Source organism: Arvicanthis niloticus, chromosome 25 (genome assembly GCF_011762505.2).
Source record: "Arvicanthis niloticus isolate mArvNil1 chromosome 25, mArvNil1.pat.X, whole genome shotgun sequence".
NCBI classification, from domain to species: Eukaryota; Metazoa; Chordata; class Mammalia; order Rodentia; family Muridae; genus Arvicanthis; species Arvicanthis niloticus.
In genome coordinates this window covers 19,688,975-19,828,170 of record NC_133433.1, presented here as the reverse complement: position 1 = coordinate 19,828,170, position 139,196 = coordinate 19,688,975, and the positions used below count along the sequence as shown (strand labels likewise).

At 43.1% G+C, this 139,196-nt stretch overlaps 1 protein-coding gene and 2 long non-coding RNA genes across 5 annotated transcripts; 2 read left to right on the top strand and 1 right to left on the bottom strand.

Moving 5' to 3' along the window:
* Positions 1–21,488: 21,488 nt before the first annotated feature.
* Positions 21,489–74,761, top strand: Cdh17 (cadherin 17). 2 transcript variants are annotated; one of them, XM_076924171.1, is made up of 18 exons: positions 21,489–21,643; positions 31,741–31,810; positions 35,342–35,440; positions 41,664–41,798; positions 42,650–42,788; positions 44,728–44,886; positions 44,979–45,178; positions 46,227–46,358; positions 46,725–46,875; positions 51,034–51,249; positions 53,564–53,640; positions 55,412–55,603; positions 60,407–60,651; positions 63,954–64,084; positions 66,711–66,950; positions 71,076–71,192; positions 71,324–71,437; positions 73,833–74,761. In XM_076924171.1, the coding sequence occupies exons 2-18, from the start codon at positions 31,763–31,765 to the stop codon at positions 73,919–73,921; spliced, it is 2,484 nt and encodes an 827-aa protein (XP_076780286.1). In that variant the 5' UTR covers positions 21,489–21,643; positions 31,741–31,762; the 3' UTR covers positions 73,922–74,761. The 2 variants fall into 2 exon arrangements, with proteins under 2 accessions (XP_076780286.1, XP_076780287.1); XM_076924172.1 differs by lacking the exons at positions 21,489–21,643; positions 31,741–31,810; positions 35,342–35,440; ... (1 more) ...; positions 42,650–42,788; positions 44,979–45,178 and having other exon boundaries at positions 44,830–44,886.
* On the bottom strand, positions 31,212–41,638 carry LOC143438534 (uncharacterized). The gene is made up of 3 exons (XR_013107302.1): positions 35,967–41,638; positions 32,521–32,705; positions 31,212–31,415 (listed from the first exon to the last, which is right to left on the bottom strand). It is a non-coding gene; the product is annotated as an uncharacterized LOC143438534 (long non-coding RNA).
* A 36,815-nt stretch (positions 74,762–111,576) lies between the features above and the next one.
* Positions 111,577–121,137, top strand: LOC143438532 (uncharacterized). 2 transcript variants are annotated; one of them, XR_013107301.1, is made up of 3 exons: positions 111,577–111,734; positions 118,980–119,212; positions 119,694–121,137. It is a non-coding gene; the product is annotated as an uncharacterized LOC143438532 (long non-coding RNA). The 2 variants fall into 2 exon arrangements; XR_013107300.1 differs by having other exon boundaries at positions 111,577–111,738.
* The last annotated feature ends 18,059 nt before the right edge of the window (positions 121,138–139,196 follow it).

Here is a 139,196-nt window from a genome sequence, read left to right as displayed (position 1 = left end):
GTAACAGCTGATCCTCCAGCTTCCAACAGATGCCAGCAGCATGAAACCAACCCCATCCCTTTTTTTTTTCACTTGATGAAACATTCTATCCAGCCTCATAGATCTGTGTTCAGGGGACAGAATCCAGAAGGTATGGCCTGCCAGGAATCTGTCTGACTGTGGCTGAACACCTGGTGTGCTAAGTCTGGAGTTGTACCCAAACTAGACAGGACTGAAGTTGGAAGGGGTAGAGCCAGGCAGGAACCTGCACTCCCAGGAGAGTGCCTTCCTATCTGGAGAGATTTGTGGTTTTTTGGAATTAGTGCCTTTAGATTTTCTGTTGCAGCATCGACTCTTCCTGCTCCTCCCAGGCAGACAGCAGAACTTCTGCCATCTTGTACATGCTGTTGTGCACTCCAGGGAATGGTCACCCATCAGGAGCAGCTGATAAGCAGGGAATGGATGTCATTAATTTCAGCCACTAGTATGCACCGGTGACCTGTGAAGCAAGCTGTCTGGAGTCTCCCAGGGTCCCTGACAGCTTCCGAATTTTGTGATCTCCAGACTCACATTGCTGCTCAGAGATGCAGTCTGGGAAGTGGTATTCTATACATTTAGTGAAAGCATCTGGGCCCAGTACAAGTGAGAACCAAAGTCCTGAATGATGCTGGTATTCTCCAGAAAGTGGACCAGGAGGCAGCACCAGTTCTTCCGTATGTGGCTAGTCACTTCTGAGCTACAGGGCACTTGTCCCTATAAAGAAAGTTAGGTTAAATAAATCTATTCACAACCAAAGATTTATTAATCTTTGATTCTGGGCAATGTTCTTCATTAATGCGACATGACGTTAAATAAGGCTTGCCGTGTGCCCTTAGTGACATACTTTCAGGGTCTCTCTATCTAAATCTATAAAACAATGCCAAACCTGCAGAATCCTATGGTTCCATGCATTGTCAGACCACAGGGAGAGGTAGGGTCTCCTTCCCACTGGCTGGAGGCCCAGGGACTTGTCCAAGGACACATAGCTATTAAGTAGAAGGACTGGGCTGATTCCAGCCTTTTGATTCTTGGGCTTGCCCATACGACTCTGTAGCTTCCAGTCATGGGTTTTATCTCTCCTCCTAGATTTTTTCACCCATGAAATAATGGGTATCATTTGTTATCTACTTTGTGTCCCATCCCAGGCATTATCCCAAGAAGGCCTTACTTACAGCAACACAAGTTGGTGCCACACTATTGGTACTTTATGGACAAAGAAACAGGCTCAGGGGGGTTGACCACTTTGCTTGGGGTCACAGCACTGATCTAAGGTCTGCATAAGGCTGCTGTCAGGCTGACCGCTGGACAGGAGTATGGGTAGGCTCTGTTCTGACACAGAGGGAAGGTTCTCTTTAGGAGGGTCCTTCCTGGTCTTACACTGGAGCAGGAGGTCAGTCCAGGGGAGAGCAAGGTTCTGGCTGTGAATAAAGCTTGATCATGGCATACTCCTAGAAAGTAGGACTTTAATGGGAATGATCATGGGTGTCCAAGGTCCAAAAGCCATTCCAGACCCCTAGTCATTCCATGAGCTCAGAGACCCCTCATGACAGCCAGCTGAAGGCAGGCACACCTCTGCTTTTGAGAATGCTAAGTGAAGTAGCTGAGAAAGGGCTACAGCTGCCTTGCCTCTGAACTGCAGCCTGGGCTCCTCCACCTACAGGACCCCAAAGGCCTCTTTTCCTCCCAAAGCTTGGTGTTCTTGCTTCATCTCCTCTCAGACCTCTGAGAATGTAGCCAACATCTGACTAGTGCCCTCAACTTCAGGGCTTCTGCTCACCTCCACTCTGTCATACATACGCAGCAGAAAGACAGTGGGTATGTCCCAACTTACAAGTAGCACAGGCAACGACAGTAGAAATAACTCAATTCACTGTGTACTGTTCCTTATCCTTGAGAGACAGGTGGTCTACATGACCCCACGCACCTCACATCTGTCCTTCAGACACCATTTTATCAGAAGCACTCAGTGAGACAGGCGGAGAGTCTCTGTTGCACAAACGGGGAACTTCAGGCTTGGAGTAGTGAATTAGATTAGCCAGGGACGGAGACACAGGTAGGAGCATTAGATGATTCTGGGTCAGAACCCTTCTGTGATGCTACTGTGTCCTCCCACTTCCCCAACTTTGAATCTTTCTAGATTCATAGAGGTCAAAGTCAGGCTTCCTATGTGTTGGAAGCACAGGAAGCCCCTCTGGAGGGAGGGTCCAGCAGTAGATGGGTGGCTGCTACATGGGTCCTAACTTTACTGGAAGTTGAACCTGGGTTTTCATGAGCTCCTAAGCAGCTGAGATAAGCTTGCACCATTAGGCACAGGAAATGTGTGGGGTCCGGGGGGGGGGGGTCTCAGAAGGAACCTTTCAAGTAGCCAGCAGCTGGGAAGCAGCTACGTGGAGCCAACAGCCCTGTCTGGAGTTGAATCTGCTCCGCCCTGGGGGAGGTGGCTTTGATGGCTGTGAAGTCAGTCTCAGTGTGACAGATGCCAAGAGAGGTCACAGCCACCACAGAGATGGGCATGAGGCTTATATCTGTGAGTCATCAGGGAAGAAACTCAGTCATAGTCTGAAACCTGGGGACAGGAACCAAGCTGTCTCCACAGTCAGCTTCCCACAAAAGCAAAATTAATTCTCACACATGAGGGCTGCAGAGAGGGATCTCCATCAGCCCAGAGCTACAGCAGTGGCAGCGCATTCAATTAATCTTTACCTGCTTAGCCTGCTGTGCAGAGAGCAAGGCCCCTGCCCCGCAGCGAGAGCTAAACTCTACCAGGGCCTCAGGGACTGCAGCTTCATCCCGAGGCCTCCAAGCTACAGGAGAATGGATCTGAGAGCTTTGTAAAATAAAATAGATGGCAGAGCACAAGCAGGTGAGGAGCAGTGAGTGCCATCCTGTCCCTGGAGACCCAGCGAGCCCAAGTCAAGTCTCTTCTCTTGGAACATGAAAGAAAACCCAAGTGGCTTTTTTTCCACCTCAAGAAACATTTTGAGGGAGAATTTCCAGTGGGGGAGAGGGGTGAAGATAGGTTTCCTGAGGTTGGCTGTGGCCACCAGCTGCCTGGGCTTCTCTCTTCTTCTCACAGAGAACAGTAATCTCTTACCTCATTGAGGACTGCTTGGAACATAGAGAAGAACTCTGCAGAGCGGGGAATGGGGTGTCCTTACTGTCCCATTGCTGCTGAGCTGAAGAGTAGTCATGCCTAGCAAGGACAGAACAGACTAGCCATGCGACACAGTAACAGAAGCCCTGGCTCTTTTCACAGGCAGTATAGAAAGGACCTAGGAAGCCATTGACGTCTTTCATGGAGGGCTTGCTGGGATGGGAAGATCCATTTCAGGGGTTTGGGTCATGCTATTCAGGGTACAGGCTGGCCTGGAACATGGAGTTTGGAACTTGGAGCACTGGCTGGTTACTGACGGGTTTGAGTTGGATATAACTTCAATGCATCAGTGGTCTGTGGCAGCTGCTCATTACCCCAGTTTTTGTACTGTCAGAGTGATGGGTGTCCTCACTGGAGTTGTTCAAGGGTCGGTTGAAATAAGACTGGATTCTCAGAGCCTCTCAGCTGGTCAGAATCAGACTTGCCTTTAATATATCTTTACAGATATACAAATAATATATCTTTATATACAAATAATACATCTATATACAAATAATACATTTATATACAAATAATATATCTTTACAGACCTACCAAAGGTCACCCCTTCCAGGCCACCCCACCTTTTCAGTCTCTTGTGGGAGAGCAGTGCCTTTTTCTTGGTTCTTTCTGCAGATTTCTCTGGACTCTCTGTTCTGCCCCTGCCCCTTCCCCTGCTCCTGCCCCATTTCTGAAGTCCTGGTTTCTGCTTTTTCTCAGCAAGGAGAGTAGCAGTTGTCTTAGTTTCATTGCTGTGACGAGATGCCATGACCGTGACAATTCTTATAAAACATTTCATTGAGTCTGGTTTAGAGTTTCAGAGGTCTAGTCCATTCTCATAATGATGGGAATCATGGCGGCATGGCGGCTGACACGGTGCTAGAGTAGGAGGGGCAAGTTCTACATCTTGATCTGAAGGCAGCAGGTGTGCCACACTGGGCATACCTTGAGCTTACACGACCTGACCTCAAATCCCACCTTCAGAGTGATGCGTTTCCTCCAGCAAGGCCATACCTCTTAACAGTGCCACTCCTTATGGGCTGAGCATTCAAGTGAGTCTGTGGGGGGCCATACCTATTCAAATCACCATAGCAACCGAGGTGTTTACTAAAGAGCTGAGCCTCTTTTGGGGGATGGCTCAATCAGTACACAGCAAAGACCACATGACAATCTAAAAGTCAGAATTAGCCACTACCCTTGGCCATCTGTGTCAGCCTGTTTGCATCACAAATCACCCCCAGATATCGTGGTCCCAGCTCTGGGTATTAGCCATTTGCAGTCTGCTAGGTGGGACTCTGGTTTTAGCTCAGATCTCCTATAGGCCTTTACTTAACAGTGGGCCAGAACGCACTGCTCCCGCTGGGGGTGGGGGTAGGGAGATCATATAGTCCATTTAAGGACTAACCTGTCCTTTGACCTCTGGGCAGACAGCTCACTGCCTACAGTGTTGAGCAAGACTGTCTCTATGGTGTGGTTAAAATCTAAAATCTAAAGCCTAAAGGGAGATGTGGAGTTCAAAAGGAAATCTCCCCTGTATAAAAACTAGTACGCCCAAATCTCAGTTTAGCTTTGCAGTAGACCTATATGGTGTCTCCTAATCTCAACGTAGTTAGGAAATTAGAATGCACGACAGCAGAGTGGTTAAGAGTTCTGACGTGAGAGTCAGCTTTCCTGGCCACAGCATGTCACTGGCTAAGTTACTTGGTGTGAGATTATTCCAGTTTCCTGGGTCCGAGGGCTCCTTATCTAGAAGATTGAGAGAATGATAGCATGCCCCTTAGACTTATACACATGTGCCACAGTGCTTGGCTCTTATGTGTGTTCTGGAGATTGAACTCAGGTCCTCATGCCTATAAGGCAAACCTTTTACCAGGCGAGCTACCTCCTTAGCCCTACATGAATGATGTTATAACCATGAAAAGCTCTAGATGACACACCCTCACTGACCCAGTGAGCATCACTGTGGCTCCAACATGTACTAATGCCCTTCTTCCTGGAGACAGTGCAGCGATGAGGAAAGTCTGGTTCCCACTCATTTACTAGCACATTCTTTCTAAGCCTGATTCTCCCCAATCCATGAGATGTTAAATGGCTATGACCTTGTTCAGATCCCGTGTCAGAAAGGTCAGCATGGTCAAGAGTCTGGCACTCAGGGTGCCAGGTATTCTGTTTTTGTGGCTGTCACGTAACCCTGCTGCTAAACAGTTTGTTGGATTAATTCAGTGAGATATATCTACCATTCTGTCTCTTTAGGAAAAATTGCATTTTGATGGCGAGTCATAAGCCTCTTATGACACCATGCTGCCTTCGGGTCATTTCTGCAGTCATCAGTTCCTATTGTGTTCTGTCACTACCTTCTCATTGATAGGGTGCTAAGTGCATTATCTGTTATTGCATTACTTGCCACAGGGGGAAGGGAGGCTACATTCGTCTAGAATATTGTTCACAGTCTGTTTAAAAATGATACAGGGAAGGGATCTGGGAAGCACACGTCCTCCTCCCTTGTCTCTACTACATCTGCCCAGCTCCTGAATGCTCTCATCTGCTCTTGAACTCTGACAAATGGATGATGGCTCTGGGCTGAGGACTGTCTTCTGACTCACTGCTCTTTCTGGATGGTGAAGTTACCTTTGCTTTCAAGGTTTAGAACGTTTACCAGGAAGTCCCCTGTGTATGACTTTCGTGCAGAAACACCAACTAGGGGTGCTCACAAAGCACTGTCCCATGACTTACCAAATCAGGACTGCAGAGATAGGGGTTTCCAGGCCATCTATCTGGGGTGCATGAGCCTGAACAAGTTACTCATTTTTCTTCTCTAACTTCTTGAATTAACCTCCTCATTCGGAAAACTGCCTTCTATGTCTATCATGGCACAGGAGAGGGTCACATGGTCTGCAGTGCCAACTCACAAGCTATCGTTAGTGTAATGACTTGTAACTCTGCTCTCCAGTCATGTCTCTATGTAGATATTCAGACAACGCTTGCTATAGCCTTAAGACATACCCATAGTTCTGGCAAATTCCTATGCCTAGCCTGAAGGGGACAGTCAACTTGAGCTTGCATTCTCCTTTGCTCAGTGTCCTTCACTTCCCCAGCCCCAGCTTCTGTCCCTGCTTCACACTGATGGACGGGCAGGATGCTGCTCAGCTCAGGGAGCCGCACAGATACAGGATGGCTTGGAGAATCAGCCTCACACCTCAGTGTTGCAGCTTCCTCGGTGGTACCCTTAACTCCATATTTCCCTTCTAGTTCAGGAGTCTGTATTCAAGCTTTCCGCAGGATGCAGAAATGTACACATTGCTGGCAAGGTGGCTGACGAATCCTTCCACAGCTGCTTCCTAAAGAAGTTAGTGGTGTTATAAAAGAAAATTTCACCCCTAGTCTACTGTGAACCCTGGAAAGAGGGAGGTGAGAGGGACAGGCTTGATTTTTTTTTTTTTTTTTTTTTTTTTTTTTTTTTTTATGTTTCAATGTTCTTATTTTTAAGTTATCTAAAACCCAAGGTAGAATAGTCTATTTTATCTTCATCCACTCTGGCTTTGGACATGATCTGTTTGTGCCTGACCTTTCACCTCTGCAAACTCGACACCATTGTGAATATTCTAGTCACCCACCTGAACAGAATAGGTCCTCTTGAAGCAGATCCAAGACTAAAATCCATTTCATCCATAACTGCTCCTATGTCTAACTGGAAATCAAAGTATTTAAACCGCCCCATGTACCATTACAGTTTTCTGAGACACAGACAACTGATTGGCTGTTGCTTGGGTATGCTTGCTCTGCAAGGATTGGTGAGTGTGAGCCTCAGCCTTGTGGGGTCAAAGTGGGGGGGCATTAAGAGGTGGAGCCTAGTGGAAAGGGTTGTATAGTTGGGTCATGATTGCCTTTGCAAGGGATGAATTTTGGCTTTGAGAATAAATCCTCCAGGAGCAGGATGTTCCAAGGTGGGACCAACTTAAGAGTTTGTTCTTATAAAATTCATTCAAAATGTGGTGGACTAGGCCAGATGCAGTGGTGCATGCCTATAATCCATGCCTAGGGAAGTAACTAACTGGAGGCGGGAGTTGAAGGTCTTCTTTGGCTGTACATTGAGTTCATGATCAGGTTGTAATACATAAAGCCCTGCCTGGAATACAAACACTTTAGAGGGGTATATGCAATATTGAAGTGTTTCTTGCAAAAAATTATGATGTGTATTTAATAAAATGACCTGATCTCACAAAAAAGAGATTGTTTAAGAACAATTGTTTAAGAACTTAAGACTGCCACTTGTTCTTGGACATTTTTTAACAGTTCTCTGTCTCTCTGTCTCTTTGTCTCTGTCTCTCTCTCTCTCTCCCCCCCCCCCCCCCGTGTGTGTGTGTGTGTGTGTGTGTGTGTGTGTGTGTGTGTGTGTACATGTGCCATTGCACATGTGTGGAGGCCACACTCTATGAGAATCAGTTCTCTCCCTCCACTATGTGGCTTGTGGGGATTGAACCAGGGCCTTGAGTTTTGGCAGCAGGCTCCCTTACCTCCTAAAGTCCTAGTGTCTTTTCTTTTCTTTTCCTCTCCTATGAGGTGATTCATCCAGGGGCTCTTGCATGGATGAGGTCATCCTTTAGTCACCAGAATTCTATACTAAATAGATCTCCTTACTTTATACAGCAACTAGAGGAAAAGATTTAGCTATACAACACAAAATGGACCAGTGTGATCCATTATTTCAGTAATGCCTACGAAACAATATCCTTTCTTCATTTGGTAGTTAGAAGAACAACGTTTGGTTGAACACTTTTGGCGACTGGGTAAGTGTGTCAGTGTTTTGAACTGGTTTAGCACATGTAAGACATTCTAGCTAATGTCACAAGCTAAATGCATCACAAGCTAAAATTGTCTGATTGCTCTGAGACATTTATATTAGCTAGGGTACTTAAGTTCTTGACTTCTGCCCTGTATTTACACTTTAGAGTAAGTGGGTTGCCTGATATCTTCCAGTGGAGTTTAAGGGGCATATATTATTGAATATAGCTATGACTTCATGAATGTTTAACATATTCAATGTATTAAATTCATTGGCATCGTTACTTCTACTCTAATTTCTTGGAGGCAAAGCCTTTCTAATCAGCCCAACCAGGTTGGCTTAGAACCCTAGATCTTCCTGATTTGTTGCCTGAGTGCTGGACATATGTGGGCCATCAGGCCTGGCTTGGAATCATTATTTTTCCTGCTTCTCAAACGTCCCCTTATGCTTTGCCATCAAGCGCCTCTTCTGGCTTCTGGATGTTTGATGTTCTCAGGTTTGAAGGTTTCTCTTGGTGTGGTGCTGACAAACACCACCACACATCATGTTTTCCACTCTGGGCCATTTTCTAAAAATTATCTAAGGAGATTAAATTTTTTTTAATTGGATATTTTATTTATTTACAATACAGATGTCATCCCCTTTACCCATTTCCCCTTCCTAGAACCCCCTATCTTTAATTCTTAAAATTGAGATTTAAAAATCACCAGCTGGTAGAAGGACAATTCAATGATGGAGAGTTGCTCATTATTTCTTTCTTTGAATGTGTGTGTGTGTGTGTGTGTGTGTGTGTGTGTGTGTGTGTGTAAGCCAGAGGTCAATGTTGGGAGTCTTTCTTTTTCTCTTTTGGGACATGGTCTCTGTCTTAGTCAGGGTTTCTATTCCTGCACAAACATCATGACCAAGAAGCAAGTTGGGGAGGAAAGGGATTATTCAGCTTACACTTCCACACTGCTATTCATCACCAAAGGAAGTCAGGACTGGAACTCAAGCAGGTCAGGAAGCAGGAGCTGATGCACAGGCCATGGAGGGATGTTACTTACTGGCTTGCTTCCCCTGGCTTGCTCAGCTTGCTTTCTTATAGAACCTAGGACTACCAGCCCAGGGATGGCACCATCCACAGTGCCATCCCTCAATTAGATCACTAATTGAGAAAATGCCTTACAGCTGGATCTCATGGAGGCATTTCCTCAACTGAAGATCCTTTCTCTGTGATAACAGAAGATCAAGTTGACACGCAGAACCAGCCAGTACAGTCTCTCAATAAACTCTTTGCTCACAAGTTGCTAGATTGTCTACCAGCAGGTTTTGGACATGCTTTCTGTCTCTAACAACCAGTACTAGGGCTGTAGAGATTCACAACCATGCCCGAGCTCCAGGGACCCACACTTAGATCCTTACGCTAGTATGGTGGACACTTTACCTGCTAAGCCATCTCCCCAGCCCGCGATGGTGATTTCTAATCCTTCTCAGTGGGGAAAATTAATAGCAATACTCCAGAGAAAAAGATCATGTGTTCATGCTAATATTTTAAATTTGATATTTCAGACCTTTTATTTCTTCTCTTTAATTTTATAATCATCTCTCTCTCTCTCTCTCTCTCTCTCTCTCTCTCTCTCTCTCTCTCTTAAACCTAAAATCTTGGTTCTAAACAAGAGTAGCAGTTACTTACCTGTTTTACTATTATGTCTTTCTGAATGGTAATATCAGTTTCAAGGGTGACAGTATCGTTTCTGGAAAATGTTTAAGAGTTTGTTAGAGTTTGTTATTATGGTTCGCCCTTAAGATCTGCCTCACTGGGATACAGTCAAATAACCATTCCACATTTCATTTGATTAATTCTTGAGCAGTTACACTACCAGCTCACATGGTGTGGCTCATTTGTCTCCCTTTACCTTCAATTCTTAAGAACTGCTTCTGTCCACGTTGAGTTAACATTTTATAATAACATAACCCTGTGCACTGGCGCAGGTCTCGAGTCAGATGTATACACTACATTATTATACTCAGAGGAAGCTCAGCTTCTAGCTCTTTCTACTTGGTCCCGCTCTTGCTGTGATGATCCAACAATGCAGCTTATCTTTCTGTTTCATAAGGTAGAAGTCAGTGCATGGGTACACATGACTGTATGCACACATGTGTGTACTGCTTATACTTCCTATCTTACTCCTTGTGGGTGACAAAATATTATGTTTCCATTTTAGCAGGCATTGGGAATCAAAGTTGCTAAGCACAGGTTTATACTAGGTTACATAATTCTTCTGCTGTGCTTTTTACTTAAGAGTATACCCTAGAAGTTGGTCTCTAATTTTTTATAGAGATCTTCCTCACTATGTCACTCAGGTTGGCTTCATACACATGGCAGTCCTCCTGCCTCAGTTTCCATTGTGTTGGACTTATAGGCTTGGCCTTAGTGTGGCATTTTAATCCATGTATATACTGTATAACGATCATGTAATAGACCGTATCCACCACCATCCTACGTTTACAGTGTATAGTGGGGCAGCCCTTACCCCACATTCGCGTTTCCTCGTATTGAGAGTTTTACAAATCCTTTTTAGTAGTTATTTGAAGCACTCTCTCCTCTTATACCCTACTGTGTTGTAGAGTGCTAGTCTATTCCTTCTATCCATCCATCCCTGCTAACCCCTTATTTCCTATTTCCTACCATTCCCAGAATCTGGTGATCATGATTTCACCTATGACATCTGTATGGTAAGGATTTTTCTCTTTCCCATATAAGTGAGAACATGTAGTATTAATCTTTCTGTGCCTGAGTTACTTCATTTAGCATAGTTCCATGTAAGTTGCCATATACAACAGGACTTCTATCTTTTAAATACTCAAACAATATTCAACTTCATACATAGGCCATATTTTCTTTATCTGTCTGTCTGAATGGACAACTAGGTTGGTTCCATATCTCAGCTCTTGTGAAGAATGTTGCAATAAATGTGGGGATATAGGCATAATTTTAGCATACCAAATTCCTTTTCTTTGGATCCACGCTCAGTAGTGGATTGTTGGTCATCACACATGGTCATCTGCTCTTCTCTCATGCCTACTCTATCCCACGACCCCACCACCAGAGCTTTCTTTCCTCACGTCTTCACCAGCTCTGCATTATTTCACCCCATGAAGCTTCTGCTCCTCTGCTCTGCTTTATTTTCTTCTAAGAGGCCAATCTGAATGCTTTGGGGGTGTGGCTAAAACAGGGAACAAGCTGCACCTTGCTGATGCCGGGTGATTGATTGGCCATAGGGCTTATAACATTTTCTGTTTTTGTTTGAAATATCCCACATTTGGAGGTCCCAGACTGCTTCATCTGGAGCCATACCCTGCTCCAGGCCTGGAGGGGCTCTGCGATGTTGGGAGGAGAGTATGTTTTAGAAAACCCACATACCCAGCTGTAATTCAGTTACTCCTGGGGACAAAGTGCTTCTGACATTACCTACAGCTCTTAGTAATGTTGCCTGCCCACGAGTGGGATAGCTCAGCTGCAGTGAAGGCAGCCACTTCTTCCTTATGGTGGGATATAACCTTCCTCTGGTAGTGCTCCTACTAACCAGCTGATCAGATGATGTTGTTGCTCCACATCAAGGAATGTCTAAAGGAAGGACAAAGCATGTCAGCTACAAAGAAGATGGAGGAGAACCGCCTCTCCCCCCGCCCCCCATCTCAGGCTGCAGTAGCTGGGCCACCTCTTAGTGAAAGAGTGCAACCGATGTAACTGTGAAACTCTTAGAACAGAACAAAGTAGGTACACTAGGGTAGACACAGGGGAACACACACATAAACACACACTCACACACACTCACATACACACACTCTCTCACACACACTCACACACACACTCACACACTTACACTCACACACATTCATACACTCACACAATCACACACACTCACACACTCACACACACTCACACACACACTCACACACTTACACTCACACACACACTCACACACACTCACACACACTCACACACACACTAACTTTCTATTGATTCTTTGTGAACTTCACATCATGCATCTCAATCTTATCCAGCTCCCTGTCTCTTTGTATCTACCCCCACCCTTGCAACATCCCCCCAAAAGAAAAGAAAAACAAACAAAAAACAAACATCTTATTGTAGAAGCTGTAGTGTATCACAGTATATCCCATGGTGTACCCTTTGTCCACACTTCTTTACTTGCAAATGTTCATTGCAATGACTCATTGGTCTGGTTCGAGGCCTCTGGCTTTTGCTACACCATCAATTCTGGATATTCACATACCCAGGACCCCTCTCGCACATCCTATTGCTGCCTTGTATCATGGAGATTCTGCAGCTTTGGATCTTCAGGACCAGCTCTTTCACACACTCCAGCAGGTCATAGATGGGGCGGATGTTGGAGTGGACCAACTCAAAGCCCCAGATCTGGCTCTGGGTGGTAGCCAAGATGGGCAGTCTGCCAGCTCTCCTGCAGCACCCGTATCACCAGGTTGAGCTCTCCAGCACTGCCTTTGGTTAGCTTACCCAATGTTGCAGCTGAGGTTTGAGGGATGGGGCCAGCTACACTGTGCTAACCTGCCAAGGTGCAGGGTAGAGGGTTGCAGCCAGCTAGAGGCAAGGTCAGCTCTCCAGCTCTCATGACCTTGATGTGAGCTCTTCCACATATTGGGAGGTGAGAGAATAAAAGAGCTGAGGTGGTGGTGGTGGGGAGGGTATTTCTCCATAGCTCATGCCACCACACAGCAGACAAGGGGTAGGGGCTGATGTGTTTATAAAAAGATAAAGAAAGAGGGGAATATGTTCTATGGAGATGTGGTGAAGTAGGGGGGAAGGGAGTGCCTCAGTGGGCCCATGTTAAGGCATCCCCTCTTTCTAATTTTTTCTTTTTTAATTAAACCAAAAAGGGGGAATATTAGCATTCTGTCTAAGCTCTGCCCCACAGTTACCTGGCAACAGCCAGGTAGGCCTGACCCACTATAAAAGGGGCTGCTTGCCCTCTCCTTGCTCTCTAGCCCTCTCTTGTTTTCTTGCCCTTTCTCTGCTTCCCTTCCCTCCTCTCTTTCCATGTGCTCCTGGCTGGCCTCTTCTCTCTCTCTCTCTCTCTCTCTCTCTCTCTCTCTCTCTCTCTCTCTCTGACTCTACTAACTCTCTTAACTCCCCTCCCCATGCCCTGAATAAACTATTCTATAAACTCTATGTAAGAAGATAGAGAAGGATGAGGGTCATTTCAGTGCCTGTTATTGAGACTCTGCAGAAAGTAGCAGCTTCTATTTAAAGTATAGACCTTGATACTATAAAAGATTTTTTTTTAAATTATTTTTAAGTGTATGTTTAACCATTTGTCATATGTCTATGGTGCCTACAAAGGCCAGAAGAAAGTGATAGGTACCCCAGTAAGCTGACTGGACATGGGTACTAGAAACCAAAATTAGGTCCTTTGGAAGCAACAAGTACTCTTAACCTGAGTCACCACTCCCTGAGTTTTTCTTTTTAAATTGGACCTGGGGGCTGTAAAGATGGCTAAGCAGTTAGCAACACTGGCTGCTCTTCCAGAGGACCTGATTCCCAGCACCCACAAGGCAGCCCCAAACTGTCTGTGACTCTACTCCCAGAGGCTCAGATGCCTTCTTCTAATAACTTTGGAGACCAGGCATGCATGTGGTGCACAGACATCCATGTAGGCAAAAGACCCATACACACAAAATAAAAATAAATCTCCAAGAAAATGTCTTTGTGTTTTCTTCATTCGCCAAGTCTTTACTTGTGAAGATTGAATAAGATAATATATATGGAACAATTGTGAAAGTGTCTGGTAGAGGGTACGTATTTAATCTGCTAGTTCTTAATGCCACCATATTTCAGAATCAAGGAGACTTTAAAAATAAAATTCTGGCAGTTTTAAACCCCCAGAATAGCCAGAATCCCCATGATCACATGCAGCCAAGGTTGAAACCCTGAATAAAAGTCATAGTTCTATGAAGCATTAAGTCTGGGTCGTGTTCACTGCTGTTGTGTTTCTTTGGTCTACCATGATCATTTAGAAGACTAAAGATAGGTACAGCTGCCTCGGTCTTGTGAAGATCTGGTTGGATACAATCCTGGCTTTATGAAATTGTGTTTCCCATGACTGGAAGAACAGACTTAGAACGATCCCAGAATAAAAGCCTGTTTTCAAAAGGATGCCTACCCAACCAGAGGATGGGGCTTACTGGGACCCAGTATATAAGTGGGGAACCTCTCTCCAGGTGGTGTTACAGGAATCTGGTGTTACAGGAATGGAGGGCTGATGGACATTTATTATCCGGGGGCATTGAGTAGGAGAGATTTGTCATGTTTTACTTCCTGTGTTCTATCATGTAGCACCTGGAAAATTCTAGTTCTAAGACAGAGTGAACTCTTCAGAAGTTCTTCTGGGTTGATGCTGGGACTGGACTTAATGTTTTCCTGAATTGGAAAGCAAAAGGGAGGACAGTTTGACTTCTTGGTCTTCTGACTTAAGGTTTAGTGATATAGCCTTTAGGAGCAAGAGTAATGACCAGTTAGAGCATACGGTCTGGCTAAGCCAAAATATTAAGGCTGTCAGAATTATTATGAAAGGGTAGCATGTAAGAGAGAATACTAAGGTTGGGGCTGGAGGGATGACTCAGTGGTTATGAAAACTTGCTGCTCTTGCAGAGGACTGGGGTTTGGTTCCCAGCACTTACACGAGAGAGTTCACAATTGCCCATAATTCCAGGTCTAGGAGATCTGACATCCTTTTCTGGTCTGTGTAGGCATCCCCACACAAAGACTAAATAAAAATGAATCTTAATAAATAGAAGACATGATAACTATGAATTGTGAAGTTTGTTGTGATTATGGAGTGTGGGTACAGTTATGGATAAAAAGATGGTCATACTTCTGACCAAAGGGGAGTCCTGGGCTGGAGAGAAAACTTTGCCACATCCAATCTACAGAGTGAGGTACAAGGCAAGGTAATCTGGGCTTGGATCCAAGGAGTCCCACATACACAATTGCAAGAGATTGCCTCGAAGGGTAGAAGAAAACCCAAGACAGTTCTGGTGAGGGCACCCTGGGTAAAAGGGATGGTGTTGAATGTTATGGGAGGTCACTAAGGCACAGACAGGAGGGTGCCACTCTGATTTTTCACAAGACAATGAATGGTTGGTCACCTTGGCAAGTGCTGTTTCTATGTGGTGATGGAAGAGGATTTCAGATGCAGATATATGAGCTCTTAGCTAGATGTAAGCAAAAGCTTGTTTGGTGAAATCCGATGGCGATCTCAGAAAACCAATGAGATCACTATCAGCCCTTGGAATTTCAAAAGCATGTAAGGTCAAATCAGGAGTTTAGCTGACTGTGAGAAAAAATGTAAGTGGCAAGATGGGCGGGTTGTGTCTTCCAGATCCCGCCTGGCTGTGTTGTTGCCAGAGGTATCTCTGCAGAAATGGGTCTTCCATGTGGGAAAACACAATCTTAACAAGCATAGGTCTTGCTGGAGAGTGTTTACTAATCGTCAGAGCACTAAGATCTGCTGCTCAAGGGAGGGCTCATGCTATCTGTGTCAGAAATCTAGAGTGTTGGTACAATGCCAGTTCTCTGGAAAACTAGTACTACTGAGCTGATATTTCAGGATATAAGCTAGGCTTTGATAAGCTATTCAGGTTTGGAAGGTCCAGCAGGCATTGGTCCAATGCACAGCCAGGGATATGAGAGGTTAATACCCAAGGCCCTATCACAGTTTCTTGGTATGAGTAACAGAAGCTCAATTAAGGAACTGTGTGGACAGAGGCAGGCAGATTTCTGAGTTCAAGGCCAGCCTGGTCTACAGAGTGAGGAACCGTGTGGACTGGCCATTACAGATCATTCAAATATCCCTGGACTGAAAAACTAACAACCGGACTATATTACCAACTATATCTGCCAGGGAGTTTTGTTATTAGTTTCAAACTTCTCTTTTTCTTTAATTTTAAAAAAAATTGCTTTTATTTTTTAGTTGTGTGTCTGTGCACATGAGTGCCTTTAGATGAGGAGGCCAGAAGAGGTCCTAGGTCTTGTGGTGCTGAAGTTTTGGTGGTTGTGAGTTGCCTGATGTGGGTTCTGGTAATTGATCTTTAGTCCTCTGGAAAGAGCAGTATGCATGCTTAATTGCTGAGCCACCTCTTTAGCCCCCAAAGTCCTTAGTTGAATATTTTTAGGACCAATGTAAAGTAGCTATCTTTTATATTTTTTTTTTCTGCAACAGCAGTGTGGTGCTTGGTATAAGAATAGTCCCCATAGGCTCATGTATTTGAATGCTTAGTCACCAGGGAGTGGCACTATTTGAAAGGATTAAAAGAAATAGGAGGTATACCCTTGTTGGAGGAAGTGTGTCATGGGGGGGTAGACTTTGAGGTTTTTAAAGCCAATGCCAAGTCCAGAGTCTCTCTTACACTCTTTCTGTAGATCAGGGTATAGCTCTCAACTATATATCTCAACTTCCCCAGCACCATGTCTGCCATGCCTGCTCTCATGTTTCCTGCCATGATGATACTGAATTTAACCTCTAAACTATAAGCAAGTGTCCAATTCAATGGTTTCTTTTGTAAGAGCGCCATGACTATGGAGTGTCTTCACAGTAATAGAACAGTGACTTAGACAAGCATCCTGTATGGTTCAATGCTGTTAGCTCATAATTCATTTTATTATCTAAGTTTAATTCTTTAATGATACCCTATTGTTAATCTGTCCTAGACAATTTCTAACAAGCAAAACAACAACAAAAAGGAGGCTTGAAATAAACTCAGGACCAGATATAAAAACTATGAGAAAGGAGAAACTGTTCTGTTTGAATTAGTCACAAAACAATTCCTGTCTGGGCTAGTGAAAGGAATTGTGGAAAATTTGGCTTCAGCTTAAAGTACTGACCAGCAGGAAATTAGTTTTGCTTTATCCAACTGAAAACATGTGGAACAAAAATAATGTAAACTCTTACTTGGGAGGTATGCAGAGTCATTTGGTTGTCTGGATTCCTGTCAGCTGGTTGAGCCTGAAGGTTTGTAAGCTTGACTGTTCAGAACTGTTAGATTATGTAACCAACGGGCATTCAGGTCTAAGAAGTGATTCCTAAGACACAGTGGATGGATGGCAAAGGTTTTTGGTGTTTTAAGTTAACAGATGCAGGACACATACTAAGTAACTAAAATACTTGCATATACTTCTGTCAGGAAAGGCGAGTGTTGATGGGCTGATTCACAGTGTATAACACATGATTTAGAGAAATATTTCAAGTGCTTCAAAATAGAAAATGTCAGTACTCACTGATTCCAGTTTCCTGAAAGGCTAAATATAACAGAAATGTTCCACACCTTTAATCTTAAGAGTAATTCTAAGTTGTCATATTGTTTTTAAAAGCCTACCTATACTTTTTTTTCCCCTAACTAACCCTATCTGTTCCTACAGCTAACATTAGATGAGTGTCTAAAATATCTTTAAAGACAAAAATGCCCAGCGAACTGCTGGTGGCTCGGCCCTTAAGGCGCCTGCCTGCAGAGGGTGCGGGTCTCTCTTGTGCAGGCGTTCGAGTCCCGCCCGCTCCCTTCCCGCGTCTTGTGGAGAAAAAAAAGACAAAATTAGTTTTGCTTTATCCAACTGAAAACATGTGGAACAAAAATAATGTAAACTCTTACTTGGGAGGTATGCAGAGTCATTTGGTTGTCTGGATTCCTGTCAGCTGGTTGAGCCTGAAGGTTTGTAAGCTTGACTGTTCAGAACTGTTAGATTATGTAACCAACGGGCATTCAGGTCTAAGAAGTGATTCCTAAGACACAGTGGATGGATGGCAAAGGTTTTTGGTGTTTTAAGTTAACAGATGCAGGACACATACTAAGTAACTAAAATACTTGCATATACTTCTGTCAGGAAAGGCGAGTGTTGATGGGCTGATTCACAGTGTATAACACATGATTTAGAGAAATATTTCAAGTGCTTCAAAATAGAAAATGTCAGTACTCATTTATTTTCAAAATAGAAAATGTCAGTACTAGAATGTTTTACCTTCATGAGCTATCTACAATTAAAAGCATCTTTCAAAACCCCTCTTGCTTACTTGTTAAAAATGAAATATTTTAAATAACGTTTTGGGAATTTCACACATGAATACAAAGTGTTTTGATACCCATCCCACTCCTCCCTTAACTCCTGTCAGATATAGCTGGCATTTGCCAACTTTCTACCCTTCCCCTTTCGTTTGTATAAACCTACTGAGTTCAGTTTGCATTGCTCAAATATTCCAGGATGTGGGGCCACCCACTGGAGTGTTGGTCAACCTACCGAGGACCACAGCCTGAAAGAGACTGTTTTTTTCTCCAGAAACCACCAACTGTCCACAAGCCCTAGACTAGAGTTGGGGCCCCTAAGCCACTCCCCCTCCACACTGGTTTGTTGCCTGGCTTGATCCTGCGTAGGCAACCACGAGGACTGTGATTTCATGGATGCAGTGTTCCCTTTATGCCTCTGGTTCTTACAGTCTTTCTACCTCCTTCCCCTATGGTCCCCGAGTCTTAGGAATAGGAGCATGGGGTGGGGCGGTGACGCAGACACTCTCTTTGTGGCTGAGAATTCTACATTTAGCCTCTGTGCTTCGACCAGTTGTTAGTTTCCATGTTAGCGTCTGTCTGCTGCATTAATAAACTCGGATGAGGCCTGAGAGCTGCACTAATCAATGGGTAAAGAGATTAAAATATATATGGGTAAAGGGATGAGATAAAAATAGTAGTAGATTTGCCCCTGGCCCTATGAGTTTCTCAACCTTGGGCTCTTGGCCTGATTTACAGTATCAGTTCTGTGTCTCCTCACTTGGAGCATAGTTGGCTACTTGCATGATGTCTGTGCCACTATTGTACCCATGAACATATCTTGACATGCTGGTTGTTATTATAGCTCTCAGGGTCCAAGCCTGGTGAGACCCTTGGTGACTTTTTTACCCCAGAAGCCTGCATAGTATCTTCTGGTACTATGAATGTTAATTAACAGACAGAATGTTTCCTGGTCAGTAACACCATGTCCTATGATCAAAGTGTGTGGAGTCTTCAGGAAGACTTCCTAAAGTGGGCAGCTAAGAGTAACAGACATAAGCTGTATTTTGGGGGGAGTCTCGAGAACACCCCTAACCAACAACTTACCTTATACTTGACATTGGGCTTTTTGTTTTGTCAACCTGTGGCATATGGGAGGAATACATCCCCTGTATAGGGTAACTACAATGAAATTCTTTTATATAAATACTAATTCTTCATATGTGTATGTATCCTTAAGTTTGCATATATATGCATGCTTACATTTACATGAATATGCATGCATATGTGTACCTCAGGAGTCTGTCTATTTGAGATAGGGTCTCCCACCTGGGACCTAGGGACTAACTGGTAGGCAAGACTGGTTGGCCAGCAAACTCTAGAGATGTTCCTATCTCTACTTCCTCAGTTCTGGGATTATGAGTTCATGCTGCCATGACTGGCTTTTTCCATGGAGTTCAGTTACCTCTGGTCCTCGTGCTTGCTTAAACAGGCACAGCTCAGCATTGACTGCCCTCCTTTTTTCAATTGTTCTTGTCATAAAAAACCTTATGTCCTTCGCTTTCAAAGGGGAAATCACTAATTTTATTACCTATATTGTCTTTATTCCTGTTGTTATCCTCTTAGTACCAAGAAGTTGTTAAACTCCTGTTGTCACTGCATGCAAACTGATTGTAAAATAGAGTGGTCGCTACTCTGACCCATACACTTGTTAACAGGAAGCATCAGTCTTTGGTGTGAGTCTGGGAGAATATTGGTTTGATGATTAGTGACACTGCTCTCAGAACCATGTGAATCTCTTACTCCAGTGAAGACAGGAAACAACTCAGACACTCAATTACATGTGACGTGGCTAGCTGCTTTGGGACATTTCAGTGTTTAATCAACGAATTATGAGTTTGAAGTCAAGAGTAAAATAGAGACACACAAGCAGGATCATGGTCATCTTCTGATAAGGATGGACCTATGGGGGATTTTTACTTTGTTAGTCACAGGAACAGGAAGAACAGAGTCCAGGTCTGAATGCTGTCTTTGTTTTAAATCAGATATACCAAGTAGGATGGACTGTATTGTCACAGGCTGAGTTACTCCACCCAGATAGAAAATCTCTCCTTACTCTGTTTTCTGTGTCTCAGCTGAAATCTATTCATAGACTTGAGAAGACTATCTGAAAGGACACCTTTAACTGATATGCCCTTGTGCCATGGCCCTGGTGGCATTAGTATTACTGAAGACATCAAACATCTAAAAGAGTTACCCATCTATAAATTTCCTTTTCCTAAAACCAAACCAAATCAAAAACAACCCCCTCCAGAAAACTTTGTAGACTTAAAAATTACCTTTTACACACATTATTAAAAGAGTACTAGGCAAGAACCCAGCTCCTTCCAGAGAAGTCCTGTGAGGAGAGATGCAATTGATTGATTCCAGGAAGTGAATCATCAGGTAGGCTGAAGCTATTTGATTTTGTGGCCCAAGGTCATTTTGTCTAGTTGATGGGAAAGCAGAGATGATCAAAATTTGAGAAGTTCTTGGCCTCATTAATCTTATTTGTCTAAACACAGTGAAATTAGCCGTGAAGCTGAGTAGGAAGGGCTGTTCCTGCTGCAATCAGTGTGCAATGAGGTAGTTTTGTTGTTAAACTACTCGGTATTTGGGGTCTTTCTGTTAGTGGTTTAGAGCACCCAGGAAAGCTGATCAGGAGATACTGGAGGGAGGGAGCTCCCATCAAGAATGCCCTGAACCCAGCAATGGAAACAAGGGGCAACAGCAGCTCATGAGACATCCAGACACACTTCAGAAGGTCCAGAGAAACAGGGCAAAGTTTGACCTATGTGACTTCTGCCTGGCATTGCTTCACATTTTCAAGATGGCTTCCTAGAGTTACTGAAGAGTGGGACTTAGCCATCAGTCAGAATGAAGCCTTGACTTAAGATGTCTGTGGCAGCAGCTACAAAACAAAACAAAACAAAACAAAACAAAACAAAACAAAACAAAAAGGATTTTATAGCATTTTGACTGGAACACTTGGTAGGAATGGAAAGAAAGATTATTTCCAGAACTGTGTCTTGGGTTACCTTGTCTTTCAGAAGTTGCCATCTGGGCCATCTACAACATCTCTTGCCAGTGGCTGTCAGTGGATGGCATTGTCAGCAGACTTGGTGGCTTGTAGTTTGGATTTGCATGGAACCTATACACATACTTGTCTCCTCTGCAGATATACGCTAAGTGATTGTAAAATGTTAACAACTCTCTTTAATGCTACAGAGCTCACACTCCAGAGATAGCTGGATACACACTCAACTTCCTCATTTAAACTTCTTAACTTCTAATTTGCTCATATATTTAAAACAGCACCACCACCACCACCACCACCACCACCACCACCAACAACAACAACAACTCAGCAACCAGTTTGAAAGCATGCTCGGTATGAATGGGTGTAAACTAACTTCTTTCCTGGACTGAATGTAATGATACCTTTTATGATACCCAGTGACTCTCAGATATCAATAAAAATGTTGTGGTTAATGTTTGACTGGGGTGAAGGGAGAGGCTGCAGGAGCAGAGCAGCTTGAGGAAGTGTCTCCAGCCGCAGCAAGTGTCTCCACAGCTGAATGGACAACATCAACTTTTAAGCAGCAGTTTCTTACAGAAAGGTAAGGGTGGCTTGTCCTCAGTATTCTTCTGAGGACTTGGTTTATCCTTTGGTTGAACTGAGCTTGGAGTGGAACTAAAGGAAGCATTGCGTTCTCTGAGGTGTAACTGAGCGTGAACACCCATCATTAGTGACCAGCATCTAAAACTGGTCTGAGAACAACTCCAGAACTATGTTGTAGACATTAGAGTTAGAATCTTGGTCTCATGTATTGTGGAGTCTCTCACATGTCTTTAGTGGTTGTTCAGTCTACTTTTCAGAGAAGATGAATCCAGTGTTGAATTCTTAACACTGTCTGGAACGCGGTGGGAAGGGTTGGCATAGAGGAGAAAGGAGCCTTTTAAAGAAAGCACTAGAAGAGTTAAAGGGAGAGAACCAGTCCTACCTTAGAGGTAGGAAAGGTAGGTTGCTGTGTGTGTGTGTGTGTGTGTGTGTGTGTGTGTGTTGGCTTCTGGTTCCCTTCATAGAAGATAAACTGTTTGCTAATTTTCAGGATGTCATATGCCACTTGGAATCTTTGTAGTTTTGGCCATCGCCAGTGTGTCTTGATTACAGGTGACTTTATAGAAATGAGACAGATGTTCCTGGTAGTAGGGTGTACCAAGCAAACTGCTCGGGCAATGCCTTCTCTCATACTTTTCTATAAAAATGCAAGTAGCAAGCGAGGCATTATTTAAAAGAAGAAAGTGCACATTGGGATAACAAGAAAAGCAGCCAGCATTGAGGTTTTCTAAAGAAATAAAAGGAATCCTTTTCTAGAGAGTCTACAGTAAGCTGGGGGACATACGCTTTATGAGTCTCTGGGGTTAGTCAGTTGGGTTGCGCCTGCTTCATCATTGATTGGCTATAGCACATGAGGCTGTGCACTTCAGTTCTCTGAACTTTACTCTTTTTCATTTAGATAACAGATAACCTACCCAAGTGGGTGATCATGAGGAACAGACACATAGGTAAAGTGCTTGCTGCAGTGGAAGGCACTCAGTGAAGGTTGGCTTTCTTTTCCAGGAGAAAGTCCAGATTCTGAGTCAGGTCAAATTGAGGTGTTACTGTTTGCTCTGTTAAAAAAAAAAAAAAAAAAAAAAAAAAGACAATGTAGTGCCATGGTGGGAAAAGGTGTTTTAGATGGTTACTTGCTATGCAGTACAGGCTGCCTGCCTTGTGCTTGTGACTCTCCTTCATGCTGGGATTATATGTGTGTACCATCACAGTCTTCTAGAAAGATCATCTTTATTTTGTGCATGTATACCTCTTCCCTCCCCCCCCCACACACACACTCACAACACACACGCCCTCTCCCACACAAAGCTATGCTAAGAGCATGGGATCTGACATGATAATAAGAATAATAAGATGATTAGGTACTGATGAATCATATTCAAAAGTTAAAAGTCCCTCAAACAGTTTCCATGTAAGTCTTCAGGTTTGACGATCTGAGGGAAGATCTGAGCTCTGAGGGGAGTCATTGCTCTTGAAGATGAATACTGCATTTACGGTATCTTCTTCTTACCAAGGCCAAAGTTTGTCCCGTGTCAAAGGCAGGATCCAGAAAGACAACCTGCTTCCCTTTTGTGTTGGGAGCGGCGGCTCTGGAGGTGACTCTGGAGGTGACTCTGGAGGTGGCTCTGGAGGTGACTCTGGAGGTGACTCTGGGAAGCTATGCTCAGCTTCTTTTGTTCCTTTCTCAGAAAGTCCATAAATAAATGCACATATGGGTGTGGAAATAGTTAGTCATTTGTTGTCATAAAATTGTATTCATTCAGAAATGTCTGGTGTTGAACTTAGAATGGCTCTAGCCTTTCTGTGGGACTGCTCACTGATTTCCCAAACAAGGGAAGCTATGGTACATTTTCTTACATGTCTGGCTCATCTGTCATTTCTAAGTTGTGAGAAAGAACAGGAATATTTACTTCAATTCTAGGCATGTTAACTTACTATAATAAGACAGTCACCGGCAACTCAATTATTATTGATTGTATTACAATAGATATTTTCATGTACATAATACATAACAGATCAAGCTATATTTGCTAGTTTCATAGGTGGTTAAAAAAAAAAACCTTAACTTTTCTTAAAATACTCTGTAATAATGACAATCTAAATTTTATCTAAGATATCCAGATTCAACACTTTCTTACCATAGTATCACTTCTTGGTATGACCAAACCCAGGGCCACAAGCTTGATAGGCAAGTGCGACATGCAGACCTGGAGTGAAGAGAATCTGAACTCTAGATCTGTGTTCTGGAAGATGTTTAAAGATGAACACCTGCTTCATGTGCATGCTTCCTTCTTTGATCTCTACTTCAGTCAGTAAAACCTTTTCCTGGGTTTAGTTTCCTGCCTTGCGTGGTAACGCGACCCACATCGCAGGATTGTTGTGTTTAAATGAATAGATTTTCCAAAGTCCTTAGCTTTAGCAAGTGTTTAGTAAGTGTAAGCTTTAAAAGACATTCAATTCATTACACACTGTTAAGGGATAAGGTACCCTTCATTTGGTAGAATTAAGTTAAGTTCATTTTCGATTCCTGTCCTCTGCAGAGTCATCAGTCAAGGTTTAGTTACAGGAGGTAGAATGTTAACCCCCTGTTCTTCAGCAAGATTGTGGTTTTGCCATTACAATACTTGCCTCAATTAACTAGTTAATTTTGCAAATTAACTAGTGTAATAGCACACGGTGACTTTTTTTTTTTTTTTTTTTTTTTTTTTTTTTTTTTACATTTTTTAGTGTCTCAGTCCTGTGGTATAGAATGGAATTTAGATTTATCTCCTATTGAATTTCTGAGGCTAGCAAGTGTGATCTTATTATCTCAACAATGTGCTTAACTTTACACCTGCATACACATGAAGGAATACTGCTCCATTCCTAAAGAGACTGACACAAAAATTCTAATCCATCTTTTATGAAAAATAGCAATCTCTATCTTGGTCTTCAGGTCCGAGAGGACCCTCATAGCAGTGCTAAGCTGTATTTGGAATCCTCCTGTGCCCCTCCCAGGGCACCTGGGTTGTGAGCCTGCTCATATCAGGAGGTGCAGGTCTAACTCCTGTCTCCTGGGGTAAGAAAAGCATGCTGTTATGCCCATATCAAAGCCCCCAACCCTGTGAAGACTTGGGACATTTGTCCTTTTGGGGCTAGAATATTAGATACTTTCTCATTAGTTACCTTTCTGTGATAATATGTCATGGCCAAGACAGCTTAGAAGGCAGTATTTATCTGGGTTTATGGTTTCAGAGGGAAGGTTTCCTAATGGGGGGCAGTGGGTGGGACTTGGCAACCAGCAGGAGACACGGAAGCAGGAACAAGAATCAGAAAGACCACATCTTCAACTTCAAATGTGAGCCAGAGAGTAAACTGGAAGTAGGGCAAGGCTGTGAACCCACAAAGCCCACTCTTAGTGATGCACTCCCCCCACCAAGGTTGTCTGTACCATCTCCCCAAATTGTGCACCAACGGCAGATCAAGTGTTCACATATCCAGAGCTCTGTGTTTCTTATTCAAATCACTACAGCTAGTCGTTCTGTGAGCCTCTGAGTAGGGGCCTTTCCTTCCCAGCCGACCCAGTCCTTGTCTAGTGTGTGGGAGTGCTAGGTAGAAAGAAAGCCAACCAGGAAAGAGCATGACCGTGTTTCTCAAAATATTCCCAAGAGCTCCATCTTTTTCTTTAATCAAGATAATTATGTTATTAATTCCTATTGCAATTGATTATACAAATTTAAGTAATTTTGAGTTATCCAGGGGAACTGTGTATCCCCTTGTGAATTCATGTATCCCATCATGAACCTACTAACAAAATAAAAACCTTCAATTTTGGACACATAAATCCAGATGCTTATAGGTGTGTCCACTGTACCATTTAGTGAGACCAAGAAGCTTATATTTTTGGTGGGGAGTCTGGGGTAGCTGTGTGGCTGTCTGTTCCCTTTCCTTCTTCTTCTTTTCTTTCCCTTCAGCTCTAAGAGCACCAGACTGCTTCTCACCTCGGGGGGGGGGGGGAGAGTCATCAGTCTGCAGCGTGAGGCAGCAGACCTCATTTTCTGCCTGGGTGCTTGTTTCTAGCTTATTAAGAGCTGCTTTAATTGGGTCCCTAATTTGTCAGGAGCACAAATTGGTCAGCTCCTACTTAAGCTACGTAATTGGTGACAGTAATTTGTGAGCCAGAGTAGAAAGATGGGCTTGGGTGACCTCGGCATGGCTTGGTGAACAATGGTGTGAGCCAATTTTTAATCTGATCTTTATTCATATCTGGCCTTGCCTTAGAATTTATGCTACTCTTAGCAATATACAATGCCGCTGTAAAAGAAATGACACACGGATGATGAGGCACTGCTTAGTCCTGGCGGTATTATGAATCCAGTCACATCTTTTCTTGCCCACACTACCCTGTAATAAACTAATTTTGTGTCCCTCTCCCCCACCTCTTGTGCTTTATGCACGGCTCATTCCTTGGTGTTGGATGAGTTATTTTAAAGCCCATTGGTGTCCCTCTCATCCCGCCCCCCAAAAGATAAAAAAAAAAAGAAGAGATGGCTGAACTTGTTCAAGATTTGCCTGGCACTGAGTTTTTTAACCAGGTGTGGGTGTGGACCAATGTCTGCATGCTGAGTTCTTTGGGTTTGGAAATCTGAGACCTAGAACGTCCCTGTAATTACTCAGATAAGTGCAGAAATGACAAGAGTGTCTTAAAATGGCTTGAAGCCATTTGGAGGCATTAAAGACCAGCAAGACAATTGTTCATGCTTGTGCTTCTTGTGTCTCCTTTGGGATGCCATGATACATACAATAGAGTATTAGCATAGTAAAGTCTCCCTTAAGGAAGTCCCTGTCCTGAGATGGCAGCACCTGGTTCAGTTAAAGTCAGGGATGAGAGGCTGGAACAGTTCACCGTCTCATGGTTCTGGAGTTGAAGTCGAAGATCTAGGTGTCGGCAGGGTTCCTTCTGAGGTCTGTGGAGGAAATTCTGTCCCAGGCCATTCTCTGGGTTTGTAGATGGCTGCCTTCATGTTCAAGTAGTGTTCTTTCTGTATCTATTTTTATGGGGACAGCAGCCATCTTGGATTAGGGCCCACGCTGATGGTCTCATTGAAACTTTGTTTTCTATGAAGAACCCAAAATGAGGTAGCATGAGGAAGTTGGGAGTTAGCATACTGACACATGAACTTGAGAGGAAGATGCATTATTCCTCTGATCACACTGGACTCCCTTAAAAACCAGAGACAACCAGGGTGAAGCTCAGAGGAGAAGTAAGAAAGGATAATATACAAATATATTCTATAAAGGAACAAACATCTTTCCAGCTGATACAATTTTTGTCTTGGCATGGTGGCAAGTGTGTGTTTAGGACAGGGTGATTCATGTTGGTGTAGGAAGAGGTCAAACAACCACAAAGTAAAAGCAAAATCTTTTGAAATCTGTGGGCAGATACAGTGGATGAAAGTGACGTTCTCAGGTTAGAAGACCCTGCAGTGAGAGCTCAGGCCTGGGAATGAACGTGGCAGCGTGACTTTGGCCTACTCTCTTAACTTCTCTGACTTTTGCTTTTTGATCTTTTCATCTCAGATGCATGTGGTGTCTGCTTCACAGAGTTCCTCTGAGGCAGGGGGAATCATAAGATAATTCAATGACAGGCTCATAAGTGCCCACTGACTGCCCTTGTGTTGTGATCCTGTACAGTCTGCTGGGATGCCTGTGACTTCCAGGCTATGGTAGACTGAGTGAAGACACCTCCCCAAGAGAGTTCCACATTTGAGGTCAAGGTCCTGATAAGCCACCTGCTGGGTAAGGTGACTGAGGTCTTCTTTTCAAAACTCATTAAGAGCCCAGAGCCTTTGATCTTTGTCACGACAGGAAGCTTGGCCTTTCAGATAGTCACCATAGGAACTGTCTGAATTGTTCTTTGCACCTGAGGGAGAGCCTGACAAATAGCAAAATTTCTAAGCAGGTGGTTGGGTCAACCCTTCCAGGAGAGACCATGGAGTTCTCTGAAACAGTCAATTGAGCCCTGTTCAGGTAGTGGCTCCAAGTTGTATCCAGTGGCTTTAGGCAGCTTAAGTTTAAACAGTGGTTTCCTGTCAGGGTCTTTATGACCCATGGTGAGATACTCACCTAGTGAGTCATGTTCCCATGAAGAGGAAGTGAAAGCAAGGCCCGTCTGACCCCTAGAGTTGGTGCAGTTTGCTCTAAATCAGGGCTTCACCCTGCTGTTGCATTTGTGTGTGTGGAGGCTGTGGGGGTTGTCAGAAAGTGGGCTGTGAAAGGAGACATCCAGGACAATGGTTTAAGTTCTGACAGAGAGAGACCAGATTGCAGATCGCACACGCTGTCCAATATTAACTCCTTGAATCCGGTCACTCTCAAAGATGAATACTCTCACTGCCTTGTGCTTTAAGGTGAGTGACCAAGGCCGTAAGTCAGCACAGAAGCCTGGCCCCAAACCATCAATCTCCAGGATTCATGCTTCTTACAACTCAACAAGTCATGACACTCTTTTCGAAATGTGTCAAGTGGTTATTGTTATTTCCCACAGGAAACTAGGCTGTGAGTGGAAAGACCAAAGGCATTTGACAAAGAATAGGTGACTTTTGATCATTCTCTGTTTGAATCGCTGACATAAGAGCTTTATTTTTTAATGTTGATTTTTCTGTCATTTTAATTTGTAATTCTTTGCAAGATTAAAGATCCTAAAAAAAAAAAAAAAGCGGTTCAGTGGAAGAGAATATATTTCAACTATTTCTCAATCATTTATTGAAGCAAAACTCTTACTGCATTTAACAGAGAAATAACCCCTTTCATCAATTAAAAAAAGAATTATGCTTTCAAGATTAGGCTTTAAATCTCAGATTAGTGAATAGTCATTTTAATGAGAGTAATATTTATTCTGAAAGCCTATAGATGAGAACAAATTAATAGGCTTTCCATGTTAGACAATGATGGACGCTGTAGAATTAACAAACATCTGTTGAGATTTTAATATATGAGAGCTGTGGTATGAAGCACTCTGGGAGGTTAAAAAGTAACAAGACCTCTGTTCCACAGGGTTTTATTTTATTTTTTTAGTGGAGGCAGTAACACTGATAAATAAAGGACAAGTAAATAAAATAAATAAAGGATAAATAAAGAAAAGAAAAATAATAAAAGTAAGAAGTGCAAAAGGAAGAGGCGTCTGCCTGGAGATCAAGGATGACTTCCTGCAGGAAGCAGGAAAAGGGTCTAGCTCTGCAGTGCCAGGCCTGTGCTTCTTGTTTGGGAGCTGAGTTCCTAGCATCCTGTCTGGTGCATGTAAGAAGTCTGTAAGAAAACAGGTGAGCTGGACCCTGATGGGTGAGAAGCAGAAGCAGCGTGAGAGAAGACTTCACAACCAGACTTTGTTAAGCTCCTTGTCTGTGCTCCTGGCCTGTGGCAGGTGGGGAGAGGAGCTAGTACAGGACACAGATCCAGTGATCTGGGCAAAGGGCACAGAGGCCAGGGTGTGGGGAGGGAGTGGCAGATAAGCAAACCTAAGAGAGTTGGCAGAGCTTGTGAAGACCCTGGATGCTGAGGAATTTGGGGAGTGGGACCACCAGTAGCTCAGTGCTGCTCTTTCATTTGGAGTAGGAAAGTATAGGTTGATAACTCATCAAGTGGGTCTTGCTCATCTTAACAAGGTAAGCTTTAGCACACACATTCCTCGGTGCCCATGGGAGCCCTGCAGTGTCTAGGACATCTACAGATACCTGTTGTATGCTGCTCACGGCTCCTAGGTATAAGGATGTGATGTTGCATGTAACCACCCACCTCCTCTACACTCCGAACCAGCTCTAGATTACCTAGCTGCATAATTGGTTTTAATTTCAAAGTAATTAACATGTAAGGTTAGCGACGGCCGGTTTCCTTCCCTTCCCTGTGGGTTTTCGCCCCCGCTTTCCCATTCCGTGTATTACTTTCCTCTATCGCCCACATCCCTCAAGATCTCTTCCTTCCCCCTCGTAATTGTCTTTCCAATTTCCTGACTTGCGGACACAAATATAGAAACACATACACATATATTGAATTTTGAGGCCAGGTTCAGCATGTAGAAGAAAAGCTGCAGCCTTTGTCTTCCAAGCCGACTGTACTTGGCTTTACATAATCATCTCTGGTTCTGCTGTCATGGCAATCTTACTGTTCAGTACCACACTATCCTCCCGAGCTGTCTCGCCAGCTTAAATGCCTAGTTCACCGTAAATGCCACAGGACTCATTATTGTCTTTTCTTGTTTGGGGAATGATAAGAAACAAATGTCCCATGTGTTTAGTGCTGACATATGCCTCCTGTCCCTATCCCCAATATAATTTTTATTTGTGGCTAGTTGAATCTGCAGATTAGAATTTGTGGCTACATAGGGCTGCTTGTATTTCCCCTCATAATATTCTAAAATATTGGATGGCTTGTAACTTGTTTCAATGTTTTCCCAAAGCGAATGAACAGTGTTCAATACTAAAACACATGTCTCATTTGAATTTAGTTATAATTAGTTTAATCTAAAATGATATTTTACATGTCTACCAAATCTATTCTGTTATTATAAAAACTGAATTTTAAGCAGGCAACGAATTAACGAATCTAGGGGTTTTAATTTTAGTGTTTCCCTAAACCAGCCATGGAACCCTGGAGTGAGTTGTTTAATTTAGATGTCATGCGTGTGAGAAATGTACATTGAATAAATGTCCCTACCTATGTGGCCATGTCTGCATCCTTGCTTCTGTCACATCACATAGACATAGAAGAAGGAGCTGAAAGAAGATCTGGAGTTTTGAGTCCACCTGCCTTGCCTGCCTTGTCTGACCTGCCGCCTCTCAGCCGAGGGTCTTTAGGCAATTTCCTCAACTTTGAATCTAATTTCCTTATCTGTAACACTCCAGTGACAATTCCTTATGACTCCTTATTGCATGTTTACTATTTAGTAATCACTAGACATTTTCCAAATAAGGAAACTGGGGTGCAGGGCAACGAAATTCTTCACTGGTTGAAATAGGGCTGGGCCATCTGGGCTGCCTGGCTCTGTGGCGTTGTCTACTCCGTGCCATGGAGGCATTTAAAAGGCTTTTCAACCAAGGGGTCTGAAGGTGACACATGTTGTTTTTGTCACCCAGAGCTTTTGTGAGGCTAAAATGAATATCATCACGTTCCACCTCTTAAGGACATTTAAAAGTATTATAGCAATTAAAGTTTTGGTTATTTTTCTATGCTGTTGGCATATGAATATGGATACACTTTAAACAAATGAAAGAACGGACTAAGGCAAGGCCATCCATAATCCCTAAGGATAATAATAAACGGGCTTGGAATTTTAGTAAAATGAATACATGCTTTGATTCCTTGTTTGTTCTTTTAAAATTTTATTTATTTTGACTTTGGCAGCCGCGTCACATTACAGGCCAAGTGCGAATTTTATTTACATACTAGAATCAGTTAGTCATGACACATGTCAGGAGAAAGTTAAAATTTCTGTGAAATGCAAAGCCGTAAAGAGGCAAGGGAGCTGGGAAATAGTATGAAATAGTATGAGGTTTTTTTTTTTTTTTTTTTTTTTTTTTTTTTTTTTTTTTTTTTTTTTTTTTTTTTTTTTTAGCACTCAAAAGCACAGGCTGTATTAATATTCAGAAGACCAAGGAGGCAGTAGGCAAGGTCTGGGAAGGCTGTGGAAATTCTTGGCTTTCCTGCACTTATGGAATCTCATCTATTTGCAGCTTTGACTCAGAACCACAAAAATGATCTGACCTAGCTTTGCTGGCATCCATCACAGTGCATCTCCTCACCTATGAGAACAAATAAAAATTATAAAACAAAACGCAGAGCAAAAGTGAGTGAATGAGATCTGGTCTTCCTATAATCTAAGGCTCTGAAACAAAATAATCACAAAGATTACAGTGCTTGTTTGGAGATGCTGACTGGTGAATTGCTTGCTATAGATGGGGAGCGAGAAGCTTCCGGAAGCTCGGCCATTCCACACAGGCTAGAGTTGGCCTCTAAGGACCCTACTTAGTTAGGTTTGTGACTGGAGATTCCAAGGATTCTGACTGTTGGAAAGATGTGACTTAGCAGGCTGGTAACTAACAGGATTTACCTCTGGTTCGCTCACAGGAGTCCAAGTGAAGAGAGCAAGATGGTCTCTGCCCAGCTTCCCTTCCTGTGTCTTCTCACGCTTTATCTGGTAAGCACAGAGGGTGTTTGCAGGATATTTCCCGACATCCTTCTACTCCATACCATGAAAAAACAGTCACCACCACTTTTTTTTTTTTTTAACAGTGGCTTATCAAAGCTGTACAGAAAGATGTGCTGTGTTCTTGTGTGATGTGTCCAGTGCAGTGACCACAAGCCCCATGGTTGCCCTTCAGCTGAAGGGTGCACTTTATCCTCAGCCCTTAGAAGCTAATAAGCCATGGAACGGCAAGGCTTAGCTCTATAAGCCATGGAACGGCAAGGCTTAGCTCTATGGTTATAGACTCATTTGTTTCTGTTTCTGCTGCTGATGCCTAAACCCAGGACCTTGTACGTAGAAAAGCATTCTACCACCGACCTACCGCCAGAAGTCTAGACTAAACAAACCCACCCTTCACCTGTAGCTTATGACGATAGAAAGGACTTACAGTGATTCATCTGTAAGTCTCTATAACCCAACTTTAAAAAAAAAATTACAAAAACCTCCCACAAAAGCACATCAAGACACTATTTTTTTCCTGTTTTCACTTTCTATGAAAGGTACTTTTATTTTCATAAATGGCTTGGAGGTTCCTGGTTACATTTGTCTTTAACCACATCTTCCGTTGTGGCTATCGTCTGACAGGCTGTCAGCACGGAACAGAATGGAAACTGGCTGCAGCTATTGGGTAGACAGTGGGGTACCATCTCTGTTTTACTCACAAGGTTCTTGTGGTGCAGACAGACGTCCAAAGTGTCACTGTCTTATGAGCCAGGGTCTCGGGTGTGGTTTTGCTTTTTTCCATAAAAGGGAGTTTTTAGGTTGCTGCACCTAAAAAATCTTTCTTCCTTTTTTCTTGTACCCCAAACATCACACCCCATTTTAAGTCCTCGAAGCTTCCCAGGGCCTGTACAGTTTAAAATTTTTAATGTTTTGATTAACATACATTATACATAATACATGTATACATTTTAACATATTACATAATCTTTATAATCGTATCTTTATCATCCCACCCTTCATATCTTAGAACTGAACCGAGCTTTCTAGAGCCTCCTTCAAGGATAGGGAGGAGACTGCTATTTGGTTCCTAGGAGAATTCTCACAGCCCAGGTCTAAATGAGAACCATTGTTCTTCCTATCTTTTGGGCTTATGTTATCGTAGGAGGACAGTAAAGTCAGAGCCAGCTTCTAATTTGTGGCTACCACTTGCCCATGATAGGAAATGGACTGAATAGCTTTAAGCTTTAAACCTCAGTTTTCTGTCCTTTGGGCTGGGTCTAATCTTAGCATTTGACACAGAGGAGCTTTTGAATGAAGGAGTAGCACAGCCTAAGGTCTGAATACGTAAGAGCCATTAGTACCATGTATTTCAAACGCCCAGCACCTATATCCATATAGACCTGCCCTCCATAACGAATGAGGTCATCTTAGGCTTTTTTTTCCAGCACTGAGCACAGAGATAGGAGGTGATTACATGATTGTGAATCAGGAGATAGCATTGCGATAGAGAGAATGAACATTCAGCTGTAGTGCTTTGCTGGTGGTGGGCTCATTTCCTTCTTGTCTGAGGTGACTTGCCTTCCTCTCTCTAGAGGAAGGCTGTCTTTTTGTCATTTCCATTCTGCCATCCTCATCAGCTCTGGCCGGTGTGGTTCGGTGACTCATACTGTACACATTCGTTTTGAAATCTTTATAGCCCCAATAGTCGTGTTAAAGGGAGGGAAGGAAGATTTGTTGCCCCGATACAAAGATGCAACTTTGAACCCTGGAACTGACGCTCCCTCCCTGCAGTGTGCTAGCTCGGCTGTACATGTAAAATGTAGCCTTGCTTGTGAGGTCTGTGGGCTAAGGCAGTTTCCATTGGCGTGTGTAATTGCAAGACTGATTGCTCACTGGGTGGTCTCGGAGTCAAGCCTCGGAGGAGCTCGCGGGTAACACTGCAGAAAACACTGCCCTTGTCTTAGATCTATCACAGTGACACTGGAGGCCTGTGCCCAGTTCTCCTGCTTCACCTTCTGGAAGTAATGGAGCTGGAGAAGACCTGAGAAGGAGGAATAAAAGGCTCCCGAAGGAAGGCAAGCTCAGAGAGGCGGTGGCTAGAAGTCTGGAAAATTACTGTGGAAGTTAAAAATGCTTTTAGCAGCAAGTAACAGGAAACTGTGATTTGGAGCAACTTAAATAAATTTCTCAGAGATAACAACAGGAAGCGCAAATGATAAACTCCGGACATGGTTAGGCATTCTGTGATACACAGAGGCTTTTCTCTTTGGACCACTGTCTCCTCACAGCTCTGGGTGACTGCTTCAGTTGCACATACAAAGCCAATGGCCTCTCTGAGAACAACAGGCAGGGGTAAAAATGCCAGCCATAGCTGTCCTTTCCCGTTGGGAAGGAGAGGCCCACATTCAGATTATGACACTGACTTATGGTCCTGGGTTTTGATGCCTGTCCACCTGCTCTACTCCGTCCCCCATCTCCCTTCCGGAGTGGTAGCAAGAGTCAGTGGGCATGGCTGTCATTGGCAGGGGGTAGAATGGTGGGAGCCACACCTTCCGGCACCTCCCTATTTCAGCCAACTTTCCTTCATCAGTTTTGCATCTCCTGGTGGACAATAATGCCTATGGGTTAAAGGCTGGTTCCAGAGTTGCAGGTTCAAATTCTGCTTCTAGTTACTCTGAGGGGAAATAGCATTTCTACGCCTTAGTCTCAACAGAGCTAATTGTATTATACTTTCCACAGTACGCAAGGTTACTGCCAGGATTCATTATGCGTAGGACAGGCTCCCATGAATACCAGCTTAGCAATTACAAACTTTCCTTACCGTCATGGTCTGGATTTTAATGACTGTAGAGCTGCTTAGATTTCTAAGGTCTTTAGACTTTAGAACCATGTGAGACCACTGCTTGAAGTAAACACTTTATGATTTTAATATTTGCAAATGAATATAAAGTGTTGGTTAGTTGTGAGGTGTGCTGAAGTTCCAGTTTGACCAGAATTTACCACGTGATTGTGTGCCAAGTAGGCATTGTGCTAAACTATCTACACATTCTTTCCCCTTCCGTTAAATTCAACTGCCTTTGAGGTGACTATAGACTCCAGGAAGCTGGGGACACGTCACATATGTCATAGAACATTTTAAGTGATGGGAGGTATTTCAAAAAGCTGACGTAACCACGTATAATTTAGAAGGCGGGAGGCTGCAGACTTGTTTATGTAAGACAGAGCGTCTGCTCTGCCTGCCCGTCACATCCATGTTTTTTACTCTGGGCTTCGCCCTTAGAAGTCTCCTTTGTAACATGGGAATTAAGTGTCTTCCCATGGGGTGGTAGCTCTCATGGCTAAATGAGAAAAGGTAAGCTGAAACTCATGGCAGACTACTCTGGTAGGGTAGGAGAGTCCCTCAGTAAACACTAGGTCAGTTTGTACCCTGACCGGGTCTACACTATTTTCGGCCATTTTGGAACCCTCGGCTCCATTCATTGTTCCAGCAAGTGACAGGTACATTCATACTCAGCTCGAATTCTCTCTCTTTATTAACAGGCAAGTGGATATGGCCAAGAAGGGAAGTTCAGCGGTCCCCTGAAACCCATGACATTCTCTATTTTTGAAGGTCAAGAACCAAGTCAAATCATATTCCAGGTAAAGGCTGGTCTTTGTTATCTTGAGTTCTCCTGTTCACAGTGGACCTTTGATCTCATCTCTGCTGAACAGCAGGGAGTAACACGGAGGCAGGCAGTTTTTATCATCTGTGACTTTGATGAAGCTGAGTTGCAGAGCCGGGTGGGTGTAGCATATGACTGGGGCTGGCATCCTCACACGGGCTCCCTTAATTACGCCTGTGGCCAGTGCTTCCGTTCCTCTCAGAGGAGGTCAGCATTATTGACTCCACGTCTACCTTTAGTGGAAAAGTTACTGATTTCAGGAGGTGTCGACTTTCTGATCATTAGGACATCTGTTCACTGAGCTTGGCCTGTGAGATGTTTGGAGGGGGTGGGGGGCTTCTCTGTGTGGCCACAGCATCACTTCCGCTCTGCCTCTTCTGAACCCAGGTTGATGCTCTCGCCTAAGGCATGCTGGACTTGTTAATCACCCTTTCCATTACTGTGATGATTTTTAGTCTTATCTTTGGTTGTTGTGATAAATACCCTGACAAAAATCAACTTACCGGAGGAAGGGTTTCCTTTGGCTCGCAGTGCTGGGGAGGATACAGTCCGTCATGGTAGGCAGGGCAGGAGGAGCGAGACCAGCTGCTCAAATTTCATACACGCTATGTAAGCAGAGAGAAAACAGGAAAGTGAGGGTCAGGCTATAAAACCTCAAAGCCTCTTTCAAGTGACCCTGTGATGTATTTCCTCCAATGAGCTCCACCTCCAAAAAAATTCCAAAACAGGGCCAGCAGCTGGGGCCCAAACATGTGGGTGGCACTTCATTTTCAAACAACGATAATGGCAAACTACGGGGTGGAAGGAGAACGACTTAGCGGAGAAATGATTCTCACTCATGGCTTCCACCCTCGGGAACTTGGCTCCGTTTTCTGGACCTGTGGCAAGGCAGGCCATGGTGGAGGAAAGCTGCTTGGCCCGTGGTAGCCGGAAGCAAGGAGAGCAGAAAGGGTCTAGAGATAAGCTGTGTATTCTGTGTACTCTCCTCTAGAATACTATTCCGAAGAATAGTGACCCATTCTTCAGAAGTTAGCAGTTCTCAACCTGTGGGTTGCGACCCCTTTGCGGGGGTCGAACGAGCCTTTCATAAGGGTCACCTAAGACACCGGGCACTGGTGGCACACGCCTTTAATCCCAGCATTTGGGAGGCAGAGGCAGGCAGATTTCTGAGTTCGAGGCCAGCCTGGTCTACAGAGTGAGTTCCAGGACAGCCAGGGCTACACAGAGAAACCCTGTCTCAAAACAAAACAAAAAACAAACAAACAAACAAAGGGTCACCTAAGACTATGGGAAAATACAGATATTTACATTATGATTCATAACCGCAGCAAAATTGCATTTATGAGACAGCAACAAAAATAACTTTATGGTTGTGGGTCACCACAATTTGAGAAACTATCTTAAAGGGTCCCAGCGTTAGGAAGGTTGAGAAGCACTGCTCTAAGTAGCCCCCACTTCCTCAGAGCCCACTCAGCAAATGAAGTCATTAATGCATTTGTCTCCTGGTCATGTTCACACTCTTTCAATCCAATTCCCTCAATGGCATCACCAGATGGAGGCTGGGCCTCCGACACGTGAGCCTTACTGGGGGCAGGCAGTTCATATCTGAGCAATAATCCTGTCAGGTAGTTAGGTACCCATGAAAAGCAGTAAGAGGCTGGGAGATGGCTCGGTTGATAAAGTGCTTGCCACACCAAGCATGAGGACCTGAGTTTGGATCCTCGGCACCCACATATATGAAACACTAGCTAAAGTGGCTCGTACCTATAATGCCATCACTGGAGAGACTGAGCAGGAAGATCCCAGGGGCTTGCTAGCCCAGCTCTTCTTGCCCAGTCAGTGAACTCTAGGTTCAGTGAGAGACTCTGCCTTCTAAAACAGAATAGAGAGGGCCTAGGAAGATAGCTCAGTGGGTAAGGGCACAAAGACCTGAGTACCCACATAAAAGTTGGGTATGGGTGCTCGTAACCTTATCACTGGAGGAAGAGGTAGTCAGATCCTGAGATTGCACTGGCTGGCCAGCCTACCCCAAATAGCATCAATGAGAGACTCTGTCCCACAGCAAATAGGCAGAGAGTAATGGGCAAAGACGGCCAGTGCTCTATTCTGGCTTCCTCATGTGTGTGCAGGGAAATGCAAACTGTATACTCACACATTCACGTACCACATACAACATACATCACATGAAATAATGAAATAATGTGGAGAATAAGAGACCGGATGTTGAACTCGTACCACATATGTGGGTGTCTGCCTTCTCTTCCTGCCGCAGGCATTTTCATAACATGGGACAAACAGCAGTGACCTTGGATGGGAATAGTTTGTCTCTTAGCATTCTCAAGGACACAGTGTGTTTTCTCCTGTGCTGCTTTGCCCCCCTTCCACCTCTTTGTTACAGAGTCGTGGAGAGGTCAGCTCATTTTCCAACAATTCTTAGAGGACACTTGAAATATCCAAGCTGGTATCTGGGACGGGACCTCGCCTTGCTCCCAGAGCCCATGTCTGACAAGCTTAAACGGCACAGGACAGTTGACCAGTATGTTGTACAGTACAAATGGCCTTAAGTTTCTGGTCAGAAAGATCTGCCTTTTGACTGAAAGCTGGACAGGGCCAGGGAGAATGCAGGGGTCTTTCTCATTTTCTGCCCTGCAATGGAGCTCATGTCAGAGAGTCTCCCTGACATTTTTTTTAATCCATTTCCTTAGTGTGTTATACTTTACAATCTGATACGAAGTTTACACACTAGGCATCACATTTATTTATTTATTTATTTATTTATTTTATTAAGTTTAATCAGAATGTCTACTGTGAGGTTCAACCAATTTAAGCTTATACTCGACCAGCTTACAAATAAGTGAGACTCAGACCATGGTTATTTTATTTGGCTTTGACAATTACTGGGAGGTAACCCCTAATCTACTTTTCTAACTGCTGGTCTGGCTACCTCCCCAGTGGTAGGCATTTTTGTAACATGTACAAACCCGAGATACTTGCTGTTTCTCCTGGCCATGTGCTCATGGTCCATTTCCCCTCATGGCAACTTCCTCTCTCCTCTTCTTCCTCCTTCTCCCCTGGTCTCTCCACCAACCAGGTCAGAGGTACCCCACAAGTATCTCTAATTCCTCCAGTAACTGGCTGTAGCCAATTTTGTTTAACCAATAGTTTTAAATCAAGAAACAAGGTTTGTACAACAAAAGCTTGTAATCATGAGAAGTCACTCATAGGCCTAGACTGTCTGGTGTAGAGATTAGATTACAATACATAGCAATAGACAAAACCTCAACACTATTGTATACAAAGCACCATTCTCAATGGTGGGGGCATAAAAGATCTGCCCTGGTGAGTTTCCTTGCTGGAAGAAGAACTGAGAAGCAAATCCATGCATGGAAGAGTCTTGTGAGAGTAGTCCTAGGTCAGCAGAAGAAAGAGTGACACATTTTATTTAGTTTTGAAATTGACAAACACTTTCATATATTTGTCATGTATATGTTTATACATGCATACACATTGAATTGATTGCTGTGTGTATCTGCTCAAATATCTTTTTTTTTGTGACTAAAAACTGTAAAAGAATTGATTTTCAAGGAAGATGGTAGTGGGTGAACAGACAGGTTCCAGCCTCTGGATGAGGCAGTATGTGTGGAACAGTCACTGGATCAGCAACAGGCAGAGGGTGGATGTGCTTGTTTAGCAAGAAGGTAATAGATGGTCCAGAGTTGAGAATGGGAGCTGGTGAACAGTAAAAGTCTGCATGCAGCTCAGACTAGAGCAGATCACCGTCCATCCTGTGCTCACCAGGAGGTCCACTGACTTTCAGTGAGACGTGAATTCCCTTCCCCCCCATCCTCATCTATGCCATTTCTATTCTCTCATTAGAAAATGAACAGGTTTCTAAGGAATAATAATATAATAAAATAAGATAAAACAAAAACTAACACATCAGAATTGGACAGAATAAACATATGGAAAAGAGCCCAGGAGAGACAGTGGAAAGAGCCACTCGTGCACACACTTGGGAATCCCATGCAAACACTACACTGGAAGCCAGCATATATGTACAAAGGACCTGTGGGAAAAAGAAGAAAAATATAAAAATACAATAAAAATAAAATAGCAAGATACAATTTAAAAAGAATCAGGAACAGTCTTGATATGATATTGTCAGACCTGGAGCCTCCAAAGATGTCACTGAGTTGGTTTTCTGCTGGCCATCTATTGATCATGCAGCCTGCATGATTGTCATTTTAACTTTTTGTTCATCTATAAAATCTTCTCAGGCAAGTGAGTAATTTTACATTTCTGTTAGCTTTGTGTGTTTGCATCTGCTGCATTGCTGTTTTCTCTCTCTCTCTCTCTCTCTCTCTCTCTCTCTCTCTCTCTCTCTCTCTCAGCTTTTCAAGTATTTGTGATGATTATCATGTTTGTGATATCTTTGTAGTTAAAGTTTACTTTCCCCACTGTTCTGGCTGGGGTTTGTTTGTTTGTTTTCTTTTGTTTATGTCAATTTGACACAAGCTAGGGTCATCTGGGAAGGAAAAAAATCTTAAAAGAGAAAACATTTCCATAGCTTGGCCTGTAGCTAGTGTGTGTGGGCTGCCTGTACTATACTTTCACAGAACCTAGGGTTGTTACCAGGATTCAATATGCTTAGGACAGGCTCCCATGAATACCAGTTTAGCAATTATAAACTTCTTTCCATAGTTAAATAAAGTTTATTCTAATGTAAAAAGAGGATCTATAGAGTCCATAGCACATATCACTTATCTTCACTTTAAAGTTCAGTTTGATAGCCCCCCCCCCCCATATTATTCTTGTGTAACCAGCAGGTTAGGTAATGATGGTTCCCCGACAGTGGCTTTGGGAGTTCCTATCTTCTCTGCCCAATGACACACTGTGCTGGTGAGGCTGTCCTGTCGCTTCTACCCTCTTTCACACTGAGCTGGAAGGTCAACGGGATGAGGCAAATTAACAACACACAGCACAGGTTGGTGCTTATTGACATCCAGGAGGCTTTTGGTCAGTTCTGATGCTCTAACAAAGTTGACGAATTGGTGTTCGCCACTATACCAACAGTTTCATTCTTTGATGGAGGAGCAGCAGGGTCTCACTCCTCTCCCATTGATATCAGACTTGTCTTAAGACACCAACAGTGGCACTGATTATTAATAACTGTGTAATATCGACAAGTAAATTTGTAAAGCTCTGTTTGTCCATGCCGTCTCACCTCGTTTGTACACATTGCTGACATGTACACTTCTGCTTCTGAGGCAACCACAGCCTGGCTTTACTTTTGGGTACCTTTGTTACTTTACACAGTATTGTGTCCTTTATAACGAAGCTTAAAGGATCAGTATAGCTCGTGCTGTATGCCTTAAGAATTCACGAGTTCATAGATATCTGAGTTTTCAACTTTGCTAGTATAATAAACATTTCCTCTTGCACTCTAAGAATGTAATTCATGTTTAAAAATTCCAAGACAAATTTTGTATATTACTGTTTACTATCAAAGACTATACTTTATACCTCAAGTCATTTCCAGATAGGTCATATAAATTACACCCCACCAACAATATATCTATTTCTTTGCATCCTAATACCCATGAGATATACTTAAAATTATTAATGAAGTTGAACAAATTTTATATATTCTTAGTTTCATGTAGAATTCTTATTTTTTTTTGCTGTTGTCTTAAAAGGAGCTGCAACTATCTCATGAAGAGTTACTGATTAGTCACCATGAAGATTATCATTCAGGAATCTGTGACGTTGAAGACATCTGTAGACTGTTTTCCTTAACATTAACTTGCGTCTTCATCTTTGTCACAAGTTTGGAAGCATTGAGTGACATCTTTTGGTTCTGGCAATAAAGCTAGAATTCTTAATGTTTCTTAGATTCTAGTAACACCATGGCTCTCGGACACTCAGTGAAAACTATCTTTTAGCCTTAGCTACAGTTTAAAGCATCACAGTCTTTCCTTAGCTTATCGGATAGTATGATACTTTGTTTATAGAGAGAAATGTGTTCTGAATGCTACATAAGGGATGCATGGACAAGATTTTAGCATTCGCCACTATAAAGGGCTCAGGGTTTCTTATTCGGCATGTGTACAAATGAAAAATGGACATTGGCGTCTTTCTACAGATTCTACAGCAGTGTGCTTTCCTCAGAACCTGATGTGATTTGTTTTTCTTTTTCTCAGTTTAAGGCCAACCCTCCAGCTGTGAATTTTGAGCTAACAGGAGAGACAGATGGTATATTTAAGATAGAAAAGGATGGACTTCTGTATCACACAAGAGCCCTGGACAGAGAAACAAGAGCAGTCCATCATCTGCAGGTGAGCTGAGACAGTGGGATGACACCCAGGCTTCTGCAGCACCCTCAGTCCCAGAATCCCCCAGCACCTTTACTCTTTGCTTTTTGTTCAGCTCTCCTGACATTGATGCAAAGCTCCAATCCTCATATGACCTCCCTCCCTCCCTCCTTCCCTTTATCCCTCCTTCTCCCTCTGCCTTTCCTTTTTCCCTCTTTCTCCCCACCTCTTTGAAACCAACTACAGAGGGCCTTTTGACCATAGTAATCCAATTTACATGATCAAAGTCCTCAGATGGCCATACTCATTTGGGTACTGGAGCTGAAACCCAGCACTGTGCCTCTGATGTGCCCTGGTGCTTGGTGTGTGGCTGTTGTGTGGGCCCCACACCCACAATGAAGGCAGCATCAGTGCTGCGTAGAGACACTGGGGGCCCAGAATGCAGAAGGACCTAATGGTCCTTCTAGAAGTGCTCTTCCTTTTCTTTTCCCCATAGCTTCCTAGTGGTGCCTGAATAGCTAGAAGGGCAGAGTGCTAAGTGAAAAAGAGCAAGCTGAAAGCATTTATCTGTTGCTTTCCGCCATGCGCTCTGTAGACTGACCACTATGCTAGCTCTGAGGAGTCACAGCCCACCATCATATGAGCAATGTCCTGAGTCCGGTACCCTGCACATCTAGAAAGCCACAGCCATCATGAAGTTGGCTTAACTGATTGGACCCCTATTTTAGCAGCACAGAATTTGGGCTTTTGTGGCTGCTTCGTCTTCTGCAGTCACCAGGCCATTCGTCTCTTGAATTTTAAGTTCCTATAAGTGACTTTTGGGCATGTATCTGAAGTCCAGAGTCACAGGGTGGTATTCTTCTCTTCAACAACAGCTTGCAGCCTTGGATTCTCACGGAGTTATAGTGGAAGGCCCAGTCCCCATCATCGTAGAAGTCAAGGACATCAATGACAACCGACCTACGTTTCTCCAGCCAAAATATGAAAGCTCAGTGAGGCAGAACTCTCGCCCAGGTAAAGTAGGCAGTGTGAGCATGTCTGTGGGATGAAAGAGTGGAGCTTTTATGTAAATTTCACAGCCCTCTGAGTGTTGTTTTGTAGTGCCAATTGTTCTGGACCAAAGTCTCTCATCCTTGGCCTTGTTTAGTCTTGGGTACTGTAGGATGTTTGAAAGTATCTTTGACCTCTATCTAGGAAATGCCATAAACACTCCCCTCTCTAAGCTGTGACAATTAAAAAATGTCTCTAGGAGTTCTAGAGAAATGGCTCAGCAAGAGCCTTTCTGACCTTCAGAGGATCTGAGTTCAGTTCTGAGCACTCATGCTGGGCGGCTCATAAATCCTCTGTAACTTTAGCTTTAAGGCATTCAATGTTTTCTTTTGGCTGCTGTGGGCACCCACATTTGTGTGCACATAGCCCTCTCCCCAATTAAAAATAAAGTAAATCATTAAAAGATTCTCTAGATCTTGACAAATGTACAATGAAAGTCAAAACTATAATTGTTTAGTGAACTTTCAAAGTCCACACAGCTCGAGAACACCCAAAAACTGTCTGGAAAGGTGAGCTTGCTCTCCCATATCCTTGTGGGATACTTAGAGTCACTGTTGGCTTCTTTCCTTACAGCTGTTCCCCAGCTGTGGCCCATACCTTCTGTATGTTGGCCTACCCTCTATGTCTAGACCCTTGATCTTTCCATCCACCCATATCAAGGAATCATTTGTGTGACTCAACCCTTTTCTTAGTTTTCAGTAGCCACGTAACCATTCAGGGATGGCGGCAATGTCCCTGTCTCTTGTCCCTAAGATGGAATACCAATGACTCTCTTATGTAGAATTTGCGGCATAAGAATCTTCTAGACAGAAACATCTTTTCTCTCCATGAATCAAATCTCTTAGAGAAGTGATTTTTCACAACTGGGGAACTCCCGTGTTATCTTAAAAGTTGGAGGGAACATACACAAAATTTTAAACCTGTGAATTATTCCTAGTGGTATCCTGGTCAGTGTTTAATAGCTGTTTCTCCTGGGGTGAGTGGGAAGAAGCATAATTCCTGCCCTCTGAAAGGGTTCATGGTATAATTACTTTACCATGGCCTATTTCAAATTACCAGTGCTATTAATAAACGAGTTCATAGCCTCTGGGTCTGGGTAGTTTTAATATACGGTGTTTTTATTTGCAAGCTTTTTTTTTTGTAATTGAATTTGTAAAAACTTTTGAAAAACAATTGACTGAAAATTTTCTGGAAATTCAAAATTGTGCTCTCACAAGGTGAGTCCAGTGTAGCATTAGCTAAATATCATTTAGTAAATAATTATTTATTATTATTTAGTAAATAAATTAAAAGAACATAGAGTATTTAATGAAAAGGTTTTTTTGAGACAAAAGTAGTTTAGTGAGAAAAATGAATCTTTGCAAGTTTCTTTAATGTCTGAATGAATAAAAACAAGGGTTGAAAGCCTGTGTCTGCATCCATGCTGTCACCGCATAATATTTTGGTTGAAGTAGTATGTGACAAAAATTAGCCTCACAGAGATCTGTACTTTAGGAAATGAGAAATATTTTAATAGCATTTTTAAATATTATGGACATTCTTTGATATATAACCAAAACTTGAAAAGGGAATGTTTCTTACAGATGAGTAACAATATAATAATGGTATATTTTGTACTATTTTACATTAAAATACAATAAATTGTCTTGTTCTTAAATGTATCTTTTCCAGATGTGATTTCAAACACCGTTAACTTTTTGAAATATGCCTGGAGACTTCTATAGGCTCCTGGACCATACTTTGAAGAAACCCTATTGTAAGGATAGGAAGCAAAATAAAGTTTAATTTTTCCAGTTAGGAGCTCAGACACTTCCTTCCACGCTCTCTGCGTCTTGTGAGGCAGGACATGGAGATAGATGGTTCAAGTTTCAACTCTCTTCTTCTGTGTATGCTCTGTTACCAGGAAAGCCTTTCATGTATGTCAATGCTACAGACCTGGATGACCCAGCTACTCCCAATGGCCAGCTTTCTTATCAGATTGTCATCCAGCTTCCCAAAATCAACAATGTTATGTACTTTCAGATCAACAACAAAACAGGGGCAATATCGCTTACCCCAGAAGGTAAGTCAAGGCCAACCCTCACAAACCTCAGTCAGAGGAAGATTTGTCACCTTTGGGGACACGTCTTTTGTCCTCCTCTCCTACTTCTATAGGATCCCAGGAGTTGGATCCAGTGAAGAATCCTTCCTACAACCTGGTGGTTTCAGTGAAGGACATGGGTGGCCAGAATGAGAATTCCTTTAGTGATACCACATCTGTGGACATTACTGTCAAAGAGAACATCTGGAAAGCACCAGATCCTGTGGAGATTAGAGAAAACTTGACTGATCCTCACCCCATCAAAATCACTCAGGTAGTATCCAAGTGACATCTACAGCTAACTCAGACCCCTACCATGATGAGTAGAGACCTATGCTTGTGGTCCTCACTAGTTGTTTTACTAGATACATTTTGCATCATATAATTACAAAACAAAATAAGTAATCAAGGCCCTACATCTCCAAAGTTTCTCTCTCTCACACATACACACACGTTATTGGGGGGTGTTTTATTGTTTTCATTCAGCAATGTGAAATATAGCTGCTTTATAGTAGGTTTTATGGCATGTGGTATACCATCAATATATGTCGTTCGTAACAGTATCAGGGAAACCAGGCCCTGTCTATGTATCAGGTCTTACTTTTGAGTATTTTTTGTTGTTGAAGAGTAACTCTGGGGGTCAGTAGTTATTTTTATTCCTGAGATCTTTCAGCCTTTAATATTTGAGGGTGTATACTTCATGTTGCATCGCAGCTAAATGAATGAATGAGTCTAAGTCAGTGGTTCTCAACCTGTGGGTTGGGACCCCTTTGGGTGTTGAATGACCCTTTCACAGGGGTCACATCAGATATCCTGCATATCAGATATCTACATTGCAATTCATAGGAGTAGCAAAATTACAGTTATGAAGTAGCAATGGGAATAATTTTGTGGTTGGGGGTCACCACAACATGAGGAACTGTATTAAAGGGTCTCAGCCCCAGGAAGGTTAAGCACCACCTCTTTAAGGAATCTTGTATTGCTCTGAATTCATCTTACTTTTGGATTTTAGAAGCTCATCATGCATCATATGAAGTGCACTTAGATTCAAAAAATGTTACACCCAGTCAGAGTTTTAGAAGTAAACAACCCACAGACTCTTCCATGAGTTTGTAAAGATTGCTTTTGGGAAGGAAGAATTCCCTTGTCTTCCAGCTCTTAGGTTGAGAATTTTAAAAGCATGTTACTCAGTTGCCCTAAGAAACTGCTCACGTGCAGACAGAGTTGTGAGCAATTCCCAAGTGAGAATATGGAAGCTGTTGCTCACCTTCTCAGTCTGTTCACCCTCTCGTCTTTCCCCACCCCTCGCTTTGGCCATGCAGGTGCAGTGGAATGACCCAGGGGCCCAGTATTCCTTAATCGACAAGGAGAAACTGCCACAGTTCCCGTTCTCGATCGACCAAGAAGGAAATATTTATGTTACTAAGCCCTTGGACCGGGAGGAAAAGGACTCTGTGAGTGAAACGGGACTTTCTGTGGGCCACAGACAAATCCTACGTCTACTTATGGTTGAGGACAAATTAATTGTACATTAAAAAAAAAAACAAAACAAAACTGTGTTCCAGATCCTGATGTTTGTGCATTCTCAAAGACACGGTGATTTGATAATTTAAGTCTAACCAACATACTTAGAACTGAAAAATGAGGGGGAAGTGAGTATGTCTGTGCAATGATGAAACTCACCTTCCTCCTCCTCCCTCGTTTCTCAGTTCTAAGTATGTTGACACGAAGGTGAGAGATGGTTGGCAAAACAGTTATTATCCTCCACCCGTTAAAGGGACAGTGGAGGCGTCTTCTTACCTCTGACCTTCATATTGCAGCATGTTTTCTTTGCAACTGCCAAGGATGAGAACGGAAAACCACTCGCATATCCGCTGGAAATTCATGTGAAAGTTATTGACATTAATGACAACCCACCAACATGCCTGTCTCCAATTACTGTATTTGAAGTCCAGGAGAATGAAATATTGGGTAAGAAACGAGAGCTGTTCGATGCCATGGACCTGTCTTTCTTATTGCTCCTTGTGATCCCTTTCTAGCCTCTGGGGTGTCAGGTAGACCTATTCTGCAGTCCGTTGTCCACGTCTAGAACAGTACAGAGATTGAAGGTATCATGAGAGTCATACAGGTACAGTGCTTTGAAATGAACACTATCTCTGGTCCTCTTAAGTTGACGCTTTTATAACTGCAATCGTTGCCACTGTTTAAATGACAGTCACTGTGTACACGTCCAGAAGGGTCCTTTTTGCAAGATTTTCCCTTCAGTTATCTTATCGAACTTCTAAACAGCCCACTTTTAAGAGAGAAAACCTCATCTAGCTTGCTAAAGAACTTGGTCCTTTATACCCACAGCCAGATAGGTATTCCACAATAAGTAGACAATACCAAGTTCAATGTAACCCTGTGGTTCCCTCTTGAGGAAGCCAGTGATAACTGAGGAAGCTGGCAAGTGAAGTTAAGCCTCAGGCACGCTTGTCCTTTTGATCTTTCTGTTTGAGAAAAATGTATCTCCTGATAGTTTTATGTTTGTATAGGGACAACACTGTAAGAACGTTAATGACTTCTGAGGGGTTTGTTGTCTCTCCCTGGATTTGAAGCTGTTGTCTATTTCCTTCTTGGAGTTGAGACCATTGAGTAGGCTGGCATGTCTTTTGTGTTTGAGCTGTGTGCTTTTTAAGCTTGTTAGATCAGCATCTTTGCACTCCCCATGGGTGGGGCCTACCCATCTAGGGATAGACATTTTCTTTGATCCTTCTGCTCTGGTTGCCACTCAGTTTTGACACAGCAATCACTTTCATGGTGGCTTGGTGGGGTTTTCTTCCCTGTGATCATTCTTTGCTTCCTGGTGTTAGGTGTCACACGGAGGAGGTTGCATATTCTCTGTGCATCCTGTGGAGGGGTGGAGGTGTTCTTTGTTTTATTTACCACAAGTCCTGCTTCAACAAGGAAGGGTTAAATCATAGATTGAAAGATTTCAGTAGATGTAAGGAATGAAGTTACAGGGACAATTGTATAATAGAGTAATTATGTAACAGCCAGCAAAAACTTGTGGTGTTAAGTTTCACTGAAATTGGGGCTGGCCTGGGGTGCCGAATGAAGGTGGAGAAACCTTTCAGAACCTTTCTAGATGATACTGCAAGCCTCGTCATATTGGGCTGTCCATATGCTATATTTGTTATGTATTGCTACATAACAAATTGCCCTCAAATTTAGCAGTTTAAAATGACAGACTCTCATTACATCAGTTTCTGTGAGTCAGGAATCTGATTGCAACTTGGGCCTCTGATTCAGAGGGAGAGGGAGAAGGAGAGAGAGGAAGAGAGAAACAATGTGGTAGTCTCAGTGTTTCTGTAACGTGTTCTTAGAAGTGACACTTGTGCCACATTCATATCTCATCAGGATGGAGTCACTAGGCTCCACTCACAATTGAGAGGTGGACATCACAGCATGGGTACCAGAAGATGGGAGTGTCAGGAGTCATTTGGAGGCTGCCTACTTCATTTAGGAAGAGGATAGTGCAGTTTTTTTAGACTGGTAAAGACATTGTTAGTAGAGTAAAATGCTCAGGGTCTCAGTCTCTTGAGACGTGAGAATTTACTTTGGAAAAGTACTTCATGAATTCTTTAAAGGAAGACAAATTCCATCCAACTGGATATGTTTCCATATGCAGCTTGTGAGAAGTACAGACAGTGCATCTCCTTTTTGAGGCCTTGCTACTTAGCCAGCTGTCAAGACATACACCAGTAGAAACATTAACACACATAGGACTGGTTCATTCCTCTTAAGTTTATACTGTCCTCTTTGCATCTTTTTATAGTCAGTATCTTATAGGACAGCTTCAACTTTCACGTCTTAACAGTATTGACTACAATTCCTGAATCCCAGCTTCTCATGAAGTCCCTCCTACCTTAAAATATTCTTAGATGCCCTCAAGTGTTGCTGTGCATGTCCCAAGTCAGACTGGGTTACTGCTTGTCCTGGCTTCAGTCACTTAGAAGCTGGGTGCTTCTTTCTCTTCTGGTTCATCCAGAGCCCTCCCGGTCTCACCAAGGGATGCCTGCGATGCCAACACTGTGCCTCTGACAGCTGGAAGCTTCCCCGTGGAGAGAATAGCATCATGTTCTGAGCACCACGTGTGCATTCCAAGAGGAAATGTTCAGAATGCCTTTCTTGAGAGGCTGTGTGTCACCACAAACTTTCCTCAGTTATGATACGTTTGGAAAGAAGCAGCAGTTTCTACATGAGTATAAATTTCACATGCCCCATGGGTGCATATATATAGCTATTTAGACATATAGTTCTTCCCCTTTCCATCCTTTAAAACCCAAGCCATGTAAGAGTCTATATAAGCCAGTGGATGTAAACTGATGTAAATGAAGAGTATGATTCAATTCAAATAGTGGCATCCAAATACATCTCATGTGGGATTCTTACTGCATAAATGGAAACCCACATTTCCCATTTTATAGATCTGGATGACCCCATATTCTATGAGAACTTGACTAAAGCTGGTGGGACACAGAAGTACATCCACTGAACTCAGAAGCCCTGGGCCAAAACATACACACAGATAGGCATAGAGTACATACAGCCATGATATGTGGTGTGTGTGTGTGTGTGTGTGTGTGTGTGTGTGAGAGAGAGAGAGAGAGAGAGAGAGAGAGAGAGAGAGAGAGAGAGAGAGAGGCTATTCTTTGTGTGCTATCTTTGAGTGGAGTCAGCCTCTATAGTTGTTCACAAGGCTCTCGGAAGTAGCCCGGGCTTGGCTTCTTCCAGTTTAGCTCTGCTATTTGCCCAGTGTATTTGTCCAGGCAGAGCAGCAGCCTGCAAGTCTCTTTCCTCCTCCTCTTCTTCTTCACCTTCCTCTGCGTCTCCATATCCTCCTTTTGTACGTGGATGATTTCACCTCCGTAATGTAGCTGCTTATATCTCTAATGGCCCTATTTTCCAAGAGGGTCCCCCACTGAGGTTGGAGGTAGATATAGATTCCTTTGGGTGGGTGAGGAGCAGGAGGTACCATACTGAACTGCCGCTCCCCACCAAATCTATAAGTTGATGTCCTAGCTCCTTGTATGGGATACATTGTTCCTCCTCCCCAGCTCATAGGATAAAGTTCTAAGTCTTAGTACTTCAGAATATGGCTGTGTAGATGTTTTAAAGAGGAACTTCGGTAGGATGCCTGGCTGGGTGGGTAGGATGAGGGCTGGGTAGGATGAGGCTGGGTAGGATGAGGGCTGGGTAGGATGAGGGCTGGGTAGGATGAGGGCTGGGTAGGATAAGGGGCTGGGTAGGATGAGGCTGGGTAGGATGAGGCTGGGTAGGATGAGGCTGGGTAGGATGAGGGCTGGGTAGGATGAGGCTGGGTAGGATGAGGCTGGGTAGGATGAGGCTGGGTAGGATGAGGCTGGGTAGGATGAGGCTGGGTAGGATGAGGCTGGGTAGGATGAGGCTGGGTAGGATGAGGCTGGGTAGGATGAGGCTGGGTAGGATGAGGCTGGGTAGGATGAGGGGCTGGGTAGGATGTGGGGCTAGGAAGATAGCTTAGTCAATACACTTCTTACCTTGACTCTATAAAGACCTGGGTTAGATCCCCTGACACATACACACAAAGCCAAGCATGGTAGTACATATTTGCAATTCCAGTGCTGAGGAGGCAGAGACCCAAGGTGGGTAGTTTCTGAGGAGTGATGCTGAGGTTGCCCTCTGACTCCCACATTCACATGTATACCCACAAACACAAGGAGGATGAGGACCCAATGGTGGCCCTTAATCTAATCTAACTGGAGTTCCTAGGATAAATTTGGGTGCTAAGGTACAAAAAGGAAGTACTTGGGAAGGAGGAAGAAATAGCCAGGGTGAAGCTTAGAGGAAAGCAACCTGGTCAACACCTTCATTTCTTGTGTTCAGCCTCTAGGTCTCCCAGAAGGCAGATTTCTGTTTAAGTCTCTCAATTAACAGTACTGTATGGCAGTCTTGGCCGCCACAGTGTTCAATGAAGCATAGCATGGAAAAATGCAAGGCGCCAAAGTAAATCTAAATGTCTTTGTTCACTACCCAAAACGGTTCCCTGTGTTTTCTAGGAAGCTGCTTTACGAACTGCTGTGAATTGTTGTCCTTTCCTTTCCATAGGTAGCAGCATTGGGGTCTTTGTTGCCCATGATATGGATGAAGCTGACAATATCAACAGTATTTTAAAGTACAAACTTGTAGACCAAACACCCAAATTTCCCTCAGATGGACTCTTTCTCATTGATGAATATGAGGGAAAGGTCCAGCTGGGTAAACAGTCCTTGAAGAAGCAAGACAGTCCTCAGTACAACTTAACAGTCGAGGTGTCTGACAAAGGTAAGCACTGTACCGACGTGGTGAGTTTACGTGGCTGTTTTCCTTTTACTTAGGATTCGTGAGGCTCTTCTCATGCAGGTAGCATTCTCTGCTATCATTGTGATTTCGAGGAGGCCAGATGTTTTCTCAGGAGCTAGAGGTACAGATCCGGAGACATTGCGTTGTTGTCTTTGGTCCTCTGAGAACCGAGATATCAGGAGGGATTCCGTGACCATCTCAAAGGGGCCGCCTTTAAGAAAAAAAAAAAATGGAAAGGAAGCTTCAAAGTCTAAGGGATCCCCAGACAGCAGTACTGGCTTGATCATGATGGAAGGAGCTTGATAAAAATGTTCTAGATCACTGGGCAGTCTAAGAAGAATTCCAAATGGCTGTCAGGAATTCTGCAGGGTGTTGTCTCTGGGCATAGACCTGTCTTTCCATTACTACTTGCTCAGTAATCATCTGGGGGCAGCCAGTGGAAGATGAGGCACAAGTGTAGTGTTGGTCACAGCTTAACACTGCAGCCACCAGGTTACCAGTCCAGCTGTTAAAGTGGCCAGGCACAGTCCCATAACTACTCTAATTAACAGACAGGAACAATTCTTTTCTCATCCTTACTCCATTATGTATGAAAGCAGTAGAGGGATGTGTCGTTGCCATTCCTGACAGCAGGAATGTCTTTTCTTCGAATTGCCCACTGGACAACAATCAGAGATATTTTTTTTTTCCCCTTAATCCTTGTATACTGTCAACGTGGGTTCTGCTTAACCTCTCCTCTCCTTCGGGCAGAGGAATCTTTAAGAATCTCATGGCAACTTCCCATTCTCCAACACATCTCTACATCCACAGACAAATGTGCTGCTATCTCTAGGGTACTCAGAGTCCCAGGAGGTAACTGCCTCATGAAATGATTCTGTAATTGTAGCTGCCAGCGGCTACGGGAACCAGGTTCACCTGAGAGGAAGGCTGGGAATGAAAGGGGAATGGAGGGCGAGAGAAGCATGGGGCGAAAATTTAATATTTTGCTTTCACATAAAAAGGGGAAGCCCCCACCCCCAGAGTCTCTTCTCCATCGCTGGGTGAGGGGATAGCAGCCTGAAGGTGTCAAGGCAAGCTCAGCAGGCGGTCCATTCTTTTGGCCAAGGCCGGCAATGCAATTCCTCCTAGATCCTATTGTTGTTTGGTCTACTGTGGTAAATGACTCAAGGCCTGCTCAAAGCTGTGGGGGAGGGCACATGTAATTGTTTTCTGAGGAACACAGTTTACATAGGTGTGGAAAAGAAAGGACTAGTGGTTTATATGTATGTCTTATTTTTTTTCCCTTTTCTATGGATGCTGATATCCCGGGAGAACTTGAGCTAAGCAGATTCCAGTACAAACTGCCTGCCAAGTTCTCAGGTAGCTAGTGAATTGGCACACAGTGAAGATCTGATGCTATTTAGCACCATGTTAAAAGGCCCAGTGAGATAAATGTAAATCATGCTGTCCATAGCAAAGTGACAGACTCTCACATTGGCTGTCCATGCCTGCAGTATCTAATCATTTGCCTTGCCAAGGTACCAGACAAAGTATTAGGGATGCACTGATGAACCAGACCCAGTAGCTGTCCCTAAGGGAGTACCCCTTTTGTCATGAAAGATGTATACACATGTTAACAACTCATAGGGACATACTGTCTACTGTCATTGTGGCACTCTTCCTAGACACTGTCCCACAACACACCTGCAGGCCACATTCACCTTGCATCTAAGATCCACCTCCTGGTTCCAATTAATCCTCAAATTGTCAAACCACCCTCAAAGCCTGGGCCATTTCTGTGAGCTACCTCTTAGCCTCCCTTGGAAGTAAATTATTCGACTTTAACCTTTACCTTGAGGAGAGGAAGCAGGTGACCTTGAACCTCCCCACCATGCTGGGTGGAACGGATGCTGGGCAGATGCACTCAGAGAAGGGACAACAGCCTGTGGGATGCTTGGCAGAATGGTGCAAAGGGATAGTTTTGCTTTGGGCATCAGAGATTATATAACTAACACTCACTGGTCAGGTAAAGGAGATGCTTCAGAGAAAAGCAGCCATCCTGGTTGTTGAAAAGCCTTCCCAAGGATAGGACAGTGGGATGCTCAGGAGAGCATCTCAGGACCCAGTCTGGCTTCTACCTCCTCTTGTTGACCTGCTTGTGGGTGAGGTGGGGGGGCGGGGCAGAGCAGCCTCCATTTAGAGGATCTGGGAAATTGTGACAGCAGTTTTCATGTCACTTGCCAATGTTTCCTTATCAAGTCCTGATGCCAATGCATGATTTCCAGTGAGAATTCTGTGGTGTGACTTTGGTTTTCAGATTTCAAGACTCTCTGTTCTGTTCAAGTCAACGTTATTGACATCAATGATCAGATTCCCATCTTTGAAGTATCGGATGTGAGTAGATGTCACTATTTGTTTTATTTTTATTTGGATCATATTACTGAACGCTTAATTTAAATAAAAACACAGACAATATGCTAGGTAGCCCGGACAATGCATCAATCAAAACCAGGTACCAACTTTACATGAGTCCTTAAGAACACTAGGGTCTACTGAGAGTACCTGGGGATGTCATTTATAAACTCTTGCCAGCAGCTCATTTATTCTAAGTGCTGCTTAAAAGCTACAACCACAATCTTTTTCAGATTGAAAATTAAATGGCTGCTGGTGTCTTGTTATAGATTTTGCATACAATAGACAGTAGATGCAGCTACTAGATCTATGCCAAGCATTTGGGATTAGACGTATTGGCGACTTTAACTCATTTTGTATTTAACCAGGTAAGAGGAAAGGAAAGGAGAAAAAATATCTCTGGCTTAAGTCTAAGAGAAATGTGCTTCCTCTGTTTGAAGGAATTAGTGTTGGATGTAAATAAAGTAAGAAGTATCAGGGCAGAAAGGACATCAGGGCAAATGGCTGTGGTCACGGTGTGGTGTTATCATTGCACCCTTAAAAGGAATGTCTCGATTTATTTAGCTCCAGGGAGAGAGAAGCCCTCTTGACAAGATTGTTATGTTAGAAGTCAGTTTTGAGGCAGCCCAGAGCCTCCTGATGATGTCCATAAATCAAAATAGGGCAAGGCTGTAACAAAGAAGGGAATTAATTTACAGTAGAGCTCAGAACCATAAGAAGTGTGATGGAACGTATCTTGTCTAACAGCCACTGAGCTTAAGCAAGCATGAAATAAAGAATTCATTTTTTTGTAGCTTCTATCCTCTGGGGCATTTTTCACTTCCCAGTGTTGTGTGTTCCCTGCATTTCCGCAGATAGTGGCAAGTAGACTGAGCAGAAGAATTCTGCAGTGGGAGTTTAAAAGCTTGGAGACTCAAACCTGGCTGGAGAGGAAGTGGGCTTACTTATTCCACTGCCAGTGTCTTCTCTTGGACCCTGGCTGTTACCATTTTTGAGATCATGATGTAGAGAAGAGTGGATCTTGGGGCTTCAGGGGAGTCAGAATGCTTTATGGGGGTGTGAGGAACACAGGCTTTGGGGGGTTGGGTTTGATCTTACGAGCTGTGTTAGCTTGGGTGGGGTTGACTATGTTAGCCTTTGGCTCCTCTGTCAAATGTTACTGGTAAGTTTGCAGCCCTCTAGTGTGTTTTGCCACTCATCTTTCATAAGTGCTGCATACCAGCCATTCAGAGACTCTACACACATTATCTCCTGATGACCACAGGTTGCATTCTCCTATTAGACATGACAGAGTCCATGTTTACACAAATGAGATAACTGGACCATTCAATTAACAAACAGCAAGTTTAAAATTGGTAGCCAACTCTGACTTCAATGTTTTGGGCTCCTAATGTCTATCCCTTGGTTGATTCAGGAATTAGAAGTATCTGTTACACCGTAGGCATGTCTCATATTACAGCTATCTATACCATTATTATTCAAATAATTATAGTTATTAAACATGTGGATGTTGGAGGGGAAGTCTATTTTAGAATCGTTCTAGAATGTCTAAGTTGTTATGCTTCTTGGTATGGATTTCAGTTTTTAAGTACAAATGATGTTAAAACCAACTGCCACATGTTCACCAAGAGGAAAACCACGCTGGGTATGAAAAAACAGCTGTGACCTCTGTCCTGAACCCAGAGATGTTTGCCCTTTGGCCAGTAAACTCAATGACATGAACCTTCTGTTTGCTTTCTTGTTTCTTCCTCAGTATGGCAGCAAGACTCTGTCTGAAGACACAGCTATCGGATCCACCATCTTAGTCATCCAGGCTACAGATGATGATGAACCATTTACAGGGAGTTCTAAAATTCTGTACAAGATTGTACAAGGAGACTCTGAGGGAAGGCTGGAAGTTGTCACAGATCCCAAGACAAATACAGGATATGTCAAGATCAAAAAGGTAGATAGCCCACTTAATAACTATTAATAAAATACATAAAATAGACTATTCTACCCACGATGATGTCAAGACCAATAGACAGAGGTGATATGTTCACACGCACGCAGAAGTCATCTGATGTGGATACTGGGAACCAAACTAAGACCTCTGCAAATGTTTAACTGCTGAGCCTACTCTATAGCTCCAGAGACTGTAGACAGATGCTTCTTATGTGATTAACATGGCCATGCACAGAGCTAATCAGAAAGGTGATCCCAAGTTTTAAGACAGAAGAGACAGATGTGAAATGAAGGAAAGTGGACAGACTTTTATTCTGATTTTAGTTAGCTGATGAGTCTGAGTGAGGGGGCAGTGCTTTTCTCCACAAGGGACTTTGAAGAATTACAACTCCATCCTTTAATGTGTTCCTAAGCCCAGTTGGCTCTTCTCCCCTCCTATAAAGACTAGAGAGTTTGGAGATAAAGTATTACCTCATAATTCCCACACCTTTCTCCAGTGTCTCCAACTTTCCCTCAGCCTATTCCCATCCCTCACCATGTACCTGAGTCTCAACTTTTCTCTTCTGTAGCTGCACAATTTGTGTTAGAGCTCATCATGGGTTTGCCAGATAACTCATTTGGAACCATCCAATAGGTATTGAGTCAATGAACTTTTCATGAGGAGAGTGCAAAGCCTTCCAGGTACACAGGGGAAAGGTGCTACAGAGAATCTGCTGGAGCATGGCTTGTTGGTTGAGGCTGGGAAAAAAAAGGCTAAGGAAATGTTTTGAACTAGAGTAATTGAAAGCTGAAAGTAAGGGCAAAAAGCAGAGGCCAAGCAGAGCAGTTGCACAGAAAATGAAAAAGAGCGAAGGAAAAAAAAAAAATAACGCTAGCCTAGAACTAGCCACAGGATGGCATTGGCTATTTGAATGTGAAATGTTGGCCACAGTCTTGTGTTTGGACACTTGGTCTCAAGCTGGTGGTGCTGTTTTGTAAGGCTACAGATCCCCCAGGAGGTGAAGCTTTGTCTGATAAACTATGGCCGGAGCTAAGAAGTTTTGCCAGCCTTACCTCCTATCCATTCATTTGCTTTCTGACAACAGACACAATGTGACCAGCCACACCTTTCTTGCTGAGATGGGCTGTGTCTCTTCGTAAGCTGTGAACCAAAGCCAATTCTTCCTCCCTTAAGCTGCCTCTTGTCAGGTATTTAGTGACAACAAGAAAAGCGTACGCACTGTCACCTCTACATCATCTGACAAGGGTGCCTACTGGGTTCAGCAGAGTTCAGTGTATAACACCCATAAGCTTCTGTGGATGTCTGACATTTGGGGAACATACAAGCTTCTTCCTCCATATTTGGCTATCTACGTGGAGAGAGAACATGGAAAGATGGAGGAAGGGGTGTTGTTCAGAATTGGGAGTGGGTAGCCTGAAAAGCATGGTGGTATAAGTCTTTGCTGCAGGACTGGGACATCTCTCTCTTCCCACCACTCTAGGGACTCAGAGAAGATGGGGGGTAATCAACTGCCTCGGTCATTTTTTTCTTTGTGGTATCTTATTATGTAGCATCCATAGCTAACCTGACCATGTGTGGTGATTGGATCCTTTAGGGAGATGACGGCAGTGGAGAGCTATAGCTGTCCTTCCACATAAGCCATACATGAGGTACCACTATAGTGGAGCCAAGCCACACACCAAATGCTTGCCATCCTTGTTTTGTATATTTCTGTATTTATTGTGTCTAGAATATTGCTTGACACATGGCAGATGAAGATATTGAGTATTGCTCGACTGAATGAATAATTGAAATTTGTTTTGTGTTCAATTACTCATAATCACATAAGCAATTGTAGAACCTCTGTGTTAGGGACCTGTAGTCTCAGCTCTCTGTTCCCCAGGTACTGTGACAACAGTTCTTGAGTGTCAAAATTTGGCAGGCTGAGCACTGGAAGATAATCTCAGAACACAGCTAGAGTCCTGGAACTCTGAAGGTCACAAGCTATACCAGAGGCTTATCTAAATCCTATTGGCAATGCTCAAGAGAGATACTGAGTTTTTAGCCAAACTAAATACTTAACAGTCTCTCCTCCCATAACACCAAGCATATCCCTGTGAGAGCATTTTGGTAATGGACATAAACAGTATATGTATATACATACACACACATACACACTGTTTGAGTATGGACTTTGCATAAGTGGGTGGTATGTACACATGTGTGGGTGCATCCAGAAGGGCAGAGAAAGATGTTGTGTATCCTCTTGAACTACAATTTTCTTTCCATTGAAACTCTCAAGGATCAAGCCTTTTACCTATGTACCTTCTAACTTATGTACTCTGGGTACTGCGTGTCAGGAAGGAGATGAGGAGTGAGGCGACTATGCCACAGTTCTTTCTCTCACAGAGCTGATGACCAGTGACGAGACAGAATAAGAACAATATGACCAAAGCTCTGGCTCGGGTGCTGTGCTGTTGCAGAGGAAGTATAGCCCATGTGTCTAGGCTATGTGAAAGGATGAGGAAACAGATGAGGAGCCCAGCAGTGCTCAGCTCCTGGGGGAAAGGGATTCCTTCGGATATGAGAAGGGCAGGCTGAGCCAATGTAATCTATCTTGCACTTCATGAATGGATGTCACTACCACTGTGTACTGATGACAGAATGATACAAGAGAAGGCCTAGGTGTCTTGAGTCCTTCAGAACAATACACCTGCATAAAGTCATGAGTGTTGCTTCCCTAACATATAGCATCTGTCTTAGTTAGGGTTTTATTGCTGTGAAGAGAAACCATGACCCAGGAAACTCTTTTTATTTTATTTTATTTTATATTTTATTTACATTTAAGATGCCATCCCCTTTCCCCATTTCCGCTCCCTAGAAAACCCCTGTCCCATGCTCCCCCTTTCCTTTTTGCTTTTATACAATTTTTTAAATGTTAATCAAAGGATTTATAAGTTTGGTAATGCTCAATCAGAAGTGTAACCCAATACCCAACCTAGATATAAAAACCATCTTTGACTGGTGGAGACATGTGAACATCTGCCTCCATGCCCCCTCTCTCTTTCTCTCTCTCATCACCTAGCTTCTCCTCTCCTTCATCTTCTCTCCTTACTCCATCTCTTTTATAAAGAAAGACATTTAATTGGGATAGGCTTACATTTTCAGGGCTTTAGTTCATGGTCTTCATGGTAGGAAGCATTTCAGTGTCCAGGTAGACATGGTGCCGGAGAAGGAATTCAGAGTTCTACATCGTGATTCAAAGCAACAGAAGGAGACTGGGTGCTACACTGGACATAGCTTATAGAAGACCCCAAAGCCCACCTCCACAGTGACACATCTCCTTTAACAAGGCAAAACCTGCTCCAACAAGGTTGTATCTCTAACAGTGCCACTCCCTATGGTCAAGCATTCATACACATGGGTCTATGGGGGCCATTCCTATTCAAACCACCACAGCATCCTTTTGGTTTTCCACTGGTTCTGTTTAGGTTTTGACATTTTAGGGCCTTCTGAGAATCCAACAACAAAACTAAACAACAATAAAAACTACGTGACTGCCGGGCAGTGGTGGCGGCACACGCCTTTAATCCCAGCACTTGGGAGGCAGAGGCAGGCAGATTTCTGAGTTTGAGGCCAGCCTGGTCTACAGAGTGAGTTCCAGGACAGCCAGGGCTACACAAAGAACCCCTGTCTTGAAAAACCAAAAATAAATAAATAAATAAATAAATAAATACAAAAAAACCAACCAAAAACAACCCTCCCCCCAAAAACAAAAAACAAGCAAGCAAACAAAAACCAAAAAGCCAAACCAAAACAAAACAAAAAAGACCTACGTGACTATTTGGGGCTGACAAGATGGCTCAGTGGATGAAGGCACTTACTCCATAAGCCTCATCACCTGAGTTTTACCCACATGGTGAAAGGAGAGAGCTAACTCCCACAACTTACCCTATGGGATGAATGTACCAACATTCATATACATACACATACAAATAAATGATAAAAATTTAAAAGTCCATGTGCTTCCATCTTAAAATATTTACACACACACACACACACACTGTTTAGATTTTAGTTTATATGGGTTCAGAGTCCTATGGGATCCTTAAGTCTTGAGATGGCGGTCTACACTGTAGGGGCTATCTGGCCTCTCTTCTATAGAGCAATAGATTCCTGCTTAGAGGGGGATCTGAGGTCCCATGGGCCAGTTGCTCATAGGATAGATAAATCTTTCTGGGCTGGCACATGTAGTTAAGCATATCCTTGAAAAGTTATAGAATTTGGAATGGATTGTTTTCTGAAACAACTCTTTCCATCTTAGGTAGCCTGGTTGTTAAGTTCTCCTTTACACAGAGCCAGAATCAATGTCCCGTTCTTACTCCTGGTCCTGTCTATCCAGGTGGACCAGGACATCTTCCTGCTGGCATGGCCTCTGCTCACCTCTCCCAGAGTCTTGTATTTTGGGTCTTGGGTTCTGAAATCACTGGGAAGTGATCCTCTGTACCATGTGAACATGTCTGTAGTACAAATATTTTCCTAGATGCCATTGTCTGAGGAGAATCAAGATTTTGCTGAGAGGACACGTAGGGTGCACCAGGGTTGTTAAATGAATCTGAAGAGGGCTGTGTTAGATTCTCTCTTCCTGACAGCCCATGTACATGAAACCACTCAATGCTCTGATGGCACCTGAATAAAGTTGTGGTATGGCTTTCTTGAGAACAAGGTTTCAGCCAAGATTGCATGAGTTTTAAGAGAAATAAATCCTTTAAGGGAGCTATTTATCTCAAGATTAATTTCTCCTTGTTTTCTCTTCCCCCACAGCCTCTTGATTTTGAGACTCAGCCAGTTACTAGCATTGTGTTCCAAGCAGAAAACCCTGAGCCGCTGGTGGATGGTGTAGAGTACAATGCTAGTTCTTTTGCCTCCTTCGAGCTGATTGTGACGGATGTGAATGAAGTACCTGTCTTCCCCCAGCAAATATTCCAAGCAAACATCAGCGAGGATGCTGCTATAGGCACAAAAGTGGGCAATGTGACGGCCAAGGACCCTGAAGGCCTGGCTGTGAGGTACAGGGCCGCAGGGCTGGGCAGGCCTACTTGCATGCTGCAACCATAGCCAGAAGGAGGGCTGGCAAGGCAGAGAAGCAGCGTGCACTGGCTTAAGGAATGGGGCAATGGAGCAGACATCAGAAGCAGGGTCTCTATTCTTGGTTCAGTGTGTCAGACATATGGCTTCAAGTGCTGTTCTGTTTCCTTGCTGCAGACCTCAGTTGAGATCTGGTGATGGTACAAGGTGGGAGCCCCACCCCTGAGATTGGGTGGGCCATAGCCAGGCCCTATGTCCAAACTGTTGAGGTTCTAGAGAAGCTTCCTGTGGAAAATAGACTGGAGTTATAGAGAGATAAAAACCTAGAAGTAGAAAAAGCCACCTTAGAGGGAAAAGGGAATGTCTTAAATGTGGGGACCCTGGGCTCCTCCTCTGTCTGGAGAGCTAGTCTGGGGCTTGTCCCCCTCATTTATAGAGGGCTAGTGCTCAAGTGAGATGCTAAGACAACATGTCTGTTTTAGTCATTCTGAGTTCTTTTTTGATGCAACTGCCCCCACATATGTTTGCCTCAATAATGTACAATGATTAATTCATTTACTGCATACACATATACACATTTGTATGATCCCTATATGATTTTAAAGATCACGTGGTTAGTAAGCTTAGATAGGACTTGAACTCAGACCTCTTGTCTGTCTTATACAATATTGTCCAGAATACAAACAAAGACTTCTGTATGACTTAGGGGGCATATGTAGTTCCGAGTCTTTATTTAAGTCTCTGTATATTTGAGTGAAGGTTTACCTCCTATCAAGCTGTCCTGTAGACACGTAGGTTTAGGTCTTTACTGATTTTCTTGCATGAAGTACATTAGTAGTTCACTTACTATAACAAAAAGCGTGAAGCCAAGTAACTTTATAAAGAAAAGCAGTTTATTCAGCTCATAGCTCTGGATGTTTACGGGCATAGCGCCAGTACAGGCTGGGTCTGTTGAAGTCCTTGTGTGATTATTAACACAACAGCAACACAAGCAAAGGGAAAAGATCATATTGCAGACAGGAAGCTGTAGCCACTGCATGCTTACAACCCCTGCAAGGGAGTGTCCCCAAGTGACACAAAGACAACCCACTTAACCCTACCTCTCAATGGTCCTGTACTCAGCAAATTTACCATCTGAGAAGGAGGCTTCTAACACGAGAACATTTTTTTTGTGGGGGAGGGGGAACACTCAAATCATGTCCATATCATACTGAGGAGTAGTGAGGATTACATTGCATTATTCAGTGCAGAAACAACTCTATACATCCAGGTCACAAGTCATAATGGAATTCAGAGCCCATTACTATCTAAATGACGGTGCTATGTTCTCCAGAGAATGCTGTAAAAAATGCTGGTTGTAATCAAAAGATAAAATAAATCAGTAAAATTACTGGTCAGAGGTATGTGCATGTTAGTATAAAGAAAGCAGAAGCATTTAAGGAAATTCGTCTGGTGGCTCACAAACTGGTATAGAACATGAAACCAGAGTTGCCATCAAGAGGTGAGGTGGGCAAGGGAGACTGAGGAGCAGCATCCTATAAAGTGTGTCTCTGGGAAGTAAATGAATGAGGAATAATGAAGGCAGCAGGGGCACATGATACCATAAGAGCTAACTTTACTGACTCCGGTGTTGTGGACTGAGAAATTTAACTCTCCAGCTGGGTAAACTTAGAGAGTCCATCAGAATTCAGTAGATTAAATCCAACCCAGCTTCAAATATCATAGAGCCCATTGTTGACCACAGATCCAGAAGCCAAGCATTTCTGACTACTTCCACTGTGGTCCATGGTATTACCATCTCTGTTGTGGACCAATCCTTTCTCACCATTGAGTCAACTGTCCACTGCAGGCAGTGAGAGCCTTTAAGGTGAAGTAAGCCAACTGCCCTTGGGATTCTCACTTCTGTCAGGTGGAATCCCAAGTACCTAGGAGCTCTGACTTATCACACACACACACACACACACACACACACACACACACACACACACATGAACATAGTGCTTGACATATGCAACATGCTAAAAATATACATGGGAAAATTAATTTGATTAAATATAATTTTAATCATTCCTATTCCTGGATATACAGGCTAACAGAATCTTTAAAAAATTACAGGCAATGTTTTAAAGACATGCACACACACAATTCCTTAACTCCTATTAAATTTTAATTAAAGTGACATTTCCAGGACTGGGAATAAATGGCTTGCAGCTATAGACATCTTTACAGCCATATATGAGGCTTTACAAAAAAGGATAAACTCACTGGCATTTCTCAGACAAGACTTGTTTCTCTCAATCTTTTTTACATTCACAAATGAGTTCTGTTGAAGACACAATTTCAGCCAGGTCACCTTTTCACTCAACATAGATCGCTGGCTGCCTCTGGCTTGTATGATCTGGCTCTCCCAGTCTCTGTGGCTGTATCTTTCCCATTTACTGCTGTCTACACATATCCATGCACCGTGCACACACCAGGATGTTCTTGGCCTCTCTGTCTGGCTTGTGTATCTTTGTGGCATCTTTCTTGTCTGTGTGAACATCTTCAGAAAGGCTTTTCTAAGTCCAAGCATCCTCTCTGTGATTCTAAGCATGTATACTATATTTACCACACTTTACTGGATTATTTGTGTATCTAAAGGCCTCATTCTTCAATTCTTGCCTTGGCCCTGTCTGCTGAAGTTGATGTTTCTATAGTGAAGGCTTGCCAGGCCATGAGCAGCCTGTCTCCAACATTAGCTGCTCAGGTTTAGCAGGGTGGTGTACTTACAGCTTTCAGAAGACATACACTTCAGTTTGGAATCTTGATTGCCAGGAAAGAACAACTTGTCTCCCAGAGCCTGTCACTCTGCTATGCATAATGAAACAAGCACAGAACCGTTCTGTAGAGAAGTGGCACGCAACCTTCCTAATGCTGCGACCTTTTAATTTAGTTCCTCAGGTTGTGTGACCCTCAACCATAAACTTATTTTTGTTGCTACTTCATAACTGTAATTTTGCTACTGTTATGAATCATAATGTTAATATCTGTGTTTTCAGATGGTCTTAGGCAACCCTGTGAAAGGGTTGTTTGATCCCCAGTGGGGTCTCAACTCATAGCTTGAGAACCATTGCTGTAAAGACAGCTCTTCTTCCAAAGAGAGATGTGTAAATGAGATGTGATTCTGTGATTCTGCTCTATAGTACACCACATGATGACCGTGTGTCGGAGTAGAGAAGCACAGACTATCTTCCGTTTTCATGCAAAGTAACACAGGATTTCTTCTGCTCTCCCCCTCATGAAGTTATTCTCTGAAAGGCGATAACAGAGGCTGGCTTAAAATCGACTCCGTCACTGGTGAGATATTTAGCACTGCTCCGCTGGACAGGGAAACAGAAAGTGTGTATCGAGTACAAGTGGTGGCCACTGAAGTAGGTGAGCAAAACAAAGCACAACCAGATCGCAGATTATCAGGGGGTGGGGACATCAATAAAAATGAGCGGGAGGGCAAGAGGGCAAAACTCGTTGCTGAGTATGACCATAAAGCAATGGGGAAACAGGTACAAAAGGGAGGGAGGGAGTGTGAGTGTGTATGTGTTTGTGTGAGTGTGTATTAGTGTGTATGAGTGTGTATGTGAGTTTGTGTGTGAGTGTGAGAGTGTGAGTGTGTATGAGTGTGTGTGAGAGTGTGTGTATGAGAAAGTGTATTTGAGAGAGTGTGTGTGGGTGTGTGTGTGAGAGTATGTGTATGAGTGTATATGAGAGAGTGTGAGTGTGTGTGTATAAGTGTGTGCATGTGTCTGAGTGCATGTATATTTTCACTCCCTCATGGTTGTGTTAGAGAACACTTGTGCCAATCTGTGCTCCAACTAGGCAGAGTTTCCCCAAGGCTGGCAGGGTATCGCGGATGCTTCCTGTCTGCTCTGGTTTTCTGTAGGGACTAGAGCCTCTTCTTGGAATGTTCTAGAGTTCATTGCTAACCTCCCTCACCACCTCCTCAGAGGGGACTGTGGGCTTCTACTAAGCCAGAAACCAGTGCCCTGCAGAGCCTTAAATTATAGCTCCTTGGCACTGATGCTTTTTTGGAGAACAAAACATTTTATGCAAGGCTGTCCTCCAGAAAGCTTGTGTACTAGTGACCTGGGAATCCATCCTTGGGGATTATGATTCAGCTGGTATCTGAACCTGGGTATCTGCTGCTTCAATGAGGCAAGATAAACTTTGAAAGGGAAGACACTTGCACAGATATGCCAGGATGTTTGGACCATCCTTGCATAAGCCTTGCATCCTATTTAATTTAGTTGTGATACAAGTTGCCCACTGACTCTGAACATGGAGTTCCAAGAAAAATTTCAGATTAAAATAAAGATAAATTCACAGGAATAGTATGGTATCCAGGGATAAGGCTGCTAATTAAAACACCGAGTGTTCTTAAATGGAATTTTCCATCTTGCAGTAGGAATTCTATGGATCTTGTGCTGATCAAGGACTCTAATTAGCTAGTAATGTATCTGCTTGGCTTATAAAAAAAAGATGAGAACAGAACTAATTACTATCAAACAAATACAGTTTTAGACCAAAAAAATAATAAACTTTTAAAATACAAAGCCCCAAATTAGAGGCAGACATGGGGGGACAGGAATCATAAAAATGTATGGAAAAAACGGAGAAAACCAAAATGACCATAGTTAAGTTCAACTCCAGCAAGGCTGTTTATTATTGGAAGGATGTACAAATAGACAAGGGTTTGCTGAGACAGGGACAGCTCAATCTCTGCCACCTGCTACACATTCTACTATCAGGAGGTATACGTTTAACTGGTGATTTAAAATCTCCCAGGAAGTCCGAGGGAGGTTTCTGTCTAAACCTTGATGCTGTGCCTTCTCCTTGATCCTATGATGATTAACATTTCACTTTGCACAAGTTTCTAAGTGATTTTCACGTTTTAGAAGTCTCATGGATTATGACCATGAGCCAAAACCTGTTCCATTTTCAGTTGTTGGCACCAAAATTGTAATGTTAATAAACCAAACAACTTCAAGGACATCTGTGGACTTGTCTTTGGTTTAAGAACAGTCAGAGACATAAAAGTTGCTGTGAAGGAAATCAAGAAAACAAGGCTTCCTGAAATCAAAGCAGGAGCCATAAAACACTTTACAGGAGCATAAGTAGCGACCAACCATCAAAGCAGCATCTGCGTGCAGTCAGGCGGGGACAGTCAGAGTCGATTGTACCACACCGGATGCCTCCTGTGTGCTTCTGTTATTGACCGTACTTTGTGCACAAAGAAACCAAGGCATTGAGAAATTGATTTGCCCAGGAGCACATGGCTACCATTGATCATAATGAAGAAGACATGGTCTTTATCACTCTAGCATGACATGACATTTGTGCAACCGTTCGCTTTTTTCTTTTTGTGTGTGAGATCGCCACAAAGATCTTCACACAGCCATGTGCTTCTCAGTTGAGGAAACGAAGCTTAGAAAACTGGGTTAGGTTGTGGAAGGCAGTGGGAAGTGATGGAGGGTGTGGCCAATAGGGACCTCTTCACTGTGTGCTAACTGTGTGAACTTAGCTAGGTCACATAGCTTTTGAGTGTCACTCTTCTCCTCTGTAAAGTTCAAAGTTGTCTTGAAGACAGGTAGACAGACAGACAGACAGACAGACACACACACACACAGTTAGCATTATCATTTAAACATTCAAAACATTTTTATTACTTTTATTTGTGCATGTGCTTGTGTGTGCATGCATGCGTGTGTGTGTGTACATCAAAGAATAATTTATGGGAGTCAGTTCTTACTCCATGTGACTTCCAGGGATCAAAGTCATGTCACCAAGTTTGGCAGCAAGTGTCTTTACCCACCGAGTCACCTTGTTGGTTCCATTTAAACATTTCGGCAGTATTAAAATTAAGTCTGTAATTCTAAAAGCTTCCTTCTACTACTTTAATAGATCCAACTACTTAAATATTGATTTTTTTTAAGAAAGGAGAAACATGATTCCTTATGAAGGATGATAACAATGTTTGGAATTATATTCTAACCCTTCAACGTCTTAGGCGGGTCCTCTCTGAGTTCGACGGCACATTTCCACCTGGCCCTCACGGATGTGAATGACAACCCCCCTCGGCTAGCTAAGGACTACACAAGCTTGTTCTTCTGCCATCCTCTCAGTGCCCCTGGGAGCCTCATCTTCGAGGCCACTGATGACGACCAGCAGTCACTTCGGAGGCCCAGGTTTACATTCGCCCTTGGCAGAGAAAGCCTTCAAAATGACTGGGAAGTTTCCAAAATCAATGGTGAGTTAGCAAATATACAATGAGAAAAATCAATGGTGGATAAAGGGATTATTTGTGTGTGCGCCTTGGTGGGCTTTAGAAGTCACCACAGAATTTTCTTCTTGTCCCAAGAAAGCAGGCCATTCTCTGGAAGCGCACAAGGAAAGTCTTCAAAGCCCCAGGCCTTGCAGAAAGGGAAGCTTGACACCACAGCATCCTGGCTGGTGTACATGGATAGATGACCAATTTGAACGTCAGTTGTAAATTTCCAGTGAAGCTAAGAATCACATTTGATAATATTTTTATTGAAACAATTAGCATATAGTAAACTTACCATATGTTACATTTCATTAATGCATACTTTACAAGAATTCACACATACACATATATACACACATACACACGCATACATTCACAGATACACATACACACACACACACACATCAGATCAGCACAATCAAGTGACTATTTTGGCACTCTCAAGCTTTTTCTTACCTTATTTTTGTTGCCCCACCCACCTCATTAAGCCCACCCTGTTTTTCTCAGCCAATTGACAATCTTTCTGTTGCTACAGATTCGTCTTTTCATAACTTCATGTATTTGCAGCTTCCTCCTCTTAGCACGATTATTTGGGTGTGTGTTCCTGCTGTGTGCACTAGAGCTTCATCTTCATATTGTGTAGTACTGTCACAGTGTCCCCCATTCTCTTGGTGATTGTGTTTTGCTGGGCACATGTGTGGACAAGTGTGTTAGGAGCATGATTTATTATGCTTCATAGTTGGACACCAAGGAGTGGAGTGACCACATCAATGGCAGGTTAATGCTTAGCTGGTTCAGAAAAGGTCCAACAATTTCTCAGTTTGTTCTTAGCATTTTACGTTCCTACCAGCACACAAGACCTCAGGTGCACAGCACCCTCCCCAATGTATTTGCTCAGCTCAGTTATCTTTAGCCATCCCAGTGTGTGCCCGTCCGTCTCCTGTTATATTCTTTATTTGTATTTCCCTAGTAACTAATGTTTTAAGCCTCCTGTCTTTTCAAGTAGTGATTTGCCATCGGTGATGCATCTGATCAAATTTTGTTCCCAGATTGGGCTCCTCTTCAGCTTCTATTGTTGAATATTCTCTCTCTGTCTCTGTCTCTGTCTCTGTCTCTCTCTCTCTCCCCCCTCTCTCTCATCTCTCTCTCTCTCTGAAATATGGAGATAAGAGAAGGAGAATACCACAACAAAACCATAGAAAATAAACAACTGAAGAAAAATTTCCAAGCCTAGAGAAAGAGATGTTTATCCAGGTTCAAGAGGATTATAGAATGCCAAATAAGTCAAATCAAAAAGAATTCTTTGAAATATTATATTATAGTTAAAACATTAATAAAAGAATAAATCAAAGATATTGAAAGTTGCATGAGAGAAAGGCCAAGTCATCTATAAACTAGGCGGCCCACATGTATTTTAAGTATTAAATGACTGCAACTCTCAACCCATACTATGGTGCTCAGAAAGACTACCTATTGAAATGGAAGAAGAAATAAAATTTTCCATAACAAAATAGATTGAAAGAATTTATGACTATCCAGCCAGCTCTACAGAGGATGCTAGGGGGAAGCCTTCAATCTGAAGAGCAGAATAAACATACCCAAGATGTCACAAGGGACAAATAATACCTAGACAAGCAATCAGGACATCTGAGAAAATAACCACACCACAGAATCAACAAGATGACAGGAATTAACACATAAAATTCAATAATTAGCATGATTTTTAATCATCTCAATTCTTCAAAAAAAAAAGACACAGACTAACAAATTGGATTAGAAAAATGGGATCCACCTTTTTGATACTTTTAAGAAATGAGCCACCTCATCAGTTAAAGACACAGTCTTAGGGTAGAGAGACTGAAAGATATTCCAAGTAAATGGAACTAAGAAACAGGCAGGTCTAGCTGTTCTAATATCTGGTAGAGTAGACTTCAACCCAAACTAGTCAGAAGAGATATAGAAGTATATTTCATACCCATTAAAGGAACAAAATCCACCAAGAAGATATTATAATTATAAATATCTATGCCACAAACACAGGGTTTTATACAGTTACCCAGTTTTATAAAACAAATATTACTAGATCTAAAACCACAAATTGATCCCAACACAGTGATAATAGGTAGATTCAATACCACTCACATCGATAGGTCATATAGAAAAACTCTAGTTAAATGTTATCATAAATCAAATGAGCCCAGAAGAGAATGTTCCATCCAAACACTAAAGAATGTACATCCTTCTCAGCTTCCCACAGAACTTTCTACAAAATTAACTACATATTGGGACACTCAGTAAGTCTTAACACATATAGGAAAATTGAAATCACATCCTGTATCCTATCTGACCACAGTGGAATAAAGCTGGATACCGATGACAATAGAAACTGGAGGAAGTGCACAGAAACTAAACACATTACTAAATGCTAGTTGGGTCAAGAAAAAAATTAAATTTCTGTAATTAAATGAAAAAGAAAATGCAACATGCCCAAATTTATGGGGCACAATGAAAAAAAAAAAAACCAATGTACTCAAGTCCTTGGAAAAGGAAAAAACCAATGGCCCCTCCTCCCCAAATAGACAAGAAGATGGGCTGGAGAGATGACTCGGCAGTCAAGAGCAGTGGCTGCTCTTGTAGAGCACCTGGACTCTGTTCCTAGCACCTACGTGGCAGCTTACAACACTTTGTAACTCCAGTCTCAGGGGCTCCAATGATTGACTTCTGACCTCTGAGTTTACTGCATGAATGTGGTGCATAGACATAAACGCAGAGAAAAGAACCATACGCATACAAAAAATAAAAAGTGAAAAAAGACAGGCAAGAATAATCAACAGCAGGGCTGAAACCAAGGAAAGAAATGGGAAGCTAACAAGATTGAACTTCTATCAAATTAGCCAAAAGAAAGAGGAGATCTAAATGAATAAAGTTAGATACACAGAGGAAGCATTGAAACAGACACTTAGGCAATTCAGAGGATCACAAAGGCATACCTGGAAAAAACTTTTCCAACAGACTGGAATCTAAAAGAAATTTCTAGGCATGAGTCTTACAAAAGCTAAATGAAGGTAAAATAAATAAGCTGGCCCCTAACATCACACGAGACAGAAGCAATAGATAAAATCTTTCAACAACAAAAATGCTCAGGGCCAGGTGGACTCAAGCACAAACTTCTACGAAACTTTTGCAGAACCAACACCAGTACTCAAGTTATTCCATATTTTTTCTGAGACAGGATCTCTCTGTATAGCCTTGGTTGTCCTGGAACTCACTCTGTAGACCAGGCTGACCCCGAACTCAGAGATTTGCCTGCCTCTGCCTCACGAGTGCTGGGATGGAAGGCATGAGCAACCACTGCCAAGCTCTCCTAAAAGTTTTAGAAATGGGAAATGTTCCATTTTCTATGAAGCCAGTATTACCCTGATGGAAAAAACTATACAAAGACACCCCCCCCCAAAAGGTCTGATGAACATGAAACAATTCTCAATAAAATACTTGGAAACCAAACTCAAGAACACACCAAAGGCATTATCCACCACAATCAAGTCTGCTTCATCCCAGAGAGCTGAGGAATGATTTAACATATATAAGTAGATTCAAGGACAGAAACCTAGAATCACCTCAGTTAGATACAGAAAAGGCAACTGACACAGTCCAGCATCTCTTCATGATAAAAGTTCTGGAGAATCTAAGTACACAGGACACATAGCTCAGTATAACAAAGGCAATATTCAGCAAGCCCACAGACAAATCATGTTGAATGGAGAAAACTTGAAGCATTCTCACTAAAATCAGAAACAAAACAAGGATGTCCCACCCTCCCTGACTCCTGCTCAACATAGTAACTGTAATGTTAGATAAAGAAATAAGACAAAAGGAGAAGAAGCAGGAGACACAAAGAGACAAGGAAGGAGTTAAAGGATGTTTTAGCCCATTTTTCTTGGTAAGAGACATGGAAAAATAGAAGTTAAATTACTCAAACTACCACCTATATCAGACTATTTTCCAGTGTACCTAATAATATACAAGGCAAAAGTGAGCTTGATTCCTGCTAAGTGAAGGTTCTGGAGTTATAATATCATGTGATTCATTTTCCCTGTGTTCTGACAGGTACACATGCTAGACTCTCCACCAAGCACACAAGCTTTGAGGAACGAGTTTACGACATTCCAATCCTCATCAATGATGGGGGGCAGCCACCCATGGAAGGGATTGTCTCCTTGTCAGGTAGGTACTATGTAAAGGTGATGTAGGATGTCGTTACCATGCACAGTTTAAGAAATGCTAGTCTTTAAAGTGGAATTCTGCAACTATTCACTTCAAAAACTTAACCTACTGAACACTGATTTGCTTTTTAGTTACTTTCTGCCAGTGTGTGGAAGGAAGCTGTTTCCGGCCGGCAGGCCACCAGGATGGGATACCCACTGTGGGCATGGCAGTTGGTATACTTCTGACTACATTACTGGTCATAGGTGAGTGTGACTTCTCAGAGCCAGGGTTTCCTGTCCCCAGCCTCAGATGTGAGCCATCTTTATGGGTACTCTGGGGGTTTCTTGTCTTGGGTACCAACCAAGAATACAAGTCACCAGTCAATCACCTCAAAGTATCCTGGTTGAGAGATCCTTTGTCAGAAGCACCCATCTTCCTGTCATTTCCTTGCTTGGATTTTCATGCTGACATTTATACCAGAAGGACTTTTGCATTAACCAGCCCTTCATTATTGTAACAAATACCTAAGACGATCAACATTTTTTTTTCTTAAGTTTCTATTTGGCTCATGGCTTCAGAGGTTTCAGAGGTCCATGATTGACTGACCTGTTGCTTTGGGGTCCACAGGAAGATAGTACTATATTGAGAAAAGCTGTTCACTTCCCTGTTGGAAACAAGAGAGGGAGGGGAAGAGGCTAGGGTCCTATTGTTCCTTTTCAGGGTACAGTCTTCAAGATGTCTAGAGGAAGTCATCTGTTGATAATGCTGAATTGGGGACCTTTTGAAGGCCATTCAAGACTGTAACCATATCAAGCTTTGCACACAAATTGCTGCATTTTGAGCCTAGTTGCCAAGCTTGTATGAAGGAGAAAGAAAGTAGTGTCTGTGACCTCCTGTGTTGGGCATTGAGTTTGTTAGAACTGGTATCACGATGGGCAAGGCCTGCATGACCCTTTCTCAGAGAGGTCCTAGGCTCCTCTGCCCCTGTTGGAATAGGGAGGGGTAGGCTGTGAAATGAAGATTCTGTGACACCTGAGATGTTGTCGAGTTTCACTTTGAGTTATTTTCACTTTGAGTTATTTTCTGTTTCTTTACAATCTGGAGTAATTTCACAGCATTATGGCTTTGACTCTCTACCTAGCTGTATAGCAGTCCTCTCTCGTAGATGTTCCCCTGCCCAAAAAATGGTCAGTGCCTAAGACAGTTATGATGTCTCAATAGCTATCCTCATGTTGGTTAATTAGAAAGATATTTTAATATTCACATGCACATGACTGAATGGCTTACCATAGTTTCACGCTGTCTCTGAGAATAATTTCTATTTCCTCTTTTCTTTAAAGTCTTTTCGACTGTTATTTTTATACCTAGACATTTGTTCTCATGTCTCAAGCTGTCATACTGGACTCTAACACAGGGCTCTGAGAAGACTCCCTTTTCCTTATGCTCTTCAGTGCAAACTCCCCATGACATGGATGACATAGAACAGCCAAGGCAACCTGGCTGCTATTGACTCTGTCATGCATGGAGACCAGCTGGCCTCCTGGAGAGCACCGTCTGCTGCACACCAGCATCCCTTCTTTTGAGAGGGGCTCACTTTGTAGTCCAGACTGGCCTTGAACTCAGGCAAGCTTCCTGTCTTGGCCTCAGAGTTAGATTTTGAGATACTGTTTACTAAATCCCTTTGTCTTTATGCCTTTTGCTGTTATTCCTACCCGTCTTGAGATTGAGTTCATGCACCAAATTGAAATTTTTCACACAGTCTCATTCCCATGATCCTACTCTAAGTTAAAGAATGGGTAGTTTTTAAGGATGTATAGAAATAGAATTAACCAGGCCTTTTTTTGTTTGTTTGTTTCATACCCTTATTCTTTTCAAATGGGGGCATGTGAGTTATTGCAAAATTGTCAGCAAGTGTCTGGATATCTAGTCTTCTCAGCCATGGTGCCTTCTGTAAGCTCAGTGAGGAGCAATTTCCTTAAAGTAACTCCACACTTTTCCTAATGGACTCTGACAGTTCAGAGTAGTGCTAAAAAGCACAGTGTAATCCTGTAAGAGTTCATAGAGGTAAGAGAAACCAGAATGTGTAGGCGGTCCACTGAAGGTCCCTTAGGATAGGCTGGCACTGCTGGGAAGGTCCCCAAGCTATACATCTGACACTAAGATATATGCTGAGCCCTTACTGTGAGGTTAAAATTGACTTAAAATCAATTTTAAATCATAAACAATCCACATTTGGTATGTGCAATGAAAGTAGACTTTAGTTATGTGGGCAGGTCTGAATAGCTCTCTGGTTCTGATTAGACGTTTTTCTCTAGGGAAGAAAAACTAGAATCAATATTTAGGTACATACATAGTTCAGACAGACATATTTCCACATTCTTTTCCTTCAGAGGAGTTACAGCATTGGCTCTTCTATTCCCTAGTAGAAATCCTGACAGCTTCCAGGTCAGTTATAACTCAGGGCTTCCTACATACTCCTAACAAGTGACCTCTTTACTTACCCAAGAGAGCCAATGCCCACCAATGAAGCATTGTTCAATCACACAAATGGAGGTTCACAAGTCATTCTCCACTCCCACCCTCACCAAGACCTTATAAGTGACTGTATGAAGACATCTAAAGTCTGTGCTTGTTTAACCCTGAGTTTTCTCTTTTCAGGTATAATTTTAGCAGTTGTATTCATCCGCATGAGGAAAGATAAAGTTGAAAATCCCCAGTCCCCTGAGAATAAGCCTCTGAGAAGCTGAATTCTAAAAGAAATGGTCAAGTTTGTGCCCCAAGAACTGTATCAATGCCTCAGCTGTTTAACTTCATCTCAAATGTGAACTATAATTGGTAGAGTTTATGCATCATGTACTATATCTGGTCCCCAGCTGTTTAATCTCATAATTTCATCCCAAATGTGAACTATAATTTCTTTGATGGCATGCCCTTCTTGTCCTGCAATATTTTATGCTACTTAGATATTTTATGTTCTGCAGACATTAGAGTTATTTTCCATCCCCTCATAACAGTTTCCTCCTTTACAAAAGCCTTGGCTTCATAACTTGAACTTTCCCCTCTGGGAATGAAAACGAGCTGAGTATACACCCTGCATGTTGTTGCTTCAGAGACATCTCTGTTATCTATCACCAAATTTCCTAGATTCCACTTATCCCCTTTCTGTTTCCACCTGTGCCCCTTCATCTCTTAGCATTTTACTGAAGTTAAAATGTGTCACACAAAAGAACAAAGTGAAGTCGTGGGTGGGGTGGGGAGAAGTGGGCAACCTTGATCTTTAGCACGAACAACAGCTTCTCTGTGTTGTTAACCATCTTTAATGGAAGCCCTCCAACTTGGCTATGGTGCAGACCCTGGGGAGGTTATCAAATACAACTGCTCTGTTTCAAGGAAGATCTACTTCATAAAGCACAGGAACTGACGAGCTGTCTGGGTTTATTCACTGCTTCATGCTTACATACATGCTGCACATGTTTTATTTGTATATTGAAGTTTTGTTATATATTTATCATGTGGAGGAAACAAGAAAGCATGGAAGTGGTGAAATCAGAAATAAATGTTGGTTTCAGTTGTTTTTATTTCTCTGATCTCTGTTTTATTTCATTTGTGTATGTGTGTGTGTGTGTGTGTGTGTGTGTGTGTAGGGAGGTAGGTATGTTCAGAAATAATGATTATTTGTTGTTTTTCAAAATTGTTTGACATATGGAATTAGTGCAAGAGGAGGGAGGGCCTACAAATTTCAAAACATTGCTCACCTCAGCTTCTAGACACAGGGAACCCTGACAGGTCCTGTCCAGACTTCCCACAGATGTCCCTGGGACTCAGGGAAGGCAGAGGCACTGCGGCTAGGAAAGCTATTCCTTCACTTAAGAGATCCTCAGTCAACAGTAGCCTGGATCATGCTGTTACCTCCAAACCCATAAACCCCACCATAAAGCTGAAGTAGTTCTGGTTCTCTCCCACTCCTTCTATTCCCTTGTAGGTCAGAGCCAAGCAACCCAGCGGCCATGTCTACCTTCTTTAGAAGAGACTCTCAAACAAGACCCTCTGTACATGTACTTGGAGAAATGGCTATTTAATATCCTTGACAATGTTTTAAAAGGATGGTTTTATAATACAATTATGTTGCTACCCGTTCTGACCCGCAGAAAGGAGTAACACGACACGAGATTCTTCGCAGCTTTACTCAGGAACCTTTCTTACAAACTCTCTGGAAGCCCCACCCCCCACCCCCCACCCTCCATCCCAGTTCCACTTTCGCTTTTATCCCCATGCCTGGTCACTCAGAGCCTGCCACGTGGGCACACACCATTGGCACACATCAAATGGCCTGATACTACGTGGCAGCGAGTCTGCGCAGTGTAAGCCGGCGGCGGAGTGTGAGGAAGTCAGGCGCCATTCATAAAATTAGGCAGGCGCCATTCATAAGCTTTGGTGGGTGCCATTCATAAGCTTAGGCCATTCATAAGCTTAGGCGCCATTTTAGCAGGCCGCCGCACCAGCTCCCCAAACAATTACCTTCTATTTTATTTTTTTTCCTTTTTTTATTGGATATTATATTTATATTTCAGATTTTATCCCCTTAACCCATTCTCCCCACCACCCAGGAATGCCTTATCCCATACCCCCTCCTTCTGCTTCTATGAGGGTGTACCCCACCCTCGAATTCCCCCCCTCAGTGTTCAGCCTTAATGTGACGAAAGATTTTCTCTCCCACCTATGCCCGCCAAGGCCATCCTCCCCTACATATACAGCAGGCGTCATGGGTCCCTCCCTATGTGCTCCCAGGCTGGTGGTTTAGACCCTGGGGAGCTCTGGCTGGTTGGTATTGTTGCTTTCCTCATGAGGCCACCAACCCTTTCAGCTCCTTCAGTCTTCTCTCTAACTTCTCCATTGGGAACCCTTGATCAGATCAATAGTTAGTTGTGAGCATCTGCCTCTGGATATGTCAGACTCTGGTAGACCTCTAAGGAGACAGCTATATCAGGCTCCTGCCAGCATGCATTTCCTGATATCCATATCAGCGTCTATCTTTGGTGATTGCACATGGGATGGATACCCAAGTGGAATGGTCTCCAGACGGCTCCTCCTTCAGTTTCTGTCTCACACTTTGTCTCCATATTTGTTCCCTTGGGTATTTTGTTACTCCTTCTAAGTAGGACCTAGGCATCCATACTTGGTCTTCCTGCTTCATGAGCTTCATGTGGTCTGTTAGTTGAATCTTGGCTATTTCAAGCTTTTGGGCTAATATCTGCTTATCAGTGAGTAAATACCATGTGAGTTCTTTTGTGATTGGGTTGTCTCACTTAGGATGATATTTTCTAGTTCCATCCATTTACCTAAGAATTTCTCGAATTCATTATTTTTAATAGCTGAGTAATATTCCATTGTGTATAAATGTACCACATTTTTTAAATCCATTCCTCTATTGAAGGACATCTGGGTTCTTTCCAGCTTCTGGCTATTATAAATAAGGCTGCTACGAACATAGTGGAGCATAAGTCCTTGTTATATGTTAGAGCATCTTTTGGGTATATGCCCAGGAGTGGTATAGCTGGGTCCTCAGGTAATGCTATGTCCAATTTTCTGAGGAACTGTCAGACTGATTTCAAGAGTGGTTGTACCATCTTGAAATCCCACCAGCAATGGAGGAGTGTTCCTCTTTCTCCACATCCTCGTCAGTATCTACTATCACCTGAGGTCTTACCCATTCTGACTGGTATGAGGTGGAATCTCAAGGTTGTTTTGATGTGCATTTCCCTGATAACTAAGGATGCTGAACATTTCTTTAGGTGTTTCTCAGCCATTTGAGTTTCCTCAGTTGACAATTCTTTGTTTAGCTCTGTACCCCATTTTTAAAATAGGGTTATTTGGTTGTCTGGAGTCTAATTTCTTGAGTTCTTTGTATATATTGGATATTAGCCCGTTATTGGATGTAGGATTGGTAATGATCTTTTCCCAATCTGTTGGTTGCCATTTTGTCCTATTGACAGTGTCCTTTGCCTTACAGAAGCCTTGCAATTTGATGAGGTCCAATTTGTCAATTCGTGATCTTAGAGCATAAGCCATTGGTGTTCTGTTCAGGAACTTTTCCCCTGTGCCTAGGTATTCGAGGGTCTTTCCCCATCTTCTTTTCTATTAGTTTCAGTGTATCTGGTTTTATGTGAAGTTCCTTTATCCACTTGGACTTGAGCTTTGTACAAGGGAATAAGAATGGATTAATTTGCATTCTTCTACATGCTGACCTCCAGTTGAGCCAGCACCATTTGTTGAAAATGCTGCCCTTTTTTCCAATGGATGGTTTTAGCTCCTTTGTCAAAGATCAAGTGACTATAGATGTGTGGGTTCATTTCTGGATCTTCAATTCTATTCCATTGATCTTCTTGCCTGTCTCTGTACCAATACCATTCAGTTTTTATCACTACTGCTCTGTAGTACAGTTTGAGGTCAGGGATGGTGATTCCCCCAGAAGTTTTTTTATTGTTGAGAATAGTTCTCGCTATCCTGGGTTTTCTGTTATTCCAAATAAATTTGCAAATTGCTCTTTCTATCTCTATGAAGAATTGATTTGGAATTTTGATGGGGATTGCATTGAACCTGTAGATTGCTTTTGGCAAAATGGCCATTTTTACTAAGTTAATCCTGCCAATCCAGGAGCATGGGAGATCTTTCCATCTTCTGAGATCTTCTATTTCTTTCTTCAGAGACTGTTCTTGTCACACAGCTCTTTCACTTGCTTGGTTAGATTCACTCCAAGATATTTTATATTATTTGTGGCTATTGTGAAGGGTGTCATTTCCCTAATTTCTTTCTCAGCCTGTTTATCCTTTGAGTAGAGGAAGGCTACTGATTTGTTTGAGTTAATTTTATATTCAGCCACTTTGCTGAAGTTGTTTATCAGGTTTAGGAGTTCTCTGGTGGAAGTTCTGGGGTCACTGAAGTATACTATCATATCATCTGCAAATACTGAAATTTTGACTTCTTCCTTTCCTATCTGTATCCCTTTGCCTTCCTTTTGTTGTCTATTTGCTCTAGCTAGGACTTCCACTGCTATATTGAATAGGTAGAGTGAAAGTGGTCAGTCTAGTGCCTGATCTTAGTGAGATTGCTTCAAGTTTCTCTCCATTTAGCTTGATGTTGGCTACTGGCTTGCTGTATATTGCTTTTACTATGTTTAGGTATGGGCCTTGAATTCCTGATCTTTCCAGTACTTTTACCATAAAGGGTTGTTGAATTTTGTCAAATGCTTTCTCAGCATCTAGTGAGATGATCATGTGGTTTTTTTCCTTTGGGTTTATTTATGTAGTGGATTAAATTGATGGATTTCTGAATATTGAACCATCCCTGCATTCCTGGGATAAAGGCTACTTGATCATGATGGATAATTGTTTTGATGTGTTCTTGGATTCAGTTTTCAAGAATTTTATTGAGTATTTTTGCATCAATATTCATAAGAGAGATTGGTCTGTAGTTCTCTTTCTTTGTTGGGTCTTTGTGCGGTTTAGGTATGAGTGTAATTGTAGCTTCATAAAACGAATTGGGTAGTGTTTCTTCTGTTTCTATTCTATGGAATAGTTTGAAGAGAATTGGTATTAGGTCTTCCTTGAAGGTCTGATATAATTCTGCACTAAAACCATCTGGTCCAGGACTTTTTTTGGTGGGGAGACTTTTAATGACTGCTTCTATTTCCTTAGGGGTTATCAGACTGTTTAGATGGTTTATCTGCTCCTGAACTAATTTTGGTATCTGGTATTTGTCTAGAAAGTTTTCCATTTCATCCAGATTTTCCAATTTTGTTGCCTATAGGCCTTTGTAGTAGGATCTGATGATTTTTTTTTAATTTTCTCAATTTCTGTTGTTATGTCTCCCTTTTTGTTTCTAATTTTATTAATTTGGATATTGTCTCTATGCCCTTTGGTTAGTCTGGCTAAGGGTTTATCTATCTTGTTGATTTTCTCAAAGAACCAGCTCCTGGTTTTGTTGATATTTTGTATAGTTCTTTCTGTTTCTACTTGGTTGATTTCAGCACTGAGTTTGATTATTTTCTGCCGTCTACTCCTCTTGGGTATATTTGCTTCTTTTTGTTCTAATGCTTTCAGGTGTGCTGTCAAGTTGTTAGTGTATGCTCTCTCCGGTTTCTTTTTGTAGGTACTTAGAGCTATGCGTTTTCCTCTTAGTACTGCTTTCATGGAGTCCCACAAGTTTTGGTATGATGTGTCCTCATTTTCATTAAATATTAAAAAGTCTTTAATTTGTTTCTTTATTTCTTCCTTGAGCAAGTCATCCTTGAGTAGAGCGTTGTTCAGTTTCCACGTGTATGTGGGCTTTCCATTGTTTTTGACATTATTAAAGACCGGCCTTAGTCCTTTGTGGTCTGATAGGATACACAGGATTATTTCAACCTTTTTGTATCTGTTGAGGGCTGTTTTGTGACCAATTATATGGTCTGTTTTGGAGAAGGTACCGTGAGGTGCTGAAAAAAAAGCTATATTCTTTAGTTTTAGGGTGAAATGTTATATATATATATATACATATACATATACATATACATATACATATACATATATATATATATACATATCTCAGTTAAATCCATTTGGTTCATAACTTCTCTTAGTTTCATTGTGTATCTGTTTAGTTTCTGTTTCCATGATCTGTCCATTGCTGAGTGAGGGGTGATGTATGCTTTGAGTTTTAGTAAAGTTTCTTTTATGTATGTGGGTGCCCTTGCATTTGGGGCATAGATGTTCAGAATTGAGAGTTCATCTTGGTACATTTTTCCTTTGATGAATATGAAGTGTTCTTCCTTAACTTTTTTGATTACTTTTGGTTGAAAATCAATTTTATTTGATATTAGAATTGCTACTCCAGCTTGTTTCTTGGGACCATTTGCTTGGAAGATTGTTTTCCATCCTTTTACTCTGAGGTAGTGTCTGTCTTTGTCACAGAGGTGTGTTTCCTGTATGCAGCAAAATTCTGGGTCTTGTTTATGTATCCAGTCTGCTAGTCTATGTCTTTTTATTGGAGAATTGAGTCCATTGATATTAAGAGATATTAAGGAAAAATGATTGTTGCTTCCTGTCACTTTTGTTATTAGAGATGGAATTATGTTTGTGTAACTATCTTCTATTGGGGTTGTTATAAGACTACTTTCTTGCTTTTTCTAAGTTGTAATTTCCCTCCTTGTGTTGGAGTTTTCCATCAATTATCCTTTGAAGTGCTGGATTTGTGGGAAGATATTGTGTAAATTTGGTTTTGTCATGGAATATCTTGGTTTCTCCATCAATAGTGATAGAGAGTTTTGCTGGGTATAGTAGTCTGGGCTAGCATTTGTGTTCTCTTAGAGTCTGTATGATATCAGTCCAGGATCTTCTGGCTTTTATAGTCTCTGGTGAGAAGTCTGGTGTAATTCTTATAGGTCTGCCTTTATATGTTACTTTACCTTTTCCCCTTACTGCTTTTAATATTTTTTCTTTGTTTTGTATATTTGATGTTGTGATTATTATGTGATGGGAGGTATTTCTTTTCTGGTCTACTCTATTTGGGGTTCTGTAGGCTTATTGTATATTTAAGGACATCTCTTTCTTTAGGTTAGGGAAGTTTTTCTCTATAATTTTGTTGAAGATATTTACTGGCCCTTTAAGTTGGGAGTCTTCACCCTCATCTATACCTATTATCCTTAGGTTTGGCCTTCTCATTGTGTCCTGGATTTCCTGGATGTTTTGGGTTAGGAGATTTTTGCATTTCATATTTTCTTTGACAGTTGTGTCAATGTTTTCCATGTTATCTTCTGCACCTGAGATTCTCTCTTCTATCTCTTGTATTCTGTTGGCGATGCTTGCGTCTATGACTCCTGGTCTTTTTCTTAGGTTTTCTATCTCCAGGGTAGTCTCCCTTTGAGACTTTTTTATTGTTTCTACTTCCATTTTTAGATCCTGGACGGTTTTGTTTAATTCCTTCACCTGTTTGGTTGTGTTTTCTTGCAATTCTTTAAGGGATTTTTGTGTTTCCTCTTTAAGGGCTTCTACCTGTTTACCTGTGTTCTCAAATTCTTTGAGAGTGTTATTTATGACCTTCTTAAAATCCTCTAACATCATCAAGAGAAGTAATTTTAATTCTGAATCCTGCTTTTCCGGTGTGACGTGGTGTTCAGGACTTGCCATGGTGGGAGAACTGGGTTCTGGTGATGCCAAGTAACTTTGGTTTCTGTTGTTTATGTTCTTGTGCTTGCCTTTCAACATTTGGTTAACTCTAGTGCTACCTGCACTCACTGGTTCTGACTGGAGCCTGTCTTTCCAGTTATCTTGCTTGTGTCATAACTTCTCATGGTCCAGATGTCTCTGTGATCCTGTGATCCTGAGCTCCAGCTGCTCTGAGTGCAGTGTCTCCTCTAGGATGTCTCAGGATAAGGTGTCTTCATGGGAGCAGACCAGCTGGGTGTCTACTGCTCTGAGTGTAGAGACTCCTCTAGAATAGAGGATATGGTATCTGCTGCTTCAAGTTTCATGGCTCCTCTAGGATATCTCGGGGTATGGTGTCCCCTTCTCTGAGGTCGGTGGCCTCTCTAGGATGTCTTGAGATACAGTTTCCAGACAGGAGCAGACCAGCTTGGTGTCTGCTGCTTTGGGGTCAGTGGTCTCTCTGGGATGTCTTGGGATAAGGTTTCCACACGGGAGCAGACCAGCTGGGTGTCTGCTCCAGCCACAGGGATCCAGAGAGGGGCAGAAAGGGAGTGGTATTCTGCAGGGGCGGGGTTTGGGTGCCTGGTGGATCCTGAAAGCTTCCTGCTCCCAGTTGTGGTTCTGGGGCATAGGACGGTGGGCAACTGATCTTACCTGCCTCTCTGAGGTCAGTGGCATCTTTGGGATGTCTCAGGATACGGTTTCCACACAGGAGCAGACTAGCTGGGTGTCTGCTCCAGCCACAGGGATCTGAAGAGGGGTACCTTCTATTTTATTGATTTATCCACATTTCGATTTTCTCACCGAGCACGGTGTAGCATTTAGCATTTCTAAACGACTAAATGACTTTCTGAGGGCCTGCTATGAGTTAGTCATTTGTAAGATATCAGGACTCTTAAGATCAGGAGAACATTTTCATGTTTGTCATTGCAAGAGCTGGGCTGATGTTAGTGGCTGGAATCCAGTGCTCCATTTAGAAGAGAAGGGGATGTGTATAGGGGAGGTGGAAACAAAAACAGCATATGCGCTTACCCTGTATTTGTAGTTACTTTTAAATTAAGCACAAGACTGAGAGGAAACAGTGGTATTTTTGGTAGTATAAACCAATACTGCCTCACAGGCACTTGGCCAAGAGTAGATCCCAACGGTGGAATTTCCTGGGGCCTCTGTTAAGGCACAGACAGAGGTGGTTATGGCCTTGGTTCATGGACCACACTGAGAATCAGGGAAAGGGTGTTGGAGTAGCTAGGTCAGGCATGGGTCAGAATGGGTAGGAAGACCCTGGCTAAGGTTCTCCCTTCTGCAAGGTGATCTCTGATGGCTTTGTGAAACACACAGAAAGGGAAGAGGGATTTGTGTGTAAACAGATATGACTAGGCAGTTCCTGACAAGGGTCTAATATAGTTTGTCTTGAACATTGACCCCTAAAATTTCCACAATATTTACATTCTTTGTGGCTGTCTAGCTCTCTCCCAGGCCAGCTTCTTTGGCAGGACCACACTCTTGTAAGAAACTTAGAAATTGTTATTTGGGCTCTAAAGGGCACTAGTGTGTTCTAGAAGGTTCTCTAGACCTTCAATGTCTAGACAAGAAGCAAGTCCCTCCTCCCCTTTTGTGTGTCTTTACAAGATCCTACAGAAGAAAGACCAGTGAAGATGCATAGGTCTTTAGGAGCAAGTGAGAAGAGTCAAAGATGGAAGTGTGACAACTGATGGTGAGAATGGTCCTTGGGAGCCTCAGGCCATCATAGTTCTAAGACTGAACTAGACTGATGTGGAATCCCAGTATATCAGTGTCTATTGTGGGGCTACTGCTGGCAAGAAATCACTCAGCTCCAGGATGACCATACTTTGCTGAGAGTATGAAGACATGGTCCCAAAGTTTTAGCAGCAGGAGACTACAAACCTGCTAGCTCTCCCAGCAAGATCTGTCTGTGTGTCTGCCCCTACCCTTTGCTGCTGTTTTTGTTGGAGTGTGTGTGTGTGTGTGTGTGTGTGTGTGTATTATGCATTTGTGTCCTGGTGCATGTGTGAATATGTGCACTTGTAGAGGCCAGAGGCTGATATCAAATGTCTTTCTCAATTATTCATCTTATTTTTGATATAAGGTCTCTCATTGAAATTGAAGCTCATGGACTGAGCACCAATGCTTATAGAAACCCCCAAAAGGTATGTTAGAGCTATTTTATAAGGGAATTCATGGCTCAAAGGTTAAGTGATTTCTCCAAAGTGCATACGCTTGAAGCCAGAATAAAGAGACAGTGTGGTTTGGTTTTCTGATGCTGTTGGCTCATGTTGACCCATGTGGCTCTGTTTTCAGATGTGCTCCATGCTGTTGGCCCACCGTTCGGACAGGAGGTAGTGATAAGTCCACTCACCCAATCTATTCTTGCCCACTGAACTCTTCATTTCCTAGAGGAAGCCAGAGTGAGAGCTGGATGTAGTCAACATAAAGTTGAAGAAGACCCTAGAGAGTACCATAGTTCATCTGAAGTCATGCTGGGGTGAATGATGGGCAGGAAGTTTCTGGAAGAACTAGCACATGACTGTGACCTGTGAGTCATTCCCATTGCCAGTCCACTCAAGCAAAGCTCTGTGCTGGTGCCAGGAGAACTGCTTAAGTCTTGGCTGAACACCAAGAATCAAATGAAGTATAGTACTGGGTCCTTTTGCTGGCCTGCTTGCTCTGACCCTCTTTTTCATCTCTTGTCTCTTGACTGTTGCTCACCAATCTTTGGTCCCTCTGCCCATCCACTACTTCCTTGAAGCTATGCTCTTTCTGTTCCTGTTCCATCAGTATATCTCTGCATGGAGTATTCTCCTACTCCCAGCCCCTCATGTATTTGTTTTTCTGTTTTAGAACTCAGTTTAAAGGTTGTCTCCTCAGAGACATTCTTCCTGCCATTTCCCAGCATAGCACTTTGTGAATTTCTTTCCTATGACATTTCACAACATGTAATTACATCTTATATTAGTTTGCATCTTTGGGTCAGGGGCCTTGTTGACTGTCATCTCCCAGCAGGGGATATGGTGCCTGTCATATACGAGCAACTCTATTTTGAATTAACAACTGGGCTAGTTTATTTGACAACCAATCTGGAAAGATGGCTTAGTCTGTAATGCATTTGTCATGCTAGCATGAGGACCTGGGGGTTTGGTCCACAGAACTCATATAAAAAAAACCTGCATGGTTGTGTGCTTATAATCCCAGCACTGTGGAGGTAAAGACAGCTAAGCAGATGGTTTAGCCTAACTGTTAAACTCTAGGCTATTGACAGACCCTGTCTCATAAAATAAGGTGGATGCTACTTGAGGAACAACATCTGAAGTTGTCTTCTGACCTCCACATACATGTGCACACATGACATGTGGCTCCACCATGCACCTGCACACACATGAGCACAAGCACAAGAATCTAATTATAAAATCAAGATGCACATGACACAGGAAACAATGTGCCAGACAATGTAAAGGACTCAGGTGTGCTCTAGTGTTAGGATGCTCTACACCTGGAAGATGTGAACACAGTGGACAGATTCCAGAACCATGGGTGGCCAGAGAGGGAAAGCCAACTGGTAGGGAACAGGGGTAGGGGGAACACCCAATGAGAGGATAAAGGGTAATCTTCTATTCTCTGTGGGTTTGAGGCTCCTTCATTATTTGGATCCATTATGGCTTCCATGATCACCTGTGTCCCTCCTTCCCTTTATTGGAACACAAGGCTAAGACCATAAAATTTTATTTGGCTCCTTCCAGTTTAGTTTGAGGGACTTGTTTGAGGATCTTCCTTCAGGGATCGTGGAATTGGCCTTGCATGAAGTTCTTGGCACAGAGAGAAGAATGTTCTAAAAACATGATTATAGATATTTTCCTCACTCTTGAGTCACATGACATAGAAAACCAATATGTCCAGAAAGAGTCTCATGCCGGTGTATTTTAGAATCCATTCAAGTTTTTAGAAATATTGATAGACTTTACCAATTATAAGCTATTCTATTAGTCCTTTTTTAAAAAATTCCCTTTTAACATGGAAATGTGCTTCTTCTATTTTGGATTTCCATATCATAGATATTGAAGGTAAGAAAAAAATGAAGATTTGTCATCTTTGCATGTCCTGGTTGGTACTCAACAGTCATTCCCCTTAATTATCTGGATAGGTCTTCTTTATCATCAGGTCTTTCTGTGACTCACCTCCACTGCCTCACCACATCAGGTGCACGTGCTGAGATCTTGGAGGTCAGAGGTCATATTTTATTGTCTTTGAGTTTTCCATGGACTCCTGGAACGCTCTTTACTATGGCAGATGCCTGGTAAGCACTGAGCGAAGCTGGGGGACTCCGAGGCCTTGGAGGAGCTTCATTCTTTCTCCTTTTGGGTGCTGAAGACTGTTTCTGTCCACTTGAGTTCAAAGTTGTCATCTGTTAACCATTTGCTACATATAGCTTGAATCCAAAGTGTCCTCAAAGGCCATGAGTTGAAGTCTCCGTCTACAGCTTGTGGTGCTATCGGGGGACAGCAGAACCAACCTTTAGGAAGTGAAATCCGATAGAAAGAATAATTTCTTCTTACTAAACGTGTGTCCTTTAAGGAGATACTGGGATTTTGCTCCCATTTCAACAATCCCTGGTCACCATAAAGTGAGTAGCTTTGTTCTTTGTTCCACCATGCACAACCCCATTGACCCCAAGCATCAAAGACAACGGACAACAGACTGAAAGCTCAGACAAGCCAAAACAAACCTCTTTTCCTTTTAAGTTGATTTCCTCAGTCATTTTGTTACATCGATGGAAAACTGGTTAAAACACCATCTAACCCAAAACCTGTCATGCTTGTCAAACTCAACTAGAAAAAAAAAATCTTAACTGATTTGTGTTTTGACTTCAGCATCTTTTCCTTATTCCAAATTAGAGCAGATTGGACAAGAGCAGAAAGAATGAACCCAAAATAGCTTTCACCAGTACTAGAACAACTCAAAGCTCCTAACAAAATTGCAATACTTTTTAGAAGCTTCTAGCTATTCTGGAGTTTGAAGGGAATATTAATTGCTATGTTTTGACAAAGACAAGGTCATGTGACAGGGGTAGGGATGAATCACTTAGGTTAGTGCTTTCTGGAACTCTGCCGTGGTTTTCTTTTGGACATATGTTCAGCTTCTTAAAACAGCTTAATATTAGTAACATTTGTAGGGTTTTCCCATAACTTAATAATATTTATAACACAAAGGAAGTATGGCAAAATTCTCAGGGTCAGGAAAGGAGAGAGAAAAGAAATTAATGAAGTGTTACTCTTTATAATGGGGGTAATGCCTGCTGTCAATGAGGGCCTTACCTAGGAAGCTTTCTCAGTGAGCAGGGTGCTTGCCCCAAGTCAGCTAAGGAAACTCCTTAGATTTTCACGGCTTAACCTACAAATAACCATTATTACTTTTGTATCCAAAAGAAGCAATTGCAACAGTTTTTGTTTTTAGAGTTCTCTTTCCATTTACTTTGTAGCCCTATCTGGTCTTTGTGTGTAATTTTGCATGTACCCAGATTCTAGGTTCAAGGATTCTTCTAAATAATAATTTATTTAGAACTATTTATTTATTGGTCTATCCAATCTCAAAATGATTAGTTCATATTTACTCTGTTTGCCCGTCTTAGGCTACTCTTATCTCTGCTATTTCATCATAATCAGAGAAAGCTTCATTCTAAACATCTAAACATCTAAAGCACTAAACATCTGTATAAAAGCTCGTCTCTGTGAGGTCCAGCGGTGGGATTGCAGAGGGAGCTGGTAAAGGATACAGCTGGGAACACTCAGTTGAGTGCTACAAAATTCATAAACCATGTTAGGAGTTTTGGTGCCCTGGAAAAAGCTCCCAAATGTTCCAATCATTAAATTAGCTGCCTTAAATCACTTTCAGATGAACAAATTCAGGACAAACATGACCAATTTTTAAACGGAATCATATGTTCCAAGAGCGAAATGGAAAACAAAAAGATGAATAATCGATTCTTTCCCACCTGCTTCTGAAGGTGTTGTCAGACTGGGTAGCAGCAGGATGGAGCAGCAGACATCTTTGGTGTGTCTTTCCTTGGGGGCTACAGTCTGAATATATACAACCTCAGACCATTGATTCAAAGGAATCTAATCCTTACAATGGTTGTGCCATCAATTGATTTCAGGGTGTCTAATATATGTTAGATGATCCGTAAATGTTCATTTAATTGAAAAGTGAATACATGAAATACAACTTCCTGTGAAGGGGATAAAGGAAATTCTAGTAAAACAGCTCTTTGCACATGGCCGGAAACAGTGACTGCGAGCAGAAACAGAAGGTCACAGACATTGGCACTGTCATCACTGACGGTGTTAGGAACAGCATCAGTAGATACTGGCTCCTCCCTTTAACATGAGCAGTCCGATGCAGAAGAGGACACTGTTGCTCTCCCATCATCTACAGCAACAAGGGACTTAAGGGAAGACCCAGAAGGCATCACTGCCTAAACAACCAGTGAGATGGATGTCTCCACAGAGTTAATTTGTACTTTGCTTTTTTAACTTTAAATTTTGGTAGAAAAGTTCTAATCTGGAGTTGACTCAGGCAGTGACAGACTATCTACTGGAACATGTACAGAGTTTCAGGGGCCACATCCCTGAAGACAAATTGTTCCCACCCACCTGAACCCCCCCAGAGCCAACAATTCCCAGTAGATTCTCCATTAGGGGTGAGACTTTATAAGCACCCCCCTCCTCTTGTGGGTTTTTTGTTTTTGTTTTTTTTTTTTTGTTTTGAGGCTTCCTGTTACGACAGTGAGGGTGGAACTGAGAATGTGATACACACCAGGAGATTCCCTACCATTGAACCACATCCCTAGCCTGATTTCTCAAAACTAATATCATAAACTCACCGAAGCCCAAAGGACACTGTAGAACACTCAGTGAAGTTCTGGAAAGATTAACGATAAGACTGAAATTTAAAGGCAGACAAAGGGTGGGTGGGGGTGGGGGACAAGTTCAGGAAAACAAAGATACAGCCTTGCCATTGGAAACCATACTGACCAGAAGACAATGACTGGAACAACTTAGAATTTTATGTTCAGTAAAAACAAACTCACCAACCAATTTTCAAAAACACGGATAAAATAAATCTGTTTCAGCAAACAGAAGATAAGGAATTTGTTACCAATAATATTTCTACTAGAAATATTGAAAATTGGTAAACTAACATTTGGGAGGCAGAGGGGAAAAGTAATACCTGGTGGAGTTTGAATCTACACAGATGTGATGGTTAATTTCATGTGTCACCTTGACTAGGTTAGGCAATTCCCAGATCTCTGGTCAAATCATATTTCTGGGTGTGTCTCTGGGGATGTTTATGGGAAAAATTACCATTTCAATCTGTTGACTTAGACCAGTGCCTTTAACCAATGTGACTTGGCATCATCTAACTAAAGCATGAATGAGACAGAAAGGCAGAGAGAGGGCACACTTGTTCCTCCTGCCTGAGTGGGGCAATCCATCTTCTCTTGCCCTCAGACAATGTTTCTTGGGCAATTGACTTTATGCTAGAATCTCCCTTGGGTTTATAAACTTCTGCTTTAGGATAGAATGACACATCAGCTTTCCAGGACAAGCAGCTTGCATATGGTAAGTCACAGACCTTGCCAGCCTCCATAACCAGAAGAGTCAGTTCTCATAATAAACGTCTTCCTAGAAATAACATATGTCCTATTGGTGCTGACTCACTGAAGAACCATGAGTATTTCAACAGGATGAAATATACCGGGGGTAGAAAATACGTGTATGAATATCAATCAGAGACTTCTACTTTTGTTTTTGAAACATAATTGGCTATTTGGAACAAAATTATATATTTTGGATTCATGAAGAATAACAAGAAAATGTACAAGAAAGCAATACAAGAGTATACCAGGGGATGAAGTATATTGATATGGGATCTTATGCATAAAATGGTACAATATTATGTGAAGGATGCTCTGTGTTGACAGTGCATATTCTAAACCTCATGGCGTGGGGGTCCTGCTCTGTTATAAGGCAACACATTATTCACATCTGTGGGGATACTGGTGTATATGAACCCACTGCACTGCTAGTTATATAAGAGCATAGCAATCCAGTTATATAAAGCACTCAGCACTGATACTTATGTTCCTGGTTAGGTATGTGCTATGCCTTATCAGTAGGATGTGTTCCCATTACTCATAAAAACATTTTCTGTGAAATGGTATGTTGTGTTATGACAGCACCACATATGTGCATCTTATGCTAACTGTATTTCTACAATGTGTAAAGAGACTTTGTATGTGAAGTAGTTCTTAAAAAAAAAAAAAAAAAGAGGACGAAGAAAAGCCAAGAAGAAATGGAGAAAACAGAAGACATATTGTTAAATGGTAGCTTTAAACTCAACTACTTTCATGGTTAGAAAAAAAAAATACTCTAAGAAGTATAATTAAAATATTGCCAAAAAGAAGGCTTCTGCATTTTGCTAAACAGAATAGTACCTCGAGAAGTTCTAATCATTGCAAATATCTATGATCTAAGTGTCAATGTACCCAATTTAATCAAACAAACGTTGGTGGACTTTAAGTGACATAGAAGCCATAGTACAATATCAGTAGGTGACTCCACAGTCATTCAGACAAAAAACAAACAAACAAACAAACAAACAAACAAAACAAACCAACAAGGAAATATCTATAAAACACATATGAATCTCAGTGGCATATGAAATATTCATCAGAACAGATCATATTTTAGGCCATAAATTGCAAGTCAAAATAAATATTATAAAAGTCTAAGATAATTTTCTTATCACATCTTAATAAAATAAGAAATGAGCCTCAAAGGAAGCATGGCTATTTAACAAGGTGTTTCTAATCAGTGGCTAGAGACATGGGGATGGTGGGGCTTAAAATCAATCCCAGAATGAAAGGAAAATGCAGAGTCACCAGGGAAGAATCTGTAGGACACAGGGAAGGCAGTTCTAAGAGATTTTGCTCTGAGTGCCTACCTTAAAAAAATTAGAGAATTTATATATAGTCTAATCTCAAGGGTTTAGAAGAACAGGAACACCAAACACAAAGCCAATAGAAAGAAGTAGATGATAAAAGTTGAGAGTGAAAGTAATGAAACAGAGACCACAAGAACATCACAATGATCAATGAAACAAAGCCACAGTGCCCCAAAGACAGAAAACTGACAAACCCTTAGTCCAATAAACCAAAAGACAGACATGAGCCAATTCAACAACGTCAGACATGAAAAGATGATAACATAACATGTATCACTGAGCCCAGAGGAACGCCAGGCTCTGTTCTGAACATCTCATGAGACTGGAATAGTAACAAAATATCCCCCCCCCCCAAAAAAAAAGCCCAGGACTACATGCATTCATTGCTACCAGACCCTTGACAAGCATATGCTGGCTACAAAGAACTACCTTAATATGTCTAAATTTGGCTTTAAAAAGTTGGTTGAGGGGCTGGAGAGATGGCTTAGGGGTTAAGATCACTGACTGTTCTTCCAGAGGTCCTGAGTTCAGTTCCAGCAACCACATGGTGGCTCACAACCATCTGTAATGGAGATCTGATGCCCTCTTCTGGTGTGTCTGAAGTCAGTGACTGTGTAGTCATGAAATAAATAAATCTTTTTTTAAAAAAAAATTGATTGAGAATGGGGGGCTGAGGAGATACTAATAGTTCAACAGTGTGAGCTGCTGAATCTGTTGTGCAAAAAATGTTCCATTTCTTTAAACACCAAGTTTAAAGTCTTTTAAGTCTTTATTTTCTTGCAACCGCATACGCTCTTGATAGGAGTCTATGTCACATTTATGAACCCCGCTGACAAAGGTGGGGGAATTAGACAAGGCAAAAAAGGAGAAGTGTATCCATTTAGCCCTTCCCTTGAGTGGTGGTAGCATCAGTGCTCTTAACCTGGACAAACCTGGGCTTTGATATCATATAATAACAACAGTAACAACGGACACACTGTCTGGTAAAGATAGAGCAGCAGCAGCAGCACACAAAAGCACCAGGCTTTCCTTCCCTTGGCCATGCAAACATAATAGGTCAGTAGCTGGAGACCTTGACGTACACCAGAATCCTTACGTGTAGGCTGTGGGTCTTTATACAGCCTAACTCAGTATTCATTTTACTGATGAATAAATTTACTGGTGATGGCTGGCATGTTGAATTTTTTTAGAGGAACATGCACTGGGATGGAGCCAGTTTTTCAGATGAACAGGAATACTCAACTAGGCACAATGCTTTCCCCACAGGCCCTCGTGTTGATGCTTTATTTCAAGGAATCTTAGTCTGTGACTCACTTGCCAGTCCTGTGACCCATGCTGCTTTTCACACGATAAACCACCCAGACACTGCGCAAAACCCCCCAGTTAGCAGACACTTGTGGTCAAGGTTTAGAGATCTTGCCCATAAATGGCTTCTGCTCTACTCATTTAGAAGGAAACAAATACTCAGAAAATTCCACAGGATAGCTACCACCCAGGAGAAACCACGGCCACCCAGTGGACGACAGGGTCAAGGAGCAAGACTTGAGTCACCCACTGCTTGCAGTAGGAAACGGTGGGCGAGGGCCTGGTATCCACACATCCTGGTGCCACACTTGTCTTTCTTCATGCCTGGAGCAGTTAGCACATCTTTCCAATTAGTTCCTTAAATAAAAAAGACAGTCCCTGGTACCACCCAGTCCTAGTATTTTCTAGCTGCACGAGTTAATACTAGCGATAGAATTTAGACACATAAGTTCCCAAGGAGTTGCTAATGTGTAAAATAAACATAATGGTCCTTTGCCGATGATGATGAACTAGTAAGCATTTATGGAGAGCTTACTGAATACAGAATATGGGTTTAAGTATGTTCAGTGCATTAAGCTCATTTAACCTCGACAGCTCTACGGCACAGAGTCCTTTATTATCATCACCATCATTGTCCAATGTTAAGAAGCCGAAGAAGTGTGGGAAAGACAAAGCAGTCCACACAAGCTAGACACTGGGATCTACTGGGAAGAACTAAGTCAAGCTGAGGAGGGGACAAAAGCTTAGCTCTCCTGCTGGTAAGGGGAATTGTAAAGCATTGTGGAGAGTGTCCTCTGCAACAGGACTTTTCCAATCCTTCCTAAAACAATCCACAGTGCTCTCAGCCTGTGTTTTTATTTCACAACCAGAGAGGCACTAGCTATCTCCCTCTGCTGCAGATAACCCCACTCTATTACTATGGTCTCTTAGGATATTTTTTCCATTACCCTAGATGTACTTAATGCTAATCTCACCCTGATCTCCTCTTTTGCCAAGCTGAATTTTATGCATCTGTACTTGTCTTGCCTCCAACCCTGTTTGAAGCTTTCCACCACGTTCCCATTTCATCAAAGATGTTTCCTGCAATCAAAAAGATTTAGTCTCCAGATGAACTTCTACGGAAATCATTTTAAAAGATTTTTCTTTTCTTCTTGACAGCTATCCAACACAGATTTTTGTATGGCTGCTGTTAAAAATGGATCCCAGGGATGGTCTTTGGGATTTGCAGTGTTTTCAAAGACATGACTCCGCTCTCCCAGAGGTCTTTTCTCCAAACCAGGTTGGCTGGCTGTGGGTCCTCTCCTCCTCCCTCCATTCTGTTCTTCCTGTATCATCCACTTCACTGGCTTCTGCATTTCTTCTTGCCATAATGTCACAGCTCCACCCCATCTCATGTTACTGACTCCCCATCCTTCATCCCATGTCTCTTCCTGCAGTGGTCCATCCTATCAAGTGTTACTATTTGTAGTTTTAGCTCCATCCTTGCCTCAGTCCTATTAACCTCTGGAATTCCCTCTCTTGGGACACATTTGTTGGTCAGTAACCCTAGCTTTGCCTTCATCATACAAGCAGCGTCTGGTGCTGTGGAATCTCCACGTGCTCTCTGATATTATTCCTCTTAGACAAGGTGAGTCCTTCAAGCTATCCTGGATGTCTCCATCAAGCCCCACAATGGCTTGTGTCTGTATCATCCTTGTCCTTGTAGAGCACAGCAGTGGTCTGAGCCAGTCCTAACTTTGTCTTTATCTCTCACCCTCACATAAGCACATAACCTGGAACTAATACAGGGTCCGACTCATGTGACCTCAGTCTTCCCTTCACTTGATGGCATCTCCTTCATGATCATAGCAGACATGTTAGGTTTGGGAGTCCTTGATAAACCTGCCAAAGCAACTGAGCAGAGGCCGGAAGAGCTTCCAAGAGTCCATCCGTCAGCTTTGCCACCAGCTTCTACCAGGTCGCCTTAATGACATCAGGGCAGCTTAGAATGCTGATTGTTATGTCTGAGCTCCCTGTAGCCAGCCTGGGTCTGGAAAAGAATGCTTCCTCTAAGAAGCCACCTGGGAATGCTTTACCCTGAACTTTTTCTCCATTCTATATGCCCCCAACACGCTTCTGGCTCAAGCATTAACCCTATTACCCAACACTCCTACACAAACTTCAATGCATTTCAATAAATTGCCTTTATTCTTATACCAGCCTGGGGATGGTAAGCAGAGAAGGGTAAAGATGGGGTCTTAGAGAAGAGGATGTGTAGAAGAAAGACTACTGAAGTGGTTAGCTGATGTCTGTTATCGGGACTGGCTCTTTGGATGACCGACATCCCTGGTAGAGAGAGCATGCCCAGTGCTCACAGCAGCATCTTGAGGAGTCTGGACAGAACTGTCCTGACAGTCCAGAAGAGACAGGTGGCCAAAGGCATAAAACAAGTCTTTCTGGCTTTGCAAAAGAACTTGTGGACCCTCTTACCTCTGAGGCTTGGAGGCTTGGCTAGAGGGAGCCAGCATTCTCTGGTTTGGGTGGCTAGATCTGTGATTGGCTGTGACAGCGGAAACACCATGCTGAAGGCTGTGAGGATGACAGGGTGTAGAAGAGGGAGGTGGAACAAGTGTGTGTGTGTGCAGACAGCCCTTGTGATGCACTCGGGGGCTCCTGGGAGCGAGCAGGAAACAGATTCCATAGGTGGCACTAACCAGGCTATTGGGGCATTGATGGGCAGGTATGTGTGTTGACCTCATTCTGTATAACGTTATCACAACAGAGCCTTTGGAAGATGCCCAAATCTGGCAAGTATGTCTCCTTCTTGTGCCTCTGAAGATAGCTTAGTTTGCGACGAATCTCATGAGTCACAAAATATTCAGGCTTGATAGAATACACACTCCTCAGAGCCCCCGAACTCAGTATTCGCTAAAAGAACCTAAGAAGCTTCAGATTATGTTTTCTTAGTGCATTCTGTGAGAAAAATTAAGGTGAGGTGACTCTTACCCTTCACAGCAGTGCACGTTGTTTGTAAGCACATGCTCCTCGGCACTGTAATAAAGATACTAGCATAGACCCTGTCATCTGGTCTGCATTCCAAACGACAGGAAGGAAATCAACACCGGCAAGGTGCAGGTGGGAGCAAGGTGATGGGAGGAGAGACACGTGCTTTTTTTTTTTTTTTTTTTTTTTTTTTTTTTTTTTTTGGTTTTTCGAAACAGGGTTTCTCTGTGTAGTCCTGGCTGTCCTGGAACTCACTCTGTAGACCAAGCTGGCCTCGAACTCAGAAATCTGCCTGCCTCTGCCTCCCAAGTGCTGGGATTAAAGGCGTGCGCCACCACTGCCCGGCTGAGACACGTGCTTTTTAAAAGCACACCTGACACACTCTACAGATTGTTTTTAAATATCGCATCATCCAGAATTTTGTTATAGGACCACGTGTAGCTGAGGAGGGTGCTCAGAAGTACAGGATTTAGCTTAATAATATACTCAGTTAAAATTTTTTACAACTTTGGAATAAGGGGGGAAATTAATATTGGATTTCAACTAGCAGTTTCTCCCTTGCCATCTGCCTCCAGTGGAGTGGAAACTGGCTGTAGGCCAAGCTGGGGGTCAGCCAGATTCACCAAGCATTTATGTAATATAATACATTTGATGCTCCATAAACCAGATCTGCTGTGAGATCTTGTTCTGGCCAGCTGTGGCCATGATGTGATCAGGTTTTGGTCATGGTGGCTGGTATATGCAAGCTAACCCTCACAGGTCTTACTTTTCTAACTCCAACCTATTATGGTTCACTAAGCAAGCCAGCCTAGACTTAGTAAATCTTAAGGAGTCTTCAGATTCCCCAGAAATCCACTGCCAATAACAGGTACTGTCAGTAACGATTAAAGACAGGGTTAGTGTCTGGTACTTGGTATTTAAAAAATAGTTTTCTAAAAAACTACTTGCTCTTTCTAGCACACCCATATGGCGTGGAGGCAGGTAAGTGTAGCTCTTGCCTCTTGTCAAAGAGTTTCTTTTTGCAGTGGTTGAAGACCATTATAGGAGTCACAATGTGAGAACAGTTAACTGTGGGGTGCCCAGCTCCAACCGTTATAGTTATATCACAACTCCTACACCTAATGTTCAGGGGGACATCTCAGAGGAGGAGAAAAGATTGTAAGAGCCAGACAACCAGGAAGTCTGTCCTGAGATGGAGTCTTCTAGAAATGAAAGCTGCATCCATGAAATCTCAACAACACGGCTGCTTAAACAAGACCTGAACACCAGCGACAATGACAATACCAGCTGTTGTGCCAACGTGGATGGGGGAACATCTCATAGGGCCCACACCTCGTGGAAGAGCTACAGACAATTAAAGATTGCTGAGAGAAGGAGAGTTAGTCTCTCCAGGAGCTGATTCCCCCTAAATGGTTATCCAGAGTCGAGTGGTCACTCCTAAAAATAAGCAATACAACCAGAAAACTCTAGGAAGTAAAAAATCTAAACTCTCTCCAGGAATGTCAAAGAGGGCCTCTTACAGAAGTGTGCCTCGCTGCTAATCAGGATGAAGGAATGGGTCTTCGGGAAGTGCACTCACTTGAGGTAACCCGGCTTAATATATGTAAGGATGTATAATAATCATGTTCACAAACCACCAAAGTGAAACCAGAGCCAGCAGCATTAGAAAACCAACACTGAATCTCTCCATGAATCCGTGATAAGTGGTCTCCTCAGTAAAACTGTTTTGCCACGGAAGGGCTGGGGGCAGAGGGCAGAAGAGAGATGGGAGACTTCCCTCATAGTTTTCAGGAACTGGTAAAAAGGTAAGAGCTTTCAGTGAAGGCGCTGCCAATGCTGCAGGTTCTAATCCCACAGGAGGGTTGACCAACAGGCTCACTGAGGGTTTCCACCTGCCCTAATGGGCTTCGCCAGTTCTGAGGTCATAGAGGATTTCAGGCATTGAGGAGACATGTTGCTTGGGAACTGTCAAGACCGTTGGCACATTTCTACCCCTATAGAAAGGTGAGACTCTACCATGGTTTAAGATGTTCAGAGTTAGAGCATTGACCATTTAAATAATCATTCTTCAAGTATTTGCAAAAATTTAAGAAACTATATGCCTATGAACATGTCCGTTTGAGGAACGGGAGTCAGATTCACAAATACAGCAACCAGGAAAGGACATAAGGTTTAGAATCTCACAGACTTCAGATCAAGTTCCCAGGTTTGTCACTTAAATGAGAGACTTGAGACAAGTCCCAGATTGCACAGACCCTCGGTTTCCTCACCCATAAAATGTGAGCGAATTTATACCTTAGTAGGATTATTCAAAGAACTAAAGTCATGTCAGAGAAGCACTTTGTATATAGAAAAATGCTGCAGAAGTGTGTGTTTAGTATTGTGAGAATGGCTAAAGTCCCTTTAGAGCAGTGGTTTAATATAGTTCCTCATGAGAAGACCTATGGGGGTTGGTGTCCTTTCCATTCCTGTCCTACCCAAAGGTGAGGATGTTGCATTGCTGTGATTTCACAGGGGATCTGCCCGTCAGATCACTCTTCCTTATTTTCCAGTGCCTTGAGTGTCTCCACCAGTGATGCCATGGTGTGCCTTCCCGAGACTGCATCATTCTCAGCTGCATTAGCAGGACAGAGCCTGTTGTTACAGTACAGAGACATGGCTTTGAACTCAGTTCTCACTCACTGGAGGAGACTCTGGATATGTTAATTAGCTGCCTGATTTGGTTTCTAAGTGAAGAAGAAATGATAGTAGTGGATCATCAGGAAGGCTTTTGCCTCCATGCAGTGAAACAACTCTAGTTGACTTAGTAAGAAGGACATTAACAGACATCTAGAACTCAAGGCTCATGACTCAGTGGCTCACCTGTGTGGCTCAGGAAGGCGTTCCCCTTTTCTGGCTCTGCTAAGCTAGCCAGCTCTATGGCGAAGGTCCTCCAGATCCCAAAGATAAAAAAAGCTTTCTGAGACAACTTCAGGGGCATCCTCCTCTCATCTCACTGTCCAAATGAGAGAGGCACATGTGCCTGCTCTCAAGGCAGCCACTGGGAAGGAGGAGCGCTAACCCTGTAAGAATCAGGCCCAACACCTGACCAGGGACTCATTTAGTTTGCCCAAAGCCATATGAAGAAGAAAACTGGGATTCAGTTTATTCAGTTAAATTGTATAAGCAGGAGACCATTACAGCGAGGCTGTCTCCATACTTTGAGTTCCAACAAAATAAACCACAGCCTAACTTTGTACACAAACTAAATCTGATTTAAGAGCGTATTTAGTAACACATAGCCAAATGGTGAGACCATTCCCAAATAAGGAAGCACTTAGCTGTAGCCAATCCGGTCAGTCTGCAACTTAGCTGGTATCCAGCCTATAAAAGTCCTCTGCCCACCATGCTGGGCAGAACTCCGAGCCTCCTTTGTTTTGAGGCATTCTTTGCTCAGATATAAACCATCTGAAGTTGCCTCAAGTTTTTTCCTTCACAGAAGAACTGGCAAAATGGATTTTAGATGGGCAACTGGGATTCCTTGGGCCAATGTTATCAGAGCTCATAAATCTTAGCTGTTAGCTTTGGGTCTCAATAGTTGTTAAGAGAAAAGAGTACACACAACACAACACACCACCACCACCACCACCACCAATTTCTCAAAAATTTGTATATTAGGATCAGAATTAGGGAGAGAGGAATTCTCTACTTCTTTCTGCCTTTCCCATAATGATGTTAACTATTTACAGAAAAGATGGAACAAACGCCTGGGAATATACATATGTTGATTTAGCTATTTGTGAGTATTGGTCATAAGAACTAGTGGGAAAACTCCCTCCTGTGCCAGGGCTCTTGGAGAAAACCATCTCCCATCCTAGCATGGTACCCTGTTTCCCAGGGCTCTGTCATGACTGCTGCATCAGGCCGACAGGGGTTGGGGCCATAGAGGAAATGAGACAATGAGCACCCACCCAGTAAGTGGCACTTATTTGTAGGATTGGTTTCCTTTCCTTTCTTTTAGCGTTCCCTCTCCAGCCTGGCTCCAGTTTCCTTAAGACTCGGGCAGGTGACTGTGGGGCTGTTCTAAAGGACAACAGTTTCCGGTATCAAGAACTGTGGGACAAGACTTTAAAGTAAAAAACTATGGGGGAAAAGGGAAGCCCACCTTCAGGACACAGCCACCCAGAACTTTCCTCTGAACCAAGGCTGATCAAAAGCGTCTTCCCAGAAGCCCAGAAGCTCCAGTTCTGCTTCCCTATTCGTGATGTGAGGACTGCATCAGTCCTCACAGGTGATTGGCTAGCAGCCACTCACTGTGCTGCCTTCTTCTTCTTTCTTTCTTTCTTTCTTTCTTTCTTTCTTTCTTTCTTTCTTCTTCTTCTTCTTCTTCTTCTTCTTCTTCTTCTTCTTCTTCTTCTTCTTCTTCTTCTTCTTCTTCTTCTTCTTCTTCTTCCTCTTCCCCTTCCCCTTCCCCTTCCCCTTCTTCCCCTTCCCCTTCCCCTTCCCCTTCTTCCCCCTTCCCCCTTCCCTCTTCTTCCCCTTCCCTCTTCTTCCCCTTCCCCCTTCTTCCCCCTTCCCCTTCCCCCTTCCCCCTTCCCCTTCTTCCCCCTTCTTCTTCCCCCTTCTTCTTCCCCCTTCTTCTTCCCCCTTCTTCTTCCCCCTTCCTTCTTCCCCCTTCCTTCCTCCCCCTTCCTTCCTCCTCCTTCCTTCTTCCCCCTTCCTTCTTCCACCTTCTTCTTCCCCTTCTTCTTCTCCCTTCTTCTTCTCCCTTCTTCTTCCCCCTTCCCCTTCCCCTTCCCCTTCTTCCCCTTCCCCTTCTTCCCCTTCCCCTTCTTCCCCTCCCCCTTCTTCCCCTTCCCCTTCTTCCCCTTCCCCTTCTTCCCCTTCCCCTTCTTCCCCTTCCCCTTCTTCCCCCTCCCCTTCTTCCCCTTCCCCTTCTTCCCCTTCCCCTTCTTCCCCTTCCCCTTCTTCCCCTTCCCCTTCTTCCCCTTCCCCTTCTTCCCCTTCCCCTTCCCCTTCTTCCCCTTCCCCTTCTTCCCCTTCCCCTTCCCCTTCCTTCCCCTTCCCCTTCCTTCCCCTTCTTCCCCTTCCTCCCCTTCCCCTTCTTCCCCTTCTTCCCCCTTTTCCCCTTCCCCTTCTTCCCCTTCCCCTTCCCCTTCCCTTCCCCTTCCCTTCCCCTTCCCCTTCCCTTCCCCTTCCCTTCCCCTTCCCCTTCCCCTTCCCCTTCTTCCCCTTCTTCCTCTTCCCCTTCTTCCCCTTCCCCTTCTTCCCCTTCCCCTTCTTCCCCTTCTCCTTCTTCCCCTTCCCCTTCTTCCCCTTCCCCTTCTTCCCCTTCCCCTTCCCCTTCTTCCCCTTCCCCTTCTTCCCCTTCCCCTTCCCTTCCCCTTCTTTTCCCCTTCCCCTTCTTCCCCTTCCCCTTCCCCTTCCCCTTCCCCTTCTTCCCCTTCCCCTTCTTCCCCTTCTTCCCCTTCTTCCCCTTCTTCCCCTTCTTCCCCTTCTTCCCCTTCTTCCCCTTCCTCCCCTTCTTCCCCTTCTTCCCCTTCCCCTTCTTCCCCTTCTTCCCCTTCTTCCCCTTCCCCTTCTTCCCCTTCCCCTTCTTCCCCTTCCCCTTCCCCTTCCCCTTCTTCCCCTTCCCCTTCTTCCCCTTCCCCTTCTTCCCCTTCCCCTTCTTCCCCTTCCCCTTCCCCTTCCCCTTCCCCTTCTTCCCCTTCCCCTTCCCCTTCTTCCCCTTCCCCTTCTTCCCCTTCCCCTTCCCCTTCCCCTTCCTCCTCCTCCTCCTCCTCCTCCTCCTCCTCCTCCTCCTCCTCCTCCTCCTCCTCCTCCTCCTCCTCTTCTTCTTCTTCTTCTTCTTCTTCTTCTTCTTCTTCTTCTTCACATAGAACCCTCTGCTATGGCCACACTGTCCTTTTCGACAGAGTTATTTCGAGCATCACTGTGAGTACAACAGGGATAATGTTGTCAAAAATGAATCTGATACAGTTCTTGTTGGCTTCTGGTCCTTGAATCACAAGTCTAGGTGTCAGGGTCAGGCTCATTATTCAAGAGGAGAAGGGAGAGAGTGGGTGCTCTAAAAATAGCAGAGACGATGTTTTTCACAGTTCACTCTTAGATATTGGTTTTCACATTAGAACATTCCAAAGAATAGACTGGGTTTTTTTTTCTTCCTTCACAAGACCATCTGTCTCAGAAGCTTACTCTTAAGGCAACACATGCTTAATGTTTTCTGTGGCAGGGCAGGGTTGTCAAGGACAGCATCATACTCCTTGATGACATCAAGATCAGCTGTTGTGGGATGGTCGGACAACTCCTTCCCCAACACACACACACACACACACACACACACACATACACACACACCCTGTATTTCAAGAGTGGCAAAGCAAGCTGCCATTGAAAGGCTTATCCACACCTCCAAACCGTAAATGAAATCTGGAAAGGCAGTTGGTAGGTATGAAAAAAAAAAGGACTTTATGCCAAACATGCAAGATAAAGCATTATTTGATGATAGGATATTTCTACTTTCCATAGGCGAAGAACCAAATTAACTTTTTAACTATTCAAAAACAAACAGATTTGGGGAATTAATGTGTTTATTTTCTATTAAAAGTGAAAGTGAGAGATTCTCAACAGCCAAGATTTATGCCATGTGTCAGGCACTATGCGAGATATTGTATTCAAAATATTTAATGGTCCAAACACTTGCATAAGGCAGATAGTCATACCGTATCCAAGAGAAGTCTAAGGGTTGCACTCAGCGGTTTATACATGTTTAAATTTTAAAAATTTAAATGCTGGACATTTGCTGCCAAGGCTGGGGGCCTGAGTTCAATCCCCAAGACCTACATGGAGGCAGGAGAGACCTGACTGCTGCAAATTATCTCAGACTTTCAGACTGGAGCCCATGGCACACATCCCCCATACACAGACATACATGCATAGATGCGATCGTTTGGTTTTAGACCCTGGGACAAGGGACTGAGGTATGTATTTTACATACCAGAGCAGATCTGCCCTCCGGGTTCTCCCAGCATCCCTCAGTCCCTACCCACAACCCTGAACTTTGCAGCCCAGGGGCTGACCTGCCCTTCCCCCAGAGGCTCCTCCCTCTACAGTCCACACATTTTGGTTTCTCTCTCCCAGTTTCCCTTTCTCTCCTCCCCTTCCCCTCTTCTCTCTGTTATGCAAGCCCTCAGTGAACTTGCCTGCTTGAGGGCAGCTTCCCAAAAAACCTGCCTTTAATATGATCTAATCTGGCTTGAATTGGCTCACTTCACTGGTGGAGAAGTAACCTATCAGCAATAATTTTTAAATTTAAATGTTCATTTCTGTGGTTTTTGAGTATAGACTGGAAGGCAAAGGCTCTCCCGGTGCCACATGGAACAACAGAAGGTTGAGCCCAATGCCACACATAAGGAGAAGACTCCCTGGTTGACCCGGGGCACACAGGGGCTCAGCTTACCTACAGCAAGCTGGAGTCTAGCAGAAAGCTCATAAAAACAGCTAGAGTGGGGGACACGCTGAAGCAGATAAAGACAAAAAGGTCAAAGACACCTTTTCAGTCAAGTTCCAGAAACCAATCGCTGCTGGGTCCAGACAGACAAGGAGGGCGGCCTGGCTGGTGGCTGCCCAGCAGTCTTCCATGTGTCTTACTGACATTTCTCAGTGAACACTTCCTGTCCCAGTTCTCTGAAATACAGGCTGTCTTTCTCAAATGCTTCTCAGGGGTTACAAAGCTTTTGGTTGGTTACAAAAAAAAGTATTTCCTTGTAGTTCAGAAATAATCTTCACATGTCAAAATACCCATTAGGTGCCAATACCTGATTTGTGAAGAAGCAGTCTCAGACTATGTTATTATTCTGGAAAATTCTACCACAAGACCCTGACACTGTCTCTGACTACCTGTTTTTTTTCTTTTTCTTTTTCTTTTTTTCTTTCTTTCTTTCTTTTTTTTTTTTTTTTTTTTTTGTGGTGGGTGGAGGGGTGGATTTTGAAAAAAAATACACGTTTATTTCACAAAAATTAAAAATGAATGAAAAGAAAATAGTTCCTGTAGGAAATACAGCTTAGAATAAGCATCAGAGAAACAGGATTGTCTATCATAGGGGCTTTTTTTCCCCCCAGGGGAAGTAAATGAATGGTGACTGGTCACCCAGGGGGAGGGAATGTTGTCTGACAGCCTGGCACTTTTTGTGCGATTCTATGGAGCCAGCCTTCCTGAATCCCCCAATATTCTGGGCTTTGTCTCTCCATGAATAGAACCCATCCATATGAAAAAAGTCCTATGTGTTCTGCATCCTCCATCAGTAGAATCAATCTCGTGCTTATTACAAATCCTTCCTCCTTAGGCCCTGAGCTCTGTTTACCAGCCGACAGGACTCATTCTTACTGCAGAGGTCACAGCTGCTTTGCTACTTTCCTAGGGAGTTTCTGTGTAGCCATGCCTAAAGCTTTGCTGTGATAATTGCCACATGGAAACCCTTTTCCAATGTTTACTGTGCTTAAACATGTATGAAGAATAAACCAGAGAATTTTGATCCAGTCTGGCTGTACAAAGTTTTCATTCTCGGCTCTTCTCAGTTCACTTCCCTGCCAGTGGTGATTCCAGAACTTCCAGCCCTGCCTGCCAAATTAACACAAATTCACATGCTTGCCCTCCACTCCAAGATTTATACAGTGTGACCTGGTTTTTATTTAACAATGTTTGAATGAGGTTGTCTCATGCCTGTAAGCACAATATTATCTCTCTTAAGTGACAACATTACCCACTATGTGGTCAGGGCTGTTTTGACACATAGGTAAAAGGGCTTTGACAGTGTCATATATTCCCGAAAACTTCACAGTAAAGTAGGCATTAGAAGACTTTTTTTTAAAAGATTTTAACGTGACTGTTTCTCTAAGGTTTGTAAGAAACTGGTTTGGTTGTTTTTCTTGCAGAAGGCAATGGCTTCATTCTTACCATATTAACTGGTCGGCATCGCAGGGATTCTGTGTCTATAGCTAAAGGGAATATGAGAAGCAGCAGAGAGCCAGAGCCTGGTGCTTTGTTCTCAGTTGCTTGCTGACCCATTCACCATGCCACATGGTGTCATTACACAGACGGTACACATGCAAGACTGTTGTGTGCAGGCCCTTGCCTTCCAGCAGACTGTCCTATTCTGAAGCCATCCTCTGTCACCTGTGAGACTTCCGTGAGCCTCCCTGTTTTCCTTTCTTCTACATTTTAATGAAATCTGAGGCTGGTGAGAAAAATGAGAGGTTGGAAAGAACAGGATAAATTTTCTAGAATTTTCAGCATTTTCTTTTTCAGCAAAAGACTCAAAAATAGCTGTGCTGCACGAAGTCACATGCTGTGAGCAACAATGTGGATTCCCCCCCCCATGGACTCCCCACAGAATGGACTCCCCACAGAATGGACTCCCCCAGAATGGACCCCACACACACAGAATGGACCCCACACACACATACACAGTGCAGGTGTCAGGGTATGTGATTTGCAAAAGAATGATACCCCAGACTCAAATAGTACGAAAAAGCAAAGAGTGTTTTTTTCTGCAGAAGTCCAGCATGCTCAGACCTATCATCTTCCAAGATGGAGGCACACCAATGAGCTTGAAGGCCTGGTTTAAAGCACATTATGGAATTCTGGGGAGGAGTGGGTGACGTCTATCTCTATCTCTAGGAAGACTCCAGAACCATTGCTTGGGTATAGGAGGCTGGAAACTGTTGCTGAGAAAGTCTGTAAACTGCTATTGACCTACACAGGAGCAGAATTTGAAAGACCAGCAAGCTGAGGGGCTTTTTATAGCACGGGGTGGGGAAAGGGAGGAATTTTTGCATGGTTACACATGATTGGTTGCTTTACAATTTTTGAACATCAGCAGGCTGTACCAGTCAGTGGGGGCGGAGGGCAGTTCCTAGGAACTTATCTAGGAACTTCCTAGGAAGCTTATCTAGGTTAGCAGAGTATCTAGTTAGACTTAAATTACAGCTTTTTGGAACACTGGGAAGACCTCAAGTGGGGGGGAGGGGTAACCAAGGAAACATAACATAAAAATAGTAGAAAGTACACTTATCTTTTGTAAGGATGTAACCTCGCCCAACCATTCATCTTGTGGTCAGCCAGTTCCTGGGACCACCCAGATGACTTGCATCTTTCTTTGTGGTCAGGAATGTGTCTTCCTGCTTTGGGCCTTCCCCCCACACAGGAGGGTTCTCTTTCCTGAGGCTTGAGGAATGTTAATCCAGCAAGTGTCCTCTGACTCAGGGATAATGTACCCCTCCTGGAATGTACCCCGGGGCAGTGAAGGCCTGAAATCTTACATTCAGTTCCGCTTTCTGGAACCTGCATTCTTTTGCTCAGGTCTAGGGGTAAAGAAAAAGCCTGTATATATTTTATAAAATGGTCTTTATACTTTTTCACTCTACATCAGACTCCCCCCGAACCCTACCAGTAAACCATGCAGAGCCAGAGATCGATTCAAAATCAAGAAGAGTTTATTGTTCTGAAAGGTATAGAAAACTTATGAAAAATATAGAAAGTTTTTATGACCCTTAGACCTGAGCAAAAGAATGCAGGTTCACTAGTTCCTCCAAGAAAGCAGAACTGAATATAAGATTTCAGGCCTTCACTGCCCTGGGATACATTCTACATTCCAGGAGGGGTACATTATCCCTGAGTCAGAGGACACTTGCTGGATTAACATTCAGGAGAGGAAGGCAGAGGCTGATTAACATTCCTCAGACCTCAGGGAAGAGAATCCACCTTCGGATGGGGAAGGCCCAAAGAAGGAAGACACATTCCCGACCACAAAGAAAGATGCAAGTCATCTGTGTGGTCCCAGGAACTGGCTGACCACAAGATAAATGGTTGGGCAAGGTTACATTCTTAGAAAAGATAAGTGTATAAGATGTTTTCCTGCATGACCCTGACTAAATTTGGGTTGGGACTTTTTAAGACTTTCTACTGCTTTTATGTTATGTTTCCTTGGTTATCCCCTCACCTTCCTTGGTTTGTGGTTCTTCCCTATATAAGCCCTCCACTCCCAGCTGACGGGGTCAATTCCTCTGCTCCTGCGTGGGTTATGAATTGACCATCAGTTGGCTGATCCCAAAATATACCTCTTGCTGTTGCATCAAGAATGGCATCTTGTGAGTTATTGATTGGGTGGCCTCGAATTCCTGAGGCTTGAAAGAGGTCCTCCCTTCGTGGGGGGTCTTACAGTTCCAGCATGCTGGGGTCATCCTGCATCCAAAGGAGAATTGATGACCCCAGGCATCCTGTTTGGCCGGTTTTTATACAGTTTTCAGGGGTAGATTAGAGCAACAGCCACTAGACACAATGTGATTGGCAGAACAGTGTGACTTTTAAACTGATTGGTCCTTAGGGAATAAGGTAGAAAGGGCTTGCCTTAACTGCCAGTGGGGTGGGGGTTTGGAGAAATGGTCATCTGCCCTGAGGAATGTGTCTACCTGCTCTGGGCTTCCTTTATCTGCAGGTGGTCTTCCTGAAGAATGTGATTGGCCTCTTCCTTCTGGAGGGGAGGGGTGCTCAATGACTTCTCTTTTTCCAGGAAGGGAGGGGTCTGGTGGAATTTTCCAAAGGCTCTGAACTGACCTCTTCAGTACACAGGAGGAATCAACTCTCATATACATGTCTGAGGAGAAGTGAACAATTTTCCCTATTTTTGACCCCAGTCTTTGTTCTCCACCTGATGCCAGGACATGCCAGGACAAAGCAGTTGCCAAAAAGACTTATTTCAACTTGTACTTGGGCTTCTTGTAGTGAAATGGATGAGTGGGTAGCAGAGCCTGCTGTTGCAGGGAAAACAAGACATGTTTAATCTTAGGATTATGTCAGGTGAGGATCTGTGTATGCTCCTAGAGCTACGTCTCCCAGAGACCTGCCCTGAGATGCTGTCTGTCCACAGGCAAGGGGAGTCTTGCCATCTCTGACTTGTTCTTCACTCTGGCTGAAACATTTCATCCTTGCCTCATATTTGTTCATTATTATGTATGTAATGACACATACATGTGCACATGTGGAAGCAGAGGACCACTTTGTGGAGTCAGTTTCTTTCTTCTAGGGGTTGAGCTTAGGATGGCAGGCTTGTATGGAAGCCATTGTTGTTGTTGTAGTGGTGGTGGTGTGTGTATATGCATGTATGTCATACTTCATTCTTGTCATTGCCATCTTATCTGACCCTGTCCTGACATCCTAGGTTGCAAGTCTACCCCTCCATCCCCACCCAGTCATCTGCCTAAACACCTACTCTCTGCCCTGCTCTAGTCATTCAAAGTTGAACTCCAGAATCATAAGTTAGAAGGAACTTTGGGGGCTGGACTTCCTTTTAAAAAGGTGGGGTATTCAGAGATCCCTGTCCTTGCTCAGCTGCTTTCCTTCAGTGTTGAGACTTCCTGCACATGCTCCAAGCCAACTAGTTGATCCAGAATCTTCCATGGAAATTCTAATGGTTTGGAGGTTGATTTTCAAGTATTCTACACACCCCATAATCCAAGTCTAGTGTTTCTCAGACTTCAAAGCCTCCTGGAGGAACTGTTAAAACTCATATCTCTGTGCCTCCACAAAAACTTCTGGTTCTGTAGGTCTGTGGCAGGGCCTAGGACTATCTGTGTCTAACAAGTTCTTGGGAGCTGCTGTTCTCTCTGGAGCACAGAGTAGTGCTTCCCTTTCTGCATCTATCTAAAGAAGAGGTGGTGCAGATGAATATTTGTCCCAAATTAAGGCAAATATGCAGTGTTTCCATCTACAGAGCAGAGTAAAATTCTGTAACAAGACAGTAAGTTGTCTATTGCATTGAGAAATGTTTTTCTGTATCTAGAAATCTAGCCGCCCTTTTTATAAATAAAGAAGACAGTTCATACTTGAAGCACACAGGCTTGACTGCAGGATAGAGGAACTGCCTCTCCTATGGTCTAACCTGTGACTCCCATGAGCCTTAGGATAGTTTTGATGGTTGCAGGACACAACATTGCCACCGTACTTAGAACATTAGAAGACCTCTTTCTCTCCCCACACCCCACTCTGCTGGCAAATCTATCATGTGCTATCCTTATAAATGACAACATCATTATCAAAATGTCAAAGGGTTGGATGCACCCGAGGCTGATGGAGTCAGCAGCAAGGGGAATAGGGTAGAGAGAATGCCTTCCTGCTTCCTAGACCTGGGGAAAATAGAAACAACATCTGAGAGAAGCTGGGCCATGGTGATACATGCCTTCAATCCCAGCACATGGGAGGCAGAGTGTCTTAGTTAGGGTTTACTGCTGTGAACAGACACCATGACCAAGGCAAGTCTTATCAAGAACAACATTTAACTAGGCTGACTTTACAGGTTCAGAGGTTCAGTCTATTATCATCAAGTCAGGAACATGGCAGCGTTCAGGCTGGCATGGTGCAGGCAGAACCTAGAGTTCTACATCTTCATCTGAAGGCTGCTCGCAGAATACTGGCTCCCAGGCAGGCAGCTATGGTGAGGGCTTTAAAGGCCACAATGATGAGCCTATTCCAACAAGGCCACACCTCCTAATAGTACCACTCCTTGGACCAAGCATATACAAACCATCACACAGAGACAGGAAAATCTTTGAGAGTTTGAGGCCAGCCTTGTCAACATAGTGAGTTCCAGGATAGCCAGGGCTGTTATACAGAGAAACTCTGTCTCAAAGGTGGTGGTGGAGGATATGAGAGAAGAGAAGCCTGGGTTCCTGCTTCCCACACTCCCCAAGCTGTGGCCTTGGATGCAGGATAAGTTGAGAGACATGTCAAAGGCAGAGATACTTGTTTCTTATGGAATACTAGGAAGACGTATCTTTGGGGGTCTGTCTGGAACAGTCTGGGGAGCCGCAGCAACAACTAGGAAGGATTTCATGACACTTGGTGGTTCCGGGGGCTTACATGGGACATTGTAAAAATTTATGACATTGGTCATGAGAGCAGAGTTAAGAAAGTACTTCTTTAAAGACCAGCTCTTATCAGACCCTGTAGGCTGTCCCTAATTGTAGAACACAGATGCTGCCCAGGGGTCACTTGCACCTGAAAAAGGCAATGGAGGCTGAGATAGGCACAGGTACTACCTGATCCTGGCAAACTATGGGAGGCTAGTGGACACTAAGGGTAGCTCTGGACACTATGTCAGTCTTACCTGAGACATGACTAGTGCATAAGGGAGACTGGCCAGGGGACTAGGGGACACTGTGGTAGCATATTAATGCACATTAAAATAAGGGAAAAGATAGCCCTGTCTGAACTGGCTAGTGGGAAGAGATGCCTCTTCTCCAGTTGACTCAGCTATTGAAAGGACAACATAAACCCCATTTATCTCCATTTAAGGGCCAGGGCAGGCCTGATTTAGAAAAGGTCATAAGGTACCACCTCCAGGAACAGACCATAATTCCCAGGAACTTAGCCATAAGGCACCAGCTCTAGGATCAAACCATAAAAATCCAGAAACAAGGTCATAAAATCCCTTTCAAAATAACAGTCTGGAGATAACCACAAAAATGGGGAAATATCTTATCTCAGCATGGGCCAGCTGTGCTGGGCAGCCCTATCTCATCCTATGGTTAAATGTTCATGACATAGGAATGCAGACCACTGACCACCTGAGACTCCCCCCCCCCTCACCCATTAATGAATTTATAGAGTACCTAATTCTTCTAGAGCGTTCCCCGGGTTCCCAATAAGAAGGCCTGCATATCTTTGTCTGGGGTCGCCATTTTGGAGAACCCCACATGCTGGTTGTTTTTGCAAAATAAATGGTCTTCGTTTTTGTATTACTATCTGGGTCTGGGGTCTTCCTTCAGCGATTTTCAGACCCTTACAATAATAAACTGGCCAAAGCTGGACACTCGAGGTTCAAGCTCCACTTCAACCACCTCACGGCAAGATGAAGGCAAAATTGGTCAGCTCTGCACAGTGCCTGGCCCAGACTTTTCACTGTTACATCCCTACCCTTAGACAATCTTAGAGAGTTAGGAAGAATAAACGCTACACACGCACAGTCTTATTACAGAAAGACACTTCCTATCTGACTGAACTACGCAGGTGACCAGAAAGCACTAGGGCTTGTCACGTGATCACTCCCCCAACCCCTTGGAGATAAAGGCTTTGGAGAAAGGTCCCACTTGATGGAAAAGTGGTGGCAGACAGTTTGCCAAGAGGGCTGCAGCCCTCCCACCCTCTGCAAACCTTTCGGTGCACTAGCCTGAGGCGCCTCCCGTCACACGCAGACTGTTTTCTCTCCTACTTCAAAGAAGAGTGTGACTATCTGACCTTCTTTTGACCAATGAGATGAAAGTAAACACGAAGGAAGGATGGGATTTGCCTCTTTCCCACTGACATTGCCAGATGGGTACCTTTTGCCTTTTAATGTGTATCAGGATGCTGTGTGTGCAAGCTCACGTGCAGACAGGCACGAGAAGGCAAAAGCTCAGTCTAAAACACCTGCTTCCTTGGCCGGCTCCACACTGAAAGACTTGAGCGGATTCCCACACGGCTGCTCCTCCCACCACCCTCGAGAGTTTTTGTCTGGACAAAGTCAAGGTTGCCCAATAGTTTGCAGGTGTTCCCACTACTTCTGAAGAAAGACTCCCTCCTGTCCTTGCCTTCTTAGAACAAACAGCAGCCAAGGAAACCCAAAACAACCCAACCCACTTAAAGCTTTGAGAGTATTCCGGCACACAGAAAGCCACGTGATTGCCGGAGGGGCAGTGGTCCTGATTCCCAGGGTCCGAGTTATGAATCTGAAAGCCCCCTTTAGCTGGGACGGCACTGATGTCAGTCCTTGACCACGTTTAATGTAAATGTTCACTTTTCTGGCTTTTGCTGCTCTCAGCTTCATGGGTCACTTTAAATCTTGTCAGTCCTCCTCTGCAAATGGAACTGGAGATCTGCTCCCTCCGCCCCTCGCCCCTCGGTGCTTTACTAATCAAAACCGAGCTTTACTGCCCTCAAATAATGAATGTCCCAAGGACAAATACAGAGGATGCTTCTCAGTAGTAGAGTCCCTGCCTACCAGGCCTGGAGTCAATCCCCAGCCCTGCAAAACAAATCTATTAATTCTGCCTTGCTGATCCTTTGAGACTTCAGCGGTCTCCTCCCATCCTCCCCCAACCCCCAGCTGCACTCCCCAGCAATCTTTTGCTTGCTGAGATCCCTAGATTGGAGAGGGATGTTATCTTAGTGCATAGAGTGCCCATCAAGCCAGCCCAGGACTACCACTCAACTCGTAATAAATATTTGAAGAAGAATAAAATTAGTTGTTTGAATCTATTAGACTTTTCTCTGCAAATTCATGTTATACAGCAAATCACATTCGTAGTAGCTCCAAGAACCCAACTAAAAGTATACATTTTGGGGGTTGGGCAAGATAACTCAGTGGTTAGAGTGCCTGTTGCAAACCTGACCACCTGAGTGAAGTGCCCCCACCCATATTAGAAACGAACAAACAAAATCATGAAACAAACCTGATAATGCAGGCTGTCCTCAGAATGCGAGTACCCCATACCCCACCATGTACACAAATAATGTAAAAACAAAATTTAAGTGTGTAAATTAAATCGATGTGTGTGTGTGTGTGTGTGTGTGTCTGTGTGTGTGAGTGTGTGTGTGGTGTTAGACTGCGTTACAAAATGCAAGTGGATATTTAGTATCATTATACTGCTTTCTAGACAAAAGCTGTCAGGCTTACTAAGCAGAATGAAGTTAGACTCTGGGATAGACTGGAAGAAGGCCAAGCACTCCTTGAGCCTGTAGTGGTCTGTTGGACCACTCTAACAAAACATCACAAATTAGATCGTTTGTAAACAACGGGGGTTTGTGTATGGCAGTTCCAGAAGCTGTCCAGGATCAAGGTCCGGTAGCTTCGGTGTCTGGTGAGGACTTTGGCCTGGCCCACAGTTGATGTTGCTTTCTGGTTTGATGAAAGGAGATAGCTGTGTGGGGCCTCTTTATAAAGGCATGATCCTCAGGAGGATGGCCCCTCACAAGAGGCCCAGCTCCTTATAACCATCTCCTTGGAGACAGGATCCCAAGGTTTGCATTTGGGGAGATGGGAACATGCACACTGAGGCCATAGCAGTGAGTATGTATGATATATTATTATATTATAATATATATTACATATTATATTTTAGATTTTCTTGAAGGTTCTCACAGACTTATAGCGCATGAGTATATAGCAAGCATATTCAAGATAGGTTCTATGCAGCTAGTTCTCCTCAACTGGCAGCTAGTAAACACTGAGTTTACTAATGGCCAACTTAAGCAGCCTTCAACTTTTCCCAGTAGAATGGCAGTCAGGAAGCACCAAGGCCTTGTCCTTGCCTCACTGCTGGCAGCCAGGATAATTGATCTCTTCAGTCTAAAGTTCTTAATCTTTCTTTTCAATGTGACATGAAACTTGTATTTCCTTTGCAGGAGCAAGCAAGCACTATTGCATTCTCTGCAGCTCCTGAAAGTGCTTCCCTGTCAATCAATACCTGTGTGTTTCTCGTATCTACCTGGCTGGCCATGAGTCTTATTCCTTACATTTTATTGTAATTGATTGGTTTTTTCAGCAAAATTATATATATGTAATATATAATATATAATATATGTAATATAATATATAATACACTTTTCTGTTATTGTTGGGGGAAAATCCCACAGTACTTATTTTAAAAAAAGCATTGGTTGGGTTGGGACTTGCTTACAGTTTAGGGTGTTAGAGTCCATGAATATCATGGTGTGGCACATGGCAGCAGCCAGGTAGGTATGGTGCTGAGTAGCTAAGAGCTTACATATAATCTGAAGGTAAGGGGGTGGGGAGAGAGAGAGAGACAGAGAGGAGAGAGAGAGAAAGAGAGAGAATTGAGAATGGCCTTTCAAACCTTAATGTCCCCAGTGACACATGTCTTCCAACAAGGCCACACCTCTTAGTCCTTCTCAAACAGTTCTACTAACTGGAGACTGAGAATTCAAATATATGAGCCTGTATGGGTAATTCTCATTCAAAGCACCACAGGCTCAAAGCAACTAGTCTCTTTCAACCTGTTTGTACTATACACTTTTTTTTTTTTTTTACCAATGACAAACTTAAGTGACTTCCAGGTTTCTTAATAGAATGGCTGGTGTCCTTCCCTTGCTTTGGGATGGGCTTTCAGGAGCAGGAGAGAATGCAGGAGTTGCAGAATGCAATAGGCATGCTTTGTTGCTGTAGGATCAATTGCTCCTGTTGTGTCTTGTTGGAGGGTGAGCCCAGGACCTCACACATGCTAGGCAAGTACTCGACCTGTGAGCTCCAGCTCCAGGCAAACAAATCTTACAGATGCAGTAAGTTAATTGCATCTGGAGTTCTAGAAAAATCTCTGGAGATGTTTGTCCAGAAGACTAATGCACCTAAGAATAAGTCATTGAATCTTGTGGTGGTAGCAGCTGGAAATCTTACCAGCCAGAGGGTGCTTTGGAGACTTCTGTGAAAAGTACATTTTATTTGTAACCTGGAAAATCAGTGAGCTGATGCAATTGACCAGAAAATTTGGAAATGCTATCCATGAAATGATTCAGCTGATACCAAAGACATCAGAAATCTGGACAAGGAACAGACATTTTTTTCCCAGTTCATGAAAGATGTGAACTAAAGTTTGAAAGGCACACAGATCTGAAATGCTGACTCTGTAATTGAGAAACCCTACAAGTTGACAAAGCAAGAGACGATCAACAATGCAAGCACTGGCATATGATCCATAATTTGTAAGTCACTTGCTTTCTGCTTATATTCCCTTTTTAAATAAAACTTTTATTTTATTTTTAATTATGTACTTATGTGTAGAGGGGGTGGGCATGTGCAAGTACTCATGTTTTGAGCCACTGGACAGAGGTGCTGGGAACTGAACTTGGGTCCTCCGTTAGAGCAGTGCTTGATCTTCATTGCTGGACTATCTCTCTAATCCCCTTAAAGATTCTTTACAGCATAACTAAAATGTCCACTGCATTCAGAATTGAAAGGTTGGTTATAACGAGTCACTTTCCATGGCTCTACTGCTCTGTGCCTTTCAATGGCTGCTAGCCTTGGCATGTGTTTGCTGGCCACCTATTTTCCAGCTTCTGTACTGGGTGATAGAGCTCTGGGATCCAGTACTGGCCTTGAAGGGCAACGTGCTATCATGGAGAGAGACGCAAATTTCTGTGAGATGAGAAAGGACTGCTTTGTATTTATTCTACCCTTAATTTCTAACAGATGTGGTCCTGTCAGGCATTATGAATCTATTTTGTTGTCAAGGAAACTGAGAGGCAGACGCTGATTTTTGCTTTGTTGACATGATTCCCAGTGTTCTCCTCATCCACACTGACAGCAGTCAGGACTTGCTGTTCACACTCTCATTTCGTGTTCACACTAACCAGAGGTTTAGAGAGAGCTCTCTGCTCAGCACTGAATGTCTACGGGTTCCTAGGTTCTGGGAATAGACACATCCATGCTTTCAAAGTGTTTTTAACCTAATTTACAAATGGTATATAAGGTACTAGAGCTGGTAAAGACATGGTTGGGATTAGGGCGAGCACTGGTATCCCAGAAATGGCAACAGGCATTCATGCATGCATGCAGCCCTTACTTGCTGGGTAGGTTTTGGGTCAGATAACACCATCAGGAAGTTATCAGATGTTCCCCTACCAGGTCAATATTCTTTCTTCCAGACTACAGTAGCTCTTTTGACCACAAGATAAACTTTGGGAAAGCTTGGGTAAGATTGCAGAGAATGTTCTCACTCAGTTCTAGGGTGCCCTTTCCTGGTCTGAAAACTCCCAATAGCATCCCCTACCAGCTGCTGTGGAGAGCCATCGGCTCCATTTCTCATTTTTGCTTCTTCAACCAGCACTGCCTGTCTGCAAGATGCCAGGGACTCACTGTAGCCTTCTCTTATTTATTCTTGTCTCCTTGAGGTTTTGTTTATGTGTACTTCCCAGTTTCCAAAGTGGTAAGAGATATACTGTTTCTTTCTTTCTTCTTCTGCAGGCAATTCATTGCAGATCTAACTCACAGGTCTGCAGGCAATTCATTGCAGATCTAACTCACAGGAATGCCGTATTTTAACAAGAGATTGCTACCAAGGTAGCATTCACTTTAACCAGAGCTGTTCTTCTTACACTGCTAAAGCCATCAGTCTTCACCTCAGGGATTTGTCTAGCCCAAGGAAGGTTGCAGCAAATGTCAAATTTGCCTAGGTCTTTGCATATTCAGGAGATTGAAGATTATTTAAACAGACTAAATCCATTCAGTTGAGTAAGCATGATAAGGTTTATTGGAGTATAACTATAAATAATAGCACCTCCCAGGCTTGAGGTTAAAGGGAAGGAGGCAATGATGAAGGAAGACTGAACTTTCTGAGAAACAGACTTAATTGGAAAGGAGGTTGTGTAGTAAATATTGTGTCAAGAATAGGGCAGGCCAACTTTCTCTGAAAAGAGTCAGATAGTAAATGTTTTAGGCCTTGCAGGAGCACCCAATCCTTGCCACAACGACATGATCTTTGCAGCAAGAAAGCAGTCACAGAAAATAGCAAAGAGATGGTGAAATTATTTTATAAAAACAAACAGTGGTGGGCAGTGATGGCTCACTCCTTTAATCCCAGCTCTTGGGAGGCAGAGGCTGGTGGATCTCTGAGTTTGAGGCCAGCCTGATCTACAGAGCAAGTTCCAGGACAGCCAGGGCTACACTGATCTCAAAGACAAAACCGAAACAAAAATTAAACAACAACAATATAAAACCACCGTAGCCCAAATTCCACTTCTGCTATAGTTTACTATTTCTTGGATCAGAACATTCCCACTATTAGGCTGTTCATTTAGCTCTGGGTTCTGTCTCTGTGAGACTTGGGACAATCCATGAATCCTACAAAGTCTCAGCTCATCTATAATGTGAGGATAGGAAAGCAATTGTATTGTGCGATTCTGAGATTGGAGGGGATAGGACTTCCTTTGGATGGCGGTTGACTCTTAGTAAGAACTGAATAAATGTTGCCTGTGGCTGCTTATCCAGGAACTCAATCAAAACACTCTAGCAAAGGCACACAGGAGGGTGACAGCTACAGAAGGTGAGACTGGGCCCTTAAACTATGTGATGTGTTGCAAACAAACTCTCTTCCAAGAAGGAGGGCTGAACAGGGTCCTTCTGAAAAGGTATGTAAAGACAAGATGGCTTTTTGAGACTTTCTCTAACATCCCCAAATGCGATTGGCTTTTACTTTGTTCCCATCATGCTTTGTGTCACTTGTCAGTGACTGTGGAAGCAGCCTCAAGGTACGAATGGGAGATGCTCCCATTCCACAGATTCCTTTCTCCTGGGTCCTGGGAGATACAGCATGGCTGAACCATGCAGAAGATAAGTATTGATGGTGACTAGTATTTTAGTTTAAGGCTTGGTGTCAATAGAGTCAGCTCTAGTGTGAGAGTCATAAGCTCACCTGTCAGGAGGTTGGGGAGGATCTTCTTCAAATGAGGCTAACGTCCCCTATGTAACAGTTCCTACATTGGCTCTATTGGCTCCATTTAGCATTCTGAGTGTCTGTTGTCTTTCATTCTGAGGGTCAAAGATGAATCCCTGTAATGTCTACAGTTCTCTCTCTCTCTCTCTCTCTCTCTCTCTCTCTCTCTCTCTTTCTTTTTTCTCTCTCTGTCTCTCTGTCTCTCTGTGTCTCTTTCCCTTTGAGACAATAGCTCACCATATTTCCATATTTTCTTGGCTGGCCTAGAACTCACTATGTGGACTGGGCTAGACTCAAACTCACAGAGATTTGCCTGCCTCCACCTCCCATTGGAATGAGTTCAGGAACTAAAGGCATGCACCACCATACCCAGGCTGAAGTACATTCTTGAATAATTCATCACCCTCTGATTATTTAGTGGACAATCTTACAGGAATGAAAAACTAGCTGAAACTCTAACGTTTAGCAAATAGAACGTGGTAATTCTGTGGTAGACTGAGGCCTTGCCACAGTGCATAGACCCAGATAAAGAGAGTGAGAGCAAGTCAAATTGCTGGTTTTCCATCCCCCGTGCTGCAGGCATTCTCCAGTGCCTTTCTGGCATGGTACAGAAGGGCAATGCCAAATGGGGACACAACTGCCATCCACCTCAGTTCTGACAGACACAGATCAATGGGCCCTGGCATCTGGTCCATCTCTTATTTGTATTGCTTTTGAAATCCTTGGGTATGGAAAGCTGACAAGCCCTGCAACAAAATGTGCTTTTGGCTTCAGCCAAATTTGCTTCAGTTGTCTGCTTCTATGGTGAGTCATTCCAGAGGAGAGGTGGAGAGAATAGGGTGCAAGGCCTCCTTTCCAAGGGCCAACATCTTAGATCTTTGTACAACCCGGGCATTGTCACAGAATTGGAGATAAAACAGAAGGGAGGAGTACCAGAGGGACAGAATGAACCTGTCCTTGTCCACAGACAAGCGTAATGCCAATGCTGACAGCACACTCATCCCTGTAAGAAGCCGAGACCCTCCTTCTGGAGCCCTTCCCATAAATACTAGATATCTTGACAATGTCCAAGATCTAATCAACCTCCACAGCTCTGTCCCTGGCTTAGGCCAAGCCCCAAAGCTGCTAATGTTTGCTATGCTGACTCTCCTCAAACCCAAGCTGTTTCTGCCCCAGGAGAAATCTGCCCTGCTTAATTCTCCTTTGCAGTTACTTTTCTGTCCCAGAATCCTCTGCTCTGGCCTCTCAGGATGATAACTCAATATCTGGGCCTTAGCTAAGCTTTTCTCCTTCAGAAAAGTCTTATCACACCCTGAAGTATCTGTCAAGTATGTTAGCTATAAACTGTATTTAAACAAATCTTGGCTTCCATCCCTCAGCTTGTGATTCCATGCTTTTTAGAGATAAAGCAGTAGTTAATGCTGCAAATGGCTTATCCCTAATCTTGGCACTGTTCTTGCCTCTGGAGAAAGTGACTATGTCAATTGTGTCACCAACACCTATAAGCTATATGATTGGTATATCTTGTTCTAAGCCTTAGTCTTTGCATCTGTACAATGGGGATTAGACTAGAGTTCACCTTGTAGAGATTGGGAGGACTAAGAGAGTAAACACATATTAAAGTTTGAGCCAGCTGCTAGAAAAACCAGCCACCTTTCTCATGGTGACAACCCATAAATACCCTCTGGGGTGCTCGTGTTTGCATGTTGCTTTTTTCCCCACAGACCTCCACTTTGACCACTTAGGACTGCTGTTCTCAGCTAGCTGGTTTTACTGACAGAGCAATGCATTTCTTGAGTCCTGCTTAGCTAAAGCTAACCTGGCTCTAGTCCAAACTGTGACCACTGCAGAGGATTGCAGGGGAAGCCCTGGGATCAGCAGAAGCTCTATCTCTGACCTAGGACGTTGCCATCTACAGGATAGGAATGAGCAGGTCATGGAGGGGACAGCTGAGTCCTTCAGCTGCCCCTGCCTTGACGCCTACTGTGGGTGTTTCTAAGCCTTTACCTTGCTCTAGATCCAGGCCTTGAGACTCTATGTCCTGAGAAGGGGCACTGAGGAAAATTATATTGGTATAATATTTTTTTATTATAATCATTCTTCTAAAATAGGTCACTAGTGCATTGTGCATTTTTACATGATCATTGTTTGCTGTGGTAGTTTTTAACCATAGAAACATAATAAATGTACATGGCTGAAAGGGTTCACCCTCAATAGAAGGTTTGGACATGTTAAAAAGTTCCCTTCTAACCTACACATATTCACATATCCCACCCCTTCTGGGGGGGCGGTTTGCCCACACTATATTGAGTGTTCTTCTAGAAAAATGCAAACAAAAATATACATTTTCCATCCCCTTTTATACAAACGATCTATTATAATACAGAACTGCACAACATGATGGGTAATGAAGCATCATTTCTTTGATTTTCAAAGATGACTAGAACTGAAGAAGAGACAAAACATGTAAAATACTGTTTGTCAAACTGTGTGGTCTTCTGATGGTACCAAAGTATGAACCATTCTTCCCAATATAATTTGATTCTACTACTGCAGAAATGGTCATTATTTTAAAGCCAAATGAAAACTGTGGACTTAAGCAAGGATTTGATTAGACATACACACAGTAGGCACTTCTCAAATGTTAGCCCTCTTTCTGGCATTATCATTAACATGTTCTGGAAGGAAAGCTTCTCAGAAGCAACAGATGATTCAAGCCTGTGCCACCACTGTCCCCCAACATACACAGTAATCAGCCTCACCCTTTTGTCCCTAGGATACATCAAGAGGTCTTGCCCCTCTCCCTCCTCTGTTTAGTTTATCTATGGTATGTGTGCTCTGTGTGTGTGTCACATGTATGCAGGTGGCAGCAGAGGAGGACGGTGTTGGATCTCCTGAAGATGGAAGTTGCTTGTGAGACGACACCTGATGTGAATTCTGGGAACCCAACTCAGGTCTTCTGGAAGAGCAACAAATGCTTCCACCAGCTGAGCCATCCCTCCAGCCTTCCCAACCCTCTTCTCTCCTAACGCTCTGCTTGGGCATTTTTGTCTTACTTGTATATGGTTTCTGATTTTGCATTTGTGTTTGTTTCAGGTATGTGCATTTCTTGTGCTTTCTCTTTTTAAAAAATTCTAGTTTGTTTTTGTTTGCCTATTTATTTGTTTTTGAGAGAGAGAGAGAGCAAGAGAGAGAGAGAGAGAGCATAGAGTTAGGGAGGTGGGAAGGAGGGAAGGATCTGGGAGAAGTTGGGGGAGGGGAAACTGTGATGAGCATATATTGTATGAAAAAATTGTTTTTTTTTAAAAAATAGGCGCTCACATTACCAGAATATAAAATGTAAATATTTTAAAACCCTGCAGTTTTCTACACTCACTGAGTTATCAACTTATTTATACTCTATAGTTTAAAAAAACAACTATTTTTTATAAAAGCATATAGCTTCTAAATTTAAATGAAATAGCCACCAATGGTTGCCTTAAAGCTCTGGTACAGGGTTAGGAAACAGGGGATCAACGCAGGCAAGAAATGAGAAGAACAACCGTGGGAAGCAATCTCTAAAATCTTATCTCCACAGAAGGTGCAAGGAAGCAGAGGAGCAAGAATCGACAAAGAGGGAAGACACGTGTGAGGAGCAGGCTGCCTGACCTGTGTCCCCCAGGAAGACACGTGTGAAGAGCGGGTTACCTGATGTGCATAGCTACCCTGAGAACAACTTTCCTCAGAGTGAATCTGCTATAAATCGACGATAAATACATGAAAAATGACTAGGAACCAAAAATAAAGCAACCCTTAACTCCTGGAAAAACAGAAGTTCTGCAGGAAAAGAAACTGAATAAACAATACTCCTGTAGCCATAAAAATGCAAACACTAAAACAATAAGTTCACCACCATCTGTAGGAGAAATACTCATGGAAGACGGTGGAGTTAGAAATGGAGATGCCAGAGGATTTTACTGAAGCTTGTTTTTCAGAGCTGAAAAATCTGTTTCTCAAAGTATAAAATTCAAAACCGAAGGAAGTATCTGTGAAATCATATTACTTAGTAGAAGTTCCCAATACACTGATAGCAGGAGTTAGAGGTAGAGCTTGGTGATGGAGCCCTGGCCTGGCATTCAGAAGGCCCTGGGCTCAAAACAGGATTACCACATACTCCAGTAATCCTGTTCCTGGGTGTTTATACAAAAGAACTGAATGCAAAAGCTTAATGATCTAACTTCATGGTCATTGTAATGTTATCCGCAAGATCTTACATGGAAGCAACCTCAAATGTCTAAACACACAGTGAAATATTATGCAGCCTTGAAACTGAAAACTTCCCATCATGTATTATAATATAGATGAGACCTAAGACACCATGTGATGAGAAATAAACTGGTCAGAAAAAGGCAAATACTGTATAATTCCACTTTCCTGAGGGTTGTAAAATAGCTAAACTAATGGAAGCACAATGTAGAATTGTCATTACTAAAAGCAGGACAGAGAAAGAAACAGGAAATTGTCCAATAGATATAGTTTTAATTTTGTGTGCTGAAAAGTTTTAAAGATCTTTTGCCCAACAATATGAATGTAGTCAGTGTTCTAAGTTGTGGATGATAGTTAAGAGGATAAATTTTGTTGGTTTTTAACCAGTTAGAAAGCAATCAGACTTCAGAGTGTTGTTAAGTCTGACAACAGAAACGAAAGACAAAAAGGAAGAAATGCCATGTCATTTAGAGAAAATGCCATAAGACAGCTGTGCCCAGGTCGCCTCTGGAGAAAGGTCCATGTGAGGCCAGGGTGACTGCTTCATGCACAAACCCTCTAAATGTAGAACGTGTCGCCCACAAAAGTTATTAAATTAAAATTTACTCAGGGGCATGAGAAAACATTAAAGTTTCAATGGAAAATGGATCAAAGTTACAGTTCAAGGAGGAAGCACAAGGAGCTAATGGAAAACTTTGATGTGTTCAAACTTACTCCTCATCAAGAAATTGTGTGGTACTATTTTTCTTAATAAAAGTAAAAAGCTGTCTCCCAAACCATCATCATCTGTGATGGTGTGGTCAACTGAGGCTCGGCCTTGGTCAGTATTGGTGCAAATCTCTTGAGGATATCTTGGGAATGTGTGTTAGCATCTTCAAAGTTACTCCTGTCTTTCCACTAATGGCTCCATTTCAGGTATTAAAATGGTAGATCTTTAAAATTATGTACAAATGGTAAATCAGTACATTGCTATCCCCCAGTGTTTTGTTACTAGTCGTGGAAAAAAATACAAGTTGAGAGAAAATACAATGAACCGCCCCCCCAACATCCAAACATTCAACTCCTGATAAGTTAGCCCTGTTTGAAAGTAAGCTACCAGAAAACAGACATGCACTTTTTGTCTGCTATGTTGAATATAGATTTGTTTTTTTTAAAGACATGAAAATAGCAAGGGGATAATCAGGAGGGGACTAGGGACAAGAGAGGGAAGATGATATAATCAAAGAACATTTCATACAGCTGTGGACATGGCATAATGAAACCCACTGTTTTGTACAATTGATAAATGCTGATTTTAAAGGATGATAAGTTATCATGATACTTCGTCCGCTGAATACTTTCCATGGCAGTGCTACCCACACAAGCGAAGGTTGTATATGGAATGAAGGGGTTGATAGAGGTCACAGAATAATTATGCATACATTAAAATGCTGTCTGTGGTATTAGTTACCTTGACAAAGCTTATAGACCTTGTAATAAATAAGGCGAAACTCAACTTACTTCAATTTAGAAGACCAATAATTAAGAAGATTCTGTCTGGGCATTAGAATTAGACAATTCTCTTTCCCAATGCATATGTGTGTGATGCCCGCATTTATTGGATCTTACACAAATATGCTATATATACTTAATTTTCAACAAAATTTCTCAATGAAAATTGTAGTTTTATTTTTATTCAGAGCAGTAATTTGTCAACACATATTTCCAGACACTCTCTTCCCTAGAATATGGTGAGCACTGTATCCCCACAGCTAGCGTGCTGTCTGAGATCAAAGAGCACACAGAAGCTTGAGCTTGGCCATCTCCTCTAGCTCTTGTCGACAGTGTGTCATAGAGAAAAGTAAGGATTGTGGACCATTTACCAGAAAATAAGAGAAAGCTTCTATCTGGGTCAATCCAAGATTGCATTTCTGACTGTTTTCCTAACTTCTAATAGCTTCAGAAATTGTCCCGAATTCCGACTTGTGGTGATCGTAACTGGTAGAAGCATTAACAGCCTGAATGTTGTACAGGGAGCACCAGGGTGTGGCTTTTGAATCCTCATCCATACTGGGTAGGCTTTTCAGTGAAGCAGCTACCTTCAACTAGTAAGGTAACCCCTCACCCATGCTCCTGTGAATAACACCCCTAAAACACGGTGGTTCACCAGTCTAGACTTGGGTGGAATAATTTCTTTGGTTTGTTATTGGTACCCATCTGAGGTCAATAGAAATATGCTCACAGCTCCTGAATAAAGTCATGAAACACTGGGAGTTTGTGACCACGAGCTTATCTCATTTTGTAGGCCTGCCAGCTCAAAAAGCTACTCAGTCACTAATGACAAGATTGCTTCACTTGAGTGGCAGACTGGTCTAGGGTCCAGTGGTTTTGGGTCTTTTTTAAAAATAGAAAACAGACATCAGACTCATCCTGTGTGTCAGCCGCCTTCAGGACGTCGTCACAGATGAAGAGATGTAAGTGGGGCAGGAAGATAGGCCATGATTTGGAAGGCAGCAGACTTACGTGAAGATCAGTCATAACTGGTCTATTTTGGAACACCAGGGCTGCTGTGGAGTCTGAGAGCACATCAGGGTGGAGTGAGTGTTTCCTGTGAAAAAATAGAAGAAATAATTACCCTGCAGCTTCCCAGGTGACAGTACTATGGAAACCGAGTGGCCTACCTTAGCTAGCCTGTGACTAACGGGAACTGAATCAGAAAGGCATGGCTTTGCAAATGAAAAATAAAAGATAGGACAATAATGAAATAAAAGTTATGAACATTTGCATAAGACTTTTATCCCCAAGGACTTATGTATTTTTTTTCTTTGCTGAAAGCCACACCACAGAGACTTAGGCTCTCAACTGCCCAGAATTAAATATCTCAAACTTTTTGTTAGTTAGTTTGTTTTGTTTTGAGACAAGGTCTTGCTCTATTGCCTGGCTGTCCTATGGTGTAGCCCAGGCTTTGCTGGAACTCACTGTGCAGCCCAAGCTGGCCTGGAACTCACTGTGTAGCCCAGGCTGGCCTGGAACTCATGGTGTAGTCCAGACTGCCTGGAACTTCTGGTAATTCTCCTTGTCTCATTGCTCTGGGTTTTCGACATGACAGGTGTGAACCAGGTGTGAACCACCATGCTTGCCTTTAAACTTTGAGTATTATTGATGTTTGACTAGAGAGCTAAGCAAAGCAAACTAGCTTTAGACTTAATGAAAAGCAGAAAAATAAAAATGAATAGTGCCAGACTGTCTTTCAGTGTCTGGTGAAAGTTTGTGGGCTCTGGAAGTGGCCAGCCCAGTCGGACAAGGCTATACTCCTAATTGGCACCTTCTAACTGTTTCCATACTCTGATTGCCTTTGACCTCTAGAGTAATTTGAAATCAGATGATGTTTTGCTGTGGAAAGTTCTGTTCTTGGGAACATGCCCAGGCTTTTGATATGGGAGAACTGTTTACAGCTATTGCTTATAACTAACTCTCATCACGCACCGTAAAACCTCCATGATCTGGGTACTTTAGTTTATCCCACCAAAAGTAAATCAATTAATTAAAACCAACAAAGGAAGTTGATTTCCCACAGTAATGTGGGATGGAGAGAAGCCAGAAAAGCTGATGGCCTGGGGCAGAACGGAAGGAGAACTTCTTCCCTGCACTCCGAGGGGAGCTTGCTTCTCACTGCCTTCTTTGGATACTCAGATACTAGGATGCTTGCTTGGGCCATGCTCATGAGAGACAGTGGAACCAAGACTTAGAGGTTCTCTCTCCTGCATGTTACTGAAGCAATAAACTGAGACATGGAAGACTTTCTGCTCTGGTTTGAATGTTCCTAACAAAACTCATACTGAAATTTAAGCTCTATTGTGTGGTATTTAGAGGCAGGTCCACAGTGGGATATTTAGGAGGTGACTGATCTTGATGGCTCTTCTCTCGTGAATGGAGTAACCTATTCATACACAGAGAGATTGATGGGCTCATGGGTTACTTTACAAGTGGGTCTGTCTTAAAATTCAGTTTGGCTCTGTGTCTGTGATGTCCTCTGTCAGCTTGTGACTCTACAGAGAATACCCACCTGCAGGAAGGCTCTCACAGGATGGAGCTCTTTAATCTTGGCCCTCCTACCTTCCACAGCCATAAGCTAACAAACCTTTATTTTTTATGAATGCTTGACTCTGTGGTTTCAAGCTATAGCAACAGAAAATAGGCTTAGCTATGACTCATGCTTAGCTGACTTTCTTCAGTGGAAGAGGAACTGAAGTCGAAAGGTTAGGAGAAAAGCCGTGATTCCTTTCTTCTTAGGAGCCAAGGAGAACCATTTTTCCCATTTCTTTTCCTTTTCTTTTGTTTTTTTCTTTCACTTTTTTCAATACTATGGCTTGAACCCAGGGTTTCACACATGCGAGGCAAGCACTCTGTCACTGAGCTATGCATACTCCAGCCTTCTTGTATGATTTTGTTTTAGAACGAGTCCTGCTAAGTTACTCGGGCTAGCCTTGGACTTCCACCCTTCTGCCTTACCCTTCCAGGCAGTTTGGATGACAGACATGTGACAGGCCCAACACACAGAGGAACATTTCTGCCCTTTGCTTTTAACTAGAGAGTATTAAATCTTGAAACGTGAGGGAGGACTTAGAGGTAGCTGGATGCTGAGGAGTTCCTCAGACCCCAGCTTTCCTGCTCCAGTCTGATTTACTGTCATTTTCTCAAAACAATATTTCTTAAGGTTTAATTAGCATTAGACTCATGGAAGGGGTCACCCAGAGTGGCTGACTAACTAACTAGACCAACAGGATGAGACCTAAGAATTTGCTAACAAGTTCCCAGGCTACACAGGTGCCGGCAGTCCGGAGCCACAGTGGCCTAGAGTTAAGACCTGTCCTGGAGTATGATAGTGCAATACTTGGGTTTCTCTTACAGATGGAGTATTTCTGGGCAGCTCGCTATATAAATTTAACACATTACATTGAATCCTAAAGAAGTGGTAAAAAATATTAAATCATCTGTGATGGTTTATATATGCTTCGCTCAGGGAGTTGCACTATTTGTAGGTGTGGCCTTGTTGGAGTAGGTGTGTCACTGTGGGTGTGGGCTTTAAGACCCATGTCCTAGCTGCCTGGATAGAGTATTCTACTAGAAGCCTACCATGCCAGCCTGGAGGTTGTCCTGTTCCCACCTTGATGATAATGGACTGAACCTCTGAACCTGTAAGCCAGCCCCAACTAAATGTTGTCCTTTATAAGACTTGCTTTGGTCATGGTGTCTGTTCACAGCAGTAAAACCTTAACTAAAACACCATCTCAGAAATACATGACTTGTCTTGTGAATTAGTAATAAGGAAACGATGAAGCCACAGTGAATAACTCTAAATTCAAAGGCAATATGGTACCTGGTGCTGTGTTGGCTGGCCTCTGGAGAGAGAGTATCCCCAGTGAGGACCAGACCTGGGTACCTGTGCATTCACTACACTGGGCCTGGAGAAAGGAAGGAATTGGGAGACAAGTGTCCCAGAGAGAAAGTAACTGAAACAGAGGCATAGGTGGGCCATAGTAGGGTTTTGTGCAGAATATGCAAGTGGCTTGTGAGCAAGCCACAGAAGGGAGGTCACGGTAGGTTACAGAATTTTGACTCTGTTGCCATTTTGCAAATGTAAGGCCACTGGGGGAGGGATGTGGCTGGAGCTGAGAAGGCAAAAAGTCTGGGGTGGGGTTGGAATAGGGGGGTACTGGGAAGGAGGGAGACCAGCATGGTAGACATTCATCGCAAAGTACGGAGAATGGGGTCACAAACAATTTTAGTGATGAAAAGGCTGTGTGGGGGCTACAGTTATCCTCAAAGTCTATGTGGTAGGTTCCATTCTATGTGAGGCCTGCAGGGCATGAGTCAGCCAAATCTGAGAAACTGGATTGATGTTTAGTTGGTGTAGTTTGGGCTGTTAGAGGGTCAGACTAGAGAGAGAGTTTTCAAGGCAGCAAATTTAGTTTAGTCACTATTTCTAGGGATGTTTCTTCACAATAAGAAGTACTAATATGGGTTTTTAGGATTTATATTTTAAAGGCACCACAATGGGCCTGTTTTGTAGGTTCCAGAAGAATATTTAGAAAATAACTCTTAAAACTCTACTAAGTCTTAAGTAGATTAATATTTGGGACTTAAGATAAATTTTTATTGCCAAAATATTGTGTTCACATATCTTAAAGTTACTTAGCTGAAAATAATGTCTGTGTTTTCAATAAGGGCTCTCCCTGGCTGAAAAGTGATGTTTATCTTGCCAAAGACTGTGACCCAAAGAGAAACACAGAGTTTGTGTGAGATTAAGGAGGAGAAGAAAAAACATTTTGACACTATTAGACCTGGGTACCAAATTACTGAATATCATATAAAGTATCCAAAAAACAAGTACTATATATAGAGAAGACATTTATCTATTCAGACTACACTTCTGAAATAGTCTTGGGTTTCTCAGAACCTCCTTCGAGTTTCTCAGTGAGGCATATTCAGATGCTAGTGGTACTTGAAGGGTTTTGGGTACAAGAGGACTTAGCACCTGCCAGCTCTTTCATCTTTTCCATGTACATTGGTGGCTTGCCTCTTTCCTCAGCTCTCCAGCTCCACAAGAGTTGTCTTTTTTGTTTCACCTTGTACTTCCATAGGAGAGCCTCTATGTGTCAAGTAGGCACAACACCCCATTCTTTTTCTACCCCACATAAGCCCTCTGAGTTTTTTTGTATGCCCCGGTGGCTTTATTGTATAGAAGCTATGCATAGCACATGGCTCTGTAACATGGTGGTGTGTGCTAGTAAGATCCTGACTATGTAGTGAGAGTTGATGTTTTTGACCTTGCCCAAGAGACTGTGTTCTTCAAGAACAAAGCCCAGCTTCCACAAAGTGGCAGAGCACCTGCAAGTGATGTCACAGAGAAAGAACACAGGCTGCAGTATTAGAAGGGACAGCGGCACACTCAGTTGCTAAAGAAGGCCAGCACATGTAGCCGTTCTGGGTAAGCAAACACTTTCCTCTCTCTAATGAATGGTTTACGTATTGATTGATTGATTGATTGATTGAGGTTTTGGAAACAGAACCCAGGTCCTTGTGCATGCCAGGCAAATGCTATGCCATTGAACCACATTCTCAGATCTTAATTAGACAATAGAGGCTATTGTTATTGTTGCTATTATTATAATTATTGTTATCATTATTGTTGTAATTCTAACTTGGACTTCTGCCTTTCCATGCTCAGCTTTTCAGCAAGCTCTCTAGGCCAGAGAGGATCATACATGGATGCCAGAGGTCTTAGGAGTGATGAGGCAGGGAGGTTACCATTCAGGTTACTCCTTCAGTCTCAAAAAGTAAAGGAACTGACAGAGACATGTGCTTGGACAGTCTGTGAGTCACAGCTGGCTCTCAGATTACTCATCAGAGGAGGCTAGAGCTGATGCTAGACCAGTAGGGAAAAAAATGTGGCTTCTTTTTATAGCTACCAAGTATCTGGAAAGAGAATGGTAAAAGGTTTGGGCTTCATCAGGCCAACCAGGTTTGCATCTCAGTTTGCCATTATGAGCAATAAGATGATGAACGACTTCGTGCCAGTCACATCTAGTAATTGAGCACTTTTGGGTGTATTCATGAACCCTTTTGCTTTTTATTTCTTTGGGTCAAAGGAAAATTGTACAGATTAAAAAAAAACTTTAAGATAAATATGTAAAATGTCTGGAGAACATGAGCTGGCATGTGACTAGTTCTCTAGGGGTGTCTATTATTACTGTGTATATTACAGCATTTCTTTGGAAAGCACTTGACCGTGTACAACTAATACATCTATCAAGCAAGTCCTGTCCTGTAGAATAACACATTCTTGTACTTAGTACACTGAGCACATCATCCTGTACCTCTGACAAGTTCCTAGAATGTTCTCCCCTCTCCACTACCTGTAAACAAAAGAAATAAATGTTAAGTCAAAATGGGCTCGGGGAATGGATGAATCAACTGAAACAGACTGAGAAGAGATGCAATAAGGAGCTCTTGAGCGAAAAACAAATGATGCTGCAAAGACAGGTAGAGCTGTTGACCACCATGGGGTTGTTTCTTGTGATCTTAGCACTAAGGACATACTCTTAAGGGCCAGTACAACCATAGTTCAAGCCTCGAGGGGATAAGCAGACCTCTTATATGCATGATCCTCAGAAAAGCATGTGCCATGGCAAAGACCAGAGCTCTCAAGTATTCTTCTGGATCCTGAGTGAAACACTAAAACAAACTGATGGCCTAAATATCGCAGGAGACAGTGCTGTCATCCTCCCTTACACTCCCACCCAGAAACAGACAGTTCCTTCCAATAGAAGCAGCGTATGCGTGTCTTGTGACTCTTCACAAACACGTTCTGCCTGTTACATACAAACAAAACCACAGAGCAAGGAGGAGTGTGTGGGAGGAAAGCAAAGGGGAAAGGGATGTAATTATATTATAATCTCAAGAATAAAGTAAATTTTAAAATGAAAAATGTCAAAATGTGAATGAAAAAAATTGGTAGACTATCAAGCGTATTGTTCTGTACAATTATTTCACCCAACAATGTATCCTGGTGATCATTTTATTAGTACACTGGTATGCCTTATTTTATTTATTTATTTATTTATTTATTTATTTATTTATTTATTAGGGTTGCTCAGGGTACATCTCAGAAGAGGCAGTGGGAGAATTTTAAGAGCCAGAGGACCAGGAAACATTGTGAGATTGTATCACCTAGAAATGAAAGGGAAGTTTCACCCACAATACCTGTGTGACCAAACAAGACCTGAAGAGGTACAACATGAGTAGACATGTTACTGTGGAAAGAGGACACCTTATGGGCAATGCCCTTAGGCAAAGAGCTACAGGCACCTAAAGAGAGCTAAGAGCAAGAGAAATAATCTTCCCTAGGGATGAGTCTCCTAACTGGTGGTCAGCCCTGAAATCATATACATATGCATAACACTAGATGGGCTAAGTAGACTGTTTACCAATTTAGGTGTGTGTGTGTGTGTGTGTGTGTGTGTGTGTGTGTGTGTGTGTGTAACAACTAAACAAAAAGCGGTCACGACTTTGAGGAGAGGAGTATGAGAAGGTTGGAAATGGGGAGAAGGAAAAACTATAAACCTTTATTACTGTCATATTTCCTATCTGTAGTGATAGGATTTAAAATGTATCTCAGTGTCTTTTAATCATATGAGAGAGAGAATCTCATGTAGAAGTGCCTCTCTGTGGCAGGCAGGGACACAGCACTGTTGCTAACCTGTGGGAAAAATTATCTAATTGGAAGTCATATCGAATTTAAAAAAAAGATTGTGATCCAAAATATGCAAAGAACTCTCAAAGTAAACAATAAGTAAATAAACAACCCAGTTAAAACAGCAGACAAGTACTTCACCACAGGAGACACAGATGACAAACAAACCTAGGAAAGGTGCCCAACATTGTTCCACAGGGAAACACAAACCAAGCAAGAGTTGCCACAGCATCCCTGTTAAAAAGGCTCAAAGGCCAAATAGTGCTTGTTTGGAGTTTCAGGAGCTCTCCTTCACCATTGGTGGGACTGCAAAAACAGTATGGCTACTTTAGAAAATGGTCAGACAATTTCTTCCCAAACCAAACATACTATTATGCATAATATATGCAACCACAGTTCTTGGTATCCCACCAAATGGAACTCAGAGTCCCGTTGAAAACTCACACACAGGTATTTATAGAATTAGCTCTGTTCCTAACTGCTCAGACTTAGAAGCAATCAAGACATCCTTCCGGAGGTGAACGGTGTAATAAAGGCAAGCAGCCAAATGGAAACGCAAACAGTTTACCCTGGATTTGGAACAGCAGAAGAGTCGCCATCATGATGAGCAGTTCGGTAGTAGATATTCAAAGGTGGGAAAGGCTGGGACGTCCTCTAGAGGGCAGGTCCGATGAGAGGCTGCTGGTGTGGAGAAGCAGCAGCTAGAAAAACTAAAAAGTAGGCTATCCCTGTGACAGGTTAGGGACGCATATTTATCTTCTTCTGGTTGATCGCAAATTGGCACAAATAGAAAAACTATAATTATTGATCACGTCTGGGCCATTGGAGGCCAGTTGCAAAAGTGATTGTTTATCTTCCTGGATTGCCACAAGAAAGCAATCCAGCATTCTGACCTATGTCAGGCTGGCTTTCATGGCGGTTTATTCTTATAATGAAGGAAGGAGCTGGTTTCCAGGACAGGTTGTTGTTGGTCAAGGGTCAAAGCTCTATTTTTATAAAATATATGGCCACTGTTTTAAATATTCAGTTTCTCAGAGGACAAAGTATGGCAAATTCAGACAATGGAATCCTGCTTGGTGCTAAAAAGAAATGATGTATCAAAGAAACCTGGAGGAAAATGAAATATGTATTGCTGAGTGGAGGAGGTGGGTCTGCAAATCGCATGCTCTATCAGTTAAACTATATAATATTCTTCAAAAGGCAAAACTAGGGAGACAGAAGAAAGATCACATGTTTCCAGGGGTGGGGGGAGGAGGGTAAGCAGGGGACAGATGGTTTTCAGGACAGGAAAACTCTACAATGTTGTAATGGTGGGTACATGTTACTGAATATCTGTGGAGAAAGTAGACAACCACAAGGGAACTCTAACTGTAATGGCTATTCTTGGTTGTTGATGTGACCACATCTGGAATTAAATAAAACTCAAACTGATAGGTTCACGTCTGAAGGATTCTTGAACTTTCCATCAGGAGGCAGCCATTGTTGCAATAGTTGGGCCATAAACTATAAGTCACTCTAATAAATCCCATGCATGCAGGTTCTGTTTCTCTAGAGAACCCTGACTAATCCACTAATGTAGACTATGGACTTGGAATCTTAGTGATGTGGATAACATCTGCTCATTGTTCCGTGGAAGGATGGGACTACTGGGGCTGATTGCAGGGATTATGTGGGAAATCTCTTACTTCCTGTTCATGTTTGCAGTGACCCTAAAACTACTGTCAAAACAGTCCATTTAAAGAGGAAAATATTTCAGAGCTAGACGGTGACAAAGGCGGCACAGAGTTGTGAATGCACCGAGTGTCATGGAATTATAGACCCTAAAGTAGGTAGATTTTTATGTTATGTGAATTCTGCCTCAGCTTAAAAACTGAGCATGCACTGAACACTAATACATACTGTGCAGTCTTATTTAGGCCTTAGCTGGTCATGGCTGACACCCAGACGTATCTGGGCCTTCTGGTTCTGAAGCCCTGCCTTGGATGGTGATGGAATTTCCATGCTGACATTTCCCTGGCATAACCGTTTGTCTCTGTCCTCCAGTCCTCTGGGTCAATGTGCCTCAAGAGCAGGACACCGTAGGCTCCAGGAAGTTCTACCAGTTTGTGGCAGAGATGGGGGAGGGGCAACAAAGCTGCTACTGTGAGTGAGGACAGCTTACCACTTACACCAGAATCTTGCTGTTCCTCAGGCTTTCTCTATGTCACATAGACTTGTGACACATGTGCATACAGTTTCACTGAAGGCTCAGGGGAAATGGAATCCACAGGACCAGGGTCCCTACTTGGGCTTTAGGCCTCACCTGGTTCTGTCCACCCTAGTCAGTTTTCAGGCAGATATGTCCCCTGAACTCAACCCAGTGCCCTGCTGCTGGCCTGAGCTCAGAAGAGAGAACTGTTTCAAGTTTCTCTATTTCAGAAGTTGGGGAAGCATCCCCTGTTCCCACACCTTGTAATTCTTCCCTTTTCTCTTCCACTAGCACAAAGAGACCCAAAAGTCAGAGGTGAGCAAAGCCAGGAGAAGCTGATTGTACAAATACATCACTTTACAGACGAGGAAAACACGTTGAGACAAACTAAACCTCCAAAAAGAGTTCAACCTCTCTAGCTGACAGACATTCCACGCTTCCATTGTATGCACGTTAAGAAAAGCTAAGCCAACAAAGGCTTACTAACGCTTTTAGCAGGATGTGGAACAATTGATGTTCTATAGTGGGCATTTCAGAATTAAACGGAATAGTAAGTGATGTGTCCAGCCTAAAACAGATACCCTTCCTTCTAGGCTCAGCATCTTTGACTGCATTTTCTTCATAAATGGAAGCGTGGTTGAAAGTATCGTCACATTGACAACAATATTGCAGGCCCTGCCTGCCCCAGCTTCATGTAACCTCTTTGCCAAAGCCATGGCTCTTTTGGAAGGAATGGATCTGTACCAGCCCTTGCAGACCCTAGGACTATGGAGCCTTTTTCTCCCTGGTGACTCCTGGTGCTCCTTCTCTGTTCCAGTAACCAAGAGAGTGGAGAGACTCCTCACTCCTCAGGCAGAGCTGCCTTCAGGCACTCTGCTGACATTGGGCTTTACTAGCACCTGGTATCTGTGAGGCACAGCTGGATTAGTGCCAGGAACTAGAGCATTCAGCGATACTCCTTCATGAAAGGATCACTAGTGTGAGAGACAGACAGAAACCCACACTCTTATACTACGCTTCTGATGGGCTTCTGATGTGTGTATCCCAAGGCTGATAAAGCCATTGTCCACTGAGCCCTAGAAAGACTAGAGAAGCCCTGCCTACCACAGAGGGAAAATAAATACAGAAGCAGAGATACTGATGATAAAAGGATGATGCTGGCATATGCTGATGCCCCAGGTGACATGACCTGGGGCATCACTCACAGAATGCCAAGAGATCAGGTTTTTCTGTGTTTGAGCCCAGTTATGGAGAATTCATACACAGTAAAGCTCAGAGGGAAGGCTTTAAATCCATTGTAGCTCTAGTTGAAAATTTCTATGAACAAATGCATAGCTCTAAGGCTACCGAATCAGAATATTTTAGGTGGGCAGACTTGAACTGGCATTTTAATGAAGCTCTCAGGAGTCATATATCTCCTACCACAAGGGGAGTCAGGAAAATCACTGTGAAGACCACTTGTGATAACCAGACAGCCAGTGGATAGGTGTCAGTCATACTGTGTCTTCTTTTTAGGGTCTCTTTACTGCTGAACAGTTAGCCGCAGCACCAAAGGGACCCACAGTTGTTCCAGTCACAACACAAGTCCCTTGTGTCAAAAATTCCTTTAAAAAAAACCATCTTTGCTTTGGAGACTATTATCAAGAACTCCTTCAAGGAACATATATATCCTGAAAGACCTGTCATTACTGTTTGCTTTGATTATGATTTTGTGGAACATATTACTTTGAAGGCATCTGAACGTAATTTAGTCTGTTACACACCAGGAGCTACTCTGGTGACATGTTCTTCTAAAATATGTATTATAGTTTGAAAGAAGGAGGCAGAGAAGCAGGTGTGGGAAACTGCAGATTCCCCACCATTGCTCTGTGCCATACTTGCCACTCACCTGGACCCTGCTCCCAGGTCACGTGGGCCTTGAAAGTTTCTACTCTTACCTGAGCCCCTTCCATGGTCATTCTGTGTCTTCTCCTTCCCCCAAGTCCCTACCCCAGCTCTCCACTAGTGTCTCTAAAGATAATGATGAAGAGGAGAGGCCCCAGCGAGATTTTACATATTGGCCCAGATGTTTTGCTCCCCACAGTTTGGGGTTTGTTCCCTGGTTACCAGAGGAGTCTGGCTCAGGCTCTGAGAAAGTTTGACACCAAACACTTAAAAACACCAGATGCACTCCAATGTTTAGACAAGCCTGGCAGAAGAAGCATCCCAGTGTTGGAAATCAGTCTAGCAAGAACTGCTCCAAACCCTCACAGCTTGGGCTACACTTCCCCTTGTTTTCTTCCCAAAGTCATTTCATTGCTTACAGATGGGAAACAAGCCTGTGCCCTGCCAAGCTCTCCCCTGCTCTCCTCTGATTATGTGTCAAGCAATTGTGCCTTTCCGAGTGGTCTCTCTACATCTTATAAAACCAAGAAATAAACAAGTGGTCTTGCTCTAGGAAAGGAGGAAGGAGGCAAGGAAAGAGTTAATTCTCCTTTTTTTTTCTATTATAGAAAATTCTAGTTCAATGAAGTTTTTTTTAAAACTCATTGATTCATATATGGAAGTTGGGGTTAGTGAGGCTAGAGCAGGGTCCAAGGATGTGACTCAAGACCCCAGGCTCAGATGCATCTGCAAGAAGCACTTAGAAAAGGATGGTTCTGTGAGCCCTGTTATATGAGAAGCAGGTATGGTCGTGTTAAAACTGTGGTGCTAAGGCCACCTCACAAGAACAAATAGTCACTGCAGGTCCCAGTGTGTTGACTCAGTCTAAGCCTGTGGTTCCCAATCTTCAAGGACATAGGGTCATTTAGGGAAGACAGTGGGCAAAAGCTGGATGCTCAGGTTCTCCTTACCTAAGCCAAAGGTTTCAAAACCTCCAGGTTATTAAATAAAGTCAGTCCTTGGTACTCACAACTTTCATGTCCACAAAAACTGCTAGCTAGCTGTGGGTTGAAGACATTCTAAAGAAAAATCTGCCTTCACTGGGCGTATACAGACTTTCTTCCTGTCGATGTCCCCTAAACAATGTAGCATAATGGCTATTTATGTAGAAAGGACATTGTGTAGACATTATAAATGGTTTAGGGGTGATTTAAAGTATGTAGGACTAGAGAGATGTGGGTAGGCTCTAGGAAAATATTATGTTACTACAAGGAACTAGAAGTTCCATGTATTTGAGTATCTATGGGGAGCCTCAGAACAAATAAACAAATCTCATGAAGATACTAATAAACATGCAGGTGTATTGGACTCACGGCCTTTTGTAGGAAGCCGCTGTTAGCAGTGGTATAATCTGCCATTCTAAGATGGCGCGGGCATCCTGTCCTCCCACAAGTAAACAATTAACTGCGCAGCTGCAAAGGCAGAAAGCCCGCCAAAGTCACTGGCCAATCCCGAGGCGTAATATTGGGTGATGAGTGAACAGCCAATCAGAAGTGAATACGTCACTCTAGGGTGTATTTAAGCTAGGCCTCTTCCTGTCCTTGGCCCTTCCGCATTTTCCATGTTTGCTGATACAGAGTAAAGCCTCGCTGTGGTAACTACCCAAATTCTGCCTCTCGTGTTTCTCTTCCACGGGCGAGGGGGGACACGGGAGGCGCGAGCAATAGCCTTTAGCACTAAGTACACCACTTTGAAAAGGTGTACTTCAGACTCAGCTCCAGCATCATAAGAACTCACTGTTTTTCTCCTGTTATGTAGGTTTTCAATGGGAGTCTCTAAATTTGCTTATGTCAATACTGGAAAGTGTGGGTGGCATTTTCTTACCCTTGGAAACAGAGGATCATCAAGAATGTTTTCAAGGGTGACTACTGTGAAGAGTGTGGGAGCAGAGGTTGCAATTTTGAGTGTGATAGCGTTTCCAACTCTGTTGGGAAGGTAACATCTGAGGTGCATTGAGCAGGTTTGCTCCAAGCTGTATTGTGTTGTCCAAGGTTCTCTGAGTATTCAGATGGGGGTTCAGAGAGCACCGAGAGAGTTCAGGAGAACTGGATCCCATCTTGAAGCTCAGCTTCCCACTAGAAAGAGCAATTTGGGAGGAGGGTCAGAGCATCCTGAGGAGAGCACAGTGTCTGCTCTCTTCTGGAAACACACAACTCCCTGTCAAAGGAGACTGCTTCTCTCCCGGGCACACTTGTTTCCTCTGAACCTAGCCATGTGTGTTATTAACGATGTACACTGGGTCCCATCAAGCCCCCTGCTGACCTGAGGAGTCTGACTTCATGAGAAGCTGCACTTAAATGGCTCTTCATTTCCATCTAGGGAGAAGAGTTCTGAGTTTTGCACATTAACTTGTGAAACTCTCTAAGGCTTTGCTTGATTTGGGGGAGGGAGTGGCATGTGTTCCCCGTGCACGTTTATTGGTATTGTGTGTCAGTCTTGGCTTAGAGCATTCATTGTCTTTTCCATCCATCTTATACTTGAGACAAATGAACCCTTGGAGATGAGATACCCCAGACTTAGTTACTGAGAACAACCTGCACAATTTCTATGAAAAATTTATAGAGAAAGAATGGAGCTATGGGTCTTTCTAGAACAATATTTGGGTCCCTGGCTTACACCTTGTGACCACTGGGCACCTAACAGGCTGTCGTTCTTTGATATGACTTAGATGAAGTGTGGTACTTGTGAGATTTAATGCTGTGATTTCAAAACTATATATACACAGAACACTGCAGTTTCAATTATGCACCCTGCCTGGTTGTTTCAAGGCCTTGGCTGGGTAATGTCTATATCCCGAAGGCAAAATGTGAGGCTCTGGAATGTGGTTCTGCTCTTTTAAGACTCTGGGGGCAGTTTGTTTAAGATAAGGCCATGACAAATAGGCTGAATTTGAGTTGCTAAAGTTGTACATTCTATACCTGTATTAACTTGGATGACATCATCTCTGAGGAGAGGGTGGGAAGAGCTCAGCTTCCAGACATCCTGGCAACTACCATCTGGAAGAAAAATGGCCTTTAACTTGTTTTCTTTCTTCCCCTAGCAAAGTCCCTATATGGCTAATCTTTCCTGCAGGCAGTTCTGGGAGTAGAGACTGGAGAGTGAGTGGCTGGCTAAGTGTTTGAACTCTGAGTCAAAACCTAGCTCCAGCTGACCCTGAGGTCTTAAGCCTCCATAGGTGGAAACATGGATTCCTACTAGACATTAATGTCCAATGGTCACTCCATCCTTCCTATGTCAATGCAGGACTACTTCCTGCTCCCCAAACCCTGTTCCCAGCACTGTAGGCTTATATTTTTCAAAATCTACTTCAATAAGGATTCTTAAATGCTTCAACCTTCCTTATAGTCCACTGACCAAAGGTAGAGGAGGAAATGACTAATAGGACAAGGGAGTGTGGACCTGTTTACAAGTAATTCCTTGGGGCTATTCCAGTCTTCATTGTTAGCAGTCAGTCCATAAGCAAAACACCAAACATGAATCAACAGTGGCAGTTCAATCCAGAAGAAACCGTGAGGCTCTGCTGATTGGTCCAAGTCCGCCAAAGCAGCAAGAAGCAGGTGGAATACCACCAGAAGTTCTTTGGTGTGTCTCTCTTTACAAAGTCACAACAAGCAAAGATCAGTGAGGAAAGCAATGCCAGAGTATCATCAGCAAAGGCCAGCAAGGCAAATCTCAACGAAGTCCAGCAAGGTGAAACAATGCCAGAGTATTGTCCACCGTCTGTTGGTTTATACGTATATCTTTTCCAAACACCGTGTGTCCTCTCAATCATCCGTTCCAGCAAAACATCACATGCCCTTTCACCAGGCAGCTTCCAGAAAACACCACGTGTCTGTTCTCAGCAAAACATCTCTCATAAGACATCCCATGACACAACTGAGGCTCCAACAGAATGAGAAATTCCCACTTCACAGCATTGACTGCATCTGGAGGTTCTCTGGTAGTTCTTTCTTTTTAGCCCTGTCACGACCAGCTAATGAATCAAACTGAAACTCACTCTACACTCCCACCACTGTTATCCAAGTCCCTCTCCCTCATCCCTAGACCACTGTTTCTCTTACCCCAATGTTGGCCTTTGCCCCCACTTTTTCCCCACTTTGTCCCCACTCCTTCCCCTGACAGGATCCTGTTCTTATTCAGTCTTTCATCTATTCTTCTGTGGTTGAACTAACCCTCTTTCTATTGCTTGTATGTACTAAACTCATGATGTTGGAGCACTTGCTGGAGTTGACCTCCTGAAATTCCACACAAAGGTATCCAGCTTCCGATGGTCATGCTTGGTGTTCTCTTTTTGGTCAGGCTTGTCTGACTAACACCACCAAAGGAACAGTGCCTGAGATGACCCTGCTTGGCTTTTCCAGTTTCCATCCTGTACCATCTGACTAATAAGATGAAGCAGGGACAGAAGTCATGACTTCAATGCAGTGGGTCCACTGGAAAGGGTGGGGAGCAGATGGTAGGCAGATTAAAAGAAAGACATTTTGCTGTAACTGCTCTGAGGATTTCCAGTACTGTTATAATCGACCTGTTTTCCTTAGCCACCCAACGTGGTCTTCAGTCCTCCCCCTCATCACTTCAATTGCTCATGTGAAATTATTTTTAAGATTGTACAGGTAGGCCCAATTGAGGAATTCTTATGCCTCCTCACATACCCTCTGAAAGAAACCTTTTGGTATCTGAAAGCAAAAGGAATATGCATTCTAAAGTTATTTGCCACCTTAAATTGTCTACACCATGCCCTTGTTTGTTTCATTATCTGGACTAATAGGGAGCTGAATTTATCATAGACTCTTGGGGGAGCAGCTTTCTTGTTATCAGGTAACGTGGCCCAAAGTGGGGGAACCCTGTGAAACTATGTGGCTGTGACTCCCAGTGACTTATACCAGACCTTAGTGGAGCACACATCTCTTCATGATGCCAGTGAATTCAATCAACTGTGCATGTTACTGTCTTATCACTTCTTGCAAGTTCTCAGCACAGGCTCTTAAATTTTAACTCATAAACACACAGCAAGCAACATACTTAATACAGCAACTGTGAAAAAATGAGACAAAACAAAATATGGAGGGCAGAATTCATCTCTGAGTTCAGACTCAGAAAATGACATAGAGGAACTAACTTTCTGATAATTCTAGTATTCTGTCCATCCTTCCACCATGCATGAGAAAAGCAGGGGACTGCAAAGGCTTTGGCCACTTTTAGACATCTCTGATGCCCGTCTGTGGCTTTTGAAGCTCCCTTTAGTAGGCTTCTAGAGTGCAAGGTTGAGTTGCCAGCAACAAGAAGACTGCAAGCCAAGTTGGAGATTTTCAGATATCTGCATGTCTTCCTGGATCGAAAACATACTTCAGTTCCTCCCAGAAAGCCGTGTGGGTAGCATATCTCCCAGCCCAGGAGAGATCACAACCAGCAAAGAATGCAGAGAACATGTTGGAGGAGTGTTGAGGCCCACAGTGCCCGGCTTGGAGGCCACTGTGTCCCAGGCCAAG

Coding starts and splice junctions, on each gene's coding strand:
- Cdh17 (XM_076924171.1), top strand. CDS start 31,763: ATGGTCTCTGCCCAGCTTCCCTTCCTGTGTCTTCTCACGCTTTATCTG. Junction 35,441..41,663: donor CAAGTCAAATCATATTCCAG/GTAAAGGCTGGT, acceptor TCTTTTTCTCAG/TTTAAGGCCAACCCTCCAGC. Junction 55,604..60,406: donor GATATGTCAAGATCAAAAAG/GTAGATAGCCCA, acceptor CTTCCCCCACAG/CCTCTTGATTTTGAGACTCA.